This window comes from Meriones unguiculatus, chromosome 7 (genome assembly GCF_030254825.1).
Source record: "Meriones unguiculatus strain TT.TT164.6M chromosome 7, Bangor_MerUng_6.1, whole genome shotgun sequence".
Classification (NCBI taxonomy): Eukaryota; Metazoa; Chordata; class Mammalia; order Rodentia; family Muridae; genus Meriones; species Meriones unguiculatus.
In genome coordinates, this window is record NC_083355.1 from 52,564,275 (window position 1) to 52,708,453 (window position 144,179).

The 144,179-nt window shown below is 40.0% G+C and overlaps 1 protein-coding gene across 35 annotated transcripts; it reads left to right on the top strand.

Moving 5' to 3' along the window:
* The first annotated feature begins 29,069 nt into the window (after window positions 1–29,069).
* On the top strand, window positions 29,070–105,826 carry Crem (cAMP responsive element modulator). Of its 35 annotated transcripts, XM_060387418.1 has the most exons (11): window positions 44,306–44,452; window positions 45,822–45,920; window positions 48,562–48,679; window positions 68,749–68,895; window positions 73,253–73,347; window positions 73,487–73,629; window positions 82,544–82,732; window positions 93,103–93,138; window positions 97,807–97,963; window positions 104,063–104,250; window positions 104,458–104,679. In XM_060387418.1, exons 1-10 carry the CDS (start codon window positions 44,373–44,375, stop codon window positions 104,205–104,207), a joined length of 1,209 nt encoding a protein of 402 aa, XP_060243401.1. In that variant the 5' UTR covers window positions 44,306–44,372; the 3' UTR covers window positions 104,208–104,250; window positions 104,458–104,679. The 35 variants fall into 35 exon arrangements, with proteins under 35 accessions (XP_060243403.1, XP_060243416.1, XP_021508788.2 ...); XM_060387420.1 differs by lacking the exon at window positions 44,306–44,452 and adding an exon at window positions 29,070–29,264 and having other exon boundaries at window positions 104,063–105,826; XM_060387421.1 differs by lacking the exon at window positions 44,306–44,452 and adding an exon at window positions 29,279–29,997 and having other exon boundaries at window positions 104,063–105,826.
* The last annotated feature ends 38,353 nt before the right edge of the window (window positions 105,827–144,179 follow it).

Consider the following 144,179-nt stretch of genomic DNA (forward strand, 5'->3'; position numbering starts at 1 on the left):
GGTTTTGAGACTGGGTCTAGCTAGGCAACTCCTGAAGGCCTGGCTTTTACAGGCAAGGATAGCATTGAACTAGCAATCCTCCTGCCTCAGCATCTCCAGTGAGCCACCACGCCTTTCTCTTATATTTACTTTCAGACAAATTCAAAGACCTAAATATCTCTTTACAACAGTGATAGATAAACTCCCCCTTTCAAAGAGCAGTGTTGACAAAACCACCTATTCACATATCATCTCTTCATACACAGAGAAACACGAGGGGAACAACAACAAAACAAACACCTCTGTTATTGAATTGCCTTTCCTCTAGCGAAGATGTTAGTGGCTGGGGATCTGGAGGAATCCTCTGTTTCTACCTTTGAATAAGCTTTTAGAGCCAGGTGCGGTGGCACATGATGGTAATCCCTGCGCCAAGGGAGACAGAGGCAGGAGGATCTCTGTGAGCTTGAGGCCAGCCTGGTCTACAAATTAAGCCCAGGACAGCCAAGACTACACAGAGAAACCCTGTCTCAAAAAACCACACAGGCACACCAATCTATGTCAATCCTTTAAAGTCCACTCAAAACCCTATCTTGGACCCAGGTATGGTGCTCTATCTCGAGCCCAGTATTTATCAGGCTGACAGGACAGGAATTCCAGGCCCCCAGGCTATGGAATTGAGACCCTGTCTCAAATATTCCTAAAGACCTTTTCAGTCGTCTCTAGGTTAAGAATCATTTTCGTGTAGCAAGGTGTGATATTGCACCCATAAAATCCCAATATTTCAGAGGCTGAGACAAGTTTCAGGCAAGCCTGAGCTACACAGCCAGATTGTTTGAAAAACAAAATTAATGATACAAAATTTCTTTATCTTTTTACTGGTTTTCTATTTGAATTGATGGTACAGAGCAACAACTCTGTTGGCAACTTGGTAGAAATCACCACAGAAACAAACTCTCTTGCATTTTATTCACTTCCACACACTCAGTTTTTAGGAATAAAATTATATTGGCAAGTCTGATGACATATGCTTGTCTTAGGAAGCAGAGGCAGAAACATCAGCAGCCTGTCTACACAGTGGGTTCCAAGCCAGACAGAGCTATATATAATATGTCAAGTTGTTATTAAGAGCAGGGTGGTGCTGGCACGTGACTTTAATCCCAGCACTATGAAGGCAGTGGCAGGCAGATCTATGTCAAAAATGCAAAAGAAAAATCCATGACATCCAAAAACAAAAGTCCAAAAAGGGAAAGAAAGGAATGAGGAAAGAAAGCAACTAATGTAGCTATAATTTGGGAATTTACAAATATTTTCTCCAAAATAAATCACATAAACCCAACACCTAAAGCTTAGAATGTGCCAGGCTCTGGGTTTAATCCTCAGCACCGCAAATAAACAATATAATAGATCATTATTTAAAAATGATCAAGATCATAAACGATTCCAGTGGGGCCTATGAAGGGATTCAGTTGCTAAAGGCAACTGCTGCAAACCTCAAATTGTCCTGAATTTGATCCCTGGAATCCACATTGGAAAGAGTGGATTCCCAAAGCTGTTCTCTGACCCCCACACATGAGCTGTGGCATACAAATGTCATAGTAGTCACCCCACCCACAACCCAAGACTGGGTTTCTCCGTGTACGTAGTTTTGGCCTGTCCCGGAACTCACTCTACAGACCAGGCAGGCCTTGAACTCAGAGACCCACCTGCCTCTGCCTGCAGAGTGTTGTTCATTCTGCCATGCTACAAATACATCTTAAATTTAAAAGGAACTTAATTACCATACGAGTCATGCAGATCCAAAGTCAAGGGTGATCAGAGCAGGGGCAGCTGATGGTACAGGAACTAAAGTGTGTTGGGTCTACTTCCAAACCCTCTCCAGGGGAATGCATGCATGGGACCCTAGCAACTTTATCCAATCATCATCTCTCTAAAGGTCCCAACTAGAAATAAAATCCATAATCTGATTAAAATTTGCTGCTCTTGCACAGGAAGATGGTTGGTTCCCAGCACCCACATGGCATCTCTTAACTGTCAGTAACTCCAGTTCCTAGGATCTAGTGAACTCTTTGACATCCACAGGCACCCAGGCATGCATGTGGTCCATAGACATACAAGCAAGAAAAACAAGACAACATAAAATAAGTAAATCTAAAAAATCTTTCTACCTTTTAATTCATTAGTATGACTTCAATATTAAATTCCTTGAGCTGAGGATACAGGCCAAATCATTCAAATTAAAGGGTACGAGGACAAGAAAACTATTAGCTGAGCTAGGTGTGGTAGCATATGCTTTTAATTGGGAGGGAGAAGCAGGCAGATCTCTGAGTTCAAGGCCAGGCTGGTCTACAATATAACTTCCAGGACAGCCAAGGCTACACAGAAAAACCCTGTTTTGAGTTTAGCACTTGCAAAGCCCTGGGACTGAGCCAATTAATTAATTAATTAATTGGGTGTAACCCTTGCTGTTCTGAAACTCTGTTTAGGCTGGCCTTGAACTCAGAGATCTGCCAGCCTCTCCCAAATGCTGAGATTAAAGGTGTGTGCCACCAAGGCCAGATTATTTATTTGTTTGTTTTGTCTGTTTAGGAAGGAGGCATGTTGCAGTATATTTGATCTCATTGTTTACCCTGAGGTGGTGAACTATAAAACGTGTTTCTACTTGTGATACAGCTTTCTCTCCCTCTCTGAGCTTGAAGGCATTCACCCAAGCATCTGGATCCTGAGTCCTCATTGTTAAAAATGGAATAATTGGGATTTTCTTGTTTTATAACAACAGGAGCACTCTGTTTTATTCCCAGCACAACTGGGAGGCAGAAGCAAGGAAATCTCTGAGTTCAAGGACCTAATGAGTTCCAGGCCACTGAGGGCTCCAAGTGAGATACTATCTCAAACACACTCAAGCCCAAAACAAAACAAACAAAAACAAGCATGAAGGAATAGGCCTTTAATCCCAGGCCGAGGGAAAGTGAGGCAGGTAGGGACCTCTGTGAGTTCCAGAGCAGTCAAAGGTGCAAAATGAGACCCTCATGGCATGACAATCAGACATTCAAGGTCATCCTTAGTGACACAATCAGTTCTGTCTAAAGAGAAAGAGAAACACAGAGAGAGACTAACCCAGGAAGCAAAGGCAGACAGATCTTCATGAGTTCAAAGCCAGCCAGAGCTAAACAGTGATTTAAAAAAAAAAAACCCAGAGAGGGGGATACAAAGTGAATAAAGTGTAATTAATAATAAAAAATAAATAATTAATTAAAAAAGAATTACTGATACAAAAAAAAAAAAAAACAAAACCAAAAACCCTGAGAATTCACAGAATTCACAGGCATGATCCCCCAAACAAGCCAGTGGTTAGGGTTTATGACTGTTACCCCAGCATTTGTGGGATGCCTGTGCCTCACAAGTGCTAGGATTCAGTAAGTACACTACCATGTCTTTTTCAGTCTTTTAGAAGATTTATCTTTCTCTGTTTTTTATTCTTTAAAACTTTATTTTTGTTTTATGTATATGAATGTTTTGTCTGCATGTGTGTAAGTGCACTGCATGCATTCCAAGGCCAATAGCCATCTGTCCAGCCCTCTACTAAGTCTGCTGCCCTTCAATATTTCCTTTCTTCCACTAGCTCTGAGCTTTCCTGAGATTGAGCCAGTGTATGGCTAGTTATAAGACTAAGCTTTTAGCCCCACTCCACCTCCTTTTACAGAAGATGGAACCAAAAGCCTTTCTCATGTCAGATATTAAAAAAGAATATTCTTGGTCTGCCCTGCAGACTATCAAAGCAGACGCTGAGACTTATGGCCAACTGTAGGTAGTGTGCATGGAATCTTATGTAAGAAGTGGGAAATAGTAAGATCTGGAGAGGACAGGAACTCCACAAGGAGAGCAACTGAACCAGAAATTTGAACACAGGGGTCTTCTCAGAGACTCATACTCCAACCAAGTACCATTCATGGAGATAACCTAGAATCCTTGCACAGGCAGGATTAGTGTAGCCCATGGCAGTTTAGTGTCCAATTGGGTTACATAGTAATGGGAAGAGGGACTGCCTCTGACATAATCTGATTGGCCTGTTCTTTGATCACCTCCCCCTGAGAGGGGAGCAGCCTTACCAGGCCACAGAAAATGACAATGCAGCCACTCCTGATGTGATCTGATAGATTAAGATCAGAAGGAAGGAGAGGAGGACCACCCCTATCAGTGGACTTAGGGAGGGGCATGCATGAAGAAGGGGGTGGGAGGGTGGGATCGGGAGGGGAGGAGGAAGGGGCTTATGGGGGGAATACAAAGTGAATAAAGTGTAATTAACAAAAAAATAAAAATTAAAAAAATTTTTAAAAAAAGAATATTTTTGGTGTTGTACAAAGAAACACCCAAACAAAATTACAATAACCTGGAAAGGCTATTGCTCTTTGTGAAAGGGGCTTGATGCAAACACACCAAGGCAGGAATTCATTTAGTTGTTATTCTGACATAGGTGGCTATGTGCATCTTGAAATCTAATGTAATTGGCTAATTTATAATTGGAGAACAGGAAATGAAAAAAAGGGGTAAGAGGTCAACTGGTCAAGGTTGTCAGGTTCTGGGAATGTCGAAGGGCCTTCATGTAAACACAAGTTTTATCAAACTAGAGAAATTAAAGTTTACATAAAAGATTTTGGAAGGTTGGGAGATTATGGACTAAAAAAGGTAAGGGCTCTACCACTGAGATATAACCAAGATTTAATATTTTTCTTTATTTTATTTTGTTGCATTAAATAAAAACAAGAAATAAAATAAAAAAGCTGGGCATGGTGGTACACGCCTTTAATTCCAGCACTCAGGAGACAGAGGCAGGCAGATCTGAGTCTATAGAGTTCCAGGATAGCCAAGGCTAGAATAGAGAAACTCTGTCTCAATATATATATGTATTTATATATATGTGTGTATTTATATATTTTAATATAAAATTTATATTTAATATATTTTATTTAAATATTTTTATAAATATATATTTAATATAAAATTTAATATATTTAATAAAATATATACTATAACATTTATATTAAAATATATTTTAATAGTCCAGAAGGTGTATATATGAATCTGTGTTTGTAGAAACTCCTTTTGAGGGCAAAGGAGCTTTTTCTGTTATACCCCTGAAGAGTGGTCACCTTGCATGCACAAAGCCCCAAGCTCAGTCCCCACAAACCAGTACGATGGCACCAGTCTGTAATGATAGCAGCTGGAAAGGCTTGGCAGGAATATCAGCAGTTCAAGGTCATATGCAGCTACTTAGGGAGTTGGAGGCCAGCCTGGTCTACATGAGACCCTCTCTCTAAACAGATGGATAGAAACTTTTAAAATTCTAATGCAGTATGGAAAAGAGAGCACAAACATTCACTCCTAATCATACTATGATGTCACAACGAAGGATATGCACTGAAACATATTTGTTCTCTTAAAAAAAAAATTAAAATTAACAATAAAATCCACACACTTATACATGTACCTTTCAAGGAAATATACCTTCCAAAATCTGCCAAGTAGCTTTTGGTGTGTGAGTAAAATGTTCTATAGGGATGAAGGACCAACATCAACAGTTCAAAATCTCACTTCTCCAAGATGCCCACTTTCTAGAACATTCATGAACCGTGTTGTGTAACGAAACATTTCCAGACACAATACAAATGTCTACTAACTCCAGCTAAGGAGCCCACAACAGACCGAAGGCTCCCACCAAAGTCCAACTTGGTGAACCAGTGAGTTTTATTGGGGTTACATCTGTGTGAGGAGTTACTTACAGAAGCAGAAATGACTCAAAGACAGACACATCACCAAAGCCCACCCCAGCTGGATGACAGCTCACAAAGCTGAGAAACCTGATGTGGGGTTTCAGACCCTGGACAAGCAGCTGAGGTGCATATTTAACATATCAGAGTAGACCTGGCCTCCTGGTTCTCCCAGCATCCCTCAATCCCGACCTGTTACAGGGCATGGCTACCATACCCCACCCTCTACCCTGAACTTTCCAGCCCAGGGACTGGGCTTCCCTATATTATCCAGACAGTTTGGTTTTCTCCCTTTCTCTGCATTTTCTCTCTTCCTACATGTGGACTCTCTTTCTTGTCCTTCTCCTCTCTGTCCCCCTGTCCTCCTTCCCTGGGACTAGTGAACCTGCCCAAAAGCTGCACCCAATAAACCTATTTTTATGTTTTAACCTGACTTGAATTACCTTCTTTCTTTGGAGAAAGCCTACTACCTAGAGCACACTGCAGGCAGCTCAACAAGTTGGAGAGTGGCTTTCCAAGTGACTGGTATAAACCTCTTCCAACCACCTGAGCTGGGTTCTGCTTCCCCCAGGCAACTGATCTGCTCTCAGAGTCTTTGCAGCTTTTCTCCTCTGATAGTCTTCATTGTAGCTCAGCTTTCTTTCATCTGAGGGGACTTTCACAGTTGCCTGTATCTTCAACTCCAGGAGATCTAACACCTTCTTTGGCCTCTGAGGTGAGGGTTATACACACACACACACACACACAATGAGAAAGAGGTGAAGCAGGCCAGGCATGGTGGCACACAGCTTTAATCCCAGCACTTAGCACCCAAAAAGGGGTATATCTCCTTGAATTCCAGGCTAGCCTAATCGACATGATTTTCTGGCTTGACAGGGCAATGTATAAGATGCAGTCTCAAAAACAGAAAAAGTGTCATGATGATTCATTCCTATAATCCCAGTACTTAGAAGGCTGAGACAGAAGGATTGCATGGGTTGAATGGCCAACCTGGGCTACAGAGCAAGACCCTGTCTCAAAACAAAACAAACTAGAATGTAAAAGTAAATAATTATTTGCCTAATTGTTATCTTGGAGGCTTATTGCCTCCATCTGCTAACCTAGGCATAGTCCTGGAAGCTTCTAGCCTCTGTACAATCTTATCTAGGCCTAGAATATTTTCAGCCTCTGATACTTACTGCTGAATAAGCTCACCCTTTCTAGTTCTTTCTTAACTCTGCTGGCTGGCTGGCTGGTTCAACTCAGCCATTCTGGCTCCAACTCCTCTCCTAGTTGGCTGATTCAAACTGGCTTCTCTCTCACTCTCTGACTAGATTGCTTTGCTTGGCTTCATATTAATTTTAGCAATATGTTCTAATCCTCTGGCTCCTTCTCATTCTCTGGTTGGTTCTGTCTTTATCAGTGTCTAGCTTGTTCTCTCTCTCTCTCTCTCCCTCCCTCCAACCTATTTTTATGTAACTCTCCTGGAAAAAATGCCTCTGAACTGCCACAAACTCAACTCCACTGCACTGCCTCTCAACTCACTTTCTCAACCAAACATACTAGAGCTCAGAGATCTGCATGCCTCTGTCTCCTGGGTGTTGGGATTAAAGACATGTACCATCATACCTGGACCTAAGCTTTTCTTTACCTGAAACTTGATCTATACCAATCTGGCCTTGAACTCAAAGATCTGCTTGCCTCTGTCTCTCTGTCTCCTGGGTTAAAGGCATATCTGCGTTTCACCTGGATCACACAGAACTAGAAGGTCTTTGGATGTGATCTTTTGTCAGACCAGCCATGTTCTGAATTAAAATCCCTCTACTCTAGAAGGTCTTGCTTCTACTCTTATACTTTTATTATTACTAAAGTCATTGCTTTTTAATTTTTAAATGTATTTTTGTCTTGTTGTTGTTGTTGTATATACTAATAATAGTAGAGGGGACAATTTTGTAGAGTTGGTCCTCTTCCTTCACCTTGTGTAGACATTTCCTCCAGGACAAACCTTGGAGGCAAGCTGCCTAGCTGCAATACATTACTATAAAAATATCTCTGGAGAGATGGCTCAGAGGTTAAGAGCACTGACTGCTCTTCCAAAGGTCTTGAGTTCAATTCCCAGCAACCACATGGTGGCTCACAACCCTCTATAATGAGATCTGGTGCCCTCTTCTGCCCGGAAGATGTACATACAAGCAGAACATTATATACATAATAAAATGTTTTTTAAAAAAACATCTCTTACATTCTAAGAGGCTGAAACTCTTGCTGGACCCTACAGCCAAAGTTAATAATACATGATGAGGCCACCTAAGACTAAGACTGCTGCTATCCTACTGTGTATTCACTCTGTTTGTTTAACCTGCTTTTAAGAGAACAATGAAACAATCAACTTTACTTACTTTGGATGTACTCTTTCATGCCCCTGGACGCAGAGTAAAGTATGTGCATATGTATGTTATGCTAATAAATGCTATAAACAGCAAGTATAGGTTGAAAGCAACCTTATAAAATTAACATCTGCCATAAGTGTTGGAGATGGCATGCAAATACTGCTTCACAGTATTTGTCAGTATTTATCTGGGTCAGCTGGTGTCAATTGGAGCCTGTGACTTTTAGAAGTGATTCCTTCTAAAACTCTGTTAAAGGCATTTGTAAAATATCCCCCTTCCCCATTCCTTCCTGTGTGATGCTTTCTGTGCTGTTCAATAAATACAGGGCTTTGCTCCATATTTATAGAGACATACACATGTTGACACAGGGACAGATTCAGAAGACAGCATTTAGGCAGGCACAGATTCAGACTCATACATCAGACAGATAGGGGATAACAGGAAGACACAGGGAGAGAATTCAAAGTTGGGCTTGCTCTTGGGAAAGTGCTTTTTAAAAAAATTTTTTTTGAGGCAGAGTATCTCTGTATTGTTAGTATTTACGCAGTCTGCTTCTCAGTTCCCTAGTAACCTATGATGTCATCATGCGTCCCTGCCAGGTAGTCACTCCTGGAAGGCGTGGTTCAGTTGTTCCATAAAAGGACCAACCCGCCATTTTGTCTGCCTTCTTGCTCTTGCACTCTTCCTCTCTCCTGCTCTCTCCACTTTCTCTGGCAAGGAGCCTTCTCTCCTCACCCCATCATATCTCGCTCTCACCTTCTCTCTCTCTCCATCTAATAAACCTCTTTCATATAACATCTGTTGTGCTCATCATCATTTCATTGGTGCATTGGCCGTGAAGGGCTCTCCTGATAGCACCTGGTCTGGTCATGCTAGGAATCCTTACGCAGACCATGATGCCTGCAATAGAGTTTTCTTCTGTTCCACCTATCCCTAAGCACCACTCAATCACATATGCCTGAAAAACTACATTTCTCTCAACTTCCCTGCCCTGACCACATGCACCTGTCTTTCTGCTCATGGCAGTTCAGACTCAGCGACCTGCTATGTGCTCCAAGCACCAAGGACAAGGCAGATGCTGTGCTACTCCTGCTCCCTCCCCCACCACCAGAGGACGGGCTTGGTCTAGAACTGCTGGGTGCTGCACTGGAACCAGCTGAAAAGAAAATTGGGACACTTGAGCCAGACTTCACTTTTGGCTGCTGTAACTGCTGCTTCATTCACAGACACAGCCTGCTTCTAAACTATTGCCCACACACAGATGGCTTTAGATTGCACCACTGCCACAGGCCCCACGGGCAAGGTTTTAAATCTCCTGCTGAACACCTGCCAAGAGAGGCCACTTGCAGAAGAGGGTTTTCAGTTGCACAGACTTCCTGTCAGCTATGCCCAGAGAGTTTCGAACTGGACCAGTAGAGCCATCCCACCAGCAAGCATCTGGTCTCACTATACCACCCTGTTGCATACCGGGCATGACAGGCCAGACATGTTGGTTTTAGAATAGAGAAGCCTTGCCATGCACTTGCCCCTCCCCCACTCCTGCAAAACTCCCAGGCACACGATCTAAACACTAGCTCTCAAAATATTTCTGACCTCTAAGTCCCTACTTCTCAGCTTTTTTTAAAATTTTATTTTATTACAATTTATTCACTTTGTATCCAACTATACCACTTCCCTTGTCCCCTCCCAATCCTGCCCTTCCTCTCTCGTCTCCTCCCAAGCCCTTTCCCCAGTCTATTGATAGAGGAGGTCCTCCTCCCCTTCCATCTGACCCTGCCTGTCAGGTCTCATCAGGACTGGCTGCATTGTCTTCCTCTGTGGCCTGGTAAGGCTTCCTTCCCCCAACACACCCCAGAGGAAGGTGATCAAAGAGCCAGCCACTGAGTTCATGTCAGAGACAGCCCCTGATCCCCTTACTAGGGTACCCACTAGGATACTGAGCTGCCATGGGCTACATCTGTGCAGGGTTTCTAAGTTATCACCATTAACAGTCCTTGGTTGGAGTATCAGTCTCACAAAAGATCCCTGGGCACAGATTTTTTTTGGTTCTGTTGCTCTCCTTGTGAAGCTCCTGGCCACTCCAGGTCTTTATACCTCTCCCTACTTTCATATGATTCCCTGTACTCGGCCCAAAGTTTGGCTATGAGTCTCAGCATCTGCTTTAATACCCAGCAGGATATGTTTATATCCTGCTTGTATCCCTCTGTGGTAGGCTCCTGTCTCCTTGTTTTCATCCTCTTCCGATTTCTACCCCATTTGCCTTTCTAAATGAATGAGGGTTGAGCATCTTACATCCTCCTTCTTGCTTAGCTTCTTTAGGTGTACAGATTTTAGTATGATTATCCTATATTATATGTCTAATATCCATTTATAAGCAAGTACATACCATTTATGTGCTTCTGGGATACCTCACTCAGAATGATCTTTTCCAGTTCTCACCATTTGCTTGCAAATTTCATGATTTCCTTGTTTTTAATTGCTGAGTGTATTCCATTGTGTAAATGTACCACAATTTCTGTATCCATTCCTCCGTTGACATCTAGGTTGTTTCCAGATTCTCGCTATTACTAAAAAGAGCCGCTACAAACATGATTGAGCAAATGTCCTTGTTGTATACTTGAGTATATTTTGATATATGCCTAGAAGTGGTATAGCTGGATCTTGAGGTAGCACTATTCCTAATTGTCTGAGAAAGTGACATTGATTTCCAAAGTGGTTGTACAAATTTACATTCCTCTTTCACCATATCCTCTCCAGCATGTGTTGTCACTTGAGTTATTCATCTTAGCCATTCTGATGGGTGTAAGGTGAAATCTCAGGGTCATTTTGATTTGCATTTCCCTGATGACTAAGGACATTGAACATTTCTTTAAGTGTTTCTCTGCCATTCGATATTCCTCTATTGAGAATTCTCTGTTTAGCTTTGTACCCCTTTTTTTAATTGGATTGCTTGATTTGTTGCTGTTTAACTTCTTGAGTTCTTTATATATACTGGATATTAGCCCTCTGTCAGATATAGCATTGGTGAAGATCCTTTGCCAATCTGAAGGTTGTCTTTTTGTTCTGATGATAGTGTCTTTTGCTTGACAGAAGCTTTTCAGTTTCATGAGGTCCTATTTACTGATTGTTGCTCTTAGAGCCTGTGCTGTTGTCTCCTGTTGTTCAGGAAGTTGTCTCCTGGGCCAATGAGTTCAAGGCTCTTCCCCACCTTTTCTTCTAACAAGTTTAGTGTGTCTGGTTTTATGTTGAGGTCTTTGATCCAGTTGGATTTTACTTTTGTGCAGGGTGATAAGTATGGATCTATTTTCCTTTTCTACATGTTTATATCCAGTTAAACCAGCACCATTTGCTGAAGATGCTGTCTTTTTTCCATTTTATAATTTTGGCATCTTTGTCAAAAATCAGGTGTCCATAAGTGTATGTGTTTATTTCTGGGTCTTCTATTCAATTCCATTGAACTACCAGCCTTTTTCAATGCCACTACCATGCAGTTTTTATTACTGTTGCTCCATAGCACAGCTTGAGATCAGGGATGGAGATATCCCAGAAGATCTTTTATTGTAGAGGATTGTTTTAGCAATTCTGGGTTTTCTGTTATTCCATTAAGAAGTTGAGAATTTTTCTTTCAAGATCTGTAAAGAACTGTGTTGGTAATTTGATGGGAATTGCATTGAATCTGTAGATTGCTTTTGGTAAGATGGACATTTTTACTATGTTAATCCTGCCAAGCCATGAGCATGGGAGATCTTTCCATCTTCTGATACCTTCTTCTAATTCTTTCTTCAGAGACTTGAAGTTTTTTTCATACAGGCCTTTGACTTGGTTAGATTTACACCAAGGTACTTTATGTCCTTTGAGGCTATTGTGAAGGATGTTGTTTCCCTAATTTCTTTCTCAGCCCATTTGTCTTTTGTGTACAGGAGGGCTACTGATTTTTTTTAGTTAATTTTGTATCCAGCCACTTTGCTGAAGGTGTTTATCAGCTGTAGAAGTTCCCTGGTAGAATTTTGGGTGTCAGTCATAATATCATCTACAAATAGTGATACTTTCTTTGACTTCTTCCTTTCCAAATTGAATCCCTTTGATCTCCTTTAATTGTCTTATTGGTCTAGCAAGGATTTCAAGAACTATGTTGGAGCTTTTAAAAATCTTTTCTTCCTGATTTTTGTACACACTGCTGTTGAAAAAAAATTTTAATGCTGTAAATTGTTATCTAACAATTTATATCATTTGCTCATTGGCTTTACTTTTATAAGACTTCCTTAGTCATAACTACCTCTGTTTATCTCCCTTTAGACTAAAAAAAAAAAAAAAAACAACAAGTCTCATTTTAAATGGGTATGGATTTTTATATAAAAGTTATGTTTTTACAACATGCTTTATACATGATTCAATCCTGGTTCAAAATAATTTTTATATGATGCTAAAATTTCAAAGTTATAAAGGGCTATTCAAATTAAGCTAATTTAAAATTGTGTATCTAACTTCTTATATCTTTATCAATTTTTAAAGTAATGAATGAATGCTGTTTCTCCCACCACAAGCTGCCTGTGATCTGGATTCATCACTAGGCTTTCTGGATAATAGGTTTGGTATAATAAATTCTAATGTAATTTTAAAATTGCTCTATACTGTTTTAATATATTGTTGGCTTTAAAACTTATAACTTGGGGATTTCTAAATAAAAGTTTTTGCTAGATACCCTTAAACTATATGATATAATCCCACAGACACTGTAAATTAAGTCTATTAATTTTAGAGGCATTTATTTATTTATGCTAAAACTTGATCATTGTGCTGTATCTTCACTATCAAAAGGTTAAAATATGCTTGGTCTTGTTTCCTAAAAATGGTAATGCTATTAATATACAGTATAGCCTTAGACTTTTATGAGCTATGGACTTTTTACATACGAAATCATACGGGAAACTGTTATGCTCTCTCTTTAATTGACTATGCTTATGACTTTCAAGGCTCCAACTTAATAGGGATAAAACCTAAAGTCCTAATATTTACTGGTTAACAAATATAAGTTAATAGTCACCTTATACATGATCAGTCCTTTAACATATTCAAAAATATATTTATAGTCCTACAGATACAAACATGGTCCCACTGCTATCTTAATAAACAGCTGAGGATGCTCCTGAGTCACCATACAGGATTTGGTAAAAAATAAGAGATTAATCTCCCCAACAGGCTCATCTATAGTAAAAACTATGCTCCAGACCTTGGCTGCTACTCTGAGGCTGTCAGCATTCCTGTACAGAAAGCAGGAGGTGTGCAATGCCCCATTCCACTGGGGTATAGCCAAAAGTCAACCTCTGCCAGGTGACTGTTTCAAATGCAGCCAAAGGAGATGCTGGTCCGGCAGCTGCCTCAACAAGCCACATCCTGCCTACTGACAGCCTGGCCTCTAGAAGTCAAAATATTCTGATGCAGGCTTATCCTCTGTGCCCAGTCATGGGGGCTCAACCAGTACAAGAGCCACAGACACTTCCAGCCTTTGAGCTCCTTGGCCTGGCAGAGGACAAATGGCTCTTAGATTAAGCCATCTTCATCACCCTTGCCCAGCCCAGGGTAATGCTGAAGGTCTGTTTTAACCTCACACTCGGGTCCCACAGACATATTGCCAACTTCTGTATTGGGGGACTTCAGATACCTTCTCAGTCCTCTTCATATGCAGGAAACCAGGCCTTAAGCCTGAGTCTTAGAGTTGTTATTGTCAGGTCTAGACAGCCTAGTTTGCTACCAGACTCAAAAAACAGGCCTTTTACCATCCCTTTAGCTAAAGGACAATAAATGTTCATAGTAGTCTCACCTATGTCTAGTGGTAAATAACTAAATACAAAGGCCTAAGGAAATTGGTGTTTGAAGCTCTCAAAAAGTGTTTTAAGGTTGGTAAATGCAAGTTATAAAGGCTGCAAGAGCTAAGGTGATTTAAGGTATCCTAAATAGGTAAAAATGCTTAATATTTCCCCCTGTTGCTATGCTACTATTATATTGACTATCCAGAGCTTTGATCTTTATCAATAGAACTCTGATTTATTAATCTATCTATCTATCTATCTATCTATCTATCTATCTATCTATCTATCATGGTTCTATCTATCTATCTATCTATCTATCTATCTATCTATCTATCATGGTTCCAAGCTCAAGATTTAAAAAATCTCCTTTGGTTTGTCTTTTAAGTATAGACTTAAATTTTTTTTCTCATTGTGCTAGACTTATACACATCCCATCTTCTGAACAGAGAGGAGCCTCCCTTCCATAACATGCAATCACACTACAGGTTAAGATCAAGTGAGCGTTTGCCCCCTCTACTTCACGAAAGGCTTCTGTCTTTTCAGAGCTCATCTTAATGCTTATGCTGTAAACACAAATGTGTATATCTACTGCCTTTTTCTGTAATGTATATTTCACTGCAAATTACAATTGTGATAATAACATGTCTAAAGTTTTATCTGCTTTGTAGAACTTAAAAGGGATCTTGTAAGTTTCCGAAATCCACCTGAATCCACTTCTCAGGTCATTGGGCTCCAGAAAAGTACTGCACCTATTGCCTATCTCAGCGTGGGATTCCTCCCCTTTCCCTGGTACTAAAGGCAAGTATCTGGTTCCAGATTCCCTGTGAATACAATCCGTTTGATTCTCACTCTGTAGGACAGGATGGCCTAGATCTCACTGTGTGTTCAGGATAACCTCAAACTTGTGGAAATCACCCTGCCTCAGTCTCTTGAGTACTGGGATTACAGCTGTGAGGCATCATGCATGGCTCCATGGGAATTCTTATTCTCAGGGGCTTGCATATGGAATTTCCAGTTCCGGATTTAGCTTGGACTAACTATCGCTTTAGTTTCTCAACAACTGTATTGTCTGATTCCTGTGGACCATTGGCTGCCAAGAACACCATGACATCCTCTGAGATCCTTCTTTTTTTACTTTCAAGCCTAGAGGTTTGACTCAGCCTCCTGGGTTGTTTTGTGAAACTGACTCACTTGTACTTATGATCTGCTTCAGATCACATACATTCCATTCTGGTCTACTGTTCTGTGACATATATGACTCCTCATGCTGCCATGTCTTAGCTCCAGGTCTGAGAGGTAGCCCAGTGAAAACCTGTGCTCAGACTGCTCTATCAAGGTTAGCCTCAGCTAGCTGCCCCACTGCTCCCCTTGAGTTATTTCATTAAATGTGGTAATACATTTCACATTCAACATCCAGTTCACAAATGCAGTTTCTCTTTGAATGTTCCAACATTCTACTTTCTTTTTCTGAAGCTTTTTATTAAGTTTATTTTATACTCATACCAAGTCTAGTTTGATTTTCTTTGTTAAGAGTAGTTCCGTATCTTGTCTTATCATTTTCTAACTTCCAAACATTTCATAAACTTTCTCACATGCACATGCTTATTCCTTAGAACTATCCTCTTCCCTGGGCACAGTATCTATAGAAGGTGCTGGACTGTGCTTCCCAAGTGTAGTGAAAAGGTACATCTAATTTTAACTGCTTCTAGGATGGTGATCTGGCTCAAGTATGCCCCTTCTTTTCTCTTCAGTCATCGTTTGTCCTCTATGGTATCTCCAACACTATACTCCAGCCCCCCTGCTACTGATGGAAAGGAGAGAAGAGAGAAGGAAAGGAATCCCGAGCTGGCCAATCTATATTCAGTGTGGTCTGAATGTTTCCAAAAATCTTTGCTGCATTCATATTTACTGTCTAATGATCCAGAAGAGCCCAGATGTGGAACCAGCCCAGCTGCCTATTAGCAGCTGGGTGGATAAAAAATGTATTGAACATATACATTATGGTGTTATATTCAGCTATAAAGAAGAACAAAATGATGCCACTTAGAGTGTGCTGATAATTTTTTTTGTCAACTTGGTACAAGCTAAAGTCATCTGAGGGGAAACCTCAACTGAGAAAATGTTCCATAAGACTAAGCTGTAGGCTAGCCTGTGGGGCATTTTCTTTTCTTGCCTCTCCTCCTCTCCTCCCCCTCCCCCTCCCCCTCCCTCTCCTTTCCTTCTTTCCTTTCCTTTCCTTTCCTTTCCTTTCCTTTCCTTTCCTTTCCTTCTTTCCTTCCCTTCCCCTTTCCCTTCCATTCCCTTTTCTCTTCCTTTCCCCTTTCCCTTCCCCTTCCTTTTTCTTTTCCTTCCCTTTTTCTTTACTTTTCTTTCTTTTTTTCTTTCTTTCTTTTTTTTTTTCTGAGACAGGGTTTCTCTGTGTAGCCTTGGCTATCTTGGAACTCACTCTGTAGCCCAGGCCTGCCTCTGCCTCCCAAGTATTGGGATTAAAAGCATGTGCCACTGAGCAGCTGCATTTTCTTTCTTAGTGATTGATGTGGAAAGGCTTAGGCCATCTTGGGCAGTGCCATCCCAGGACAGCTGGGTGCTACAAAAGAGGAACTTGCCAGGTATGGAAGCACACACCTTTAATCCCAGCAACTGGGAGGCAGAGGCAGGCAGATCTCTGTGAGTTTGAGGCCAGCCTGAACAAAGCAAGTTCTAGTACAACCAGGGACATTATACAAAGAAATCCTGTATTGGGGGAGGGGGATGGAGCAGCCTGAGCAACCAATGTAAGACAAATAAACTCCTTCCTAAACTGCTTTTGGTCCTGGTGTTTCAACATAGCAACAGTGACCATAACTAAGACATGCAGGAAAACAAATGGAACTGGAAATTGTTAAATAAAACCAGCCAGACTCAAAATAACAAATGATTGTCTTTTCTCTGTTGTTTGACTTTTCCTGAACAAAAGTTTATTCACCTTAGACAGACCATGAACAATATAGCTGTGTTACTGAAAAGCCCGCAACAGTATGGATAATAATTCACTAAAATTTGAATTCCTAAGGTTTCTTGTACAATTTGCAGGCAGATTCCATGACAATTGTTTACTGCTTATATGACCTTGATAAAGGGTCCTGTGAGCCTTTCGAGTCACATAATTTTGTGAGCTTCCCAACTTATGAGCCTTTCTCCAGACTCTAGGAAGGACTGTTTCCACCAGGAAGACAGTTATACAATACTTCTGCAGGCCTTATTTTCTTTCCGACCCCTTTTCCATAGTGTTCCTGGGCCTTCGGGGGAGTAAATACGGATAGCCGATTCTCTTCCTCTGTGTGGCCTCCCTAGAGCCAGCTTGTGCTGCTTTGCTCCATTCAGGCTCTAAGGTGGAGCAAGGCCACACTCTAGCCTGTTGTTCCTTCTGATAGCTGTTCTAATGGGCTCTGGGCTTATGCATAGCCTTTGTCTTTCTAATGTTCTCACTTGGTGGCTTAAAATACTGTGGACAGGCTGAGCAATATCTAACCTCAGTATACAAACTTTATTTTAAATTTCATTTTAATTAATTTATTTCAGTATGTGTGAATACGCCATGCTGGGGTGCACATAAGGAATCAGAGGACAACTTGCAGACATTGATTCTGTCTTTCACCATGTGGATCAGGTCATCAGGTTTGTCAGCAAGAGTCTTTAGCTGCTGAGCCATCTTATGGAAATGTTCTGGATCCTCTGCCCCAACCCCCAAATGTTTTCTTGCAAGAGAGAACTACATGAGCATACCCTGGGGTGGGTGTGTTGGGGCTGGGGAAGACAACTGCCCACAAAAACAACAAGCTTAATCTTTTCATGTGAGCTGTTTTATTGTGTTCTTAGTGAACCATGCTCAGGGTTAAAAACAAAACAAAACTTTCAGAAGCACCTTTGGCTTTCTGTTTCTCTCTAGGAATTTTGCCTCAACACAAGTGTTGTCATATTTGCCTTCCAGTGGCCCAGACAAAATCCTGTGTCTGCTTTGTCCTGCTCTCACCCCTCTCTGATTGCTTAAGCATTTTATGAGCATAATTTACATGCTAGTAAAACCATTTATGTGTTTCCTGAAGACCCATGCCTTAACATGGAGCTTACCAAGCTACTCAAGTCCCATACAAGTTCTGTAGTCTCTGTTCAATCTATCTCTTTCCTTTCAAAATTAAATTTCTATTACTTTTTCATGTGTTGGCATGTGCATGTCATGGCATGTGTGGTAGTTTGGGTGAAAATGACTCCATAGACCGAATAGAAGACCCAGAAATAAACCCACACACCTATGAATACTCAATTTTTGACAAAGAAGTCAAAACCATTCAATGGAAAAAAGACAGCATTTCAACAAATGGTGCTGGTCCAACTGGATGTCTACATGCAGAAAAATAAAAATAGATCCATATTTATCACCCTGCACAAAACTGAAGTTCAAGTGGATCAAAGATCTCAACATAAAACCAAATACACTAAATCGGTTAGAATAAAAAGTGGGTAAGAGCCTCAAACTCATTGGCACAGGAGACAACTTCCTGAACAGAACACCAACAGCACAGGCTCTAAGAGCAACAATCAATAAATAGGACCTCATGAAACTGAAAAGCTTCTGTAAAGCAAAAGACACTGTCGTCAGAACAAAATGACAGCCTACTGACTGGGAAAAGATCTTCACCAACCCTGTATTTGACAGAGGGCTGATATCCAGCCTTTATAAAGAACTAAAGAAGTTAAAAAGCAATAAATCAAGCAATCCAATTAAAAAGTGGGGTTCGGAGCTAAACAGAGAATTCTCTGTAGAGGAATACAGAATGGCAGAGAAACAAAGAGATACTCAACATCCTTAACCATCAGAAAGATGCAAATCAAAACAACCCTGTGATTTTACCTCACACCCATCAGAATGGCCAAGATAAAAAACTCAAGTGACAACACATGCTGGAGAGCTTGTGGAGAAAGGGGAACCCCTCCTCCATTGCTGGTGGGAATGTAAACTTGTACAAAATCAATCTGGCGCCTTCTCAGACAACTAGGAATAATGCTACCTGAAGATCCAGCTATACCACTCTTAGGCATATATCCAAAAGATGCTCAAGTACACAACATTTGCTCAACTGTGTTTGTAGCAGCTTTATTTGTAATAGTGAGAATCTGGAAACAACCCAGATAGATGTCCATCAACAGAGGAATAGATACAGAAATTATGGTACTTTTACATAATGGAATACTACTCAGCAATTAAAAATAAGGAAATCATGAAATTTGCAGGCAAATCGTAGGATCTAGAAAAGATCATCGTGAGTGAGTTATCCCAGAGGCAGAAAGACACACATAGTATACTCACTTATAAGTGGGTACTTGATCTATAAGATAGGATAAACATACTAAAATCTGTACACCTAAAGAAGATAAACAAGAAAGAGGATCAGGGGTAAGATGATCAATCCTCACTTAGAAAGACAAAGGGGATAGACATTGGAAGTAGGAGAAAACAAGTAACAGGACAGGAGCCTATAACAAAGGGCCTCTGAAAGACTACCTCGCAGTGTATCAAAGCAGATGTTGAGACTCATAACCAAACTTTGGGCAGAGTGCAGGGAATCATATGAAAGAAGAAGGAGTTAGTATGACCTGGAGAGGACAGGAACTCCACAAGGACCTACTATATCTGGGCACACGGGTCTTTTATGAGACTGTATCTCCAACCAAGGACCGTGTATGGATATAACCTAGAACCCCTGCTCGGATGTAGCCCACGGCAGCCCAGTATCGAAGTGGGTACCCTAGTAAGGGGAACAGGGACTATTTCTGACATGAACTCAATGGTGGGCTCTTTGACCTTCCCCCTTCCCCCCAAGGGAAGAACAGCCTTGCTAGGCCACAGAGGTGGACATTGCAGCCTGTCCTGAAGAAACCTGATAAGCTAGGATTAGATGGAAGGGGAGGAGACCTCCCCTATTGGAAAGGGGCAAGGAGGAGATGAGGGAGAGAGGGTGGGATTAGGAGGGAATGAGGGAGTGGGCTACAGCTGGGAAACAAAATTGATAAACTGTAGCTAATATTTAAAAAATAAAAGAAAAAAGAAAGAGAAAGAAAGAAAGGAAGGAAGAAAGGAAGGAAGGAAGGAAGGAAGGAAGAAAGGAAGGAAGAAAGGAAGGAAGAAAGGAAGGAAGAAAGAAAAGAAAATGACTCCATAGGCCCATAAGCAGAGATACTATTAGGAGGTATGGCTTTATTGGAGTAGGTGTGGCTTTGTTGGCAGAAGTATATCAGTTCAAATTCTTGCTGCCTGACAATCCAGATCACTGAGACTAGAAGCCAGCCACAATTAAATGTGCTGTGGTCATAGTGTCACTTCACAGCAATAGAAGCTCTAACTAAGACAGCATGTATGTGGAAATCAGAGGACAACTTAGTGGAGTTGGTTCTCTCTTTCCACTATCTAAGTCCCAGAGATGGAGCTCGGGTCGTGAGGCTTGGCTGAAAGTGCTTTAAAAAACTGTGCCATCTTGCTGGCCCCAACTTCTTTCTTAAGTTGCCTGTGAACAGAGTCCACTGTGAACTGACTTCACACTGGTCTCCTGAGTGCCCACGTTTCTCAGTAATACTTGTTCTATTGTCCTCCAGTCCCCCATATTCATGGTACTTCAGCCTGCAATAACCAAGTGTGCCTAATGACTCATATAAGTGAATCCATTGGGGACAACTTCTCCCACATTGCCTTAAGGAAGGCTGAGTAGCTCAGGTTCCCCATCCATATCCACACAGAGGGTGTGGTACAGGGCAGGCTCTAAGAGATGCTTGTTTAAAAGCCTTACCCAAGTCATGCAGTTCTGCAGCAGAGGAGCCCTAATGATCAGTTTTCTAAACTGTATGTGGTGTTGAAGGTCTGACCCGAGGAATTCATTTTTACCTCACTTTGTTCTTCCTCACTATCCAACTTTCTCCAGATGGATCCAACTTTTTGGACCCCAGGAAGGGCTCACAGATCAAATTTATACTCTTTCTTGCAGCTTGCCAGCTATCAAAAACACCAAGGTCCATCTCCATCTCATTCTGTTTATTTTTTTTTCTTGCTAAATATGAGGTTAATGTACAGGACAGCATCTCTGTGTTGTTTTCTTCATTGTAATTTTTTTCTTTACATGGACAAGTTGCCTCTGGGAAGACAGTTGAATCTAACCTGCACGTGTCACCACTCACAGCAAAAGCTCCATGACTCATACCACAGACTCCTTATAGTCGTGTTCCATATGTACTATCAGTGGTTGCAGTATACTCTACTCTCTTAGATGACTTGGGGTCATACCTGTTCATTGAGGAGCCATGCCACTCCATACCATGTAGAGAAAGGCAGCTACATTGGGATTCTCCCAAAGGATGCTCTATACTCAGACAACTTGGCCCAAGGTACATGCTTTCTTACCCATCATGGGGAGCATACAACTGCCACTCACTAGAAGAAAGAGACAAACCCTTTCCTGTGACAAGGGGAGAGGTAGATGCTGTGATTGTTTCATGAATGCTCCACTCTCAAACATCAGAATTCATTGCATGTCTTATTTGGGGCCATCCAAATGCTTCTCTCCAGCTCATCTTTGCTTCTTGGTTTGGGTACCAATTATGTTGTATGACTTTTCCTGGGGGAGATGCGCAAACATCTCTTGACTACAAATAGGGCACAGATGATAGACCAAAGAAATCATTTCACCCAGTTCTTTATTAGTGAACCAATGAATTTATTGGGTTTATTTATAAGACTGCATGTGAGGAGTTACCTACAAGAACATGGGCAGCTCAAAGGCAGCTGCATCACTGAAAAGCCCACTTCACTGTCTGTGATAACTCATGAAAGCTGTATCCTTGGAGCTCCTGGCTCAACTTGCAGGTTGATCCACTGAACACTCTTCCTCCAGGCCCACCCTGAAATTGTTTACTGTTTATATAACCTTGAGGATAGGAGTCTCATGATTTGGAGAACTTCCTGATTTATGAGTGTCTCAATCTCATAAGCCTCCATCCTCCCTTAGGAAGAAATGCTTCAACCAGAAGATAGCCATACTTTCCTATCAAACAGTTTAAAAAATTTATAGAATAATGTATTAGTCAGAGTTCTATAGAGTAACATAACTCAGAAAATGAATCTCTCTATATAATATATAACAAATATATTACATGTTTATTACATTCACTATTATATATAATTATACATATTATATTTTATATATAAGGGATTTATTAAGATGGCTTATAACCTATGTAATCCAACAATAGCTACATATGAATGGAAGGTCCAAGAACCCAGTAGTTGCTCAGTCCAGGAGGGTGAATGTTTCAGTTGGTCTTCAGTATATGCTGGAATCTAGAAGAAGTAGGCTCTAATGCTAAAGAAGGAATGGACTTGCTAGCAAGGTGAGAGCAAGCAGGCAAAGAGAGAATGCTTTCTTTTTCTTTGTCCTTCATATAAACTGCCAAAAGAAGTTGTAGTCCAGATTAAAGGTGGATCTTCTCACCTCAAAAGATCTGAATTAAAGATTTATCTTCTCATATCAAAGATCCAGATTACAAGTTGGTCTTCCTACTTAAAATGATTTAATTAAGAAGAAATATCTCAGCTGGGCAATGCATGCCTTTAAAAGTATATATATATAGCTAATCCTGGTGGCTTACACCTGTAATCCCAGCACGGAGAGGCAGAGACAAGTAGATCTCTGTGAATTCAAGTCCAGCCTGGTCTACAAAGTGAGTTCAGGACAACCAAGACTACACAGAGAAACCTGATCTTGAAAAACCGAAATACAAAAACAAAAAACAAACAAAACTCTGCTATTAACATAGTTAAGCAGGTGTTCTTGCGGGAGGATGGAACATCCCTTGGGTATATGCCCAGGAGTGGTATAGATGGATCTTGAGATAAATCAACTACCATTTTCTGAGAAATGGCCATACTGGTTTCCAAAGTTTGAGTTTGCAATTCCCACCAACAATGGAGAAATGTTCTTTTGTTTCACACGAACTGTAACTTGTGTTTTTGATCTTGGACATTCTGACAAATGTAAGATGGAATCTCAAAGTTGTTTTGGTTTGCATTTCCCTGATGCCTAAGAATGCTGAACATTTCTTTGTTTCTCAATTTGAGATTCCTCTATTGATTCTTCTCTGTTTAGATCTAAACCCTATTTTGTGTTTGTTTTGTTTTTTGAGACAGGGTTTCTCCGTGGCTCTCCCAGAACTTAAGAGTTTGACCTGCCTCTGCCTCCTGAGTGCTGAGATTAAAGGCATGCATCACCACGCCTGGCTGTACACCATTTAAAAAGTTGGATTATTTGGTTTATGTCTAGTTTTCTTGAATTCTTTGTGTATTTTGTTATTAGCCCTCTGTCAGATGTGAAGTTGGCGAAAATATTTCCCCATTCTATAGGATGTTGTTTTGTCTTTTGCCTTACAGAAGTTTTTCAGTTTTATGAAGTACCATTTATTAATTGCCTGCACTATTGATGTTCAGGAAGTTGTCTCCTGTGCCAGCGTGTTCAGTGTTATTTGTCACTTTCTTTTCTATCAGGTTCAGGGTATCTGATTTTATGTTGAGGTCTTTGATCCACTTGGAATTGAGTTTTGTGCAAAGTCATAGATATGGATGTATTTGCATTCTTTTCCATGCCAACAAGGTACGTGTTGGAAACAATCTAGATGTCCCTCTACTGAAGAATGGATAAAGAAAATGTGGTACACTTACACAATGGAGTATTACTCAGCTGTTTAAAAAATGACATCATGAAATTTGCAGGCAAATGGATGGAACTAGAAAAATCATCCTGAATTAGACACACATGGGATGTACTCACTTGTAAGTGGACATTAGCTATAAAGTAAAGGACAATAATGCTAAAATCCACAGACTTAGAGAGGCTAAGTAACAAAGAGAACTCAAGCTTGGGATAGTTGGATCTACCTGGGAAGGGGAAATAGATTTTGAGAGTGGGAAAGAGTACTGGGAGAAACTGGAATTGGGGTCATTTCTGGGGTGATACAGAAATATAGTATAATGGAAACTCCCTGGAATCTATGAGGGTGACCCTAGTGAAGACTCCTAGTAATGAGGGATACAGAGCCTGAACAGGCCATCTTCTGAAACCAGGCATGGTTTCCAGTAGAGGGTCAGTGACAGCCACAGTTTGTCCTGCCTGAAAGATGTGCTAGCGTAAAGGTGGCATAGAACTTGTGGGAGTGGCCAACTAATTACTAGTCCAACTTGACACCCATTTCACATAAGGGAACACATGTCTGACATTGCTTGGAGGGCCAGAAAGAGAGGCTGGAGAGCCCAGACACCTAGGATACACCCAAACATGACTGGCAAAGAAAAAAAAAGGTCAGTGAAATGATTCCTGATGATATTCTGCTATATTAGAACCTAGCTAGCATAATCATCAGACAGGTTTCATCCAGCAGCTGAAAAGTGCAGATGCAGCCAAACATTAAGTGCAGCTCAGGGAATCACTTGGAAGAGGGGAAGGAAGGATTGTAGGAGCCAGAGTGATCAAGAACACCACAAGAGGGCTGGGGAGATGGCTCAGCAGTTAAGAGCACGGGCTGAACTCAGAGGTCCTGAGTTCAATTCCCAGCAACTGCATGATGGCTCACAGTCATCTATACCCTCTACTGCCCTCTTCTGACCTGCAGGTGCACATGCAGATAGAGCACTGATATGCATAAAATAAATATATAAAATCTAAAAAAGAACACCACATGAACACGGCCCACAGAATCAACTAGCCAGAGCTCATGTGGCCTACATTCATTGGAATGACAACCAGGGAGCCTTATAGGTCTGACCTAGGTCCTCCACGTACACATTATGGTTGTGTAGCTTGGAGAACAGTGGGAGTGTCTCTGACTCTTTTGCCTACTTTTGGGACCCTTTTTGCCTAGCTCAGCCTTGTTATGAGGGTATCTGTCTAGTTTTACTATAACTTGTTATATGCCATTCTGAAGGGAAACTGGAGCGCATCTGAGGGAGAAGGGAGGTTGAAAGGTGACACTTGGAGAGGAGTGATGGGAACCTGGGATTGGATGTACTATATCAGAGAAGAGTAAATAAATTTAAAAAGAAGAGAAAAATACCTCACAGGTGTGCTCAGTGATTTGGGTTTAGTTAGTTCTAGATGTGGTCAAGTTGAGAATCAAGAGTAGCCATCCCAGACAGGAAAGTTAAAGCTGGACTATGTGAGGGCAGTGGTTAGTTTAATGCAAAGAAGAGAGGTAACAAGAGAAAGTGGTGGAGGAAAAAGAAAGAGAATGAGCCTATGTGTTCTGTCATATGTCTCTCTCTGTGTACGTATGTGTATATACAGGTGTGTGCTCATAAACTGAAGTGCATATGTGGAGGTCAAGGGTAATATCTGGGAGGCAATTCTTTCCTTCTACTCCACCATATGGATCTTAGGGATTAAACTCAGGCTACCAGGTTTGGCAGCAAGTGCCTTTACCCACTGAGCCACCAGCCCTAAAAATTAGCTTAAAAAGATGCCTTTGCTGTCGTCCTCCCTCATGCCCCTTTCTTCTTCCCCCTCCTCCCCCTTATTGGCTTGTTTCCCAATGGTGCCCTCACATTACTTTTCAGGAGTTGGTTCTCTCCTTCTACCATGTGTATCTTAGGAATGGAATTTAGTTACCCAGGTGGCTGGTACCACTACCTGGTAAGCCATCTTGCTGGCCCCAATTTCTTTTCTTTAACAATGGTGGAGGTTCTCCGTCTTCCATCTTTACTGCCAACACACAGTGTTGGCACAATGCACCATTTAATGTCCATTACATGGTGTTCTTTGCTGTTGTTGAGACAGGGCCTCTCTATGTGGCCCTGGCTGTTCTGGAACTCACTATTTAGATCAGGCTGGCTTTGTACTCAGAGATTTGTCTGCCTCTGTCTCCAAAGTTCTGGAACTAAATGTGTGCCACTATACTCAGCTACATGCATGACCTTCTAATAGGGAAATATAAAGTATATTTTCACCTATGCCCTCCTTTTTGGAGGTCATAGGGCTCAGTTTTATCTTCATTGGGCCTCTTTTTATCAATCCAGTTATTTTATCTTAAAATAGGTTTAGTGGTGGTGGTACCTTTTTTTCATCCCAGCACTTGGGAGGCAGAGGCAGATGGATCTCTGGGTTTCAAGGCCATCCTGGTCTACAGAGCTAGTTTCAGGATAGCCAGGACTACACAGAGAAATCCTGTCTCAATAAAACCATCATCACCACCACCACCACCACCACCAACAACAACAACAACAAGTAGGTTTAAATTTGCTAGGAATAGTGATATATACACTTATAATCATAGCACTGAGAAGGCTGATACAGAAGGATAATGAGTTTGAGGCCACCTGGGCTACATAAGACCTTGGCACAAAAGTAAGCAAGCAAGTAACAACAAAGAATTCTTAAAATGTCGAACAAAGTTAAAAAAACAAAATTCCAAAGTTTCTTCTAATTATGTATTTGCACTGATCTGTTGCCTGAGCCAATAATTTATCATGCTTTTCAGTGCCCAGTAGTGTCAGATTAATGCTGAGTACATTTACCAGCTAGTTCTTAGCCTTCTGGGAACATCAGTTCTATATTTGTGCAGGTATGTTGGTGTTTTTGCATAGTTTGCTTAAGCTCTCAGGAAACATACTTGCTATGGTTGAGATGGTGCTACTATGTATACAAATATTAACTGCTTGCTCTGCAAGTTCCTTAGGAGCAAATCCTCAAGTATCCAAAATGACCTTGCCTTCCAAATTGTCCTTGCTTGACAAAGTGCATACACCTGAACTGGGCAGGGGACAGGTAGGCAGAGTCTAGGTGTGAGAGCTTTTTGGGGGTTGAAGACAGACTGGGACAGGGAAAGGGAGAAGAAAGGAAAAAGAAGGAGCATGTCACCATGAGTTAAAGAGAACCAGGAGCACTTGGCCAAAAGCAGTTTACTCTGCAGACTGGCCTGATGGAGCAGGAATACCCCAAGTGGAGCATGTGCAGGTATTTATGGAGCTTTGGATGGGAAATAGACAAGATAGCTTAGAGGGTTAATATCTGCCCAACCATAGGTGTATGAAGGTTTTTAAAAAATCTGACAGGTTTCTGTGTCCACTTATTTCTAAAATGGGGATAATTGACTCCTTAATAATCATATAAATCAATATTAAATATTAACAGCTATTTTCCACAACACTTACATTTTGAAGTATTTTGCTTAGATTATTTTATTCCCTGAGCTTCTTCAGTTCTTTCTACAAAAATCCATTTTGCACTTACTTTCTTTGAGCATAGCAAAAAAGACTGCACACATCCTCCTTTGGGTGCTTTCTAAACTTTACAAGGGAAAAAAAATCAACTAGTCAAAGAATGAACTTCAAAAATCTATGCTCTTCCACTTTCTGTGGGTTCTAGAATATCGTCTGCACACAGAGCTCACATCTCTGATGGTCTGACTCAATTCCAAGTTCAGGAAAGGTCCAAATAAAATCAGGTGGGTAGAGCATGCCTCAACACCTAGGAGAAGCAGAGGACAATAGCCTTGGAGGCAGGAACGTGTGGTGAGGACTAGACTGTGGTGGTGGTGGTGGTGGTCTTGGTTCTTCTCAGGCTGTAGACTGTGGCTTACAAGGCAGTGGCCTCTTTTCAACAAAGCTGAAGTGTGGCTTGGACCTGGTGAACTAGGCTTATCATCCCAACTACTCAGGAGGCTAAAGCAAAAGGATTTGAAAACGCAAGATCAGCCCAGGCTATGGTTATTTTTAAAACAGTGTGGACAATATTAGTGAGACCCTGTCTCACCATTAAAGTGAACTCATGGTGGTGCTGGGGACCCAACTTAGCACAGTGACTTTCCAAAGCATGTCAGAAGATACAGCCAGAGACTCAGTCCCCAGGAACCTTTCACTCCCAAAACAACAAAAGTAAAAAGAAGTGATGCTTAGCTGTCTTAATGGATAATAAAATTTTAAGGAGACAGAAGCAATTAGTGTAAAGATGGGGGATTAAAGGCTATAAAAGTTGGAAAATGTAAGGCATAAGACATTTCTGGGTCAACAAGTAAGGCTTAGGTACAGAGGAATTATCTTACAGCTTTTAAAACTGATTTGTAGATCTTAAAAGAAGTGTGAGATTGTGCTCCCCTATATCCCCAGTATTTAAGAGCTTGGAGCAGGATGATTAGGGTTCGAGGTCGGCCTTGATTAGAGTGTTGGGATTAAAGACATGAATCAGCACGCCCTCCAGTTGATCAGATTTTAGTCTGACTTTTCTGTATGATTTACAACTGGAGTAATTCAGGTTTGGTAAACTTGGTAAACAGCAAGATTTTGTGCAGCGCCTCCTCCCGCAGACTCGGAGGGATTCTTAAGCTTGCATCTTACAGACAAATGCTGTCTCTATCCCTGAGCCGAACCCCCTGCTCTACAAGTACTCTTCGTTACACACAAAACAACCCTTCTGCAATCTCACGGTTTTCACCTAAATGAAACCAAAACTCTACGTTATAACGGTCTCTAAAAAAAAAAAAAAAAAAAAAATCCAAAACGCCTTACTCTCCTCTGCCACACTTCTGCCAAGGGTCTGTAGCTATTTCTTTGCGACACTGAGGCAAACAAGGCCCGAGATAGCAGCAGGCTAGTGATAGGGACTGTGCCAAAGTACACTCCAGGCCTAGGATTTCCAGAACCATTGACAACCTCAGCGGGGTGGGGAAAGGGCACTCGGAAGGCCTCCGTGCCTTGCAAGCGCCTCCGGAAGGGACCAAACCCAAATAACACGGGGCCTGAGGTCAGGGACTGGAGTCACCCTAGAGGATATTTAGGGGCGAAAAGGAGAAAGCATTGCTTGCCATAGTCGTAGAGGATGCAGCTTCCGGTTTCCTGCCTCACCCCTTAAGCCTCCTCCTCAAGACTGGCTCCTTCAGCAGCCCCGCCCCCAGAGCTAGCCCCGCCCACCAAGGCCCCGCCCCGCCCCCCGTTCTATTTAATTGTTGGATTGTCAGCGCTGCAATCCCGCTGACGGCCAGCAGGGGGCGGAGTTCGAGCCTGCAACATTTTTTCGTCCTCCGCCAGCGTCCCTTCAGGAAGGCGGTCGGCGTGGGGGAGGGGAGGGCGGGGCTCGAGGCCGCAGTTCCGTCGGCTGCCTGCGCTGCTTTCTGTTCGCGGCGGCGGAGAGGCCGAGACGACCGCATCAGAGCTGACGTGGGCGCGACGTGGGGCCGCCGCCGCCGGGTTGCCTGGGCGGCGGCCGTCGGGCTCTGCGTCCCCACCTCCTCCCGTCCGTCAGCAGTGACGAGCCCGCTACGTAAACCCTCCGCAGCGGGTAAGTGGCGCGCCAGCCTCGCATCACAGCCCGCGGCGGGCGGCGACTGCGGGGTGCGGCCTCCGCTCCCCCGCCCGCCCGCCGCCGCCCGGCCCGCCGCCCGCTCGCGGCCGCCGAGCGCCCATGAAGCTCTGGAGCGCGCAGGCCCGGCCGCGCTCGCCCGCCCGCCTCCGTTTTCGCCTCGGCCGCGGCGCGAAGGCCGTCCCCTGACCGCCGGCGGCCGCTCGGGCTCCTCAGTCCGACCGGAACGGCCGTAAGGAGGGCGTCGGTCCTGCTCGCCGCAGCCCCGCGGCCGCCATAGCGCCCTCGCCCCGGCCTTGCGTCCGTGGGGTAGAAAATAACGTACCCCGTCTCTCCAAACACCGAGGCGCAGGGCGCCACGATCGAGCCGTTTGTCCCCGCACCCTGCCGAGCGCCAGCGAGTCTCGGTCGCGGGGGCCTCCGCTGACCGGAGCGTCGACCGCCGCCTGCCCAGGCCGCAGAGTGGGGGACGTGTCAGCCTGTTCCGGGCCTACCCAACCGCCAGCCGCTCGCTGCCCTAGCGCTCCGCCGAGGAGAGCTGCGGTCTGCTCGGCATCACCCCAAAGGCAGGCGAGCCCCGGCACGGGTGCGGCCTAGGCGGCGGCTCTCCTGCCCAGTGTGAAGCGGTGCGGACCGCCTGCCCCGGCCAGCGGAGTAATTTGTGGTCACCACATCAGTCTCCCAGTTTTGGATAACAAGCTTGTTTCCCTTTGTAAGATACCTGTTTAATTCTCTGAATCGCAAACGCCTCAAAGGAAGAGTGTATTTTGGCTAATAAATGTGATTACTTATCCGAAGCATTTTTTGACAGGTCTCATGTAGCCCTAGTTATATAATGGCTGGCTTTGAATTTATGATCCTCCTGCCGCCGTCACTTCTTAAGTGCTGGGATTTTGGCATGCACCATTGTGAGTCAGTTTAACCAAACAAAAATTTAAAAAGAGGTTTTAATCCTTCATGAGCGAACTGTAATTGCCATATTACATGCTGATAGCGGCACAGACTATTTTGGGGAAACTCATGTTTTCCCAAAAGTGGAGCGCTTCACGTGGAATCATGTTGGGAAGTGTGAAATTGTAGTTACAGTGATGTTTTTTCTGTAAAATGTGAATAAATTTTTAATGTGTAACAGAGGAACTTTAGTCTTTTTGTTTTTACATTATGCCCAAGGGTTAATGAAATTTGCCTCTACTGATTTAACACAGCACATTTTTAACACATAGCAAAAATTTAACACACTCAAACACTATAGCGGATAGATTGTATTCTGGTTTCCTACAGAGGTGAATGACTGCATTACTGACCAAATCTTCGCTAATGAGAATATTCTCATTTTCATCAAGTAAATAAATATTGGGCCATAAAATTAAGCCAGGTTACTGCTGAATGTACATAGTCTACTGGGTTGCTAAAAAATGTCCTGTCCCATTTACATAAACTTTAAATATTTAAAAAAAAATTAAAGTTGTGTATGGAGAGAGAGAGAGAATGAGAATGAATGCATATTTGGGTGCTCTCAGGCCAACAGTGTGTGTGAGATTCCTTGGAGTTACATTGATTGAGTGTGCTGCCTGGTGTGGGAGCTGGGAAACTGAACTCAGGTCGTCTGAAAGAGCAAGCAGTGATCTTTTAGCTGAGCCAGTTAGATCTCCGTTCCCAGGTAGGTAGACTTAAAAACATGAGACAGAAAAACGTGAACTCTTGCAATTGAGATGCTTTAACTTTTAGAGTAATGTTAAACCATTGGTTGATGGGGAAATAAACCTGAAATATCTGAAAATTTAAAGTTTATTTTTACTTAATTGAACTGTAACTTTTTTTACTTAAAGTTACATAAAAGCAATTTTGTTTTGAGACAAAGTATTATGATGTGTCCCAGTATGTCCTTGAACTGTGATCATCCTACAACCTCCCAAGTGCTGGGATTGTAGGTGTGTTGTACCACCGACTTGACCAAAATACAACTGTGAGAAGAGATACACATATTGAATTTGGGTTCAGTATTATCTGTGGGAACTTAAACAGAGATGTTAGGGGGAAAATGTGTCATTTATAACACAATGGGCATAAATGAACACTTTAATAATTACCTTTAGTCCTGTGGTGGAGCACTGCCTAGCATTGCAGAGTCCCCTGGTAGTTCAGTCACCTATACCATGCTCCCTCACCCACAAAAGGAAAAGAAATACATGAAGTTTTTAAAATGTGTTTTTCCATGATGACAGCTATATAGTAAAGAGTGCTATATTTACGACTATTTTTGTTTTTCTGATGCTGTAAGAGAAAAAAGAAGAAGGTTCCTGGTAATGTTAGTGAGGATTTGTCTTCATTTCCTTCAGACTGGGTCTCACAAGGCTGATCTTGTGTAGGTCTGAACAGAAAACTGTATTGATTTCTCAGATAGTGCAGTTTTATTTTGCTTGGAAATGTTGCCTTTTCTATTTCCATGACAAAGCACCTTGACCAAGGCAGTTTATAAAAGTATTTAATTGGGCTCATGGCTGTAGAGGTTTAGAGTCTGTGACCTGCTGGTGGGGAGCACAGCAGCAGGCAGGGGTGCTGATAACCTAGGTCTGATCCACAAGCATTAGGCGGGATGATATGAGCTTTTGAAACCTCAAAGACCATTGCCAGTGACACACCTGGCCAGCAAAGCCATACCTCCTGTGAATTGGTGACCCTTTGCTGGGTGTGTGTGTTATCAAACGACCCTTTCACAGGTTTGCATATCTGTTGTCCCGCATATCAGACATTTACATTATGATTTATAACAGTAGCAAAATTACAGTTAGGAAGTAACAAGGAAAATAATTTTATGGTTGGGGGTCACCACACATGAGGAACTACAGTATTAGAAGGTTCAGAACTGTTGTCCTAATCCTTCCCAAATAGTTTCACCAGTTATAGACCAAGCATTCAACTAGTAGAGCCTGTGGAGGCCATTTACATTCAAACCACCACAAATGTTTTTAGAGAATCCTTTTTCTTCAGTGATGAGTTACAATCAACCCTGGGTTGGGCTAACACTCTACCTCTAAGCTCAGCTTAGTTTGGTAAGATGAAAGCTCCCAGCTTTGGAATTAGGACAGCTTTGCCATATATTAGGATACATGCTACTGCTTATGGATGCTTTGTATACTTTTATTTATTTTTATTTGTGTCTGTGTTCTTCTTGTCTGTGTTTGTGCATGCAGAGGCCAAAGCAAGACAGAGTACTATCTCTTTGTTACTTTTGATGTATTGCCTTGAGACAGGGTCTTTCATTGAGCTGGAAGCTTGCCGTATGAACCAGAGTAGGTGGCCAGAGAGCTCTACCTGTCTCTACTCCCAAATCTTGGGGTTAATGGCATGAACAGTCATGTCTAACTCTTTAGGTGGGTGCTAGGAATTTGAACACAGCTCTTCATGTCTTCATTCCTTCAGAAGAATTCTTACCCACTGAGCTAACTCCCTAGTCTAGAATGCTTTTATTTTATTTTGAGGCAAATTCTCATGTTGCTCAGGCTAGATTCAGACTTCCTGTATAGTTTAAGGTAGTCTTGAACTATTAGTCCTCTTGCTTCTGTGTCTTGGGTGCTGGGTAGATACTGTATTCTTAAAATTGCCAAAGTGATTAAATTTGGATAGTTGTGTTTCTTCGCTTGGGTATTGTTTAAAAAATGTAGAAGCTTTTTTTAAATTTTATTTTATGTGTATGGGTGTTTTGCTTGCATGTATGTCTGTGTATCACATATATGCCTGTTACCTGTAGTGGCCAGAAGATGTTGTCCAATTCCCTGAAACTGGAGTTCTGATGGTTGTGAGCCACCATGTGGGTGCTATGAATGGAACCTAGGTCCTCTGCAAGAGCAACATGTACTCTTGGCCACTGAGCCAGCTCTCCAGCTGCCTAGGTATTTTGTTCAGATATACAAACTAGAACCAATCTAGGTAACTATAATGTTTAAATTCTCTCTGAATATTGGTTAATTGAATTATCTATTTTCCTATATTCATGCAATTTTATTTATTTATTTATTTATTTATTTATTTATTTATCTATCTGAAACAAGGTTTCTCTGTGTGGCTTTGGCTGCCCTGAAATTTGCTCTGTAGACTAGGTTGACCTTGAATTCAGAGATCACCACTGCTAGCTTTTATTTTTATAAATTTTATTTTATGTGTAGGATGTTTTACCTGCATGTACTTGTGCTCTGTGGGATGTGTGTGTGTGCAAGTAAATGTGGTCGGATGCTGGTGTTCTTACCACCCTGCACTGTCTCATATGCACAGTTTTTGGTTATGAATTGTAGTTTTGAATTCTTTTTTTCTTTTAGCACTTACATGCAAAGACTATCGCAGCAGTGAGTGCTTTAAGGATTCTATTTCTAAGCTGGGCGGTGGTGGCACATGCCTTTTTCCTAGCACTAAAGAGGCTGAGGCAAACAGATCTCTGAGTTTGAGGCCAGCGTGGTCTACAGAGTGAGTTCCAGGATAGCCAAGGCTACACACAGAAACCCTGTCTCAAAAAACCAAAACCAAAACAAAACTATTTTTCGTACGTAAAAGGGAATAAAAACCTAAAACTTTGACTGTTTTATAAGTGTTTTATTTAGTACTTTTTTTTTTTTTTGAGACAGGGTTTCTCTGTATAGTCTTGACTGTCCTGGACTTGCTTTGTAAACCAGGCTGACCTCGAACTTGCAGAGTTATGCCAGCCTCTGCTTCCCTGAGTGCTGGCATTACAGGCATGCACCATGGCGCCCCACACTATTTTATAATGCTCCTTCCAGTATTTTGTATGTATCTTTATAGTATACAATCCCAAAGTAGAATTGAAAAAATCATTATGTATGTGCATGTGTATACATCTTCATGTGGGTTTATGCCCGTGAGAACAGGTGCCAGAGGAAACCAGAGCCATCAGATCTGCTGTTTCTGGAGTTACAGATAGCTGTGAGCTACTGCTGGATTTTGAAGTCTGGTCCTGTGGAAGAACAGCAAGTGCTTTAACTGTTGAACTATCTCTTTAGTCCCCCAAAGTATAGTTTTTAAAGGGAAAAGTTATTTTATTTAGCTTAGTGTTTAGAGATAATAGCTCTCTTCTTTCATGATTTGATCATCTCAATGTTTAACACAGATCTAAACTGCAACAAATGAGTTGTGATGATAAGCACACTTCACCAGTTAAAGCAACACTGCTGCCAAGCCCTGGGCTGGCTAGAGAGCATCAGCTAATTGGCACTTTGGTGATTGAAACTGACTAGGTTGTTTTTATATATTTTTCTTTTTTTTGGAAGTGGAATTTTACTATGTAGCTCTAGGCTAGCCTTAAACTTTTTCTTCCTCAGCCTTCTGAGAGATGGGGTTATGTGCTTTTTGTAAAAAATAATGATTCATTTTTTTACGTGCATTGATATTTTGCCTGCATGTATGTATGTGTGAGGGTGCCAATCCCCAGGAACTGGAGTGACAGACAGTTGTGGGCTACCATGTGGGTGCTGGTCCTCTGAAAGAACAGTCAGTGCTCTTATTCACTGACTCCAAAACACTGTCTCCAGCCATAAACACACACACTTTTTTTTTTTTTTTTTTTTTTTTGAGACAGGGTTTCTCTGTGAAGCCTTGACTGTCCTGGATTTGCTTTGTAGACCAGATCTGCCTGCCTCTGCCTCCCAGAGTGCTGGGATTACAGGTTTGTGCCACTAGGCCGGCTCCAGTTATGTGCTTTGTTAAAAGTTTCTTTATATCTTATTTTTTCTAGAAGGTTACATTGTAATATTAATTCAGTTAACCAATGCATAGTACCATGTTCATAACATTCCAAATATAATTTTAACACAATATTTTCTGTGATCTGCATGGATGTTAATGGGTACTCATAGAGCATTGTAATTAATTGGAGCTTTTATGCCAGGGAGGCAAACAAAGTAACATATTGGTGATGGGTGAGGTAAATGGCAGATGCTATTTCTATAATCAAGCTTTATATGATACAAAGTTTTTATGGTTATGGTATACAATTTTCCAACCAAATGTGTACAGAAATCCATATCTAGGAAAAGGAATTTTTGAACTATTTTTTTTTGTATGTAATATAAACTTTTATTTGCCGGTTGTTCTCCTAATGCTTACAATTAGCATTTAGGAGACTCAAGCAGGAGCATTACTGCCAGCTTAAAGCCAGTCTGAGCTAAAGAGAGTCTGCTTGAAATAACAAAGCAAAACCAAAAACCCACACACCTACCCTCAGGGTGTAGTAAGTGGTAAGGTGCTTCTCTAACATGCATTAGGCCCTACATTTAATTACACACAATCACATAAAAACATTAAAAATTTCAAATTATGAATGTTCATACTGAAATAAAGTGGGAATTCTGGTTTAACAAACTCTCATGAAGTTTTTCCAAGCCTGGAAATGATGGATTCCTCATCTCAGTGCCCTGTAACAAGCTTTACAAATCCTACAATGCTTAGAACTTTAATCTTTAAGTTGAGGGAAACTATGGATGATTTCAGGTACAGAAATAGTATTTTAAAAAATGCTGTGACCAAGCAAAGCAGATTATAAGAAGTTTGAGAGGTTTGAGTGAGGTGAAGTAGCGGAAAGACTTGCTGGCTCATGCCAGAAAATGTTTAGGATGATAACCAAAAGCACTGAGAGGGTGAACAGGTTTGAAGGGATTGAAGACTAGGAGATGGAATTATTGGGACAAAATAGTTATTCTAATCCTACATTTGAAGAACAGCTGGACATTTCAGAGTCAATAATATGACTGGAGAGAATGGATATTAGATAAGCTGTTCAGATCACACAGCTCATAAGTGGTAGAACTCCAGTTCATACTCCATCAGCTGGGTAATGCACTTTACTCCACTCTATCACCATATTGAACTAGTCAGCCATATTTCCACCTCAGGAATTGGGACAAAGGTATTAGGTTTGAAGGGAGAGGACTTCTACAGTGGCTGAGTCAGAAGCTTTGTCAGTCGTTGAAATACTATAAGAGCACCACTGCTGGACCAGAAAGGGAGGTTTCGTGTAGCTTTGAGCAATGTGAGCCAATCTCTTTAGAAATGTCTGGTAGATTCTTGGGAGGCTGGTATTCAGAAGTATAGCTTGAAGTGAAAATTGAGAATAAGTAACTAAAGATGAAATGGCCTTGTGCCTTGAGGCCTGGGGAATGCTGGCTTTTTTTTTTTTTTTTTCTGAGACAGAATCACTGTATAGCCTAGCCTAGGGTTGGCTGGAACTTGCTACTTAGATCAGGCTAGCATCGAACTTACAGAGATCAGCCTGCCTTTGCCTTGCAGTGCTAGAATTAAAGGCATGCATCACCACAACCAGATGCAATTCCAAGAGTGGATCAGCCGAAGTGGTTTAAATAGGCTTATGCTTGTAATCCCAGCAGCAGTTGGAAGGCTGAGGCAGGAGAATCACCATGAGTTTGAAAGAGTAAGATCCTGTTTCAGGTGTTTATCTTATTTTGTGTATAGGTGTTTTGTTTGTGTGTATGTTTGCATATTATTGCATGCCTGGTACCTTCAGAGACTTCTGAGGGCATTGAATCCTTTGGGACTGGAGTTATGGATGGTTGTGAACCACCGTGTGGGGTCCTGGGAATAAAATTCTGACTCTCTTTTAAAGAGCAGCCAGTGCTCTTAGCCATCAAGCCATCTGTCCAGCCCCAAGATCTTGCTTCAAAAACGAAATCTCAGCATCCTGGAAGCAGGTGGATCTTTGTAGTGTTTCTGCATAGCAAACTCTAGGTCAGCAGGGTCTACACAGTGAGACTTGTTTCAACAACAAACAACAGCAACAGTATATTATTCAGGAAAGGCAAGATGATTTAATGGGTAAAAGTTATCTCTATGCTGGCCTGATTTGAGTTTAATTCCTAAATCTGACAGTGAAACAGAACTGATTCAACAAAGTTGTCTTCTGACATTTACTTGTTCACCTCCTAATACACACAAAATAATAAAAAATTAAATCTAAGAATGGTATTATTCACCTGGGGGCAGTGGTGCATACCTCTAATCCCAGCACTCTGGGAGGCAAAGGCAAGCAGATATCTGTGAGTTTGAGGCTAGTCTGTTCTACAAAGTGAATCCAGGACAGCCAATGCTATATTGAGAAACCCTGCTTTGAAAAACACAAACCAATATATATATTATTCAATGAATTAAAATATGTTATAGTGAAATAGAGAAATTATCAGTTATTTTCTCTTATTGTCCAGTGATCTTTATTGTTCAGATATTATCATTTTTTGTTTGTTTGTTTGTATATCGGTTTCCTCTTTAGACTGGAGTAGAGTGTCTATACTCCAGAGTGTCACCAGGACTTTGTATAAGAGCATGACATATGATGAATTCTGATCAGTATTTAAGAAACGGATGGTCCCTACCTTTTCTCTTGGTTATAGAACTTTTAAAGAGGATCAGATGTTTCCTTATGCAATGCTATATAACAGTAAGGGTTAATCTCAAGGGATGGCACCCTATTTTTTTAATTAAAATTATTATTATTGTTAGTGCATGTGTTGTGTGTGCGCGAGCTGTGAAGCTTATAAGCCATGACGTGTTTGTAGATTAGAGGACAACTCTGTAGAGTTGGTTCTCTCTCCTCCCTTACGTGGGTTCTGGGGGTTGTAATCAGACCATTGGGCTTTTATGTAGCTAATACCTTATCAGTTGAGCTATCTTATCAGTTCTTGACTTTTTTAAGATTAGTGTAGATGTTTTGCCTGCATGTATGTCTTTATACCATATGCATGCAGTGCTTGGGGGAGTCCAGAAGCGAATTGGCTCCTCTGTAACTGGAATTTCAGTTAGCCACTGTCTAGATGCTGGAAACCAAACCTGGGTCCTTTGGGAGAGCAAATTTTCTTTCTTTTTATCTTTCTTTCTTAACTTTTTCAAAACAGGGTTTCTCTGTGTAGCCTTGGCTGTCCTGGACTTGCTTTGTAGACCAGGCTGGCCTCAAACTCACAGTGATCCACCTGCCTCTGCCTCCCAGGGTACTGGTGCAGCCACCATGCTGGTTTGAACAAGTTTTCTTAACTGATGCTTTAAGCAGGATCTCTTGTAGCTCATGCTGGCATTACAGGTGTGTGCCAACGTGTGTTAAAGCTGCCTTTGTCTGCAGTTTTAAAGAGACCCAGTTAGAAGGGAGTTCTGGTAGCAGTGTGTCTGTGGCTAAGCCTCAAATTCCTAGCATTCTTTCCACCTCTGAGATGAAATCTACATTTCGGTCATTTTCTTCAGTTTTACCTCATTTTACAGTGTCAAATGTTTAGAAGTAAAAAATGGTTAAAAATAAGAAAAAAAGATCTGTCATGCTGAGTGTACACCTTTAATTTTAGTACTTGGGTGGCAGAGGCAGGCAGGTTTCTGTGAGTGCCAGGCCAGTTTGGTTAACACTGAGTTTCAGGCCAGCCACAGTTGTAGAGTGAAACTTTGTCTCAAAAAATATTAATTTTATTTATGTGTCTTTTTGTGAGTATAACATATGTGTGCAGCTGATGGTGGAGACTAGGGAGAGCATTAGATCTCTTGGAACTAGAGTAACAGGCACTTTTGAGCCACTCAAAAGTGAACCAGACTCTCGTCTTTGGTAGAGCACAAGAGCTCTTAAGCATTGTGCCATTTCTCCAGCCCCTAATTTTTATTTTTAACATTTATTGTCTGTGTCTGTCTGTGTGTGTGTGTGTGTGTGTGTGTGTGTGTGTGTACATGCATGTTTACATCTGTGGACAACTGAGACAGGGTATGTATAGAGGTCAGTGTGAGTCTGTTTTCTTCTATCATTACATGGGTTCCAGGGTTTGAACTTAAGCCATCAGGCTTGGTAGCAAGTAGTTTTTGTTAGTGTTTAGATAAAAATGCCGTGCACACAACCAATCTTAAATCCAGTGAAGTTTGTGGAAGGAGATGGGGGTGGAGAGACATGGTGGGGGTGCCCTGACAGAGAGAGGGGAGGCGAGAAAAAACAAGAAAAGGGAAGAGCAAGAGAGCGAGAGGAGAGCGGAGTGGCTGGCTGATAGGACACTATGTACCTGGCTCAGATATCATCATAGGATGCAGGTACTGACACAGGATGAGTTGAATTGCCTGTACAACATAACATTCCTCCCTTTTCGTTTAAATTAAAAAAAATGAGCTTGGGCTACTTCTCATGTAAGGCAAGTTAAAAATATATAAATGTAGGTTCATTGGAAGCAGCTTTTGGTCACCATGCAAGGGGATGAGAGAGAGAGAGAGAGGAGAGAGAGAGAGAGAGAGAGAGAGAGAGAGAGAGAGAGAGAGAGATGAAAAAAGTAAAATCTCCAAAATGTCCAGAATACACCTTGAGGAGGAGAGGAAGTCCCTGCCTTGAAAAGTTCAGGGTAGAGGCTGGAGTTGCCAGCCATGCCTAGCAGCAGATAGGGACTGAGGAATTCGGGGAGAACCTGGAGCCTGTGCCTGAAGCACACCATTTCAGCCTTTTGTGGAAAATAAGTGTGTCACTGGCGAAGAACTTAATCATCTTTAACTACTCCCTGCTGACACTGGGGCAGCGATGGGGAAGTCAAAAGGCTGAAATATTGGTCAAACCCAGGAAGAGTAGGCTGTTTAAGATACTGTCCAGGCGGGTCTGATGCTCTTTGGGTGGATGACACCTAAATGAACATCGGTACAAAGTCCCAATTTATTTCTAATATCAGAGATGAGACCTCTACTCTTGCCTGATGCATCTAGAACAAAAAGCTCTCTGCAGAGAGCTGCGTAATGCCGCGCCTTAAAGATGGAGCTGGTTTCCACCTTCCACCTTCCCGATGGTGAGTGCTCTGTCACGAACAACTCCACATTTGGCTAAGGCTGAGGATCTGGCTTGCTTCCATGTATGTGGACCTATCTGCATTGCCCACGTGGCACGCTGAGGTTGGCTACCCAGAGGCTATTTAAGCTGTGGGCTGGCTTTCCCCAGGGTCAGATGATTGTTCAAGGTTCCTGAATAAACTGCATTGAAAAAAAAAAAAAACCTGAAAGAAAAAAAAAAATAAGATGCTGTCCAGGGTCTGTGAGAACATCTATGTCTGGGAGTGAAAGTGCAAGTCCGGCCTAACACAGTCTGTGAGGTCAGACTGGAATACCTCTGAGCTGCTTTGGCCCTGCCATGGATATAGCAACACCTGGGTCTGGCAGCATACTGGAACATATGTATAGGCAGAAGATAAAGTTAAGTAGGCCACAGAGAAAATTTCTTTAGGTGTACATTTGAAACTTTGGGAGAGTGAATAGAGACAGAAGATGAGACTTGAACATGAGAACCTCCATTTAACCTACCGCTGACATTAATTAAAAAGATTTTGCTTTGGATCTGTCATCCAAGGAAATTGAAGCCAAGTTTGGTTGCAGAGGCGTGTAAGCCTAGAGGCCCTTAAAACAGGTGCTAGGTGTACGAATCTTAAATTTTTAGAAGGCATCTCAGAGGAGAGCCTGGGGTACAGTAGAATACATGATTTCTATAGGTGAAGAGAGAAAAGTCAGTTCTGCCAGTCTTTGGGGCATCTCCACAAAGGACAGGAGAACCAGAGGTATGCAGGCACAAGCTGGCAAAGTAGGTCATCATGAGCAGTGACGGGGGCCACAGGGAAGACTCCTGGGAGACATTACTCTCCTACTACTAGAATTTTCCGAGGGCACAGCCGACATTCGAGAGGAAAGGAAAAGCTGAGAGAATGTGTCAGTAAAAGGAACAAGATTATTCACTCAAGGGAAGGCATCTGTGTGAGAGTCAGCAAGAAGCGAGGGCACCTCCATTCCCCAATGAGACAGAGAGATATGGGCCAGTCCTTCAGACAAAAGGAAACTTTTACACTGAGCATGGAAGGGAACTCATCGATCTGCCAGCATTGGATGTATGAATGCAACGTTTGGGTAGCCAAGAAAGAGGAGTCCCCAAAACAGGGAAAGTGGGGGAGGAATCCCATCTTTTGAGATAGACAATATGTGCAGAATTTATCTGAAGCCCAGTTGACCTAAGAGGTAAATTTGGGTGGATTTTCTGCAGTTTACAAGAATCCCTTTTAAATTTTACAAAGGAGATAAAACTTTAGACAAGTTAACATCACCATTGTAATGTGCATTGAAATATACATTGTAGAAAAGGCAGTAGGTATAAACCTTTGTGCTAACAGCATAAACATTCTGAAGTGAGCTCTGGAAAGGCAGAAGCCTTTCATGAAGTAGAAGGGCCAAAAGCTCACTTGGCCTTAACTTTACCAACCTTAAAACACTCTCTTAGACCCTCAAACATTTATAACTTGCGTTGCCAACCTTAGGCCTTTGTATCTAGTTATTTACCTTGAGATATGTGAGACTGGAATGAACGTTTATTGTCCTTTAGCTAAAGGGATGGTAAAAGGTTATATCTGAGGCCTGTCTCTTGAGTCTGGCAACAAGGCATATTATGTCTAAACCTGAAAGTAGCAACTCTAGAACTGAGACTTAAGGCCTGGTCTCCTGCATATGAAGAGAACTAAGAAGGTTATCTGAAGTTTCCTGACCCAGAAGTTGGCAAAATGTCTGTGGAACTGGATGGAGTGTGAGGCCAAAACAGACCTGCAGCGTCATCTGGGCTTGGCAAGGCTGATGGGTCACTGAATCTAGGAGTCATTTGTCCTCTGCCAGCACAAGGAGCTCAGTGGCTGGAAGTGTCTGTGGCTCTTGTGCTGGTTGAGCCTCCATGGCTAGGCACAGAGGACAAGACTGCTTGGGAGCATTTTGACTTCTAGGGGCCAGTCTGCCAGCAGGTAGCCATGGCTTGTTGAGGCAGCTGTGGAACCAGAGTCTCCTTTGGCTGCATTTGAAACAGTCACCTAGCAGAGTTGACTTTTGGCTATACCCCGGTGGGATGGGGCACTGCAGACCTCTTGTTTTCTGTGCAGGAATGCCGACAGCCTCAAGAGTAGCAGCCAAGGTCTGGAGCATAGTTTTTGCTGTAGTTGAGTCTATGGGGAAGACTCCTTTGTTTTTTTACCAGTTCCTGTTTGGGGCCTCAGGGACCATTCTCAGCTGTTCAGTTAAGAAAGCAGTGAGATTATGTTTGCATTTGTAGGACTATAAATCTATTTTTGAACATGTTAGAGGACTTTATCATCCATGAGATGCCTATTAACTTGAATTCATTAACCATCAAATATTGGGACTTTAGGTCTTGTCGCTGTTAAGTTGGAGCCTTAAAAGTCATAAACATAGTCCATAGCTTATAAAAGTCTAAGGCTATACTATAGATTAATAATGCTATCATATTTAGAAAATAAGACTAAGCATATTTTAACCTTTTCATAGTGAAGATAGCATAATGACCAAGTTTTAACCTAAACAAATAAATGCTTCTAGTATTAATAGATCTTAATTTAGAGTGTCCTTAGAACTATATCATATAGTTTAAAGGTATTTAGGCAAAAACTTTTACTAACCCCCAAGTTATGAGATTTAGAATAAACAATATAGTAGAACAGTATAGAAGAATTCTAAAATTACATTTCAATTTATTATACTAAATCTATTGGCTAGAAAGCCTAGAGGTGAATCTGGATCACAGGCAGCTCATGGCAGGAGAAACAGCATATAGTTTAGGAATTGATAAAGACATAGGCAGTTAGACGTACATTTAAATTAGCTTAATTTGAATAGATCTTTATAGCTTTGAAATTTTAGCATCATATAAAATTATTTTGAAGCAGGGTTGAATCATATATATCGCATGTTGTAAAAAATAACTTTCAATTTATATAAAAATCCATACCCACTTAAAATGAGACTTGTTACTTTTAGTCTAAAAGGAGATAAAATAAAGTTATGACTAAGGAAGTCTTATAAATGTGAACCCAATGAGCAAATTATATAAATGTTAGAAAAGAATTTACAGCATATATATATATATATATATATATATATATAGCAGAGTGTATAGAGATCGGGAAGAAAAGATTCTTAAAAGCTGGAAAGCAGGGGCTTAGAGGTCAGAAATATTTTAAGAGCCAGTGTTTAGAACGTGTGGCATGGAGTTTTGCAGGAGTGGGGGAGGGGCGAACGCAAGGCAAGGCTTCTTAATTTTAAAATCAACATGGCGTCTTGCCATGTGTGATGCGTGCCCACCGCTGCATAGTGAGACTGAGGTAGCAGGACCAGGGAGCCTAGCTGATGGCCTGGCGGTCCCTGCCCCACAGTAGTTCTAAACTGTACATGGTGGTACCGCCAAGCAGAAGTTGGTGCGATTAAAAAACTCTGCTCCACATATAAGCAGGCAAGGGAGGCAGGGAATTAAAAACCCTAATTCCTGGGGTCTGAGGCAGCAGCAACATTTAAAGCCGTTTGAGGGCAGTTTTAAAACCCTCCGTGCTATGTGGGTGGGTCCGGAGGCCTGGCTTACCTAATAGAGAAGTCCAGCAGGAGAGGCCTGAAAAACTGGAGCAGATGAGGGGGTCTGCGAGAAAAAGTTCTGAGCCCCCAGAAGCAGGACAGATGAGTGGTGGAGGCAGTGGCAGGTTAAGCGATCAAGAAAAGAGGAGGAGATGAGGGTGCAAGAGAAAGATTTGTTGTGGACAGGCAGACATGTGAAAAGGAGTTTTAGCATGTCTGAATATTTCTAGAAGAGCCCCTCCCAGTTTTTGGCACCAAATGTTAGTATTTAGATAAAAATGCCATGCACACAACCAATCTTAAATCCAGTGAGGTTTATTGGATGGAGATGGTGAAGGAAGGAGAAAGGGAGGAAGGAGAGAGACAGGGGGCTTGCCCTGTTGGGAGCCATTGTTCTGGCATCTGCTTTGATATTTAAATCTCAGCGGAAAGACTGCTTTTACCTGGCCTTCACTGAAGTCAGGGAAGAATTTCCAAGTCCATCTCCTTTTGTTTGAGACAGCAGGTGGGATAGCTTGTCAAGATCACACCTCTTCTTTCACCTCCTTGTAAATTTAACCCATTGTTCTGAGCTGTTTTTACTCTGGCTTAAAAGCACTCTGCAATAAAGCCAGGCGGCTGGTCGAGTGTAGAGCCTCTCGGAAATTAGTTTATTTTAATCCTCACTTCCGACTCCAGAACCGTTGGACTCTGATGGCAGGCTCCGGCACTGCCCTGACAGAGAGAGGAGAGAGAAAGCAAGGGAAGGAAAGAGCAAGAAAGCAAGAGGAAGGGTGAGTGGCTGACAGGTCACTGCGTACCTGGCTGAGATGATGTAGGTATTGATATAGGACGTAGGTATTGATATAGGATGTTGTCAGGACCCTGAAGGTCCTTAAGGGAGGGTCGGTTGAATTGCCTGCACAACATAAAAGTTTTACCAGAGGAGCCTTCTCACATGCCTCTAAAAATATTTTAATTACTTAGTTACCAGCCTTTTAAAGGGTCTGAAAGAAAGATGAATTGGTAGTTTGGAGTTAAAGTCTTTGGCAAGCTGGGCCTACTGGTGCACACCTTTAGTCCCAGCACTCAGAGGCAGAAGAAGGCTCTCTCTAAAGGCCAGCCTGGGCTGCTCGTGAGACCCCCCCCCCCCTTTTCAAGAGTAAAAACAGAAAAGCCAAACACTACAAAACCAAACTTTGCATTTAATGTAAAGGGAAGTAGCTGAAAAGTTTGTTGCAATGGAGGGAAATTTTTAAAAAATGACAATTTAGTCTGGAAAGATGCTTCCAGCAGTTAAGAACACATACTACTCTTCCAGAGGACCCACACTTAAGTATCAGCACCACATCGAGGGAAGCTGGCACCACTGGCCTCTGCAGGCATCTGTACTCTCAAGTGTGTACACATACACACACACACTTACGTACAAATAATAACAATAAATCTCTAATAAACGAGAAAAGGACAAAATCATTAAGTTTACGAAGTGGTCCTTGTAAATAGTGATTGGCCGAGTGCTATACTGTGATAGATTAGCACTGCTCTTTCTCCAGTGGATCAAATCTGAGAAATAGCCACTGTAAGTCTTAGAAATCCTCCCTAGGAAGAGAAGAACACTGAATAATAAGTTGCTAAGTTTGTGTGTGTGTGTGTGTGTGTGTGTGTGTGTGTGTCTGTGTGTCTGTGTGTATGAGGGGGTGTTGTTTGTTTTTGTAGGTGGTTTCACTATGTAACCCTGAGTGGTCTGGAACTGTATAGACCAGAGTGGCGCGGAACTCAGTTCTGCCTACCTTTGCTTCTCAGGTGCTAGCATTAAAGATAGGTGTTACCATATCTGGCATAAATTGATAAGTTTGAAGAGTAATACAGAGTGCTTTAAGCCTTTAATCCATTTTTTATTTTTTTAGTTCTAAGAACCTAGACTATTTATCAGTGGGAGGGAGAGGCAGCTGGATCTTTGTGAGTTTGATATAAGCTAGCCAGGTCTACATAGCAAGTTCTGGGGCTATGTTATATAGTAAGACTCTGTCTCAAAAAAAAAAAAAAAGAAAAGAAAAGAAAAAGAATGATTTTTTTTTCCTTGCTTAGCTGTGAGAGATTTATTTTTTAAAAAATAAAATGTTATGACTTTTCTAATTCAACATTGTGATTTTACTGCAGGATAAATAAAAGAAAACAGGGAAGGAGCAAAGCATTGATTATACATGTAATAATAATGAGCAAATGTGGCAGGAAAAAGTATATGAGGACAAATGTAAGGTAGGTGGCTATGTTTTCCTGTTCTTTGGAAGGTCTTGCCTAGAGCCAAAAGTTCCAATTTGATTTTTTGGTTTTTCAAGACAGGGTTTCTCTGTGTAGCTCTGGCTATCCTGGACTTGCTTTGTAGACTAGGCTAGTCTTGAACTCACAGAGATCTGTCTGCATCTGCCTTCCTGAGTACTGGGATTAAAGGCATGCACACCACTGCCTGGTTTGAGACCTAATCTTAAAAGAAAAAACGCATTAATGAATTGTTATTTTTCTTCATTTGTATTATATTTTTTGAACAGATGAAAAATAGTTCAAGGGTAATTTAGTCATTTAGCAGTCTAACTTGTTTTTATAAACTAGAAAAACCCCAAACTACAAGTTTACTAGTTAACTGAGTACTTTTTAAAAAACATATATGAAAGATTTACTTATTTTATGTATACATCTGCCAGAAGAGGGAATCAGTTCACATTATAGATGGTTGTGAGCCACCATGTGATTGCTGGGAATTGAACTCATGACTTTTGAAAGAGCAGACAGTGCTCTTAATCCTGAGCCATCTCTCCAGCCCCTTAGCTGAGCACTTTAATTATAGCTATAAAGCTGTTTTATTTTTTTTTTTCAGGTAGGATTTTTGAACTGTGCTTTCTTTTCTCTTCTTTGATTCCCATTTTTTTTTTAAACAAATTTTAAAATTGTTTCCTGCATGCCCATTGGGGGGCAAGTGAACCTTGGCACCCAGGGAACAAACCTGGAGGAAGAGTGAGGTCAAGATGTGTTCAAATCCCGAAAATCTCATCTTAACCAGCAGGAATAAGGATTGTGCCCTCTCTGTTCTGGGCCTGCATTCCCCAGTGCACATAGTCTTGTGACCTGACTCCCCATTTCTACCACCCGTAAGATATCATGTAGATTGGTGGCCAAGTTCCAGGTTAAAATTTCCTGTTTCCTTATAAGGACATGTCCAGCTAGCTCTTGATATTCATCTCCATGCACATGAAGTACTTTAGCCCCAGCTAGTGAGGTACACTCACCCTGAAAGTCCCTTCCCACTTTCCCAAGGTTTATGTAGCCCTTACTCCCCCAATAAAGAGCTGTTTCACTAAAAACTGTCTCAGATAGGACCTCCCACCCTATTCAATACCGGACTGAGATCCTTCTAACCCAACTGCCTGGCTAAGCTTAATTCCTTCAAGTCTGGCATCTGTGTGCAATGGTGCCTGGATACCCTGAGTCCAGAGGCTGTCGCGAATCAGCAGCCTATTTAAAATGTTATTTAAAATGTTTTTTCTTTTCCTGTTCTTTTTCTTGCTTACATAAACTTCAATATGCTGAGTTGTGGCCCCATCCTCAGCAGACATCATAATTTCTTCCTGTGTTCCCAAAGCATTTCATATGTATCATACTTTACACAGTTTAAGAAGTTACTTGTCGGGGGTAGAGAGATGGTTCAGAGGTTAAGAGGTTGAGAGCACTGGCTATTCTTCCAAAGGTCCTGAGTTCAATTCCCAGCGCCCGTAGTAGCTCACACCCATCTATAATGAGGTCTGTTGCCTTCTTCTGGTGTGTAGGTGTATATACATAATAAACAAACAAACAAACAAATAAATAAATAAAGTTACTTGTCAGGCAGTTATGGTGGTGCACACCTTTAATCCCAGCACATGGGAGGCAGAGGCAGACAGATCTCTGTGAGTTTGAGGCTAGCCTGGTCGACAAAGCAAGTCCAGGACAACCAGGGCTTGACACACAGAGAAACCCTGTCTTGAAAAACCAAAAAGAAAAAAAAAGTTTCTAGTCCTTGGCTTTGTGGTAGAACTGTCATCCCATTAACATATAATGAGTTCAGAAGTAAACATCATAGCAAAAGTAAGTTATTTCTTGAAAAATGATTGTTTTCCTCTTTAATAATTGAGGGGCTGAGGATGTAGTGCAGTGATACAGCACTTCCTGTAATGCATACAAGCCTGGACTCCCCATCCTAGCACTGCAAATTGGATTAATTAATGAGAATAATTTGTAAGCTGGATGAAAGTGCTCATTTTTTTTTGATTTTTTCTGTTTTGGGAGATCTGTTTTCAGAAACTGCTAGTGCCAACAGATCTACGCACATGATTCTAACACAGTATACACAATGGGGAAAGAAATCTTCCCCCATTGTGTATTATGTCTTGAGGATTATAGTATACTTCACTTTTCATGTAATATTATTACTCATCCAGAGTAAACAAGACAATTATGTGATTGTTTTAAGTCTTAAAAAAATTATGTTTGTTTAGCATGACGTGTGTGTTTGTCTGTTTGTGTGTGTGTCTATGTGTCTGTGTCTGTATGGAGGTCAGAGGACTACTTGCTTCTGTTGGGTTTGTTCTTCTATACCCAGTGGTTGCAGGGATTGAACTCAGGTCATCAGACTTTAGCAGGCACTAAACTCTAATTCCCATAAAAAAACATTTAAGTACACCCTTAGCATCTTTTGTATTTTCTGAGCAGAAAATCAATGTTAGAGTATTAAAACTCTTTACTGAACCTTTTTTAGTAGTATAGACAGCTATCAGAAGTGAATATCAGAAAGCTAGGTAAAAGCAGTAGCTGGTGTTTCTACATCCTTCAGTTATCACCTTAATGTGTTTTTCTTTTTGTCTCTTAGGCAAATGACCATGGAGACAGTTGAATCACAGCAGGATCAAAGTGTAACACATTCTGTGGCAGAGCACAGCTCTGCTCATATGCAGACTGGCCAAATTTCTGTTCCTACTCTAGCACAGGTAGGTCGTAGGCAGGTACTGATGAAAGTTAAAATAGATCAAAGTGAGACCTGTATGAAAATTTTTTTCATTTATCTTAAATATAGCCTATATTTATTGATTTGATTTTGATGATAAAACATTTTTGCATTTTGCATTGTAGCATGTGTTTGTTGACCCTCACTTCCCCTAGCACTATGGGAAGGATAGACAAAAACTTCTTGTATGTAACTTCTTGCATGTAAATTCTAAGTTATTTCTTGACTGGTTTCCTAATTCCAAATATATACACTTCTAAAATTTCTGTTTGCCCATTATGTATTTAGCTTGATCTTTACTTTCCTATCACTGAGGTTTTGAAATTTTTTGTTGTTATTGTTTTTGTTTTTTGAGACAGGGTTTCTCTTGTGTAGTCCTGGCTGTCCTTGACTCACTTTGTAGAAGGCTGGCCTTGAACTCACAGAGATCCTCCTGCCTCTGCCTCCTAGAGTGCTGGGATTATAGGTGTGTGTCACTGTGCCCAGCAGAGGTATTGAAATTTTTATTAGTGTTTTTTGAGAATTTTGTACACCATATTTTGATCATATTTACTCCTCTTCCAACACCTTCAGTTCCAAGTTCTCTTTTCCCTATCTTCCCAACTTTGTGTGTTTTGTTTATAATAATTTTTTTTTTTTTTTTTTTAGACTGTAGCTCACTGTGTAGTTCTGGCTGGCCTAGAACCCTCAGAGATCCATTTACCTTTGCTTTTGAATGCAGAGATTGAAGTGAGCATCACCACACCGGGCTATTTGCCAGTCTCTTAGCTTCTGTAACTTGAACAGTTGTGAGTCTCTATTAAACAATTTCTTCCTTCGTTCATTCCTTCTTTCCTTTCTTCATTTTTTTTCTCTTTCTTTTTGGTTTTTCGAGAGACAGAGTTTCTTTGTGTGGCCTTGGCTGTGCTAGGCTCACTTTGCAGACTAGGCTGGTCTTGAACTGAGAGATCTACCTGCTTCTGCTGGGATTAAAGGCATGTGCTACCACACCCAGCTGTTAATTTTTATCTATTGCAAATAGAAGCTTCTCTGATCAGAGTTGAGAGCTGCATTAATCTATGGGAATAATGATAAGTCATTAGGAGGCAGTTTGATAGTATGTCCATTTAGCAGCAGAATGGTAGTAGGTTCTTCCCTAGGTACTTTGTATAGTCATAGGCTTTTGGCCTGACAAAGGTGCTAGATATGGTTTCATCTTATCCAGCAGGCTTTAAATTTAACCAGTATGTGATTGGTTGTTTACCTGGTGTTCATGTCACTACTGTAATAGTGAACATGTCTTGTCAGGCCAATCATTGTAACTTGCATGGTTCACAGATGGGTAAGATTGATCATTTTTCTCCTCTAGTAGCATGAATAGCACTTTGCAGCATCATGGAAGCTGGCCAGTAGGGATAAAGCTTTCAGGTCACTACTAGATTATTGTCTCCATGTTCTATGATTCTAGTATGTGGCATTTTTAGCAATAGAGTTTTTCTGTCAAGTTTTGGAGGGTAACCAACAACATTGGCAGCAGTAACCTATAATATGTAAGGGTCTATAGGATCATACTGGTCAACAACTCCAAAGAGTTAATCCATTCCTAGTCCTGGGATAGTATATATAGATACCTATATATATATATATGTATGTATCTCAATAATTCAGGTACACCTGAAGTGCTGTCAAATGCTGTGTATAATACAAAAAGTATAAGGCATAAAGCAGAGAGAGTAGCCAGCTGAATAGGCACTTTATATGTGATTTTTCATTTGAGGTAGGTTCAAGGGTTAAGAGTTTTTTAAGTGAGTGTGGGGAGGGAGGGAAGTGTATTCTCGCTAAAGGGAAGAATGTGTACAAAAGCACAAAGTCAGCATATGGAAGATTATAGGTAAACAAGATTTTGTGGGAGCCAACTATAGTCTGGGAAGTAAAAATGGTAAAAGTACATCATTATAGATGAGACTTTAAAGTATCTTCTACTCTAAATATGCTTGAAATATTATTCAGATGCGCATTGTACTTAGCATACCAGTGGCCCTGTGGAGATGGGGTTGGAAGCCAATAGGCAAGCCTTTACTGGAAATGTGGTGGAACTAGGTGATGTAGAATACAAGAACTACTACAATTTTTCAGACTTAAAAAAATTGTGTGTGTATGAATGAGTATGCACATGTGTTTGCAAGTACCTGTGGGGGCCAGAAGAAATTATTGGGTCCCCCGGATTGGAGTTACAGGCAGTTGTGAGCTGCCCAATATGGGTACTGGGAATCAAACTGGCAGCAAACACTTGAATTTTGGAGCACTGTCCAGCCTACATGATAGAAGGAAAAAAAAAAACAATTCCCCAAAGTTGTCCTCTAAGTCTTCCTCCACATATGTGCTGAGGCACTGGAGTACTCCCACAAATACATACAAATAAGTGATAAGTCCATAAGTATGCAGGAAATTAGGAAGTAAATGAGAAAAGATAAAATTGGCCATATCTTAAAAACCCAGATATATTACATTTTGAAATTTTTGTGCATAACCTTTATTTGTCTTTGAGAATAGAATGAAAGGCATATATTTTTTCACTTGGGGGTGTTTCTGTTTTGTTTTGTTTGTAAACTATAATTTCTGGCCTCAAATTCTGCCATCTCTTGCTGAAGTCACAGTTGAAAGCAAACCTTCCTTTTGCCTCTACTTTCTATTCTTTAGGTATTGACTCATTAACTTCTGCTCATGTCATTTCCCCAGAGATACTTGGCTCAGCACGGTCAGCATATTAGGTCACCCCCTCTTTTTCTTTTTCTTTTTTTTTTTTTTGTCCCTTTATTTTAAGTTGATAATGTGAAGTTTCTAAAGGACCTTCTAGCTGGTAAACTCCAGCTTTGTAAGCCTCAGTCACAAATTACTAAACAGGTTGTCACTAAGATGCTTTAAAAGTGATTTATTTATTAATTTTAAACAAGAATTTTTTTTTTTTTTACTATTTATAGTGTTCTTCCTACATGTATACATGCATGCCAGAAGAGGGCACCAGATCTCACTGTAGAAGGTTGTGAGCCACCATGTGGTTGCTGGGAATTGAACCCAGGACCTGTGGCCCCCTCCCTTGTCCCTTCCCAGTCCCACCCTCCCTCCCTCTTCTTCACCCATGCCTCCCCTCAGTCCACTGATAGGGGAGGTCCTTCTCCCCTTCCATCTGATCCTAGTCTGTCAGGTCTCATCAGGAGTGGATGCATTGTCTTCCTCTGTGACCTGGTGAGGCTGCTCCCCCTCAGGAAGAGGTGATCAAAGAGCCAGCCACTGAGTTCATGTCAAGAGACATTCCCTGTGCCCATTACTATGGAAGCCACTTGGCCACTAAGCTGCTATGGGCTACATCTGTGCAGGGGTTCTAGGTTATCTCCATGAATGGTCCTTGCTTGGAACATCAGTCTCAGAAAAGATCCCTGTGCCTAGTGTTTTGTTTTGTTTGTTTGTTTGTTTTTGTATTTTTTTTTTCTCCTCCTGTGGAGCTCCTGTCCCCTCCAGGTCTTTCTATCTCCCCTTTCTTTCACTCTGCCCAAAGGTTGTCTATGAGTCTTAGCCTCTGCTTTGATACTCTGCTCAGTAGAGTCTACAATGGGAAAAAGATAGATCTTTAACAAATGGTGCTGGTCTAACTGGATATTTACCTGTAAAAAAATGCAAATAGATACATACTTCTCACCCTGCACGATACTAAAGTCCAAGTGGATCAAAGACCTCAATATAAAACCAGACACACTAAACCTGTTAGAAGAAAAGTGGGGAAGAGCCTTGAACTCATTGGTATAGGAGACAACTTCGTGAACAGCCAGTGCTCTTAACCTCTGAGCCATTTCTCTAGCCCTCAAAAGTGATTTTATGCAGTTTGGGAATTTAATTCTGTGGGTAGAAACTACTATTTTATATTATCATCAATTTCATTACATATTTATTTATTTTGCGTGTGTGTGTGTGTGTGTGTGTGTGTCCATGTCCATGTTTTATCACTCATGTGGAGGTTAGAGAACAACTTGAAGGAGTCAGCTTTCTCTTTTTGGGAATCAAAGTTATCTTGATTGGCAGCAGGCACTTTTTTTCAGAGCCATAGCAGTGGGCCCCCAAAATGGATTTTAGTAGGTTTAGAGAATAGATAAGTAGAAAGGAGAGGAAAACTAAAAGTATAGATTCTTCAAGATGGATTCATGAACATAGAAAAAAAGGATAGAGACTTGGAAGATGGCTGGATCAAGGAACTGGAAAAAGTTATGGTTTATGATGGTTCTTTTAGAATAGTAAATATCAAATACTGGATATTTTAAAACTCCACATACGAAGCTTACGAATTTTGTTGTTTTCTTATATTCTGTATATGAAGTATTTGATCACAAATAGAACATTGAGCCCTTTCTATCATCTTTCTGTTCTGCCATTATGGTGCATGTAAATGTCCTAGCTGTTCTCAGGAGCATCCTTACTAGACTATGCCCTAAAATCATTGACTGCTTTATAAATGTGATGAGGAAGCGTGGCTACACTGGGAAGTTTGGAATCACCAGTGATGATAGAGCTGATCATTGTAGTTCTTCCAGGCAGGTTGAACAAGCATGGGATGATTAGCCCCAGATTTGATGTATCACACAAAAAGCTGGGAAAATGGCAGAACAAACCACTCTCATCAATTTAATACGGTTTGCCTTAGCTGGCATTATGGACCATGAAAAAGTAAGACAAAAATATCTGTGTGTGGGAACTCCTGGGATTTCTCTTTTTGGGGCTATAAAGCATACATTATATTAAATAAAGTATCACAATGGATTCTACAAAAAGAAAGTCATGGATCCTGGTGTAGGGGCATGCATCTGTAATTCCAGCCCCTGGCAGCACTTGGGAGACTGAGACAGAGGATCAGAACTTCTAGACCAGGGTAAACTATGTAGCAAGACCTTGTCTCAAAAGATAAAATAAACTGTAGTTTTTATCTTTCATATCCTAGTAATGTGAAGAAATGAAAATAGTAGTATGAGGTAATTCTTCAATTATTTTAGTTAACTAATGACTATCCTCTGCACTTTCCGTGGACGGTAACAATGTGAAGAATTACGCTATTCTTAGCTAAAATTTTATGAGCAGGATTAATTATTTAGGTTCTTGTAGTATTTAAAGCTGTTCACGTCTGAATATTAATCCACATTATATAGGTGGATTAAAAAGTCAAGCTGAAATGTATTTAAGTCCTGTGTTAATATGTTCAAAGTCCTGTGCTGTGTGTTCTCAGTGGTTCCTGATAGCACAATAAACTTACTGGTGACTCTCTTCATTCAAAAGTAAGAATGGTAAATTCTGTGGTAATTTAGATTTAAGTTCAGCTCTTTAAGAAGAGTATTTATTTTCTTGTATATTGTAATGACCAAATTATCATTAAATGGTGTGGGATTAAAAATTGTAACCAAAATACTCAGTGGGTTTAATCTTTTGTGTAAGATGTCACTTGTGTTAGTAGCTGTGGCACCCCTGGCCTTTCCAGAGCTTCTGCTAAAGATTCTGGAATTTCTAGGTACCCTGAAGATCATATTTTTAAGTATCTGAAAACTATTGACCTTGGTCTTTGCCTAAAGGCTTTTTGTACAGATGAATGGAGGGAAGGAACCCACAAGGCCAGAGCTTTGTTTCTCTGCTTTATAACTTTTCAATTACATGTGGCACCATTTTCATCTCTGCTCAAAGGTTAAAGTACAGGGTAGCTATGAGTAGTGCTGTATGCCTGTAATTTCTAGTACTTAGGAGTTGGAGATAGGAGGATTAGGACTCCCAAGACCAGGCTTTGTTACATATTGGCTTCAAAGTCAGCCTGGGACACATGAGTCTCTCCTCAGGAAACAAAAACTGGGCCAGCAAGATAGCTTAGTTGGTCATGATTTCCTTTAGGTTCATTCTTGTAGTTTGTGATAAAATTGTTTTTTTATTTTTTTTTAATTCTTTACTAATTATACTTTATTCACTTTGTATCCCCGCTGTGGTTCTCTCCCTCCTCCCATCCCAATCCTTTCCTCCCCCCCCCCACTTGCCCCTCCCCAAGTCCACTGATAAGGGAGGTATTCTTTTCCTTCCCTCTGATCCTAGTCAATTAGGTCTCATCAGGAGTGGCTGCATTGTCTTCTTCTGTGGCCTGGTAAGGCTGCTCCCCCCTCAGGAAGAGGTGATTAAAGAATAGGCCAATTAGTTCATGTCAGAGACAGTAAGTTAATTATTTTTGAGGCAGTATATAATCTGTGGTATATCTTTGTTGTATTTTGTTATTACTGTTTTTGCTTTGTTTATTTGTTTTGAGACAGAGTTTTTCTGTGTAGCCCTGACTATTCCAGAACTCACTCTGTATCCCAGGCTGGCCTTCAACTCAGAGATCTGCCTGCCTCTGCCTCCTGAGTGCTAAGATTAAAGGCTTGTGCCACCATGGCCAGCTCAGCACCACTTTTCAAGGTTTTACAAAGTTGCTATTTTTGACAGTAACCAGCAGGCACACAAGAGGGAAGGAAGGACACTTACCCTGTGAATGTGTATGCGTGTTTTGCCTGCTCGTATGTCTGTGCACTATATTTATGCAGTGCCTATGGATACCAAAAGAGGGTGTTGGATACAGTGGAACTGGAGTTAAAGATGGTTGTTAGCCACCATAGACATTCTGGGAAACAAACCTGGGTCTTCCGGAAGAAGAATACATGCTATTGATTGTTTGTTTGCTTGTTTTAGATTTATTTATTATGTATACATGTTCTGTCTGCAGGCCAGAATAAGGCACCAGATCTCATTATAAATGGTCATTAGCCACTGTGTGTTTGCTGGGAATTGAACTCAGGATCTCTGGAAGAACAGCCAGTACTCTTAATCTCTATCACTCCAGGCCCTGGAAGGCTCTGTTTTGAAGTTGTTTTTGTAGTACTTTAGAATAATGTCAAGTGATTGGTAGGATATAATGAATTCGAATATTTCAAATTGCAATTTGACTGTAAACAGTTGCTGTAAGTTGGGTGAAGTGATATGTGCCTGTAACCTACTTGGGGCACAGAGGTAGGAAGATTGCCATAGGATCAAAATCTATCTACATTTCTAGTTCTAATCCAGTCTTAGATAGAGTGATATCCCACTTCCTCCCTGCAAAGGAAAGGAAAACAACCTAGAACTAAACAACCACAAAACCCTACTAGTTGTGGTGATGCATGCTTTAATCCCAGATACCTTGTTTAAAATTACATTAAAATGGAGCTAGGGATACATAACTCACTGGTAGAGCATTTCTAGCAAATAGGCGACCTTGGGCTCCATCTCTAGCACCTGGGAGAGGGTTTGCCTAAAATGTTCAATCTCTAGTACCATCAAAAATTTAAAGAGAAACACCAATTGAGAAATAATTCTGTATTTTCATTTTGTTTTTACTTTCATTAGCATAATTAAATGAGTGCTTATTAAAAAAAAACATTGGAATGAGATATTTTGCATCTTTATTCAAGTGTTCAATTTATTTGTTTGTTTTTCAAGGCAGGATTTCTTTGCATAGCCTTGGCTGTCCTGGAACTGGAGGCTGGGCTGGGCTTGAAGTGGCAGAGATCCACCTACCTCTGCCTCTCAAGTGCTGGGATTAAAGGTGTATGCCACCACTGCCTGGCCTCAAGTGTTCAATTTATAATGCTCTGTTTTTGTGTTTTCAGCTTCTAAATATTTGAGATATTCTTTAAACACTTTTTCCCCCCACAAGATACATAGAAATGGAGGTAGTTTTGAACAACTTTGTTAGATCACTGAAAGGAATTTTCATTTTTGTCCTTGAGGTTAATCTAGGTGACACTGAGATTTGATCTCTTGGGTCGCAGAGTGGACAGAGACAGTGCTCTGCTATATTGTGAATTCACATCTCTTTAATCCTTTATTAGCTGTCCTGAATGTAGGCCCATGTCTGTGATGTTCTTAGCTGTATTGTGACATCATAAACCTCATCGTGAGGGAACCTAGCTACGGACTGGAGCTGGTCTACTAGGTGCTGATCGCGTGCTGTGCTACAACACTGTGAGGTTTCCCCAGTATAAGTGTCATTATTAGAACTTTTTTTTAAAGTTCCAAATCCAAGTGAGGCTATCAACCGCATCACCTTAGCCTGCTTCTTCAGATTAACTGCTGTCTGTGGTGGGTTCTCAGTGGATGTGGTGGCACCAGCATAACCTATGCTTCAGGCATCCTATAGAAGAAGATTATTCTTCAGGGGATCTGGATAAAAAGGTAAATTCCTATCTGCTGTGAGTTCATGCTATGTTTTTAAAGCCTCATAAAGAGGCTCAGCTATAAAGTAAAATATACACCACCTTTATGTTTTTAACTTGTTTTTGAGAAGGATGTCTATTTGATTCTTAGAATGCTCTCTCCATGACTTTTGTGTTCTTCTTATTTAGGCTTTCTGTGCTGATGTTCCCTCCCCTTTGACATTAGATCACCTCTTTTCATGCTTTTCTCCTGCATCACTTTCTAATTCCTTGCCTTGATTTTTCTTTGAGGAATTGAGCACTATCCAAAATATTTGTTTCACCAATCGTATTTTTTTTTCTCTCTTTCTAATTTGGGAAGGCAGGGACTTGCATGCTTTCTGCTTAATTCCCACTGGCTGAGCACTGCCCTATTATATATACCCTGAGCAAGTACCTGGAAGATACTGTTAGTTAACAGAAGAGTTAATTAATTAAAAATATGATGCATTATTGTGAATTTTTTGGTTATAAAAATTGTTTTAGGGACCTGGAGAGATGGGTCAAGGGTAAAGGCACTTGTCACCAAACCTGAAACCCTGATTTAGATTTTCAGATCAACATGGTAGAAGGAGAGAACCAACTCCTGCAAGTTGCCCTCTAATCTCCACGTGCGCTCACATAAATGTATATAATGTAATATTTAAAAACTGTTTAGGGCAGCCTGAGATGGTTAAAAGTATTTGTTATTTACTCCTATCTCCAAATATTTGTCTTTATTTTCTCTTTACTACTTTTTCCCTTTGCACTTTGGAAGATTTCTCTGGTCACAGCATACTTGCATATTTGTTACTTAGCCATTCTTACTTAGCCATTACAAAATTAAGTTATATCTTCATAGCACTTATTCTTACAGAGGTTGTTTCCAGTACCCACCTGATGGCAATAAAACACCTGTAACCCCAGTTTCTCTTTGACCTGTGGGTGACCAGCCCACATATGATGCATATACCTAGGTGCAGGCAAGACATTCATACATAAAATCATCTAGTCTAAAAATATACACAGTGGCACAGGTCTATTATCTCAGTACTCAGGAGGCTGAGATAGAAGAATTGCAAGTTTGAGTTCTCCTTCAACTACATAGTAAGGTGTCTTACGAACACAAAAGGAACAAATACAAGAAATAACAATAGTAAAGTGATGTGGTGGTGCACACTTGTAATTCCGGAACGGGGTGGAGGGCAAGGGACAGGTGTGATGCTGTGAGTGGGAGGCCAGCCTGGTCTACAAGCAAGTTCAGGAGAGCCAAGGCTGCACAGGGAAACCCCCTCAAAAAAACCAAACCCAAAACAACAACAACAAAACAATAGCCTTAGAAGAAATTTTGATGTTTTCTGTGTTTCTATCTGCATGTTTTAGTTCAAGTTCACTTTATTGTCTTCCTATAAGATTTACTTATTTTTGTTTTTTGATTTAAATGTTTTTAAATTTGGTTGATTTATTTTTGAGACATGGTCTCCTTACGCAGCCCAGGCTGCCTTTGAACCTGCAATATGCCTTTGAACCTTAATACTGTGATGATGAGGTATGCTGCCATATGTAGTTTACTAATTACCTGGTGTTTTCAAAGCTTCTTTGGAACCCTTTGCATGATGTAAGTAAAGAAAACATACAAATAAATAAATATATATAAATATATATAAGGATTCTCAGTATTATTCAAATATTTATCCAGTCATGATTCAGAGTGTGTTGTTTAGTCTCCACAGGCTTGTATACTTTCTATAGTTTCTCTTGCTGTTGATAACCATCTTTGTTCTGTTGTGGTCAGGTAGAATATAGGATGTTACACACTTTAACTATTACAAGTTTTAGCTTACAGCGCCCACATAGTGGCGTATAACCATATGTCATCTTCTGACCTCCGTGCATAGCAAGCACACACCTGCTGCATATGCATATATTGTAGACTTGTTTTGTGTCCTAATATGGGATCAGTTTTTACAAAGTTTCAAGGGCTTCTGAGAAGGATGTGTAGTCCTTAGAGTTTGAGTGGGATGTTCTGTAGATATCTATTGTGTCTGTTTGACTCATGATATTGTTTAACTCCAGTGTTTTTCTGCTTAGTTTTTGTCAGGATGACCTGTTCACTGGTGAGAGTGCGGTATTGAACTTGCCCACTGTGTCATATCATTGTGATGAAGTTAATATGTGGTTTTAGATCTAGCAATATTTTTTTATGAAATTGAGTGCATCTGTGTTTAGTATGCTTATGTTTAGAATTGGAGTATCCTCTTTGTGGATTTTTCTTTTATTGAACATGAAGTGACCGTCCTTATTTCTTTTGGTTAGTTTTAGTTTGAAGTTTCTTTAGTTAGATATTAAAATTGCTATGCCTATTTATTAGTTATATTTTCTTGGAATATAAGTTTCTATTTTATTGTAAGCTGGTGTCTATCATTGAAGATGAGGTTTATTTCTTGGAAGCACCAAAAAGAAAGGTCCTGTTTTCTAATCTAGTCTGATAATCTTTGTCTATTTATTGGGGTTAAGACCATTAATATTAAATTACCATTGAGAGATGTGTATTAACTACTTTCATATTGTTATTTTTGTGTTTTTTCTTAGACTTCTCTTGAGTAACTATTTTGGAGTTCTTTATTACCTGTGACCTCCTGGTGTGTTTATCTTTTTCTTTAAACTGGAATATTCTAATAATCTCTGTAGAGCTGCCTTAGTGGTCATAAATTCATTCAACCTAGTTTTATCATGGAAAGATTTATTTCTCCTTATATTATAGTAGATAGTTTGGTTGGGTATAATGTCTGGAGTGACAATTTTGCTCTTTCAGAACCTGAAGTACATTGCAAAACCAGAAGTTTCTGTTGAATAATAAGATTCTATTAATGGGCCTTCCTTTATAAGTGTATTACAGCTTTTGATCCCTTTATTTGTGTTTTTAATGTCTTAGCTATAATATGTTTTGGGGAGTTTCTTTTCTGGCCCTGTCCATTTGGAGTTCTGTACGCCTCTTGTACTTGAATGGGTATTTCTTTTTTTAGGTTTGGGAAACTTTCTTCTATGACTTGTTTTGTTTTTTTGAGGCCAGGTCTCATGATGTAGCACTAACTGGCCTGAAATTCAGAGTGTAGATCAGGCTGGCTTTGTGCTCATAAACATCCATCTGCCTCTGCCTCCTGAATGCTGGTATTAAAAGTTGTGTGCTGTGATGCCTTAGTAACCCTATGATTTTATTGAAAATATAGTCTATGCCGTAAGTGTGATAGTGTCCTTTTATTCCCATAATCCACAGCTTAGATCCTTTTTTGGTGTCCTACATTCTCTTCATATTTATTTCAAAATTTCTCAGTTGACCTTCCAGTTCTTCTGCCGTGTCTTCCAAGCCCAGAGTCTCTGTTTTCTCATGGTCCATTCCATTGGTAAGTCTTTCCACTGAGATTTATATTTGTCTTATTGAGTTTTGCATTGCCAGCATTATTTCATTTTGCCTTTCCAAAATGAATTCAGCAATTCTGTCTCTGTTAAATTCTGTTTTCACATCTTGGATTTTTGCTCTCAGAGTATACTCATGTCTTGTATGAGTTATTGGAACATTATTATAATAATTGTTCTGAATTCTTTAGAAGGTCTTCTTCTTTCATTAGGTTCCATTATTAGTTTGTTTAGTTGTGGGGGATCCATGTCATCTTGGTTTTGGTTTTTGTTAGTTTGTTGTCCCCGCCCCCTTCAGTGGAGGTATTTACACTGGTTAGGAAAGAACTTAGGGCTGAGAGGCCTGCTTTCTTTTCTAGGGCTGGTACAGGAAGAATCTGAGTGGCATAGGTGGGCCCAAGCAGGGGAGGGAGCTGGGTTCCCTACCTGCTGCAGGAGGCCGTACAGGCAAAGTTGGTGGGCACTGTAGGTAGGCTTGTTGCAGGAGACAATTGCCAGCACCTGGAGTGTGGTTTCAGAGTGGTGTAGATGGGCATAAGCATGGGAAGTGGAATGCAGGAGGTTGTGGGGGCCAGGCTCATGGTGCAAGAGGTTCCTGGGCAGTTTTGCCATGTGAGCATTTTGGTTTGTTTGGTTTGTTTTTTGTTTTTGTTGTTGTTGTTTTCTGAGACAGGTTTTCCCTATGTAGCCTTGGATGTCCTGGACTCACCTTGTAGACCACGCTGGCCTTGAACTGTCTGCCCTTGCCTCCTTGAGTGCTGGGATTACAGGCATGAGTCACCATGCCCGGCTCACCAGGATTATTGATTACATGTTTTTCCATTAAAATTCGTACCTAAACATTCCTTATCTATATCTTCATTCCACAAGTTCATTGTAAATTCAAAGCAATAATTTTTCATGTCATAGGCTAACAAAGTTTAAGGTTAGCAGGTTTTTTGTTTTGTTTTAATTTTTTTTTAACCAAGAAACAGGTCCTCTATCTTTTTTTTTTTTTTAAGATTTATTTATTATGTATACAGTGTTGTCTCCATGTACACCTGAACACCAGAAAAGGACATCAGATCTTACTATAGATGGTTCTAAACCACCATGTGGTTGCTGGGAATTGAACTCAGGACCTCTGGATAAGCAGCCAGTGCTCTTAACCTCTGAGCCATCTCTCCAGCTCCCCTCTATCTTATCTTAATTTTGAAATTTTGTATAGCTAATTTAGCTAATTATCTATTCTTTCTTTTTATACCCATAATAGAATCATCCATACCTTAGGGTTCATGACTTTCCTTATCATGGTGCATACCAAGGACCAGGATCTCATCTTTGGACCTAACTTATAGTGAATGCTTCCCTTGTTCGTAAATTTGTCCCAAGCGTGTTTTTCCTAGTGTAGTTTCTGTGCTCTGACACATGAAGACTTACAGAAATCCTTTTTGGAGCCTTTGCTATTCTGCAAGGGGGCTTAGAATTACTTGAATCAAATCACAAATTTTATAAAATCATCAGGAATTATAAAATCATCAATTCATCTAAACAGCATTATTTCATGAAAGTATATCTTCGTATCAATCTGTAGGAAATTTTGCCCCAACAGAGTAGGCTAATACCTAGGAAGCAATCACACCAGAGCACAGGCAGTGAGGGATTTCCTCTCTTCCAGCCACATCATGCTAGGTATATGAGGAATACAGCAATGACAAGCATGGGAAGGAATATCAGCAGCAAGAAGCAATCTGGAGACAAAATCCCTAGGGTCTACGTCTCTCCAGGGATACCCCTTTCAGCCATGCAAAATGATCACCTCCAGGAGGCTCAGTTGCGTGCTGAAGCTTTTCCTGCATGTCCTCTGCCAATAGCTAAAGCAACTGAAAGCATGATTTACAATTATATGTATGTATGTGTATATGAATATGAATTATGTGAATATATACACACATCCATATAATTGTAAATCATGTGCAATATATGTGTATATATTCATATAATTCATATACGCATATATACATATCGTATCTATCTATTATATCTGTCTATATCTTTATGTTTACTTGACACAAGCTGAAGTCATCTGAGTAGAGGGAACCTCAATTAAGAAAATGCCTCCATAAGATCATCCTGTAGGCAAGCCTGTGGAGCATTTTCTTAATTAATGATTTATGAGTGAGGTCCTGGCCCATTTGGGGTAGTCATGCCAGTGCTGGTGGTCCTAGGTTCTATAAGAAAGCAGGCTGAACAAGCCAGGAGCAAACCAGTAAGCAGCAACTCTCTGTGGCCTCTGTATCAGCACTTGCCTTAAGGTTTCTGCCCTGCTTGAGTTCCTGCCCTCACTTCCCTCAGTGGTGAAGTCTAACCTAGAATTGTAAGCTGAAATACACTCTTTCCTCTGCAAGTTGCTTTGGTCATGGTTGTTTTATCACAGCAATAGTAACCCTAACTAGGACAGAATATATGCAGGACAACATATGTGTGTGTGTTTGTGTAGTATAATATATATATATGACAATATATGTAGAAATATATATGTTTAAAAGCTTACAATTTATTTTTGCTTTAGTTCAAGTGATCTCATCCTTTGAAGGTGAAGTGTTTGTCCACAGGAATTTAATACAAAGATTACTGGTCCTCCATATACACACAACTTTTGAGACTACTTCTAGTACTCTTGAGCTTCTCTGCTGTAGTCTCAAGTGTTTTATCTTTAAATGTTTTAAAGAAACATTTAAAGAAAGCAAACAAAAAAACAGCAAGCTGGGCATTGGTGGCATATGCCTTTAATCCCAGTACTTGGGAGGAAGAGGCAAGCAGATCTATGTGGTCTAGTCTACAGAGTGAGTTCCAAGACAGCCAAGGCTATACAGAGAAACCAAGTCTCAAAAAACCAAAACCAAACCAAAACAGAAAAATCAAATCATTCACTGGGCTCTGGCAGGGCTTCTCAGAAGAACTCTAATTTTGTGGAGTAAAGTCCTTCCATATGTACAACTGTCATAGTCCTTAAAATTTTCCCATCACCAGCTTGGGGCAATGTTGTACCTGTAGTCTCAGAGGAGGCCAGTTGGTAAAGCCCAGAGTTTGAGAAAAGATTCCAAAAAATCTGGGCACAGGGATCTTTTCTGAGACTGATCTCCAACCAAGGACCGTGCATGGAGATAACCTTGAACCCCTAGAACTCCTGCACAGATGTAGCCTATGGCAGCTCAGTCTCCAAGTGAGTTTCCAAGTAATGGGAACAGGGACTGACTCTGACATGAACTCAGTGGCTGACTCTTTGATCACCTCCCCCTAATGGGGAGGCCACAGAGGAAGACAATGCAGCCAGTCCTGATGAGAAGTGATAGGCTAGGGTCAGAGGGAAGGGAGGAGGAGAACCTCCCCTTTCAGTGGACTTGGGGAGGGGCAAGGGAGGAGATAAGGGAGGGAGAGTGGGATTGGGAGGGGATGAGAGAGGGAGCTACAGTGGGATACAAAGTGAATAAACTGTAATTTATAAAAATAAATAAACAAACCCCAGAAAAGCAAGTGTGGGGTACAGACACCCACAGAGGCAGAAGCAATTATCTTATGGGAGTGTGCTACCTAAGTCTTCTCTTCGAGTTAAAGAGGGTTTGTTTGTTTTGTCTTTATGTCTGACCTACAAACTCCCAGGGTTACTGGGTATGAGTCCTAGCTGTAAAGCTTTACTGGAGCTGAAATCTCAGCCTCTCTCAGCCCTCTCTTCTTTGAGCTGAATAGCTGACTGTGAGACAAGGTTAGTGTAGAACAGCCGTCACAAAGTTTTCTATAAACTGCGAACCTGAGCAAAAGATTTGTTAAGATAAATTCTTATATATAATAAGATGTTGTCTCTTATTTGTAATACTAATATTTTTACCTTTTATTTTAGTAACATTTGCACTAGTGTGACAAAAACAATGGGTGGAGGATAAACTCTTGGCCTTGACTCGAGCCATATTAGTGGCATCAGGGGCATGATTAGCCATTATATTCCTCATTGCCATTTTTTTGATGTTAAACACAGCAGCCAGTTTCGTGGGAGAATATTCTGGGTGAATCAGTTAAAGCTACATAACAGCATGAACTTTGAGTACATATTATCTTAATACTCTTTGTCATGAAGTGGGATGTGTTTTGAGGAAAGGCTGTCCACATTAGCTTCACCCACTGAGTCAATGCTTTTCTAGAACTATTTCATGATGTTGCATAATCTTGAGTGGGTTAAAGATCCATCCAAAGACTTACATACAGATTAAGGGATTTCAGTGTCATTGGTATAGATTTGGAAACAACCACTTGTGAGTTTCAGAGTTGTGTCAAAGAATAATATACTTGCTTGTCTGTAAAAGCTGTAGTGATCCTCTTGCACTTTGAAATTTGCTGTCTGTGAGTTCCAGATTTTCTTTACATATCATGTAATGCAACACACCAGATTCATTGTAGAAGTATATATTAGAGTCTGGCTATGTTTAATTGAAACAAGTCATTAAAGCCAGGTGTTGTAGAACAGGCTTATAATCTCAGCACTTGGGAGGCTGAAACAGGGCCATCATGAATTTGAGACCACCTTGGGATATGTAGTGAGTTCCAAGCTAGCCTGTGCTACTTAGTGAGAACCTGTTTCAAAGAAACAAAAACCAAAGGCCAATCAGGTAAAAGTACTTGTTGCTATATGGCAACCGACAGCTTGGTTCAATTCCTAGAATCTACATGGTACAAGGAGAGAACTGACTTCCTCAAGATGTTTTTTTCTCTCTTTTTGTGTCTCTGTCTCTCTTGGTCTCTGTCTCTGTTTCTCTCTCTCTCTCTCTCTCTCTCATACACACACACACACACTATAATAATAAGAAAACCAAAACCCCACCAGGCAGTAGTGGCACATGTGTTGGTATGATGTTTTTATTTTAATGTATACACCTTAACCTTGTTTATTCAAATGTTGATTTCTCCCTCTCCCACCCCCCAACTCTCTGGTTTCAATCCGGATATTGCATTGTGATACTCATTCTAAGCATCCTGTCTCAACTCTTGTGTAAACAGGACAAAATAAAGCAACTAGACACAATGTTGAGCAGGGAGGAGTCAGAGGACAGGAAAGAGGGGAGGGGGTCAGAAGGCAGGAAATGAGTGGGAGGAGAAGGGGCTAGAGGAGAGCAAGGAGAGAGAGCTGGAGGAGAGATCTTGGAGGAGGTGGAGCATGAACCAGACCTAAGATTTCACAAAAAGCAAGTATATAATGTGGGAAATCTAAATGTTAGAAAACTGAGGGCTTGGAGGTTTAGGAGGGAGTAAATATTGCCCAGCATTGTGTTGTAGGTTAACTAAAAGCCCAGACTCTGTGTGGTGATTTGGTTATACAGCTGTTTAAGATTAGCAGCAAGCTTTACTAGGAGATAAACCAATAGTAAATATTAATAACCACGTATAACACACATGCCTTTTACATCAGCACTCAGGAGAAAGAGGCAGGCAGATCTCTGTGAGTTCAAGGCCAGGCTGGGCTATGTAGTGAGTTCCAGGCCAACCAAGGGTTACACAGAGAAACCCTGACTCAAAGAGAAGAGAAAAGAAAGAACACCAAAAGCAAACAACAAAAACCGTAGTCATTAAAAAAAAGTTGTTAGTCTGTGATGGTGGTAGTGGTGCATGCCTTTAATCTCACAGAAGCACGTGCGTTTCTGGTAGTTTGAGGCCAGCCTGGTCTGTGTAGTAAGTTTCAGGTCAGCCAAGGGTACGTAATGAAGAGACCTTATTTCAAAAAGAACAACAAAACCCCCGACCAACTGAAAACACAAAATACACACAAATACCCCAAAGTAAAAGCACTGTCATGGTTTTCAATAAAAATGATATCATTGCTGTAGATTTACTATTGCTGAGCTATTAGGTGATAATTTTTCCATTCTAATTTCTAGTGTGGTAGTAATCCATAGATTAAAAACCTTTGGAGACGTTTTATATGGGCTTATAAGAATCAGATACGTTTATCTTCCCCAATTTTGTGTCTACCATCTCCATTTGAAGTCTGAAAAATGTCATGATGCATAATGTATAGATTTTTTAAATTTTATTATTTATTATTTATACAGTATTCTGCCTGGATGTGTACTTTAGAACCAGAAGAGGGCACCAGATCTCACTGTAGATAGTTATAAGCTGCCATGTGGTTGCTGGGAGTTGAACTCAGGACCTTTGGAAGAACAGCCAGTGTACTTAACCTCTGAGCCATCTCTCCAGCCCCTGCACAATGCATAGTTTATATCACAGAAATAAGCAAAAACTTTTAAGTCAGGATTCTACTTCCTAGGCTCTGATTATTAAATATTTATCAGCACTCTACTAAGAAGAAAGGCAGTGAATTTAGATAATGAAAACGCTTTAGGGCTGGTGAGATGGCTCAGACCTTTAAAGTACTTATACTTAATGTCAGACTTGATGACCTGAGTTTGATGCTGGGGAACTACATGGTAGAAGGAGAGACCAACCCCTACAAGTTGTTCTTTCACCTTCACATCCACAGTCACACGCACCCACAAAGTGGCATGCACACAGTATGTATACACACAGTGGCATACACACACACATACACAAACTCTCAGTATAAGAATTTTTTTTAAGCCAAAACCTCTGAGGTAGTTAGCAAGTTTAAGTATAAAGGTGTCCTGAGAGAAGAGTTTGAACTTACTTGAGAGGAAGACGAAACCTGGCAGTTTAACACAGAGCTAGATGCCCTTCCGTCATTTGTACAGTGTTCGCTTCTGTGTTGAGATTTGTAGAACAAATCCTTTTTCTTTTTCTTTTTACCTTTAGCTGTTCAAGGTATGGTTTCATATAAGATATACTTTGCTCTTGTAATCCAAAGTAGATGATACTTGGATAGGCAGACTGAAATTGCCTGGCAGGTTGTCTGTTTCAGTTACCTCTGTCCTCATTTGTCACTTTCTAATCTAGGTTTAGATCAAGGTCTGGCTTTCTGCTCTGGCTCCCACAGAAAGCCTTCACTTTTTGTTCAGGGCCACACTGATCTTTCTTCTGTACTCCTGCGACATTCATAGCGAATAAAGTGGAGCAGTTAGCTCTTGTTCGATGTGTTGGTTTTTTAGGCATCAGTTTTACCAATTGTTTTATACCTTAGTCCATGAAGTACAGTGTTCAGTATAGGTTTCTTTTTTATGTGTTGAATTGTAACCTTTGGATTACTAGAGAAGCTATTTGCTTTCTTAGAAAATGACAGTGTAAGTAAATCTTAATTATTTGTTGTAAATTAAATTTTTCCCCCTCCCAGACAATGGTCTTGCTGTGTTCCTTATCCTGACCACAAGCTCATGGTCTTCTTGCTTCAGCTGCGTGAGTGCTGAGATTTCAAACTTGCTACCATGTTCACCTTGCAAAACCAGTTTAAAATCGTTTTTAAAGTAGTAAACACTGGAAAAGTAGCTTGGGACTCATTGGTGTTTCTTAAAAGTGAGGTGAGGTCACACATAGAGGCTTCCATGAAAATTAACACCTTGAGGTTCTCTTATTACTCAAGATAGAAACCCCCAGTGTATTTAAGTTTCTAGGTTTTTGGGTTGTTTAAATAAATCAAAATGCATAGTAAACTGAATAAAATTAAGAAAAGTTTCTAAAATTATAGTAGATTGAAGGGCAGACTGATTAGAGACCTTAGTAGGCTTTGAGTCCAGTCCAGGGTGTTTGCTGAAGCACTTAGTAGTTGGAAGATGCTTATATTATTTTTTTCAGTTCAAGTGATATGGCTCTGTACTTCTCAACTGATACCCATGTTGGGAAGAGGTTTTTCTAGAACTGATGCCAAAAGCTTGAAAGGTCCTGCAATTCCTTTGCTCAATGGTAGTGTGCGTATGTGTGTATGTGTGTGTGGGGGGAGCAGAGGACAGAAACAGATATGCACACATGGTTATAGACTATAAAAATTACTTTACTACAAACTAACATTGAGACAGGATATCAGCTTGCATCTAAAATAGGGAAAGAATTATCATATTAAAAATTTCATTTATCAAATTTCATTTATCGGTTTCTCTTAAGTAGTTAAAAGCGGAGGAGGAGTTTGTATTTTGGCCTGAAAGGGTGTCCCTGTTAGTAGTCATGAGGTTGTATTGAGGTAGTTTAACTGCTTTAGAACTTTGTGCTTGGAACATTCTTAGCTGCCAAAGCATGGGCAGCAAAAGTGAGGCACATGGGTTCTTTAGTATCTGTCACATCAGAGAATGACAGTTCCAGGACAGTGACTACCTCCTAATGGTAAGTATCCCACTTGTTTGTTATTTCTTAGATTCAGAAAAAAGAAAAGAGAAGTAGGCTGGTTGTGATAGCAGTGGTACTCTTAAAATAAAAGCAATACAAGTCCAGCTTTAATCCTCAATGATGGTCATTTTTTCAGGTTTCTGTAGCTGGATCAGGCACTGGAAGAGGCTCCCCAGCTGTGACTCTAGTACAGTTACCTTCAGGCCAAACTGTACAGGTCCAGGGAGTAATTCAGACACCACATCCATCGGTTATTCAGTCACCACAAATACAAACTGTTCAGGTTAGCTTCCTTCCTTGATGATTTGTCTGTGACTTTCTTGAGCTTTATTTTTTTTTCTTTTGTTTGATTCATTTATCATCATTTTCTTTATTTTATTTTACTCTTTTGGAGATAAGGTGTCACTGTGTATCCAAGGCTGGCTTTGAACTCCTCCTCCTCAGCCTCTCAAATCATGGGACTACAGGCCTGTGCCATCAAAGTTGGTGGTTTTGTATTTTGTTTTGCCTTTATATTCAAGGCATCTTCTTGGATACTTGGATGAATTTATGTATGTATGGTACATTGTGTACTGCTGTGTACAAATTGACTTCTGGGTTGGAGTTTTGTCTTCTTTTAATTTATATGATGAGTAATTGTTAAATAAGCAGTGCTATCTTTTAGCTCCTTGTTTTCAGACTGAACATTTATTTAGCAAAGCTCTCTAGTGGTATCTTAAGGGTTCTTGGAAGACATTGTAATAAACATAGTACTATGAAGAGTATTGTCCTGGCTGGCTTTGAACTCACTATGTAATTCAAGTTTGCCTGAAACTTACAGCAGACCTCCTGTCTCAGCCTCCTGAGTGCATCATGGCACTTGGTCAGAACTTTGTTTTAGATTAGTGAATGCAATCTTTTGAAACTCAGGATATTGCTATTTATTCATTTTGGTGCTGGGAGTTCAACTGCAGATCTTTGTGCATGATAAGTACATGCTCTAGCACCTCTGGACTCCAGCCCAAAGGTAGGGATTCTTGTCATTTGGACACTTTATTGCCAGGTCACATACCTTCTCAGGTTGAACTTGGGCTTTTGTAGGTGTTGCTGTGATACAGATATGTATTTTTCTACTTTTTATTATCAGAATGGTCACAGATCCTACATTCTTGAAGATAGTTTTTTTTTATTAATAGAGATAAATTATTACGTGTACATGTTAAAGCATGCTTTCCACATCTACTGAACTGATTTCTGTTTCTTTTTTAGGCCAATTTGTTATTATCCTTTAAGTGTAGATTTATTTGAACCTACCTGGTGACAAGCAAGCTGCAAATCTGTGAGGAGAACAGATGTGCATATACTTAATCTTAACTTGTCTTTGCATACATTCTTAAGACTAGCTTATCAGGGAAAGCCGTGAGGGCTGCAGCACAACACTGACAGTAAATTCACATGCTTTCCGAGCTTGCCTCTCCTTTCCACATAGGTATCTTCTTTGTTCTCAGGGTGTAAAATAATTCCTTCCTCTCCTCTCCTCTCCTCTCCTCCCCTCCCCTCCCCTCCCCTCCCCTCCCCTCCTCCCCTCTTCTTTTCCTTTCCTTTCCCTTTCCCTTTCCTTTCCATCCCTTTCCCTTTCCCTTTCCCTTTCCCTTTCCCTTTCCCTTTCCCTTTCCCTTTCCCTTTCCCTTTTCCTTTTCCTTTTCCTTCTTTCCTTTCTTTTTGTGAGATAAGACTTCTCTGTGTAGTCCTGGACTCAATTTGTAGACCAGGATGGACTCACACTTGCAGAGATCCACTTCCCTCTACCTTCCTAAGTGTTGGGATTAAAGGTCTGCATCATCACACCTGGCTAAAATAATTCCTATCATTATCTTTAGTTTTCTGTGATGACCTTTGATTCCAAGAATTTGTAATTTCTGATTCTAATTATAAAGTGAGAAAGTTTTCCCTTGCTCTTCCTTGTATTGTGGGTTTTATTGGGAGTGGTGTTGGAAGGTGACATTGTCTTATATTCAGAATACTTTGTTATGGCTGTTATTTTGTTAAATGAATGATTTGATTGTCTTTGTAGAGTTGAATGCATTTAGATCATACCTTAGAGTTCTCGTGTGTTAAGTAACATCACTCTGAATAAACTTTAATTTTTAAGTGTTTTTATTAGCATATATTAATTATGCAACAGTGGTTTCATTATGACTTTCATAATATATTGTGTTCATACCTCAACTTTTCTCTTCTTTTTTTGTTTTTTTGAGACAGAGTTTCTCTGTGTAGCTCTTGCAGCACTAGAACTCAGTCTGTAGACCAATCTGGCCTCATACTCACACACAGCCACCTGCATGTGCCTCTGCCTTCCCAGTGCTGGAATTAAATACTTGCACCACCACTGCTTGTCTCATCTCAACTTTTATAAACAGGATAAAAATAATGGGCTCTACTGCATATGCGGGAATTGCTGAGGTTTAGAACAGATGTGTGAAATATATTGCTAGTGTGAGAAGCATGATGCATGACCATGTAAGGCAACAGCATTTTTTTCCTAGTAGGTTCTGTTCAGTTTGTGTGTGTTTGTATAGAGTATCTATGATCAGAGTGTCATCTTTGTAGATGAATATATGTATATATGTGTGAATGTCTTCTATGCACACACACACACACACATTTATACTCACACACACCTGTCTATATTCATTGAAGACTATATATTCCTTCTATTAAAATAAAAAATGGGTTTTTTGTACATTTTAATTGGCAAACAAAATATTTTTATTTTTATTATTTACAATTTATTCACTTTGTATCACCCCTGTAGCTTCCTTCCTCCTCCCCCCCAAATCCATCCTCCCTCCCCCTTCTTTACCCATGCCCCTCCCACAGTCCACTGATAGGGGAGGTCTTCCTCTCCTTTCTTCTGATCCTAGTCTATCAGGTCTCATCAGGAGTGCCTGCATTGTCTTCCTCTGTGTCCTGGTAAGGCTGCTGCCCCCATCAGGGGGAGGTGATCAAAGAGCAGGCCAATCAGTTCATGTCAGAGACAGTCCCTCTTCCCATTACTATGGAACCCACTGAGACACTGATATGCCATGGGCTACATCTGTGCAGGGGTGGCAAACAAAATTTTTATCAGTTTTTCCTGAACAGCATTTTTGTTTTAAAGTATGTATACTTTATGGCATGAGTAAATTGGCTAATTAAAATATGTGCTGCTTTATATCATTTTTATTCTGGAAGTACTTTAAATCTGCTATTTCTGTGCAAACTTTTACAGTTTCCAGGAGGAAGATATACTGTTATTCCTTTGTTCTTCTCCTCCTTATTCTTGGCATTTTTCTGGACAAGAGTTTTGAAGCTCAAGCTGGCTTCAGACTGAGAATGTATTTAAGGATGACCTTGAATTTCATATGCTCCTGATTCTACATTCAAATGCTGGGATTATGGGCATTAACCACCAGGTTTCATGTGAGGCTGGGGCTCAAACACATGGCTTTGTGCTTGATGGAAGCACTTTACTGACTGAGTCACATTCACAGCCCCACACCGTTCTTAACATACTGTGTTGTACAGCAGGAACAACATGCTCTTGTTTGCATCTTGATATTTTTATTTCCCCCCCACATCAAATTCTCATGTCATAAGAAGTTTTGTAAACTTGCCTCCCCTAAATCTTAGAGTTAAATAACTAAATATGTTGAAAGAAGACATGTTTAGAGATTTGTTATTTTAATTTTCTCATTTTCTTTAATTGTCATGGCACTGTATTGTTGCTTGGCTTGAAAAATGAAATCATGCTGAAAACTCTGATGGTTTTATTTTTACAACTATTGTCTATCTGTCTGTCTATCTATTTATTTACCTACCTACCTATCAACCAATCATCTATTCACCAATCCATCCACCCATCCATCAACCCACCAATCTGTCTTTTATGTGGGTGTATTTTTGGGTGCATTCTATAATGTCTCCTTGGAGGTCAGAGGACCAGTGGGAATTTGTTCTTTCTGTCCGCTATATGCGTCTTGGGCTGAACTCAGGTTGTCAGGCTTAATGGCAAGTGCTTTTATTCACTGAGCCATTTTACTGCCCCTTTAAATAGAAATTTATTTTGACTTCAGAATCTTTAAACTCTAACATACTATACTATACTATACTATACTATACTATACTATACTAATATAGTATTGTATGCTATCACAGTATAGTATGATACAATACAATAGAATATATCATAGGGATATAAATCCTTCCCTTAACAAGCCTGGTTTACTCACTTGTTTACGTAAGTATTCATTCTTCTTTGAGCCTACCTAATGCCTAACTTTTATACCAGCTTAAGCCAGTGATAATGTGAAGAGAGCACAAAACTGGGTAGTTTTTCTGCCTCTGTTATGGTCTTATTGATATCTGTACTTACAGGGACACATTCTGGTTTGGGGTTTTGGGTCTTAAGTGTTTTATGTTTTCCCTTTCCTGTGACACTTTACTTGGTCTTCGAAGTACTCTTTCCATTGGACTTATGTAGTATTTATTATCTGTACCATTCCTTGCTTCCCACACAAGCACTAAGCTGAGTTCTACCTAACAGACTCTTAATCATCATTTTTTGAATGAAGATGAAGGCATATATTTTATGATGCATTTCAGAAAATCTTGTATTATAGGTAGCAACAATTGCAGAGACAGATGATTCTGCAGAATCAGAAGTAATCGATTCTCATAAACGTAGAGAAATTCTTTCACGAAGACCCTCATATAGGTGAGTTAACTAACTTTTCTCCTGGAATATTTCTACTCAAAAAGGCACAATAATTATAGAGCAGAGGAATTATTCTTTATAGCTTTCCTGCTGTCTCTTTCAATGTCCTAATTGCTTGTATTGTTAAATTATATTTTAGAAAAATACTGAATGAACTTTCCTCTGATGTGCCTGGTATTCCCAAGATTGAAGAAGAAAAATCAGAGGAAGAAGGAACACCACCTAACATTGCTACCATGGCAGTACCAACTAGCATATATCAGACTAGCACGGGGCAATACAGTATGTATGCTATGATTCCATAGACACAGTGCTAGCTTTAAGTCTTTCCTAGTTACAGTGAAGCAGCGTGAGCTTGGGCATCTGACTCCTTCATTACCAACTGTGCCATAGAATAAAGAGTACACGTTAAAGCAGTAAGGTATTTGTATTGACAGCTGAAAAGTAAGAGTCTTTATTGCTGAATATGAAAGATAAGTGGTTAAAAATTAAAGGGACGTTTTCCTGTTTACATGTTTATATTCATCTTAAGTAAAGGTTTTTAAAAGTTTCTGTTTTGTTGTCTTTATGATATAAATGTCTGTATTTCATTGTTTCTGGCTTTTGCCAACAACTTATTACACGTCATCATATAAAAAAGGTAAATGTTTTCTAAGTTGTATTTTAAATGTAATTTTGTTTTCATTGCTGTTAATTTGTGCTGCAGTTTTTCTAAAACATCCAAAAATGATTTATCTTTCAGACTGTAGCATTTGGAGAGTTCATTTTATTTGAACTTTATACACTGGAACCTCTAATAAACAGAAACATTGGCATTTAGTCTTGTGCATTTTAATGGATTGTTACTTCTGTGCTTTTTGTTCTAACTAAAGCACTAATGATTTTCCCAAGTCAAGGACATTTGATAAACAAGAATAATGAACCATGAGAAAGCAAAGAAAAAGGGAAGAAAGGAAGACAAGGGAAAATAACTGCTTGGGTACTCAGGGATGTGTATAATGTTACATACTGTCTCCAAAAGAAGTGGGAAGACTTTGTTTTCATTTTTCCTTTTGTAAAGTAGCAATACCCACAAAGCGTGAACACTTGGCTATTAAAGCACGTTATCTCCTTTTATGTATAAGAAAATCCTATGTAGTTATTAGGGTTTGTTGTTGTTGGTTGTTTCTTAGAATTTCTCCTGTGGTAGGTATTTGTAATAGTAATTTTGGGTCATGATACCTGTCAGAGGTGGGTGGAATTTGTCAACACACTTTGCAGATTGTTGAGTGCACATGTTCTAATTGAGTATTAAGAAAATTCCCATCACCTTTTGTTTTTGTCTTTCTTTGGCCCATTGGGACTGTGTGGTAAATGTTTTAGGACTACACCAGAACTTGCCAGCTGTGTGCCTGTTTAGTACAGTTCTAGGTTCTAAGAGGGCAGAGCTCCTCAGCCCTCCATCCCTAGACAGGCTGAGCAGGTCTGAGAGGCTAGAGCCTCCAGACTGAGCCCCAGCGTTGAGCAACTTTGATCATTTACCCAGTGAGCTGTTCATGCTATTGTTTTTTGTTTGTGCTATGACAGAGAAAAGGTTGGAAATAACTGCTGAAAGAGTGTCAACACTTCTTAAAGTTTTGAGGATGAGCTAAGAGGCTATATCTTTGTATTTCTCTGGCATATCCTGGTACTACATAGGACTTCTCATGGCAGCAGTAATCTATTTACAGGGAATAGGAAAATTGATACTGTGGGTTAATTTGCCTAGATTATTACTATAAAATGTGACGTAGTGAAATGACTGCTAAGAGAGTGTCGAAGCTGGAAAGGATATGGTGTCTGCTGTCTGCATTTGTTCATTCAACCATCACGGCAAGAGGCATCTCAGGTTTTAGTCTTTGGAGTAGGAACAATTTCAGTGGCCAAACTGTGGGGTTTGTGTGAAGACAAAAAGCAAAGCACGTAACACAGTGAGGAGAAAGAGACATACAGACATTGGGAAGAGACAAAGGAATGTAGATTAGCTGAGACTATCTTCTTCATGCTCATTGCACCTCTCCTTTCAGTGAGCTTCTGTGCCATGGCTTCTGTGCGCCCAGCACCAGCTTCTGCACTTGGCATACAAGCACTGTACATAAGATGCAGGGTTGGGGTATGAGTGAGGAGTTCCAGGGGTAAATGAGACAACTGTATGTTTAGAAGTTTAATATTTATTTGTTTGCCCACAAGAATAATTTTTATACTTCAATTAGAGAAATTTATATTACATACAAAGTCCTAAGTTTTAGGAAAAACTTAGCAGGTTTTGATGCTTTTATGTTATATATAAGTATTTAAGAATAGAAAAAGCTGCTAACATTTAGAACAGTTTTTAGAATAGCTTTTAGAATAGTTTGACTGAGACTTCTGTGTATTTTTCTGTACGTTGTTTTAGGTAACCTCATAATCTTAATTGTGATAGGAATATCAAAGTTGATGAAATAAAATTTCTCCCATATATAAAGTTACATTAAAATTTCTCTGTGCACACGCACGTGTGTGTGTGTGTGTGTGTGTGTGTGTGTGTGTGTGTGCGTGCATGCACGCTTAAGTGTATGCAGGTACACTTTCTTACAGATGCATGTAAGAAAGGCTAGAGGCCGACATGGATGTCTTCTCTGGCTTCTGCACCTTATATTTTGAGACAAGGACTCACTAGAGCTCAGCATTTTGGCAAGACTTCCTGACCAGTGAGCTCCACTAACTGATGAGGTTACAGGTGCATAGCAGCATGCCCAGCTTTTACATGGTAGTGGAGTGTGCACTCAGGTTCTCATATTTGCACAGAAGCTTTTCCACTGAGCCATCTTCCTAGCCTATCTGGACATTGTATATGTTAGACAAGTGCTCTACTACGTCTGTAGCTTCTGATTACTGTTTATCACAAAATTTAAATAGTTTCACTGGGAGCAAGAAAAATAGGCAGATTTAAAAATAGGAACTTTAAACTTAAAAATTTTTACTTTAAACAGGCAAGGATTTATTGTTACAGCACTAAATAACAGCTACACCTGCAGAGACTCTGCTGGGAGTACAGAACCTTGCAGTAGTTTTTTTTTTTTTTTTTTTTTTTTTTTTTTGTCTAACAGATGGAGCCAGGGGTGTGGCTCACTGGGAACACATCTGCTTGGTATGTGGTACCTTGCCTTCAATCTCGAGTAACACAGTCAATTGTTTTGGTCAAAGAAATCTGAGCTACTATATACGATGGCATTTGAGATGGTGGTAGCAAAGAATGTTACTTGCTGCATAAAACATTTAAAATATATAGTGAATTCATAAAATAAAAAGTAAAAAGAAAATTAAATGTCTTAAATTTAAATGAAGTTTCAAAAATATTTTTTATATATATGGGTAATATTTGAGTGAATCTATGTCTGTTCATCATGTGTGCCTCTGGTGCCTGAGGAGGATAGAGGAGAACATCAGATCCCTTGGGATAGAGATACAGACAGTGGTGTGCTGTCTTGTGGGTGGTTTTAAGGATCAAGCTCCAGGCCTTGTAAAGAGCAGCCATGTGCTCTTAACCACTGAGCCAACTCTCCATCCCCAAATGATTGAAAATTTTAATTCAGTAAACTTTCTTCTCTGAGGAAAGGTGTTTTAATCCAACACTCTGCTATATCCAACCTGTTCTTTTACCAGTGAAAGGCTGTCTCACCAAAACTTGACATTATTTTTCTAGATGTCCCATGAGTTTTTCCTCTCTCCTACTATATTTCACCTTATTGGAATGAGTCTCAATAACTCATCTTTTCATTCTTGTATATCACAGGTAAGTGGGTCAAACAAAAATCCACCTTAATGAAAAGACAAGTATAGACATGTGTACTGCTTAAAGAATTAAAATATGTAACTATTTTATATTATTAACATATAATGTGTTTTATGGCATATTCATACATGTACATATGTATCATTAGAATTCAAAATACTTAGGATATTTATATGAATATATCACATGCTAAAGAAACTGAATTTGTATATTCTTAGCAGTGACATTTCCCCCAAGTAACATTTAAAATTGTTTATGTAGTTTGTGTCATCTAAATATGGCTCATTGACCTTTGTGTAGCTGTTCTCATGTTTACTGTGATCTAATCTTTTCTGTACCTCTGGTTTTTAAGACACAGAAATTAATCTTTTTTTCTTTTCATTTCATCTCCTTCTACCCTCCAACGACAGCTCCGGTGCTGGGCAACAATCCATGCGCTGTACTCTGCCACTGGCCCACTCTTGCGTTCTTGTTAAGTGTTAATGTAATAGCTGGTCATGGCGGCACATGCCTTTTATCCCAGCACTCGGGAGGCAGAGGCAGATGTATCTCTGTGAGTTCCAGGCCATTGTTGTGTACATAGTGAGTTCTAGGGTAGCCAGGGCTCCACTGTAGTGAAACCCAGTCTCAAAAGACAATGATGATGATGATGATGATGATGATGATGATGATGATGATGATGATGTCGTCGTAGTGGAGCTAGGCATGGTAGCACACAGCAAACCTTGAATCCCAGCCCTCAGGGGACGGAGATGCAGGTGGTCTCTGAGTTTGAGGACAGTCTGGCTGGCCTACGTAGTTCAGGACAGCCAGAACTGCATCGGGAAACCCTATTAAACAAACAAACAATAACAACAACAAAAGCAAAATGAAACACACAATGTGATATTTCAGTTTTGAATCTTCCATTTACAGTTTGGAATTATCTATTTGCTTAAATATTTACATGCTTATGCATTTGAATTACTTCTATGCAAAAGTTTAGGACTGAAAATACACATGTATCAAGTGACGAGAGTTCTTTTGCTCAGGAACTTTTCCAATTTTCCAGTTTTTGTTTTTGTTTTTTGAGACAGCATCTCATTATATAGCTCTGGTTGGAATTTAATACATACACTAGCCTTGAATTCATAGACTTGTGCTTAACTCTGTCTCTGCTTCCCCAGTGCTGGTAATAAAGAGGTGTACCGCCAACCCTAGCTAGGTTTCCACCTTATTTATTTATTTGTTTGTTTGGTTGGTTTTTTGAGACAGGGTTTTGTAGCCATGTCTGTCTTGGACTCACTTTGTAGACCAGGCTGGCCTCAAACTCACAGAGACCCACCTGTTTCTGCCTTCTGAGTGCTGGGATTATGGGCGTGTGCCACCGCATCCAGGTTAGGTTTCCACTTCTTAAATTCATCTTTCCTCTCTCAATTATATAGGTTTTCAAATTTACGTTTGGGCCTGGGGATGCCTGCTTATTATGCATGAAGCCTCAGGCTATATCTCCAGTGATACCTGAAACTGAAAGACGCTGTATAGATGACACATTTGGGAGGTGGAGGCAGGAGGACCAGAAATTCAAGGTCATCATCAGCTACATATTAAGTTCAAAGTCAATTTCAGATGTGAGACCGTGTCTCAAAAACAACAAAAGTATCTTTTCATTTTACTAAAAAAATTTTAATGTTCATCCCATAAATAATATTCTTGCTCTTTTAGTAATATTAAAGATTTTCATAAAAAGTCATGTCATGTCAGGGAGTAATGAAAGTAACAGATTTCTCACATACTTTTGTGTCCCAGAAATATTTGGGATTTATTGCCTTGGACAAGCAGATAGTTTTTGTCATCCTATCTGATACTGTCCATGGTGTATGGTGTATTGTGGGCTGGGAAAACAAGATGGGGCTAATATTTACTTAAAACTAAATCTCTGATTACATAACAATGTGTATTAAAGATATTTATATAATCATCCAGAATTAACTTTGTAGATAAGTACTGAGTAAATAAATAAATTGTATTTCGTCTGGACAAACATGTTTTGTTTTGGTGATAAAATCTGTAGCAAAAGCTGGCCACAAACTCAGGATTCTTCTGCCTCATCCTCTGGAGTGCCGAGATCATGGGCAGGAACCACCATGCCAGGGGAATCCAAGTTTTTTAAAATTAAGCTCATTTTGTTCAGTAGATGTTAGATGGCCTTCTAATTAAGAGTTATAAAAAGTTTAGGAAAAGAGCCCATGTTTAGTTAACAATTAAAACAATAGAAGCCTAACTTACTTCTCTACTACTGTGAACTGAGAGTATATTATCTGGCTTGAACCAGCTAAAAATGAAAATTTATAGTTTAGGTGAATATACTATAACTTCAATTTTAATTACATTTAATGAAAGTTAAAATTTTATTTCATGGGGCTAGATAACCACTTAACCACTGGAGATGGCTCAGAGGTTAAGAGCAATGGCTGCTCTTCCAGAGGCCCTGACTTCAATTCTCAGAACCCACATGGCGGCTCACAACCGTCTACAATGAAGTCTGGTGCCCTCTTCTGACATGCAGGTGTACATGCAGACAGAACATTGCATACATAACAAATAAAGAAATCTTTAAAAATTTATTTTCTGTAATTCTATTAAGGAAATAAGTAAATAAGTATGGTCTAAATTTAAAAGACACTTTTCCATTTGCTTGAGTCCTATTCAGTTATTCATGAAGCAGTGTGGACTCTGCTAACAAAAGCGTGTCTGTCAGAGATAGAAGCCTATCTGTGTTTGTTGCAGGAGTCATTTTCAAGATGCCTCTGGAAGTACACACACACACACTAAAATCAAAACAAAAACAAAAAACAATAACAACAATACTAGGTCCCTGGAGTAAAATGACTGGGAGATATGAAGATATTTTATTTTCATGATTACTAGTGGCCATTCAATTGTGAATACTCCAGAACACTCCTCCGTAGAAGATAGTGGCTCAAAAGATTAATAGGCAAAGGAAATGAATGACAAAGATATTTCTTCCCAGCTAAAGATGGTAGGGTTTGCCTGTAATCCCAGCATGTAGGAGGTAGTGGCAATAGGATCAAGAGTACAAGATCATCTTGTATGAAACCCTCCTTAAAAATCTTGAAACCGCAAATAAATTTCTTTTCACTACTGTATTTGTTGGAAACTTTCTGAAATAGCTTTGCTATTACACTGTAGGCTAAACTAGCCTGGACCTTAGGGCAGTCCTGCCATGCCTTCAGAGTTCTAGGAACAGGTACACACCACCATGCCTGCTGATAAGTTTTGTTTCTTGTTTGTTTTTGAAAGCTAAAAGAAAATACATATTTAAATTTATCCAGACGTCTTATTTTCCTACCTTTTATCTTGATTGATGTTTATTAAAAGCAAATTTTTCTGTCTTTGGCTATTTTGGCGTCTCAGACATTTCCTGCTTAAATCTATTACTACAGATAGCCCATTTCCAGAATCTCTGAAACATTAACTTTTATTCTCCAACAATTTGAATGGGAAGGGCCTCTGTCATTTCATAATGCTAAAATCAAGCCCTATCATGATAAAATTTAAAAGGCTGATGCAAGAGATTCATCAGTAGAGTAAACCATGTTTCACCATGCCTGCCTGGCATGATAGCATGTCCTAGAGCCAATTGTGCTATGGATGTGTGTGTGGGGTGTGTATTTTAAATTTTAATTGTGTTTTAAAAAGTAAAATTTTTTAAAAATGTTTTTTGGTTTTTCAAGACAGGGTTTCTCTGTGTGGCCTTGACTTTCCTGGACTTGCTTTGTAGACCAAGCTGGTCTTGAACTCACAGAGATCTGCCTGCCTCTGCCTCACCTGGTGCTGGGATTACAGGCATGCACCATTGTGCCTGGCTTATAATTATATTAAATATAAACACACACGTGAAATATTAAATATTTTATATCAACATCAATATATTAATTCATAGTAATATTTAATATTTCATATTAATATGAAGTATTAAATACATATATGAAATAAATTACAGAAAATAAAATGACAGACTCTTAATATTGTAGTATGGTTTATATTATGAAAACAAGGTTTTAGTCGGAAATGTGGGAGAAAAATTACTTTAAAAATACTAAAAAGGAAAAAAATACAAAAAACAAAAAACCAAAGTAATTTGGAACGTATCTCAGTATTCCAGTAACTGCTCCAAAAGCCTGATGTCATATCGTTGTTGAAAAATTAGGTTCTGAGGGGCTAGAACTTGAATATGAGGGCTCTTTCTTGAATATGTGCCCCCCCCCCAAAGCATAAAGCCCTGGGTGCAGTCCCTTTCACTTCATGAGACTGGGTATAATGGTGCAGGCCTATAGTCCCAGTACCAAGTGGGCAAAAGTAGCTTATCCTTAGCTAGCAAATGAGTTCACTATAAAGATTTGGAATCCATGAGACCTTGTCTCCAAAAAAGAGAAAAGGAAAAAGAAAATTCAATTTTTGTAATTGGAGTTTGAAGCCTTCATTTAATTCAAGATTTGCAACCTCCTTTCTGCTTCCTTCATTTTTCCTTCCTCTTTCTATCTTTCTTCTTTCTTTCCTTCCTTTTTTCCTCCCTTTCTTCCTGACTTCTTTCTTTTTTTTTTTCACCTTTTTTTCCTTTCCTTCCTTCCTTTTCCTCCTTCCCTCATTTCTGTGAATGCTTGGGGTTGAACCCTATGCACTGTACACCCTCAACTCTTAAATCTGCCTTTCATTGGACAATACATTAGAAATGTGGGTAGGTTACTTTAAATACAAGCCTGTGATTGCAGTGCCCAGTGGAAATTTTACTGACCATTTTCTAATTCTCAGAAAAAAGTTGTTTATAACCAAAAATATTCGAAAGACTAGGTAATATTTCGAAGCTTGCCTCTTCACTTTTCCTCTTAAACAATTTAGTGGGGGTGGGGGTGGGCTTGGAGAGATGGCTTAGCAGTTAACAGCATGGGCTGCTCTTCCAAAGGCCCCAGCACCTGCATGGTGTCTCACAGCTGTGTAACTCCAGTTCCAGGGGATCCAGTGTCCACTTTTGGCCTTCACAGACACCAAGGATGCATGTGGTGACAGACATACATGTAGGCAAAACATCTGTACACATAAAAATAATAAAATAATGATAGAGTGGAATGAATGACTAGAAAGAAAGCTTTGTGGACTCTAGGAATAAAAAAAAAAAATAATGAATGCAAAATACACTTAACAGCAAAACCAAAATAAAGTACATTTGTGTTGATAATCTTTTACAAAGGTCATCCCACCATGAAGAAGCTTATGTTTCTTATTAGTCCCACTTAGAAAAGTAACAGTGGAAGTAATGTAGTATATAGACTATATTATATTCTCCCAATATGGTTAACATAATTCAGAATTATCTAATATTTCTTCTCTCTTTCTATTAAGTTGCTATAGCCCAAGGTGGAACAATCCAGATTTCTAACCCAGGATCTGATGGTGTTCAGGGACTCCAGGCATTAACAATGACAAATTCAGGAGCTCCTCCGCCAGGTGCTACAATTGTACAGTACGCAGCACAATCAGCCGATGGCACACAACAGTTCTTTGTCCCAGGCAGCCAGGTTGTTGTTCAAGGTATATTTTATTAATCTAATACATTTAGAATACCTGTGGGTTGCTGTGTTACACCTTTTAGTGTCTGTAGTGTTGTGAAAGATAAAGGGGTAGATTTTTTAGGAGGGATAAGAGACACTTAAAATTCAGAGATATTTATCTTTCAGAGGGTAATTTTAGAGCAGCATGATAAAACAAGGGGAGATGGAAACATGCATGCATTTTTAAATTAAGTATCTTTCATTTACTGTCACATGCTCTACCCAGTATATTACAGTGTATTTTTATTTTTAAAAATTTTGTTTATATTGTGGTGTGTGTGTGTGTGTGTGTGTGTGAGTGTGAGTGTGCACGTGTTCATATGTGCAGTGTTCATGCCATGGCATGTGTGTGGTGGTCAAAGGACAACTTTGTGGAGTCAGTTATTTCAGTTCACATTTTGTGTGGGTTTTGGAGTTGAAAATCAGCTTGTCAGGCTTGTAAGGAAAATCTTGTACTGACTGAGCCATCTCACTGGCCTCCGGTATATTTCTATTAATTTTTATGTGGATATTCAAGTATATAATCAGTGGTATCTTGAATTTGTTCTGCTTTCCTAGCTTATTTTTCCAAGTCTGATTTTCACACAATTCATCTAAGAATAAATGCTGATTTTTCTCTTTTAGAATCAAGATCACCATTCTTTCTGAAATAAAACAGGATGTAGCTATTAAGTTTTTAGTTCATTTCAAACTAGGTTATACATTATTCTGATTTCATGCAGCTGTGCTTACGATAACTAAAAAAATACATATTAAATATAACTAAATATCATGTTTATATTCTAATCTTTTGGGTTTATTTGTCTAGAATGCATCACACTCACTTTTTAAGTAAAGTAATACCTGTTCTTTTATTCTGAGTGTCTTGGAAGTATGGTCCAGTTGACGTAGAACTTGAAGAAATTCCCCTGCCTCAGCTTCCTGAGTGCTGAGATTACAGGCCTGTACCACTACGCCTGGTTGATGAATCTCTTTACTCTTATGTACTTGGAGAATGAATGTGGAGTATAATAAAAAGTATGTGGAGTCTGAAAAGGTCGGGGGAGATAGTTCAGTGTTTAAGAGTGTTTGCTGCACAATTGTGAGGACTGGAATTTAGATCCCAGCATTCATAAAACAAGTCAGGTGTAAAGCATATTCCTGTAACCACAGCTCCAAAGAGGATGGACACAGGAGGGTTTCTGGCGTTTTCTGACTTTCATCTTAGCTGAGAAAACTGGAACCCCAGGTTCAGAATGAGATCCTAACTCAAAGAAATCAGCAGAGTCAGAAGAGGACAACTGGCCATACACATACATATGCACATCTACTCAACACAGACACATGAAAACAACAAAACCCAAGCAAATAAATCTTTTCTTAAAATAAGAAAGAATGAGGCCAGGTATGACAGTGAATGGCAGTACTTGGGAGGCTAGGGCAAGAGGATTACTCTTAAAACAGCTTGGGCTAAAGAGTTCCCAGCCAGCCAGGGTTCTATTGTGATACCCAGCCCCCCCCAAAACAAAACAAAACAAAACAATAAAACAAAGACAAAAAGAATAGGACAAAAGTGGTGGTATTTTGTGGGATGAAAATAGTGTGTGCACACTAATGCTTTTCTTATATCAAAGTGAAACGATTTGTGAAACTTTTCTGATGCTCCTGAACCTTGTTAGTCTAAATGAATAAAGAGTAGCCTGGTGCAGTGGTGCACACCTGTAATCCCAGCACTCGGAGGCAGAGGCAGGCGGATCCCTGTGTCTTCAAAGCCAGCTTGTTCTATAAAGTAAGTCCAAGACAGCCAAGGATACTCAGAGATACCCTGTCTTGAAAAGAAAAACCAATCTCCCCACCCCCGCCACAAGATAGTCCTTTCTTCTCATGTCACCTGTTTTACATGGATTAAATCTGTAAAATTGATACTTATTTTTTTCATGTTTTATATAATATATACCTAAGCTTTATTCTTTTGGGATCAAAAATAATTTTCTTTTACAAGTTTCAAACCTATTTTATTTCACTCTGTGTGTGTGTTATTTGTGTATACATGCCTGGATCTGGGTGCTTCCAGCTGCTAGGATCACAGGTATGTTCCATGCCTGGCTTTTTACTTTCATGCTTGGGACCAAACTCAGATCCTCAAGCTTGTATGGCAGGTACTTTATGGACTGAGCAATTTTTCTGCTTCTCCTTTTGCTTTTTCTGTTTCTCTTCTTTTAAGCTGAAAACCCAGGAGTTCCCCTTCACTCTTCCTATCCATCTCTATCCAAAGCCCCTTTATAGACTCTTCCCATAGTTAAGTTAAAAGGTTTTCGTTTCTCCCTCTCTCCTCATTATCCTATCCAGACAGCTGTCCCTGTGGTCTGAATGACCACAACAGACCATCTTCTTGATGCTGATATGCTGGGGCAGAGGCTCTGTTATTGGTTCAGTTTGGGGAGGAACACTACCTCAGAGTTGATTCAAACCATTCACCTCCTAATGATGCAGGCAGCCACGAATACTTTCATAAGTGAGATGTTATCGCCAGCATCTCTACTTCTGTAGTATATCCTATTTCTGCAGGCTAAACCTTGATCTATTGAAATTGAGCTATAATACTGTAGACTGTAATGCTTTCACAGTTCACATCTATATTTCTATGGTTCTGGAGACTGGGAAGTCCAAGAATCGTGTCCACGGAGTGCCCACCGAGTCACACATAGCCATCATCTCTGTTTCCTTACATGGTGGAAAAGACCAGGGGGCTCTCTAGGGCCTCGGTAAGGACACTGAACCCATTTCTGAAAGCTTGTTATATAACTTTGCCTGGAGACATGAAGAAATGTCTGTTCACCCAAGTTGGGGCAGCAATGATGACAATGGAACAATTCTACCCCAGTCTGACATGGTGAATCAGTGAGTCAGTTGGTTGCTTACAGGAGTAAAAGTGAAAGGTTACTTTTAAGAGCATGGGGATTCAAATGCTGCATCACAGAAAAGGTCACCCCACCAGTATAGGTGATGGCCTACTGCTCTCTGCCTGTCCTGCCTGTCCTGCCAGCAGCTCTTGGGTGGAGAGACCCCTTTGCTCAGCAGCCTTTACCATGGGGAGGGGCTCATAAATCTTACACTTCTGGAGCATCTGGGAGACTTTTGCTTGTGAATCTTAGGGGACTCACCTTCCTGCTAGGGAAAGGGAAGGGATGTTTTAACTAGAAAAAAATCATTAAACAGAAGAGCTTTACTCTCAAAACCTAATTTCTCCCAATACTGTAGCACTGGGGTTAGGATTTGCAGGTAGGAATGAGGGGTTGCACACACAATTGCTCTATAGCATGGTGCCAGAATACACTCAGAATGTCGATGAGTGTTTGTTATGTGTTAGGTGAAGTTAGACATTTATTATGTAGCCTATCTCTTCCTCTTATGCAGGCCTTGCTCCTTCATAGGCCTTTCCCATTTGTTATTTTCACATGTAATCTTATTTTTTTCATTTCTTCTGACAGGCCGTTTTTTCTCTCCACAGCCTTCATAATTACTCCTTTTCCTGACAGTCACCCTTTCCTCAGCTTCTGTACATTATTCAGGTTTCATCTTAGATAACACCTCCTCCAGGAAGAATGCCCTGATCTTCCAAATGTGGCCTAAGCAACCCCATAGTTCCCACTGCATGTTTTTAGGTAATAGGTCATATGTACTGTCACTCTGTGTCCTGCCTCAGTGATAAGTTACATTTGCATTATAGCCTTTAGTATCTAGCAAGAGCTCTGTCATGTGATAAATGTAAACATTTTCGAAACATGCCTATAATCCCAGCACTTGGAATTATCAATTTGAAGGCTACAGAGGGAGGCCCTGGTTGAAGAGGAGGAAGAAGAAGAAGAGGAGGAGGAGGAGAAAAGAAAAAAAAAAAAAAGCCTTTATCCCTGGAAATGCTGTTGTACGGTCAGATCAACAGTTTAGTGTAGAGCTGTAGTAAAGTTTTCCTAATAGCAATAATCACTTTAGAAAACCTGTCCTGAGTTAGTTCTCTTCTCCCACCAGGAAGGTCCTGGTGATCAAACTCAGGTTGTTTGCCTTGGTAGCACCTGCCTTTACCCTTGAGCCATCTCATGGGCTTTTCTTCACCCATTTATTAATTGACTAGTTTATTGACTAATTTATTTATTGACTAATATTTATTGACTGTCAATGTACAATTGATATAAAAATAATATGGATTCTGAAATTTGAAATCAGAATTATTAATATCATTTTGAACCTCAGAGCCTTAGGTGTCCCTGGATGGGCAAGAGCCCCTGGTGGAGACTTGTGGAGACTGATGTTTTGTACCTCTATATCTGTGCCCTGTGGTCACTTCAGCCATGCCTAACATAAAGTCTTTGCCTTTACCGCAGAATGCGTAATTTAGCAAAGTAAAAATACAGCATTTAAAAGAAATTATTGCATCAGATGTGGTGGCAAACCTTTAATCCCAGCACACAGCAGCAGAGGCAGGTGGATCTCTTGAGTTTCAGGCCAGCCAGGGATACATAATGAGACCCTGTCTCAAAGAAAAGAAATTATTGACCACTATGTCATATAAATACATCATTAATACAAAGTCAGGTTGAGTTTTAACCATACAAGCAAATGGATTTTTACAACCCACTGGGGAGAGGAGGAGAAGGTCTCCTGAAACAATGTGTCAGGTTTTGTTTTGTTTTCAGTAAAGGTGAAAAAGTATTCCAGGTTGTGGGGCCTGGTATGCCTTAGAACATATGCCAACTTTGTGTCTGACTGTGGTATTGTTAAATTTTCAATAATTATCCAGCTTTTCATGCACTGAAGTCTCATCAAATGATTCAAATAAAAGTTAACATTAGAATACGAATAGTAATTTTAGTTATGAAATTTAAAGATCACTAAACTTCAAGTTATTCCATTTAATCACAAATTCGTATTTATTTGGATGAAAAAGATGAAATGCCGGCAGGTTCATGCTGAGCTGGCAGCTGCAGAGGACCCCGGCAGGTGCTGCTCTGGCATAGTGAGTTTCTAGACTCAGCACTTGCTCACTGCGGATGAAATGAACAAGTTCCAAGTCACTCTAGGAGCAGCTGGATTGTATGGCGTGATAGCAAATGGCTTAGCAAATAAACAAAACTGAGTGGAGGTAGCTGGATATTTCTAACTTGGTAAGTTTAGAAGTGTCTATGAAATGCATTTTTTTTTCTGTATTGCCTGTCGGGATTTTTTTGGTCAGTCTCTGAAATGTGAGTCTCCAAATGCTTCCTTCTTTGAGTTCTGAGAAACAGATGAGGCTAATTCCTCTTGAGTCACCACAGCTCCATGAGCTACAACCCTGGGACTTTTCATTTTTATTTTTTTGCCAGAGCCCATCTAAAAAGATTTTTATATCAAAAGAGGGAAACAAGAACATTCGGATGGTTTATTACAGGAAGAGTTTTTACAGGGCCTTGGTTTCAGAGAGCTGCTATGTGACAAAGCAAATTGATGGCAGTGATAGGCTGGTGATGTCATTGTGATGTCAGTACTCCTACTTATCTTACACATGCTTGCTAGTTTGGAACACTTTATTTTGGACTGTGGTACAGCCAGCAAGACCACTCTGTATGCAAAAGCCCAACATGGCTGTGACTGGAGATGAAACTGGTAAGACCTTAAAGAGGGGTTTACATGAACTCTGCAGTGTTTATTTTTTGTTTGTTCTGTTTTGTTTTGTTATAGCCTTTAGGAGTATTTAGGAATTTGAGTGTTTTGGGAAGCGTGATTTCCTAGTTTTTTAGACGTAAGTTTCTTTTCGTACACGCCTGCACATTCAGCCTGCTTTGTTAAGCCAATGGGTACGATTGTTCTTTATAGCGCGATTGATTGTATCTTTGCTCGGGGCTTTACTGCTCTGTTGACTAACGGAGTGATCTGCGTGCGTCCCTCTCGCCCTGCTTTTCTCTTCTCCTCCTCCACTGTGTCTTACCCTAACCGTACTCCCTCACTAAAATAAGCTATTGTTTTAAATGCAACCTGTTGCAGATTCAAACTAGCTACCAGTTAAAATATCTGAAATCCATGTTGTAAAACAGATGAGCTACTAGGTGCTGGTTAGCGCCAGGGGACAGGAGAAAACAGGGTACTAAGAATGAGTGTTTTTTAGCTTGCTAGTGCTTTCCTCTTGCCTTTTTTTTTTTTTTTTTTTTGAAAAAAGGTCCTCTCTTCAGCTAATTGCGTTCAAAGGGCTGACGTCATTACATTTCCTGGAATCGTGTTTCAGCGGGGAAGTGGAAAAGTTAAACTCCAAGTGAGCTGCACATTGACGTCAGCTCCGAGTCATGTTGTGATTTAGTCAGTTCCTTTCTGCTTTGTCAAGTTCAGCGGACAGATTGCAAGTTTGTTAACTAGTTCACCACCGCCACAGGCGGGAAGGTCCTCTGACGGAATAGCATTTCTTCTCGTAAGTCTGACTTTAGCATTTCCATTGTGGTAAGTATCTGCTTGAAGACAGGGATACATTAGGACAGCTGTAATGCTTGTACGAGCACAGCTCGGGCTGTCTGGGAAGCATAGCGGTAAAGTGCTTCCTGAGAGGCTTTCCCTGCACCTGCCTAGTGACAAGTGTGCTATATTTAGGCCAAGCTTTTGGCGCTTGCTAGATCTATAGGAACTTGGGATTCAGAGTGCCCTCTGGTGCCTTGTTGGGGATATGCTTGACTTTCATTGTTTGCTTAACCTTTTCTATTTAAGCTTTGTAATAAGTTCACTGCGTTTTGTTTTTCTTAGTTATATAGATAATTGATTTTGAAATACTGAGTTACAAGTGACCTCTGTGTGGTTGCAACATTGTTTATTCAGTTGGATTTGTTTGTAACCTACTTTTGAATTTGCAGTTGAATTGAGAATGAAGAGGATTACATGGCTTTCCCACAGTTTAGCTCTTTAGAGTCAGTGGGTCCCAGCCCTCATCCTGGATTGAAAGACTGGTCTTGAACAAGAACAACTTGCATTGCTTTGTTTCTAAGATGGATTTTAGGAGCGGTTGTTTTGTCCTTTGATATTTTTTGTGAAGTCTATAGGTGTGTGTACTGCAGATGCAGTAGCTGTGGAGCAAGCCTGAAAAAAATCAGATACTGCAGTGTGAGCCAAAATCAAAGACTGTGTGTGTGTGTGTGTGTGTGTGTGTGTGTGCGCATTTATCTTAGAGAAATGTTTGGTTCATTTCTTTTAATTAAACTTTAAATTTCTATTCATCACTTGACTTTCAGAGCGGGAGAGACTATGGGGATGCATTAAAATAGAGTAAATATCTAGTATAGTTAAAGGTGAATAATTATGCTATGCATTTATATTAAAATTTTAGCCATTGTTTGTGAATTAAATATTCATATACACTTATGTGGTTAGAATAAAATATCATCTTTGAATCACTTTCTTCTTATAGTTCGTTTTACGAGCACTAAACTACAGTTTCAAATTTAAAACTTTGAAAAATACTAAAACTTATAAATGTTGAACAATATAGAACATTTTTCACAAGACATGACAATAGTTTGGAAATAGTTATTTTATGAATCTGTCACAACTCACAGTAATTGACATTTGAAAAAGTGTTATATTGAAAACAATGTGTGAAATTTATGTCTTTTTTATTAATGAGCAAAACCAGAGCCTAATTTAAGAACATTTTCAGCAGAGAGGCTCTTAGCAGCAGACCTTTGGATTCTTGGCTCTGGCCTAGTCTGGATTGTCAAACTGAGGAAATTGATCTAGATCAGGGACTTAGAAAATTTTGACCATTAAAAAAAAAAAAAGGAAGAAAGGAAAGAAAGAAAAAGAAAAAAGGAGAAAACTTTGACCTTGAACAGCATTTTATATCATGACACAATGGTATGTATGTCTCACTTTAAATTTATATAAAGCAAGTTTCAAACAGAAAAGTAGCACAAAGTCACAATTTTTTCTTTTTTTTTCTTTAAATGATAGTTTCACCTATAAAATTGATTTTATGGCCCATGATCAACAGTGTATGCCTGAGATCCAAAATCAGGCTTCTTATGTTAATAATTGGCCCTGAAAAGATCTTTACAGCATCTCTAGTAGGATCATGGATCAAATAAAAGAATGATATTGTTGATTCTGTTTGGTGTAATGTAAATTTGTATTTTTTAAATTTATAATTGATTATGTTAGGAGCCAAATTTCCTGTCTTAGACTCTGGATTGTAATAACTTATATTCAAAAGAGGTTTTAGAATTGCTAAAACAATTTTTTCAACTATTGAGATTTAGGAAATAGTATCAGTATTTAAATGCAGGAGAACAGAGATACATACTACTTCTGTAATTTCTATTAGGAAAATTTGGCACAAAGGGATGGGTTTGATTAAGGTTTAATTTTTCAAGTTGGTATTAAAGCAAATTATGCTTGTATTGGAAATAGAAGAATAACCTGCATAGAGTTCAGTAACGCCTCAAAGCTCCTAGGACAGCTATTATGCTGTCTCCACTTGGCAAATACATTTTAATGCAATGTTTGGGACAGTTATTTTGCTTTTTTTCTTATTTCCTGTCTGAACATATTGCCTAATAATATAACTATGTCAACACTTTTGGACTTAAATATATATTACAAGTAAGCATAAATACAAGTTAAAGAAAAAGCTAGCAAAGTACTCAGATTGTAAAGGAGACACAGGAAGAAGGAAATAAGGTTAAAGACTAGAGATCCCCATGGAGGAAGCCATATGAAACACTGGAAAGGGAGAGGCACTTTACATTCATGTTCTCTGGTTTCACAGGGCACATACTATTTGCATGGACAGTGATATGGCTGAATGTAGATGAAAGTAGGAAGGGGCTCTTCTGAGTTACAAAGCTAGGGCATCAGTGAAGAAGCTTGGGTCTTCAGAATCCTCTGGTTCTGCTCATACAGTACTATGCTGCTCTCAAATTCACCTGACACTGATAAATGATAATGGAGCATAGATCATAACAGTATGCAAGACACAGCTTTTAAATTGCATAAAATAAAGTTAGCACCATTTCAAGTTTTAATAAAGCAGTAGAGCAGTTTTCTTTCTGTAGAACCTTAAATTTTAGTATTCATAATTTACTTTTTCATAGATTTTCTGACTTTTAAGACTTTCATTGAATAAACAACCTAAGAAGCCCCTTTATGTATAACTTGGGTTGAATATGGTAATTATTTTACATTGTATATAAACACATTAAAGTATCATTTGTATATCTTGAATATATATATTTAAATTGTTAACTATACCTCAATAAATAAATAAAAAGCTGAAAATATTTAAAATTTTTATTTATTATTAGTTTGTATGTGTGCAGGTATGTGTGTGTGACGTGCAACTCATGCCATGGCATGCATGTGGATGTCAGAGGAGGAGTTGGTTCTTGTCTTATATCAGGGGATCAAACTCAGGTTGTCAGGTTTGCATGACAAGTACTTTTATACCCTGAGTTGGCCTTAAACTGAAAACATTTAATGACTTAATACTGTATAGTCTGTATATTATAGGATTTTAAACACAGTTGAAAAATCTCACTGTTTGCTTAGTCACTCTTACGTAGGATTTTGTTTTCCCAGAGAAAAAGGAACAGTGGGAAGGAAAATTTTCTGACAAATGGGACACAGGGCATGGAGAGGTCACATGTGGGAATTAGGAACATTGATGTGCTGTTTAAGAGGAAGAAAATTGGGAGAGGGGTAAGGAAGACACCACTAGCTCTTTGGAGCTTTGGAAAAGTCATTCTCCAGTTGCAAGTGTGACTACTGAGTTACCCATACTGTTTACTGGGGTGTTTTTAGATCAGTGAAATGACGTAAAGGTAGGGACTTCTCTAGGTATGGTGGCTTATGTCTAAGACCACAGTACTATAGAGGCTGAAGCAGAAATATGAGTTCAAGGCCCTCTCCCAAACACCAAAGCAAACTGACAAGGCCCATTGTATTCAGTCAATATGCACCTTGATAGAAAAATAATTAAATAAAATGATGATCCTTTGGGGGTGTTGACAAATATTTTTTTCTTGGGAAGCTATCAGAATAGGTATTTGGGGGTATTTGTTACTTTTTTGTTTCTGTGTCTGACTTGTTTTCCCTAAGCACTAGGAGTCAAACACTTTGATTCATCAAACTTCTTAGGAGGGGAACTTCTAATGGGAAATATTATTGGTGGTGTTATAAACCTTTTAGCAACATAGAGTATAAGTATAATTTGGAACACTGTCTTTCAGACATAAAGGGAGGGACTTGGAAAGGAACTAATGAGTTAAGTGTCTGCTGTTTGCCAGACACTGTGCTAGACACTTTAACATACATTACAGGGTTTCTTGTGAGTATGAAATGAGATAATGTATCCGCATTTTACAGATGAGGAGACTGACCTTGCCCCAAGTCACATGACTGGTAAGTGGCAGAGGTGGACTAAAACCCAGATCCCAAATCCAATGCCTTTTCCGCTGTACCGTGTTAGAGCTTGACAAGAGAGGTATGAAGTTCATGATCAGAATTGACAGCTCCAGGAATTGTTTTTCATGCAAGTAGCTAGATGGATAGAAACACATTATCAGAAAGAAACCCTGCCTCTAAGCTGCCATGTTAGTTATATCTAAAGTGTATTGAGGAAGAACAGTGTCTTTTGTCAAGAAATGCCAGACTGAATGAGCATGGGGCATCTCATGGGACTTTATATAGCTTTGTGTTAAAGAAGCAGCTACAATAATATGTCCACACATGACTGCTTACTAAATACTCCGGATGACAGCATGCCTGTGCAATACCCTAAGTTTAAACTTGACTCGGTAGTGAATATATCAGTCCTATGTATAAAGCATCCTTTATATATAGTTCTGGGCTAGATTCCAGAGCATAAAGTGAAAAGATACTGTTCTTGACTTGACTGGATGTTCTTGTTTGCCTGAGAATAAATTTGGGGTAAACTGTTATGGCACAAATATATTTTTCTTATTATTTATCTTCAGTCGTGATTTTTAAGCCCCTACACATGGATCCTCAAAAGATAAAAATGAAATTCCAAAGTCATATGTGGTGGCACCTGCTTGTAACCCCCAGTACTTAGGAGGCTGAGGCAAGAAAACTGAAAACTTAATTCCAATCCTCTGTTATATGGCAAGATCTTATCTAAAAAAGCCTTAGCAAAATATTGGGCTTTACAAATAGTACATAATTAAAATTATGTCATCAGAGAATTTGGAATGGTTCTTTGTAATTACCACTGAATTTACCATGTTAGAGACTGACACTAACAGACATATTCTCATAGCTTGTTTCAAAGAAATCTCATTTAGATTCCCTCAAAAGATTTCTTTTCCCATCAATTTAGTGTACTTCACTAAGAGTACATTTGCATGCATAGAATTTATCCATTTACCGTTAGAAGTGTTTCATAGAGTATTTGGGTTGTGGTAGAAACTTAACTCCTAAGTTACAGTTGTTCCTACTTCTTGCTTGAACTACTGAGTTGTAAACCTGGACTTGTGTTAATGTAAATAGAATGAATACACATCTGAGGCACAATAAAGCCATACTTCTGTTCTATCTCAGAGCTAATATATCTGATCCCCTGCAGAGGCAAAGCAACTAAGCTGTCCAGCAGGTTTGGAGAGTGACCAATTTGGGATTGTCCTTGTCCTTCATGGTCTGGTTCTCCAAGGGTGTCTGTGGCTTCTGCAGACAAACAAAAGGATTTTTGTTGTTGTAGTTGTTTTGTTTTTTAAATGCTGTTTCTGGCATCCATTGCATCTTTGATGTGCCTCCACCCGACTTCCCTTAAATGAAAAGAATGACCTTAAACTAGATTTTTCACATTCTGTTCTCACTCATAAAAAATAGCAAACACATTCAACACTGGAGTGTACAGTGACACTATTGCTTCTTCCCTTTTCTGCCTTTCTCAGCCTCTTAGAAAAGAAGTGTCTATATTTAGGGTTATGGCAGCCACAGAATTCTCCTCACACTCTGCATATTTCTAGTAATGTTTATACTTGTTTGTGAGCAGTTTCAAAGAAGGATGGAAGCAGGTGTGCATTGAAGCTACCAGCAAGACGAGCAAAGGGGCCTGAAAACTTCACCTTTGTCACTGATTATTGTGTTGCCTTTAGAAAGCCTGGGCAGCCTCCAGCTGGGGCATTGTTTCAGCATTTATTGACCTATAACCTCCTTTCCTGGATGTGGGTAAAGAAAAGTGGGAGGGCTGTGGCCCTGGTTCTAGCTCTTATCTCCTCTCATAACATGACCAACAAAATAAGAAGATTCTACCATGCTAATTTATACATTGTTTTCTTCTTAAATATTTAAAATTTTTACATCTGATGAGCTTGCCTGGGTACAGTCTTTGCAAATGTCTTGAAAATAAATTTAGGACTTTCCTCAAGAAGCTAATTTAAGGACGTTACTGTTTTTAGTTCTCTTTTTTCCTGTTATCATTAACTGACTCTGCACTCAGTTAGATGTCTTTCCTTCCCTTAACATTTTCTTGTTTTTGTAATTGACAGGCTTTGAATATCTTTTTCATGTGTAGGCACAGCAAAGTCCCAGTTGAAAAATCCAGAGGATAGCATGTTCTACTTCAAAGTATTTGTGATAACACACTGGAAGCTGCCTCCTATTGTCTTGCTAGAGCCAGTTGTTAACTTTTAGGACCTTTATGAAAGCTGGCTGTGAAAATAGCTATTATTAATAATTATCCACTAAAAGCAGCAATCGTCCTCAAATACTCAGCATTTCTAATAATCTTAAGGTCATTTCTATTTTGTGAGCATGTCTCTTCCTAGCTTGACAATGAATGAGGTCAGTTTGGTGTCTTTGAATTTGCCACAGTGAGACTTTTTTGCTGTGGACCTCATCAGACTCTGCAGAGCAGGACTCCCCACTCCTGTACCCAAGGAGTTCAGGAGTGCTTGTACCCATATAGTTACCACCATACCACTGAAACAAGTTAAATGAACTATAATTGAAAAACTTATTTGCTTTAGCCTGTGATAAAAAAGGTCTAAAATGTGCTAACACATTTTCTAAAAAGTTGAGAACAGTATATACCATGTGTGTCTTTCTGCTTCTGGGTTACCTCACTCAAGATGATCTTTTCTAGTTCCCACTATTTGCCTGCAAATTTCCTGATTTCCTTGTTTTTAATAGCTGAGTATTCTATTCTGTAAATGCACCACAATTTATGTATCCATTCCTCCCTTGAGGGGCATCTGAGTTGTTTCCAGGTTCTCGCTATTACAAATAAAGCTGCTATGAACATGGTTGAGCTATGGTTGTTGTATACTTGAGCATATTTTGGATATATGCTTAGGAGTGGTATAGCTGGATCTTGATTCCCAATTTTCTGAGAGAGTGCCAGATTGATTTCCAAAACTGTTGTACAAGTTTACATTCCCACCGGCAATGGAGGAGGGTTCCCCTTTCTCCACAACCTCTCCAGCATGTCTTATTACTTGAGTTTTTGATCTTAGCCATTCTGATGGGTATAAGGTAAAATCTCAGGGTTGTTTTGATTTGCATTTCCCTGACGACTAAGGACATTGAACATTTCTTTAAGTGTTTCTCTGCCATTCGATATTCCTCTATTGAGAATTCTGTTTAGCTCTATACCACATTTTTTAATTGGATTACTTGGTTTGTTGGTGTTTAAGTTCTTAAATTCTTTATATATTCTGGATATCAGCCATCTGTCAGATATAGGGTTGGTGAAGATCCTTTCCCAATCTGTAGGCTGTCATTTGGTTCTGATGATGGTGTCCTTTGCTTTACAGAAGCTTTTTCAGTTTCATGAGGTCCCATTTATAAATTGCTGATCTTAGAGCCTGTGCTGTTGGTGTTCTGTTCAGGAAGTTGTCTCCTGTGCCAATGAATTCAAGGCTCTTCCCCACTTTTTCTTCTAACCGATTTAATGTATCTGGTTTTATGTTGAGGTCTTCGATCCACTTAGACTTGAGTTTTGTACAGGGTGATAAATATGGATCTATTTGCATTTTTCTACATGTAGACATCCAGGTAGATGAGCACCATTTTTTGAATATGCTATCTTTTTTCCATTGTATTGTTTTGGCTTTTTTGGTATATACTCACTCATAAGTGGATATTAGCCATATAATATAGGATAAACATACTAAAATCTATACTCCTAAAGAAGCTAAACAACAAGGAAGACCCTAGGGAAGATGCTCAATCCTCATTCAGAAGGACAAATGCGGTAGACATTGGAAGCAGGAGAAGACAGGGAACAGGACAGGAGCCTACCACAGACGGCCTCTCAAAGTCTCTACTGATCGAGGTATCAAAGCAGAGGCTGAGACTCATAGCCAAACTCTGGGCAGAGTGCAGGGAGTCTTATGAAAGAAGGGGGAGATAGAAAGACCTGGAAGGGCCAGGAGCCCTAAAAGGTGACCAACTGAGCCAAAAAACCTGAGCCCTAGGGTCCCTGCAGAGACTGATACCCTAATAAGGACAATGTATGGAGAGAACATAAAACCCCTGCTCAGATGTAGCCAATATATTCAGTATCCAAGTGGGATACTGAAGGGAGTTGGGGCTTTCTCTGGCATGAACTCAGTGACAGGCTCTCTGATCACCTCCCCCTGGGGGTGGGGGTGCAGCTTGCCAGGCCACAGAAGAAGACAGTGCAACCAGTCCTAATAAGACCTTATATGCTAGGGTCAAATAGGAGGGGAGGAGGACCTCCCCTATCAGTGGACCAGGGGGAGGGGCATAGGAGGAGAAGAGGGAGGAAGGGTGGGATTGGGAGGAGATGAGGGAGGGGTTCACAGCCAGGATACAAATTTAATAAATTGGAATAAATAATAATAATAAATAAAAATTTAAAAATTAAGAAAAAGTTGAGAACTGGCTAGAGTATTTGTAGTATTCTAATTTGCTAAATAAAATTATAAATATTTAAGACCCCTATAATACTAAGAACGATCCTTTTTACCTCTATAAAACAATCTCTACTGACAGGTACAAAGTATACCATTTCTAGGTTAATTTATACAAAATATTAGCTAGTGAATTGGTGATATGAGCTTGTAATACATTGTTTCATTGCAGCTGCCACAGGTGACATGCCAACTTACCAGATCCGGGCTCCTACTACTGCTTTGCCACAAGGTGTGGTGATGGCTGCCTCACCAGGAAGTCTGCACAGTCCCCAGCAACTAGCAGAAGAAGCAACTCGCAAGAGGGAGCTGAGGCTGATGAAAAACAGGTAAAGGGCTAGCTAACCTAGAGCATTTGCTAGCTAAGAAGCATTTGCTGCTGTGGGGCTCTTAATGTGCTTTTGTTAAGCTCTCTTTCAGGTTAAGTGTTCTGTGGCTTCTTGTGTGTGCTTACGCTCTGCCCACGATGATAATTTGTCTTCTGTAAATTATGTGTGTGTTTGTGTGTGTGTGTGTGTGTGTGTGTGAGAGAGAGAGAGAGAGAGAGAGAGAGACAGAAAGAGAGAGAGAGACACACACATTATGGTCATTTATGTTTCATAAGCAGGGGATACATTCTTTCATATTGTGAGGGATATTAAAAGGTATGTTATTTCTTAAAACAATATTACTAGATTCTTAATTAAAAGTAAAGCGTGCTTTTATATATTTTGTGACATAGTATTCTGGCAAGTAAATTTTTTACTTTTTTCCCGTTAGATTGATATTGTAGAGAGAACCTAGGACTTAGGGCATACTAGCAAACATTGAGATACATCTCTGACCCTGAATTTTTTAGCTTCTTTATTAGCAAAATAAATTTAAGCATTAAAGCATTTTTTTGTGTTTTATTATTTTAGCTATTTTGTATTGTTTTTTACTCCATTATGATGAAGTATATGTTGTTTTGACAAATTCTAGTCAAATATAAATAAAAAATCATTCATGCCCCTACCATATAGATAATGGCAAAGGTTATAGTGGGTGTGCTTTGCAGTCTTTTCTCTTCACCAATTCTCTCACTTATTATTGCTCTATAGCTCTGTGTCATTGTTTAGACATCAGCACATCATATTAAAAAGAAATGATAATATTTTATTTATATGACTCACATATTAATTTTTTAAGTTATGATGGAGAATGGTACAACTTAGTTTCATCTTCAAAATGAATAGAGTTGTGTAAGTGTTTCCCAGTATATTTTGTCACCTGTTTCTCAGTGTTAAATTACATCTTTACTGCAGGAAAATAAAGAGCATTAGGTGGGGTCAGCTGCTTGTCTGGAGCAAAAGCAGACTGTGGTCTTTGACACAGTCTTATTAGATGTTTCCAACCTAGTTAATCTACAAACTGTGGCTGATAAATCCCTGAAACTCATCACTTTCCTGGAAACTGTGTCTGTACTTAGGAGGTTGTGTTCATTGCATTAGTGTTTCTTTAAATGACAGTTTGGGAGTTAGAGAGATCAATCAGCAGTTAAGAGCATCTAGTGTTCTTGCAGAGGACCTGAGTTCTGAGTTCTGATCTCAGCAACCATATCAGGTAACTCCAGCCCCGCTTCTAGCCTCCAAATCACCCATACAGGCATTCTCTCTCTCTCTCTCTCTCTCTCTCTCTCTCTCTCTCTCTCTCTCTCTCTCTGTCTCCTCTCTCTCTGTCTCTCTCTGTCTCTCTCTCTGTCTCTCTCTCTCTCTCTCTCTCTCTCTCTCTCTCTCTCTCACACACACACACACACACACACACATATGCTTAAAAAATAAAAATAAGGATTGAGGATATGGCTTAAAAGTTAAGAGCACTTGATGTTCTTGCAGAAGACCTGGGTTTGGTTCTCAGCTCCTAAATGGTGGTTCATAACTGCCTATAACTCCATTTCTTGGGCAACTGGTACCCTCTTCTGGCCTCCATGGGCACCAGGCATATACCTGGTGCATATACATAAATTCTGGCAAAACACCTATACAAATAAAAATGGAGCCATCCCAGCATTTGGGAGGCAGAGAGGCAGGTGGATATTTGTGAGTTTTGAGGCCAGTGTGGTCGACATATATAGTTCTAGGCTAACCAGGGTAACAAAAAGAAACAACTACAACAAAAACATTTGTAAAAAGTAAAAATGTATCTTAAAAAAAAAGATTCAATTCGATATAATGTTTAACTCCTTAAGCTGGCTACATTTACCAAACTTATTGTTTGCCTAGATCATTAGATGGTGTGTACAAATACATTGGAAGTAGGATTTTAAAACATTTGTTAGTGGTTTTTCAGCTTAGAAATCAAAAGGAGTGGCTGGAGAAGTGGCTCAGAGGTCAAGAGCACTTGCTGCTCTTCCAAAAAAACCAAGTTTAATTTCCGGCATATATTATCAAACTGCTTAAAACTGCTTGTAACATTAGTTCCAGGGCATCTGGCATCCTATACTGGCCTCTACAGGTACCTACACTATTGTGGTACACACTCAACGTGCACACACACACAGCACTCTTTTTAAAAACTCTGTTAATTTGGGTGTTTAGGCCTCAACCTCCCTTACAATTCTCAACCCTTCCATGGAAGAGAGAAGGTTAGTGGGGAGAGAGGGCCCAGATCTCTTTCCTTCTCCCAGCTGTTTAGGGTCAAGGAGTTTTTTTAGGCCTGTATACCAGTTTCTATGAAGCGCAGATGCAGATGCAGTCTCCTCCATGTTGCTGCACCCCAGAGTGTTTCTCTCCATCTCTTTGCTCCAAACCACCATACCACAGCTATTCCCTCTGTCTGCCTGCTCCAAACTGCCACAGCACATCTCTGGTCTCTGGTCTCCAAACTGCTACATGCCACAGGCCAACACCGAACGCCACACTTTCTCTTTCTCAGCTCTCATATTCATATGCTCAGAGTCATATTCATATGCTCAGAGTCAGAGCATATTCATATGCTCTCATATTCATATTCATATGCTAGACCACGCCCCTCTCCATGCCACACATGGAAGGCCATTACCAGCAGGCAAAAGCTACACTCTGCAAAAGACAATTAATAGACATGAATAAACTAGCCCAACTAAAATCTCGCACTTGGGATTAAAACAAAAACATATTTTCATAACATAACTTATTTTACAAAGAAACCCAAACCTCCATTGCACACACATATGCACACACACAGCACACATGCACACATCCGCACACACACATATACATGCTCATAAGATTGTTGTGTTATGGCTGCTTTGTTATTTATTAAGCCAAGTGATGGCACACACCCTGTTTTAAAATATGTAATTAATAATTATTAGCATATATTTGGGCAAAAGGTAATCAAGGGAAAAACAGGCTTAACTATATAGTCAGGTTTTTTTATCTTTATGGCAGATACAGAGATAGATAGAGCCAGAACAAAGGTTCATGCTGTCTCCATGGGCCTCCATGTCTCCTCCTTGCTGCTGCATCTTCAGTATGTACAGTTCCTCGTCGTGACCACAGGATGGCTACTGCTGCTCCAGGGGGTGTCAGACAGGAAGAGGAGAAGATGGCTGTGGCCAAAGAGTGCAGCTGGTTCAGTCTGTTTCTTAAGAAGATTTTTTTTTTCTAAAAAATGTTTTTGGCAGTTTTACATATATTTCATTGGCTAGAAATAGGTCCCTGCTGTAAGGGATTCTGAGGAACATTATTTAGCTTGCCAGTGTCAGCGTCAGAGCTACACAGGAGAAAAGCAGCAGCAGATGGCTCTTGGGTGACTCAGCGTTGTTTAGCAAGTTTCTAAGCACTTGGTACTCTAGTTGCCTTAAATCTCCCACAGCTCTTCTGAGAACAGAGTGGTTGGAAATGGTTAACTGGCAAGATGGCCAAGATGATAGAATCAGAGGAGACAGAAGTAGGTCTTGCTGTTTAGCCATTTTCTCTTTCAGAGCCTTCCTCTGTCCTTGCACCAAAGTCACCTTTAAAGGACCTACTGTAAAAGCTGCAGTCTGGACTTCACAGACAGGAGACAGGCATTACAGTTAGCACCAGCAAACTCAGATGTGAGCTGACATTGGTAACAGATATTTAATAATATCCCTACCATACTGGCCAACAGTAGTTTTGATTCCTTTGTAGCCCACACCATTTCCTGTTTAGTTTGACTTCGACTTTGAGACTGTGTAGTCTAGGCTCGCCTCAAACGTGTGCCCCTCCTGCCTTCCTTTACCTCCTGAGTGCTGGTGGTACAGGAGTGCAACATACCTGGCTCTTCATTCTCTTCCTGTTGTGTAGTTTTTTCTCCAAGCTGAGGATGGATTTGGTCAGATATAATTCTGCAAACTGAGCTAACTATTAATAAAAGAAACAGGTTTTTTCCACAGCTGAGAATACTTAGGAATGTGCCAACTACTTGTGTGATCACCAAAGCTTTGCGCTCTGAACATTTTCCTCTAGTCACATCTCACACAGTGTAAGATGAAGAGTGTAAATATTTACACTCTTGTAAAGCAAGAGTTGAAAACTGACTACCTCACAACACTGCCACCCCTGTGTATTTAGACTTCCACCTAATGTTTGTAAGAAAACTATCTTCCTTCTAGATTTACAATTTAACATTTAATGATGAAAACACAGAGTTTTATAAATAAATTTGAATTTCTTGGTGGAAGAGAATCAAGTTACATTCCCCAACTGGCAGATATGTGTGTTTGGACATGCTGTCACTTTTCCCTGTTCACCATTTGGATTACTGGAACCACTGCTCTGCCAAGCTCCATTTGCTGATACATGTTTGAGGTTTTCATTATGCAGTTGTCCAGTACTTGGTGAGTTCACAGGGTGAGTACACCACTCTTGGTTAGAAAATAGAGCTTGTTCATTTCCTGCAGTTCTTTAGGATTTCAACGTGCCTTTTCTGCTGCCTTCCTTTGCGTAAAGGAAATAGGGATCCATTCCATGAGAGTCAATTATTTTAAAAATACAAGAGTTGGCCCAGTCTGTCTCATGTGTCACAGTTGGGGGATAGCATTGCTGACTGGCATTCCAAAGGCTGGTATTTAGACATGCAACATTCATTACCCTTGTGAATTCAGTTGAGCTATAGTGACTTGACAGTTTCTGAGAACTGAGCACTCCTAAATAAAGCTTTATCAGAGGGCCTCTCCTGTAGAGTTATGTAAAGTAGCTTCCATCCTGCCCCACTCGGAAAACAATGAGAGAGAGAAAATAGAGTATTTGTTATTCTTTCCTGGGCTCTTGCATGGTGGTGGCTAATGCATCTTTGTAGTTTCAGTTATTTGGTTACTTGTCAGTCTGTCTTTTCTCTTGGGTTGCATAAAGCACTATAAAATGTGTTTAATGTGCACTAATGCATGTGGGTAGAGGACAACATAGTAGTTCTGTGCAGTTGGCCAATTGCTTCCATTTTTAGACATGTGTGTGTTTATATCCCAGACTAGCCTTGTGCTTCTAAAGTAGCTGCAGCTGTGGCTGCCCCTGACCTGCTATTTTTATTTTTTACGTGTATGGGTGTTGGCCTGTATACTGTCTGTATACTGTGCACCACTTGTGCCTGGTTGCTGTGAGAACCAGACCAGGCTTTCCGAAGCCCTGGAACTGCAGTTAGAGATAGTTGCGAGCCATCATATGGGTGCTTGGGAGTGAATCTTCCAGGTCCTCTGGAAAAGCACCAATGTTCTGAACCACTGGTCTCTCTAGCCCCTGGATTTGTGCTTCTGATTCTTCGGGGTCCACCTCCCAAGTGCTAGGTATACAGACATATATCACCATGCCAGCTTCCTTTTCCATAATTGTAATTGTCGTATTCTAATACTTGTGGGTTTAAATTGTCTGCATTGTTAAGTTTTGTGTCACGTTACTCCATTCTTTAACTTTCACAAGCAGTGTCCATTGACTCTGGTTCATAAATATGTATGTGTTTTATTTGTTATTATAATTTATCATGTGTTTTCTTTCAGAAAACCGTTTCTCGCAATTGTGATTGATTTGTTCTGTTGAGATTTAGTCTCAGAGTTCAATATTGTTTAATATTGGCTTTTGATATTTTATTTTCATCAAGTGAAATTTCTCATTGTGATGAGCATGTCTTTTTTTTTGACAACCAGAAGTTAACTGAGAGGATTGAAAGGCTCTGTGAATGTCTCAGTAGGGATTCTGCTGGGCATGTATTCCTCTTGTTATTGTTTATTGAGCACAGAGGGTCATTCTTATATTGGCACCGATGCCCCATGAGTAAAGCTGCCAGTGCTCTTCAGTGATCTGTCATTCTACACAAGGCATGTGCTTTGTTCAGTTTGTTGTGTGGCTTTGTATAACTTCTCTCAGATTAGTCAGCTCTTGACTGGGGTGAAGGGGGCAGATGTTCATGGAGCCACTCTGGATTGTGCGTGGAGGTTGTTCCTGTAGTCATTTGCCTTGTGTTGGTTCCAGGGAAGCTGCCCGGGAGTGTCGCAGGAAGAAGAAAGAATATGTCAAATGTCTTGAAAATCGTGTGGCTGTGCTTGAAAATCAAAACAAGACCCTCATTGAGGAACTCAAGGCCCTCAAAGATCTTTATTGCCATAAAGCAGAGTAACTGTGTTTGACTTGGACCTTGTTTGCTGTGAACTCTAACCGAGGCAGGTGATGCTGCACCATCCTGTAACGGCCCTGTGAACTTGTAGACGGTCACTTAACCCTTGCTTAAGAGTTCAGTCTGGCTTAGGGTGTGAATTGGGAGTACTGTTCCACAGGCTGCAACGCAGCTTCCTCCTTACCAAGTTTGCTCTGTTGTTATTAGCATGCAACATAGGTTTTGTTTGCCCTTCTGCTTCTACTTTTTCCAGGGAAGCTGCTAAAGAATGTCGACGTCGAAAGAAAGAATATGTGAAGTGTCTGGAGAGTCGAGTTGCAGTGCTGGAAGTTCAGAACAAGAAGCTCATAGAGGAACTTGAGACCTTGAAAGACATTTGCTCTCCTAAAACAGATTAGTAGAAATATTTAACTATGAACTGATTACAGCATGTACAGTTGCTTTTGAATGCAATACAATATATAGCCGGCAAGAATTATGGCTTTTTTCCTTTGTATCATTCATCTGACTTTCTAATATCTAACATTCCTAAAATGCTTCATTGTATTTAATTAGCTCTTACCTCTAAGGTCAATTTTTTTTTATAAGAAGAGACAAACTGTAAAAAATGTATGTAACAAATTCTTAAAATGAAATATTTATAAGACTTGTTCCAGTGCGACATATTTGCAGTTCCCAGTCTCTCTGTCATAAAGAGTGTCCTATGCAATAAAAATTTTGCAGGTTTTAAGAATCATTTTAGGAAAGGATGATCAAAGGCAGTGCATCCAGCAGTACAATAAATTCAAACCACAGAAATACCTCAGGAAAGAAGGAAAGGAAGTGTATCTTGATGAAATGGCTATGCAAGAAGAATAGCCTAGACATGAATTTGTGCATTTATAGATTTTTATAATCGTCACTTTGTAAAGAAAATATTGTATTGCTGTCCTTGAATGCCATAGTTGAAGACAGTTTTCAATAGAACCATGTTGGTTGCTCTTTGTAGTATTTGGTGTTTATTTAAATATCTAAACATTTACTACTTTCTACTGTGCATGTAATACAAGTAATCCTGCAGAAGTTTATGTTGCTTTGCTGTTATATAATGAAAGAGACAACACATTTTTACTGTCTGGAATGAGCTCCACGAGTATGAGCTTATTGCTACCCTGGGTCACAAGCCTTGCAAATACTGGGCCATTTCATTAGAAGGACAACTGCAGGGCTCTAGGGACAGAGTTCAGGGCAACGCACTATGTTCAGTCAACAGTGCTGTAACAAAAGTGTGTAACGGTGTTTTAAAGGGGTGGGGAGCAGAGATCAAAGGTCAGCTTTTGTGCTGTATGAGGCTTCCCCTAGGTAGTCTACAGAGTTCTGCTGATGGCCCTCCATTGTGAATCTCTGCTAGCAACCACAAGAATGTTAACCTTTAAAAAAACAACCCAGGATTTAATTTTTAATTTCACAACTTGGATCAATTTTTTGTTTTGAATGCAGCTATGTGCATTTATTACGTGGGTCCAGGCTGTCCTTAAACTCAATCCTCTTTCCTCAGCCTTCTGAGTGCTTGGATTATAGACATGGGCCAGAGTGTCCAGTTTGATTAAGTATTCTTTTATAAAAGGTTTATTTCTTTTTAATTGTGTGTGTGTGTCTATGTGTATGTGAATGCAGATTTCCAAGGGGGCCAGAAACAGCTGGTCCCCTGAAGCTAGAGTTATGGATAGTTGTGTGCCTCTTGATATGGGTTCTGGACACTGAACTCAAGTCCTCTGCAAGAGTAGTCATGTGAGCCATCTCTCCAGTCATATCCTGAAGAAAATTCAGATGAAATTCATTACAATTGAGACAGCAGTATTCCTAGTAGTGTCTACAGTTTGTCTTTTCATAATAAAAAGACTCAAGGTATAAGCCCGAAGCCCTAACGCTATGATGATGTGTCATCTCTCATTCACTAGCAATTACTGACTGTGGACTCTGGGCTAGAGCCTCTGTATTGTCTGTGGCTGATGTCTGATTTGTTAAGAATCTGCCCCACCTTCCTCAGTGGACCCAGTAATGAGTATATGGAAGTATAAAAATATAAAAAAATATATAAATATATAAAAAAGTATAAAAATAGGTGTTGGCCTAGTACCCAGTTACTGTTTCTGTCATGTCTTTGCCTTGTCTGTAATTTTCAAAATGTAGGTGTCCTAGTTTTGTTTCTGTTGCCAGGATAAACTATCCTGACAAAAACAACTTAGGGGAGAAACGGCGTATTTTAGTTCGCAATTCCAAGTTGTGTAATTTATCAGCGCTGGGCAGTCGAGGCCACGGGGATTTGAAGTAAGTAGTCACATCTACAAACAGGACCAGGGAGAGAGAACGAATGCTTATTCAGCTCCTTTCACCTATTTTTTTAAAAACAGGTTTGTTTATTTTTAGGATTTATTTATTTTTTATTTATACAGCATTTTGCCTGCATGTGTTCCTGCACAACAGAAGAGGGCATCAGATTTCACTATAGATGGTTATGAACCACCATGTGGTTGCTGGGAACTGAACTCAGGACCTTTGGAAAAACCAAAGGTTAAGAGCCAATGCTCTTAACCCCTGAGCACTCTCTCCAGCCCAAATTTTCCCTATTATATAATCCATTTATATAATCCCTATTTATATAAACCAAGCAGTTGGTGCTACCCATGGTGGATCTAGTAACAGAACCAAGGTAGCCTCCCATAGACATGCCCACAGGCCAACTTCATCGGGACAGTGTTTCACTGTGACTCTCTCCACGGTGATTTAGATTGTGTCAGTTTGACAGTTAAAACCAGCCAGCACAGAGAGATGTAACTAGAGAGGTGGCTCAGCAGTTAAGAGTACTTGATGCTCTTGCAGAGGACCAGTGCTTGGTTCCCGGCACCTATATGATACTTGAAACTGTTTACAGCTCCAGGGTATCTGATGCTGTCTTTGGACCCTCATAGAAACCTGTCATGCAGGTGGTTCACATACTTACATGCAGACAAAACACTCATTCACATAAAATAAAAATAAATATATAAAAAAAATCCTAACCATCATAGTAGTAAGTACCGATTATTTTAAATTACCTTCCCTGTAGTGTCTCAGCTCTGAGTTTATCTCCATTTCTGCCATTTCTTCTATAGTCAGTTGAAAAGACAATACACAAAGGAAATGGGAAAGGAAAACCCCAGGCCTCAGGTGCCATAAAAGTGTATCACACTTCCTCAGCCAGGGACTGTAATGCAGTTGAGTGCTCAGAGTAGTAAACATGGAAAGAAAGTTGTAGAAATTGGTAGATAAAATGTGGAAGTGTGAGACAGCCAGAGCTGTCTTTAGAGTTAGAGAAGCAGGCTGGCATTCAACAGGAGGCTTCATGGTGGAACTTGATTTTGACCTTGGAGTGCTGGGAGGAGGGACTCCAGATGAGTGCAGAACCTACATTTCACCTCAGGTTTCAGGATTCAGAGAGCTAAAGTTAGCACTCCTACAAGACCTGATTTCATTTATAAAATAGGGAGATGTTTGTGCACGAATGCATGTTTGTAATCTATAAAATGTCATGTTATTTCAGAGGCTAGGGACTGTTCACTCACTCAAGGCCTGTAGCCTAAATAGTAAGGATACATTCTTACCTTGCAAAAAAGTCCACATACAGGAGAGCCTGTGAATTGCTTAAATGAGTCACTTAGCAGTGAAATTTTGGATAGAGACTCACTCATCCAGCCTGCTCCCCACCCCTGTCCGCTGCACTGGCTGGTTTCTTCTAGGTATCAGGACTAGAGCAGGTAGGCACTCCCAGCAGCACATTTTTGTCTTTCTTCGTTTTGGTTTGTTTGAGACAAGATTTTGTCTAGAAGAGTACTAAATAGGCAACTAGTAATGACTTGTATGGATTCATAAAATTAAAGACAGTGTGAGAAAGGGTTGGGATTTAGACTGAACTCTTAGAGATGCACAGGAACTCATATTCTTTCTCATATAATTTATTTCCTAAACTAAGCCTTTGCTACCAATATGGAACCATCAGACATTGCCTATTGTCTCTCAGTAAACAGAGTGAGCAGTAATCTGGAAGCTTTCCATGAACATTGTATATCCTGTGTTTACATCAGTGTCATGTAGAATCCTGAGCTGTCCCTGTATCCCTGTATCTGTGCTTTTTTTTTTTTTTTTTTTTTTTAATCTTAAAGGTTTTAGAATCTAGGTTGTGGGTTGTACAAATTACTCATTCGAGATCATGAGATTATACCATCTGACTGTGTAATTTAGTTGGGAACTTCATGATGTTAAGTCTCATGAAAAGAAATGAATTTATGCTAGTATTTATACACATGTGAATACTGTGCTTGTCCTCAGTTGAGAACACCAGTATCATACTTGACGTAGATGGCTGCTGTTTTATTGCCTGATGCCTTCTTTATCAGCCACATGTCTGTTTCCTTCATATACTCTTTGTTATGTTCAGTGTGCAATGTCTTCTATGTGCCTGAAAGACTCTTAAAACCATCACATTTTTTTTCTTGCATATCCTCAAACCAAATAGTTTTGACATGTGAGGCAAGCATAGGTGGCACTAGTTGGCTATTGGTGATATATCAGATTTCATTCTACTTTATTGTAGTAGCTCCTGGTTTCTAGAAACTCAAATGAAATGTGTTAAAAAAAATTTTTTTTGAGATCATTCATGTCTTAGTTTTGTTTCCATTGCTGTGACAGAATATACTGACAGAAAGCAACAGAAAGTAGAAAGGGTTTATTTTATCTAAGTGTCCATCATAGCAGGGAAGTTAAGGCAGCTGACACTTGAAATGGCCAGATGAGACCTATAGTCAAGAGCAGAGAGAAAGAATTCCTGCTTCCTGCTGCTCAGATCACTTTAGACTCAGACAGTCCAGGGCTCCAAACCAAAGCATAGTGAGGCCACATTCAGGCTGGGTCTTCCATATTAAAGCAATCAAGATAGCTCCCCTCAGACATGTCCACTGTATAGTGTGATCTAGACAGTCTCTTATTGAGACTGTCTTTCCAAGTGATTCTACATTGGGCCAAATTGACATTAAGTAATGGTCACAACTTGACCATTTGTGAACTTTACATGCAAACATGCTACTTTTAGCCAATTTTCTACCCAAAGTCTCACGTTTACCTTGTAAAATATAGGCCAACTTGAAAAGTCACCAAAGTCTTTGAAAGTTCAAACTATCTTAACTGAGAACTCTTCTAAAACGAAAAACAGGTTATTTGTTTTCTACATGTAATAGACAGAGAAAACATCCTTATTCCAAGCAGAAGGAATAATAGACTATAGAAAATGAAAAGTCATACCACAACCGCCAAAAACCCAGCAGGAAGAACGCCACGGCTTGCAGATGCATACCTAGCACGTGGTGCACACAATGCAGTCTTCTGGATTCCCAAGGGCTTTGGCAGCTCCACTCATCCGGCTCTGCCGCTTGCGCCACACATAACTTCTCTTGAAGCATCTGTATCTCTTCTTGGCGAACATCCTACAGTCTTGTCATCTTTAATATTCCAGTATCTCCACTGTAACTGAGGCTTCGCTGGCACATCTTCATGCCATCGCCTCTCAGGGCCTTTCCGTAGTGACTCTTCCCCCAGCTACTTCCCAGGAAACCCTCAATCTCACATTTTTCATACCTTCAAAAGCAGTACCTCAGGGATGACACACAGCATTACCAACTTCTGTTGCCACCTCGGGACGTAGCTGAACCCCCTTTGATCGTAACTGCTTCAGTCTGTGTGCTGTGAGGAAAGTACATTATTAGTGCAGTTAACAAGGATTCTCTACAGTTGTGGTGATCTATCCGTCCACTACAGCGGCTCTGCAACACCAGCCTGAATTCTGTACCACCCAAATTATCCCTTGCCAAAAGCTAGTCCATTATCTTTAAATTCAGCTTCACTAGGTTTTCAGAACACAACCAGATTTTTGTCTAAAATAGCAAGGAATGGTTCCAGTTCCTTGTTCTCCTTGGAAACTACATGAACCAGGCCTCTTCTGCCTGCATTTCTCTCAGCATCACTGTCTTCCAAGTTCCTGTGAGACTAGCCCATGAATCTCTTCTTCCAGCACTTAATGGCTTTTCTAGTCCAACACACCAAATGCTTCCTCCACCTGTCTCTGACAGTTCCAGAGCTTAAAAGCCATATGGTCAAGTTTGCTGCAGTAGCAATTCCACATTCTTGCTCTTGGTTTCTGTCCCAGTTTCATTTCTGCTGTGATAAAATAACCTGACAAAAACTCGGGAGTTTGTTTTAGCTCACAGTTCCAAGCTACAGCTCATCATAGCAGAGAAGACAAGGTGGCAGGAACTCCAGTCAAGAGCAGAAAGAATTAAGCTCATGTGTATCTCATGCCAAGTTTTTTTTTTTTTTTTTTTTTTTTTTTACTCTGATACAGGGAACAAACTACGGGACCATGCAGCCCACTTGAGGCTGGGTCTTTCTCCATCAGTTAAGGTAGTCAAGACCATCCCCTAGAGATATGTCTACAGGCCATCTGAACCTAACTAATCTCTCAGTGGTACTCTCCTCCCAGGTGATTTTAATTAATTAATTACAGTTAATTAATCACAATTTATTCACTTTTTATCCCTGCTGTAGCGCCCTCCCTTATCTTCTCCTAGTTGCACCCTCCCTCCCTTTTCCTCCCTATGCCCCTCCCCTAGTCCAATGATAGGGGAGGCCCTCTTCCCCTTCCATCTCACCCTAGCCTATAAGGTCTTATCAGGGCTAGCTGCATCATTTTCTGGCTTGGCAAGGCTGCACACCCCAGAGGGAGGTGAACAAAGAGCCAGCCCACTGAGTCCATGTCAGAGACAGCACCTGATCCCTTTACTAGGGAACCCACTTGGAGACTGAGCAGTCTATGGGCTTTCTCTGAACAGGGCATCTAGGTCCTCTCTATGCAAGGTATTTGGATCAGTGTCTGCAAGCCCCCCTGGGCCCAGGTTTTACGGTTCTGTAGGTCTCCTTGTGGAGTTCCTGTCCTTTCCAGGTCTTTCTACCTTCCTCTTCTTCCATAATATTTCCTGCACTCTGCCCAAAGTTTGGCTATGAGTCTCAGTATCTTCTTCAATACCCTGGTGGGTAGAGTCTTTCAGAGGATGTGGAAGGTTCCTGTCCTGTTCCTTGTCTTTTCCTACTTCTGATGTCTGTCCTGTTTGCCCTTCTGAGTGAGGTTTCAGGCTCTTCCCTAGGGTACTTCTTGTTTAGCTTCTTTAAGACTAGAGTTTAGTATGTTCCTATATTATATGGCTAATATCCACTTCTAAGTGAGTATATACCATATGTATATTTCTGCTTCAGGGTTACCTCATTCAGGATGCTTTTTTCTACTTCCACCTATTTGCCTGCAAATTTCATGGTTTCTTTGTTTTTAATTGCTGAGTAATACTCCATTGTGTAAATGTACCACAATTTCTGCATCCATTCCTCGGTTGAGGTACATTAGGTTGTTTTCAGATTCTGGCTATTACAAATAAAGCTGCTATGAACATAGTTGAGCAAATGTCCTTATTGAATGGTGGGGCATCTTTTGGGCATATGCCTAGGAGTGCTGTGGCTGGATCTTGAGATAACACTATTCCTAATTTTCTGAGAAATGCCAGATTGATTTCCAAAGTGGGTTGTACAAGGTTACATTCCCACCAGCAATTGAGGAGGGTTCCCCTTTCTCTACAATGTCAAGAAAATTGTCTATTTCATTTACATTTTTAAATTTTATTGCATATAGGCTTTTGAAGTAGGACTTAATGATTCTTTGGATTTCCTCTGTCTATTTTTATGTCCCTCTTTTTATTTCTGATTTTGTTGATTTGGACAGTGTCCCTCTCCCTTTTAGTTAGTTTGGCTAAGGGTTTGTCTGTCTTGTTGATTTTCTCAAAGAACCAGCTCTTGGTTTCATTGATTCTTTGAATTGTTCTCTTTGTTTCTGATTTATTGATTTCAGCCCTGAGTTTGATTATTTCCAATCATCTACTCCTCTTGGGTGTGTCTGTGTCTTTTTTCCTAGTGTTTTCAGGTGTGCCATTAAGTTGTTTTATGAGATGTCTTGAATTTCTTTATGAAGGCACTTAGTGCTATGAACTTCCCGCTTAGCACTGCTTTCATTAAGTCGTACCTTCATTTTCATTGAATTTTAGGAAGTATTTAATTTATTTCCTCCCTGACCCAGTTGTCATTGAGCAGAGAGTTGTTCAGTTTCCATGTGTGTGTAGGCTTTTTGTTATTTCTGTTATTGTTGAGGTCTAGTTTTAGACGATGGTGGTCTAATATGATACAAGGGATTATTTCAATCTTTTTGTATCTGTTGAAGCTTGCTTTGTGCCCAATTATATGGTCAGTTTTAGAGAAGGTCCCATGAGGTGCTGAGAAGAAGGTATACTCTTTTGTGTTTGGGTGAAAGGTCCTGTGGACATCTATTAAGTCCATTTGATTTAGTACCTCTGTGTCATTATTTCTTTGTTTAGTTTCTGTCTCAATGATCTGTCTCTTGGTGAGAGTGGGGTGATGTCCACCTGGTTGATTTTTCCTTTGATGAGAATGAAGCATCTCTCTCCATCTATTAAATATTAGGATAGCTACTCCAGCTTGCTTCTTGGGTCCATTTGCTTGGAAAGCCTTTTTCCAGCCCTTTACTCTGAGGTAGTATCTATCTCTGTTGCAGAGGTGTGTTCCTTGAATGCAACAGAATGTTGGCTCCTGTTTCTGCAACCAGTCTGGTAGTCCATGTCTTTCTATTGGAGAGTTGAGACCATTGATATTAATAGATATTATTGACCAATGATTGTTAGTTCCTTTTATAGTGGAGTTGGTGGTGATTATGTTTATGTGCTTATTTTCTTTTGGTTTTTTGATGTGATGGTATCTTTACCCTGCATTTTCTTGGGTGTAGTTGATCTTGTTGGATTGAAGTTTTCCTTCTAGTATCTTCTGTTGGCCTCTAGATCAAATTGATAATTAAAACTAACACAGAATTCTTAAGGACACAGACGAGATTATGAATGGTGTGTGTGTGTGTGTGTGTGTTTGTGTTATACATGGGATATATTTTGGTTATATTTACACCTTCCCCTAATTCTTTTTAGATCCACTTCCCACCTTTTTACCCATCCAACTTTGTGTCCTTAAAAAAATCTATAAATTACAGTTTGTGTACCATATGCTTTTTTAAAAAAAAGAATTTTGAAGGTGGGTGATGGTGGTGCACACCTTTAATCTTAGCACTTTGGAGGCAGAGGCAGGTGGATCTCTTGAGTTCAAACCAATCTGATCTACAGAGTGAGATCCAGGACTGCATATAGAAACTGTCTCAAAAACAAAGAAGCAAGCAAGCAAACAAGCAAGAAATTTTAACCTTTATTTTTATTTTATGTATGTGGGTGTTTTGCCTGCACATGAGTATGTATGTTTGTGTCCCACACATGTGCATGCAGTGACTTTGGAGGACAGAAGAGGGCATTGGGTTCTTTAGAACTGGAGTTGTAGATAATTGCAAGCTGCCATGTGGGTGTTAGGAATCTAACCCAGGTCCTCTGAAAGATCAGCCAGTGCTCTTAACCCTGAGCAATATCTCCAGCTTGCTCAGACACTCTTTAGTGTGTGACCTCTCATTGGAGCATGGTTTACCTACTAGGTACCATATCATTAAAGAAAACTTACTCTCGATATCCCGGCAGCTACTTATTATCCATAGCTAGGGATGAGACTCTGTGTTCACCTCCCCTCTCCATTTTGGGAATTTTGCCTGGGTTGAAATTGTACAGGATATGTTTAAATAGTTACAACCACTATGAGTTCATATGTGCAGCTTGCCTTCTGTGTCTAGAAAACGTGTCTTTATAAATTATCTGTCACCACCTCTAGCTTTTAAAATCTTTCCATGCCCTCTTCCCCTGAGCCTTGGGAGAAAAGGATGTGATATATATGGTGTGTGTGTGTGTGTGTGTGTGTGTGTGTGTGTGTGTGTCCTATTAAGGGCTGAGAATTCCGAAGTGTGTCATTCTCTGCATCTTGACCAATTGTCTCTATGTTAATCTCCATCTACTATAAAAAGATGCTTATCTGATGAGGATTGAGAGATGCACTAATTTATGGGTGTAATGATAAGCTGCTAGAATTTTGTTTACTACTATGGGCTTTCTTGGTCCAGGCTCCTGGCCATAGTAACAGTCCCAGGTGTAGGTTTTGTTTTGGGAAGCAGGCCTTAAATCTAGCCATAAAATGGTCAGTTACTCCATGACATTCCTGTGACTCTTACACCGGTGGGCATGTTTTCACCAAACAATAAACAAAAAGTCCACTGCCATGAATGGCTGCTTCTTTTGGAGTTGTTGGCCAGTGAGGTCTCATAAATCCCTAAACATTAGTAGTTATTGCCAATTCTCTTGGTTACCCTCCAGAACATGACCCCTTTTCTGCAGACTCCATACACTTTTAGTCATGCAACATGGAGAAATCAAGTTGTTACTGACCCAGAAGCTTCATTCCTACTGGGTAGCTTTTGTAGTTCTGGAAGGTGCTGTCAGTGTTTCCAGAAGAAAGAATAAGCCCCAGTCTCACTGAGCCATAAGTCTTGTGAGCCACAGGATATCCTAATTTTTATTTTTACCCTTTGTGACTTTTTCTACGTAAACTATTTTCTCATGCATGCACTCCATGTGTTTGAGACAGGGTCTTTTCTGTTAGCCTCTGTCTGGCCTGGTACTTGCTGGCTAGCTCAAATTGGCCTCAAACTCATATGTTTCTTCTACTTCAGCTTCCTGAGTGCTGGAATTATAAGCACATGTCTCTACACCTAGCTTATTCTAGGTGCTTAAATATTTTTAATACAAAGATTGTGTGTGTGTATCAGAATCCCACACATGCTAACCAGGCATTCAACTACTGCAATATGTTCTCTGCCCCACAAACCAGTTTCAGTACAATACTACTGTATGCCAGCTTAATTATGACATTTAAGAGTCTTCAAGGTCTTAATTTTTTCACATACATAATTCTGTCAGTGACAGAAAATGATGAATGAAGGAGTAAAGAAACTGTGCTTTGTTATACTTGTTTATGCTTGCTCGAATAAAATGAGCTCATATTATTTCTAAGCTCATATAATTTTTAAGAGGATGAAGAGAAAAAAAAATTCAGAACTTTTTTTTCTTAAAGACTGTTTTGGATCAGTGAGGTAGCTCTGCAAGTTAAAGGCCTGGCCTTCAAGCCTGATGGCCCAAGTTTGGCCCCTGGAACACATGTGCTAGGAGTGACCTCTAGTTATTCTCTGACTTCCATGCACACACTGCAGCAATCATGCTCACACATATACTCACCAGACAAAAACACAGTTTTTAAAAATTAGAGGCTGAGAGCTCAGTGGTGGAGTATTTCCTAGCTGTGTCCAAAGCCCTGGATTCAGTTTCTTCTTCTGTACTAGCCTCCTGAGGGTTGATATAAGATTGGTTGTTTCTTTGCTCATTTCCTGAACTTTTGTGATGCTGGGGAATTGAATAAATGCAGTGTGCATGCTAGGATATTTAGTGCATTCCTGAACTACATCTCACCCCAAGGAATGGAATTTTAAATTCCCACTTTTTGAGGCACAATACTGATACATTCTGAGAGGCCAAGAACTGAAGTAAGGAGGCTTCTAATAAAAATGTTATAGAATGACACGAATGTGTCCCCTGTGATTACTCTATTATGCATCCCATATAGCCAGATTTTTAGTTCAGGAGGTGTGGATATTTGTAGCTCATTCTATGCTCTTTGTGAGTCATACTAATGAACTATGTGATCTGGGGTTGGTCTTTCCCCAGCTTTATGCTAAGTCATAGATGCTATGAACCTGTGTGGCACTAATTGAGCCTTTAAGGCTAGGGTCAAGGCTACTGCTTGTTACCTGCTTGATACCTGTTGTATCTGTCACTGCTAACATTCCTTATTTTCACTGAAACATTATTCTACAAAACTCCAAAAAGGTTATAGATGGTGCTATGGTGCAGGCTGATATGGTAAAGGGCTGTCTTCCTTGTGCCCTGGTTTAGCTTGCTGTTGCTGTCTTGCCTTAACTTTGAGGTTTTTGTGCAAGGCTGCTGCTAGTGTTTCTGGAGTAGGAGAGGCTGCTGACATTGAGTGGCAGTGTCCAGCCTAGAGGGTGTCCATGAATATAACCTATAAAGGCTGTGAGCGTAGTTAGGAGTGTCAGCGCTGTGGCAGGCAGGGGCATGAAAGGACCACAGAGCCTCTGCCACTCTGAGAAAGTGCTATATGACTCAGTAGGCCATAGTTAGGAGGAAAGTGACAACAGTTTTCTGACTAAAGTTGGATTCCTGAAGATTCTGTAGGTGTGACAGTACCTTCACACACATGCACGCTGGGACCATACACTCTCTCTCTGTCTGTCTGTCTGTCTGTCTGTCTGTCTGTCTCTCTCTCACACACACACACACATGCACACACACAGAGAGAGGGAGGGAAGGAGGAAGGGATGGAAGGAGGAAGGGGAGAGAGAGGAAAGGGAGGAGAGAGAGAGAGAGGAAGAAGAGGATGAGGACAAGGAGGAGGATGAGATGAGGAGGACATGGAGGAGGATGAAGTGGAAGAGGAGAGGAGAAGCAAGGCGCCTGCCCACATCCTGTACATAAACTCCTCAGTGTCATGTCCATCCCTGAAAATTACAGTGCCAATCGTGATACACAGCATAAAAGGAGGTTGTCTATCAAGAGATGCTGCTGGCTCTGAGTGTGACAAGGGCACCTGAATGATACAGGTAAGTGAGAGAGTGAGGCTGGTTTGGATGGAGGAGGTAGACTAAGGCTAGCCTCAAAAGATCCTTGAAATTGAGTGGGAGTTCTAATGCTCTTGTCAGGGTCCACCCTATCTGTTCCAACCAACCAGGAAGAGAGGTCCACACAGAGGGAACTGTGTATGGAGTTCAGCCACCTCTGTCCCTCCTTATTCTCCACTGTTGTCCACATCACATGGAATTCATGGGTCTAGCCCCTCTGTGTTACTTTGTTCTTAAATGATTGGTTGGGATAGCACTCTCAAGAAATAAAATTTTCAGTACCAGAAAACAAGCAATGAGCAGTACTTCTTTTTCATTACAGATTCTCCAAAGTCATGCTGTGGTCCTATGAGTACAGAAGGGTCAAAGCAGTTTCCTCTAGCTTAGGGAGATATTCTCACAGTAATGACTGAGTCTAGAGAAAATAGCATGAGGGAAGGAATACTGGACAAGATTCAAAAAGGAAATCCTATAGTTATAAGTTTTCTTGTAAGGACGCACAGGTGCACAATAACTTGGAAGTGGAATGAGATATTGGATGTAATGCCATATAAGTTGTTTCCAAGCCATATATTTTTAGCAAACAATATCTTTAAGGCCAGCACTTTTTTTTAGCAAAGCTAGAGATGTTGCTTTTTTTATAGTTAATTTTTTTGATTGCTTTAGGTGACTAAAACATACTGGAAAACTAGATATAAATGTCAAAGTGTTTGAGTGGCTGTCACTCATAACCAGGGGAGGCTCTTCAGCCCTTTAAACATTTTGATGCATGTAGCTTGTGCATGTTTTTGTAGGCATGCATATCATTGGCACATGGGATGTCACAGGACAACTTGTGAGTATGGGGATGAATTTCAGGGTGTCAGGCATGGCTTTGCACCAGATATTAAATGCCGCACTGGCAGAGTTCTGGCTCTTTAGTTTTTATGTGTTATCAGAAGCTGGTATGGGGTGATGATTCTGATGAAGTCATACTATCACTAGAATTTAGTGATGATGATACTTAAAAATATCATTCACTGTGAGAATGCAGTGGTACATTTTGACAGTTAAACTATTCTATTGCCTAGAATATGCTGAATTATAACAAGTCAAGAAAAATATACTATCAGATGAAAGCACTGGTGGCCATTGATGATTCAGTAAGTGACAGTAATGACTATTATATAACATGCCTTTGAACATCTTAAATGTGGTGAGTTTTGAGATGTATGACACATTAACAGGAAAAGATTAGCAGTTCAAAGGCTTAGACTATTTGATGGTAATATTAATTTGCTATAAATAACACTCAAAGGGTCTTTCTGCCTTAGCTCCTTCACCTCCAGCAGCTGGGACATTGGCATAGCCACTGTGTCTGGTTATCTTTTTTCACCGATACATCTTGTATGCAGATGACTACAGAAACCAAACCACCAAATCCTTGGCTGCAGATGATGTAATAATAGGAAGAGAAATGCTCAACATCCTTAGTCATCAGGGAAATGCAAATCAAAATGACCCTGAGATTTTACCTTACACCCATCAGAATGGCCAAGATCAAAAACTCAAGTGACAACACATGCTGGAGAGGATGTGGAGAAAGAGGAACTCTCCTACATTGCTAGTGGGAATGTAAACTTGTACAACCACTTTGAAAATCAATGTGGCACTTTTTCAGAAAATTAGGAATAGTGCTACCTCAAGATCCAGCTATACCACTCCTAGGCATATATCCAAAATATGCTCAAGTATACAACAAGGACATAGCCAGAATCTGAAAACAACCCAGATGTCCCTCAGTGGAGGAATGGATGCAGAAATTGTGGCATATTTACACAATGGAATACTACACAATGGAAAACAAGGAAATCATGAAATTTGTAGGCAAATGGTGGGAACTAGAAAAGATCATCCAGAGTGAGGTATCCCAGAAGCAGAAAGACACACATGGTATATACTCACTTATAAGTGGATGTTAGAAATATAATATAGGATAAACATGCTAAAATCTGTATACCTAAGTACCAGAGATCACTGGCAGAATAGAACAGTTCTTGAGTGCAGAGTGAGGACTGAAATAAAAAAACAAAAAACAAAAAACCCACAACAGACTACACATGAGAGCTGTTCACAAGGGCTGCCAGTATAAACTGCTACACCTGTTTTATTCCACAGTCCGTTTTTATAGTCAGAGCAAAGCACCTCAATACAATGAAGGGGGTTCATAGAGAAGTCAAACTTGTTTCCCTCAACCACCTGTCCATGTGATACTCATACAAAGAAAAGGAAGTGAACTTCCTATCCCTGTCTCCAAGTGAAGGCCAGGGTGAAAACATGTGTTTTGCTGAGAGCTCAATAACAAAGCAGCCTGATAAACAATCAGCTCTCCACACCTAAAGAAGCTAAGCAAACAGGAGGACCCTGGGTAAGATGATCAGTCTTCATTCAGAAAGACAAACAGGATGGACATCAGAAGAGAGTGAAAACAGGGAATAAGGCCACTGAAAGACTACCCTGTAGGCTATTAAACCAGATGCTGAGACTCACAGCCAAACTTTGGGCAGAGCAGGGAATCTTATGAAAGAAGGGGGAGATAGAAAGATCTGGAGGGAACAGGAGCTCCACAAGGAGAGAGAGAGAAAAAAAAATCTGGGCCCAGGGATCTTTTCTGAGACTGATACTCTAACCAAGGACCATGCATGGAGATAACCTAGAACCCCTGCAGATGTAGCCCATGGCAGTTCAGTATCCAAGTGGGATCCCTAGCAATGGGAACAGGGACTGTCTCTGACATGAACTCAGTGGCTGGCTCTTTGATCACCTCCCTCTGTTGGGGAAGCAGCCTTACCAGGCCACAGAGGAAGGCAATGAAGACAGTCCCGATGAGACCTGATAAGTTAGGGTCAGATGGAAGGGGAGGAGAACCTTCCCTATCAGTGGACTGGGGGAGGGGCATAGGAGCAGAAGAGGGAGGAAGGGTGGAATTGGGAGGGGACAAGGGAGGGGGCTATAGCTGGGATACAAAGTGAATAAATAATAATAAAAAATTAATTAAAAGAATAGGAAGAGCAACAAAGGACTGTTTTACTGAAGACTTGTGGCCAGGGCCACAGGCCCTGGGGTGTACTTATTAACTTCCTCTGCCACTCTTGCCTGGACATCTAACCCATCTGAATGTTGGTTCCTCTACTTTGACCTTGGCATTTTCTGATACTGTAAAGAAAATAGACTGTTAAAGTTCAAAGAAGAGTTTCTGTAACTAACAACACAGGCCGTTTTTCTACACTATCTGTGTTTGTTCCAGACTCTTAGGAAGCAGGTCATTAATCTAAGAATAACCTTCAAAATTCTTCAGAAGATTGTCTTCATCAACATTAGCCATTGTCATTTTCTCATCTGAGGATTGTTTTTAAACTTCAGCAGAATTCAGAGAAAAAGGACGTTTGGCTGCAATGGCTTTGTAGACAAGGGCGGAGTCACTACTTGGACTTGGGCTGAGGTTTGGAAACATAAAGATTTTCCTTGGGCAGATACTGTTTCACTCAAAGTTACTCATAAATAGATTCAAACTATGGCTGGCAAATTTTCCCACCTGCTTTCAACTTGAGCAGGTCTGAGCTTGAGTGAAATTATCCTGGCTAGAAAATTATTATTCAAATTATCCTGGCTCACATAGTTTCCATGGATACAACCTGGCTTATTATTTTAAATGTTCTCAGAAGAGCTAAAATAATGAGGCAAGGGACCAACTTCACATGATATTTCCATGTTCCCTAGTTGCTTGAAAACTTTTACTGGGGCGGCAAGTTGGTCCAGTGGGTAAAGGTGCTTGCTGCCAGGCATGGCAACCTTGGGACTAACATAGTGGAAGGAGAGAACTGGCTCCAGGGAGTTGTATGAGGACTTCTACATGTACTTGTGTACATGCATATGCCCTTACCTTCAAATCAACAACTGTTAAAAAATGATTTTATCGATTCTTGTTTTCCTAGCAGAAAGGAAAGGCAATCGAATTTTTTAGTTGTGCTTTTAAAATGTACATTAATTTTACATGTATTTGTGTATGTATACATATATGTTTGTATGCATGTGGATGCATGTGGATGCATATGTTCCATCCACATATATGGACATCAAAGAACAACTTGCCAGAGTTGATTTTCTCCTTTCACTATATGGGACTCAGGGATTAGAACTCAGGTTGTCAGGATCGGCACCAGAAACCTGTATGCACTGAATCATCTTGCCAGCACCAAAATATGCATTTGAAAATATCTTGATAAAGGTTGAGAGAAAATAAACAATATAAAGTTCATATTTCTTAGCTTTAAAGTATGTCATACAAACCAAAACATTAAAGGGGATGGTGAAATGGCCCAGTGGTCAAGAACACTTTCTGCTCTTCCGGAGGGCCAAGTTCAGTTCCCAACACCCACATCTGGAGGCTCATAAAAGTTATAACAGAGCTCAAGGTGATCCAGTCACCTCTCCTGCTCTCTTCACATACCTACACACATGTCACACCCTTACTAACTCACATATAAAAGCTAGGAATGGTAATGCATGCCTTTTAATTTTTACACTCAGGACGCAGAGACAAATAGATTTTTGTGAGTTTGAGGCCTGGTCTAAATAGCATGTACATAGTAATTTCCAGGCCAGCCTGGTCTAGATAGTGAGTCCCATCTATATAGTGAGACACTGATTTTGAGACACTCCTCTCAAAATCGTTAAGTATGGGTATTAATGTTACTAGAGTGATGGAAATGTTCAAAATTTGGATTTTGGTAATTGAACAACTCAGTAAATTTGCCGAACCTCAAATGGGTCAGTATGTTAGTGAATTGGTAAATGTTTTGCTTTTTAACATAATTTTAAATATACATATCAAATGAATTATAATGTTTATATATGTCAAAAAAGGTAAAAAAAAAGGTTAAAAAAGACAGCCCCAGATAGTTTCTCCATCTATCTGTTGACATTAGACATTAATTGTGGCTACCATTAAAAAAATATTTTTATTTTATGTGCTCTGCTGTTTTTGCTGCATGTAAATAATGTGTGACTGTATCAGATATCCTGGAACTGGAGCTACAGACAGTTGTGATTTGCCATGTGGGTGCTAGGAGTTGAACCAGGTCCTCTGGAAGAGCAGCCAGTGTTCTGAACCAGTGAGCCATCTCCCCAGCCCCTGTAGCTGCCTTTTTATTCTGAGTCCCAAGTGCTTGGACCCATTAAGCACCAGAACTTGATGTGAGGGATAAAGAATAAGAAACTTTCAGATATTTGTATAATTAAATCTATAGTGACTGGCCTATCAAGTCATTTTATTTGTTTTCTATAATTTAAAAGTCTCACACTACAAGAAGTCTCAACAAGGAAAGTAAAAATTTATTTTTACCAAAATTATTATAATTGAGCCATGTACATTCGTGCGTTTTAGAGATATCCACACCTCTATCTTCCAAGTACTGAGACTAAAGGCATGCACCACCATGCCTGCATTTATTTAAATTATTATTCACCTATCTAATCCAAGAAACGCATGAATTATTTATGTCTAGCACTAGCAGTCCAAAATAAATTTCAAACTGGCCCAGTGAGGCAGTTGTCAGGACAGACTCTGTCATGGATGAGCTTTGAGTTTCAGCTGATGAAAGCATCAGTACACTTTAGCTGCACCTTTAGCAGGTTCTTGTATGAGCTACGCGAAGGGGCTGTGTTGGCTGATGAGATGTTCCGCTGGAAGGAGAGAATCATCTCTAAGTTGTGCTCTCATCACCACTGTACACTGTGGTACCTGTGCACTCTGCACCCACAGAGACAGGCACATACACACACACTCATAAACACATACAGACACACACAAACACGTGCACACAGACAGACAAATACAAACACACACAGACATACATACAGATACACAAACACAGGCACACACAAACACATACAAGTATAGATACACACACATACAAATATACACATACACACAAGCACACACAGACACATAGACATACATACACTAAAACTAAATAAAAGTAAAAATGTATGCATGTAACAGTATTCTCTGTGGACACTGCATTCCCAGTTTCTGCCATGTGTACCATAGATTTTCCTCTATCTGGAAATCTCTCTAGGTGTCTAGGATGGTGTAGAAAAATAAAGGATGGCTTCCAGATTACCAACCTAACCCTTGTGGGCAGTTCCTAATGTGCCTGAGAATGCCTAGAGATAACATCAAATGCAGTGTATATTTTTTTAATCTTTGTGTTAATACTTTTCATCATTTCCTGACCTGGTAAGAAACAAGGAGGGAAGTGTGTGTTTTAGCTCACAGTTTAAGAAGGGCACAAGGCCCGTAAGAGCTGGGAAGGCATAGGAGCAAGAAGCAGAAAAAGACGAAGCAGAGCTAGTCTGCTAATCCTCAAGGCCTATCCCAGGGACCCACTTCGTTTATTGGCACTCTGTCCATTAAAGGTTCCATCCCCTTCTATAACAATGCCAACAAAGGAGGGCCAAGTCTTCAAGCACAGGAGCCTCTTGGGCAACCCCCATTTCATACACAATATACAACAGGCTGATTTCCAAAGTGCTGGGAAATTGGCCTAATTTGTAATCCTATGCTTGGGGTCTAAATTTGAAGTGTCACCCTGTACATAGTCTTTAGAGACTTGTAAAATGATGTGGGCTTCAGGTCTCCAAGAGGATACACATGGCTAAATAATACTTAGCACAGCCAAGGTATTAAACAGTGTCATGGAATTGAAAGTATATAAGAACTTTTTGTACTGGGAGGGATTGCTTCTCCAGATGGGTTTGCAGAAAAATAAAAATTGTGGACTAGCACAAAAGTGTGTTACATGCACCTGTATCCCTGACCTCTCCAAGACTTTTAACATGAAGGGCTGCTGGACTTTGTCAAAAGCTTTTCAGCATCTAGTGAGATGAAACTGATTTTAAGCACAAGTTGGGGATCACTGGAAGGGAAGCTGGTGTGATGGGCTCTGTGATTGTCTGAGCATTGTGTCTACAATGATTCCTGCCTCTGTGCCCAGAAGCTAACAAAGCCAGCAATCTCCCTATCTGGGGATATAGAATTGAGTTTGGTTATGCCAATGCAGACAGAATCCACAGCACATCGTACTTGAGAGGAGAGAGCTATGTGGAGGCTGGGGCCTGCAGAGGCTCCTCTCAGCTCTCTTTCCTGAGCCCGGGGAGAGGGTGGGTGTCAGGGAACTTATGGAATGAACAGGAGCAATGTCACTCAGATCATTCAGGGTCAGGAAGAATGCAAAATCTGACGCCAAGCTGGAGAGTCCATGGGATCCACAGGTAGCCAGCAGAGTATTGGCAAGGCCTTGGCTGGAAGCAGGTCTTCCTGCAGTGAGGAGACCACAGGCACCTTGCTCTGTGAAAGGCCCTGAGTCACCGGACCCCATTAAGAGCTGGATTCCTGATCCACAGAAATGGGCTTACAGATACCTTTTGACACCACTAATCTGGAACTAACTTGGTATCCAGCACTATATAAAACTCACACATCCATCTGATGGACCAAATTTACCAGTTTACACAAACATCCCTTTGGTGAAGGAGGTTAGGCATAGCTGAAGTGCCACAGTATATGGTACTGTAAGAGGATGGGGAATCACTGTACAGAACACACCTATATATTAGTTGTGAAAAATTTACCCAGAATTACCATACAACAGGAAGAATACCCAGGCCTGATGACTATGAGACACTGTCTTCATCATTCCCAAGTCCTGTCTGTGTTTTCTACAATCCTGCAGGTCTAACAGGTATGGTCTAGGAGTGCTAATTGCAGCTTTGTGTCAGGAAGTGAAGTCACCTTGATGACAACACAAATGGGCATAGTAACTTGGATGAAGTACTTCTGTCACTTAGGAAGCAAACCTTTGGTAGCTAAGGAGGTGGGTGTGCTAAGCCTGGCCTGAGGGACATAGCATATGCACTAAATAAGGGGTTAAGAATTCAGAACATGTGGTGTAGGAGGGGGAAAGGGAGACATTGCAGTTCCCAGACCAGCTGCTGTGAGAGGCAGTGGCTTGTCTCCTGAACCTTCTTCTAAACTGCCCCAGGGAGAGGCTACCCATACCCCAGAGGAGCTACTGGGGCCTCTGAATACAATAGCTGAAAGAGTATGCTTTCTGTGAGAGCATGTAGCAGCCACTCATATGCCCTCAGCTGGAGAATCACATTCAAATCTTCAGAGTTCACAGATGCTATTTGTTCAGAGCCTCTTGGCATTTCCTGAGAACTAGGAGCTACCTCAAATAAAATCTGAGCTGTAAAATCTATTTATGAAAATTAATTGTAGAAGAATAACACTATGCTTATTCTGATATTTAGACAAGTGTTACTAAATTTCAAGGTAGGGATGTAGGTCTGATGGTGTATGCCTTTAATGCTAGTGTTCTGGATAAGGAGGTAGGATCAGTGAACTCGGAGATTGTCAACTGTAAAAACCTGTTTCTAGTTATGAAGTGGTTCATCCTCAGAACACACCTTTAATTCAAGAACTTTCTATTTACTTGTAAACATGTACTTGTGGATTGGCTCAGACCTAGCACACACCTTTAATCTAAAATCTTTCTCTAAATAGGATTATATAAAGTTAACCCTACATCAAGAGTCTAAGCAAGTAAACACCTGACAGGTATTAAACAGAAAGCAGGGGCTTTGAGTTGAAGGGTATTAAAAAAAAAAAAAAGTGTTTTTTTGTTTGTTTGGTTTGGTTTGGTTTGATTTTTTTTTTTTTTTTTTTTTTTTTTTTGCTTTTACCTTCTGAGATCTGAGTCGAGTAGAAAGGGCTTTTTTCTTCTGGGACATGAGCTGAATAGCAAGGTCAGCTGGTTGCTTTCTCTGCCTCTCTGAGCTAGCAAGTTTTCACTTCAGTACCTAGCATCTATGTCTTTGGTAAAATCAAGCATTTGGGATTTTCTTTCTATATAACAGAACACAGGTTAAGAGCTGTCTGGATTACATAGGAAGTTCTTGATTCAAAACAAGCAAACAAAAACAAGTCCCCCCCCCAACCAACCAACCAAAACCCAAAACAAACTGCTATCACCACCACCATCGCCAGAAACCTCAAGGCATAGAAAAAAGATACAGAGAATAAAAGAAGCTTTTCTGATTTTATGAGATTAATATATCATTTATATTAATATTGGTGTAGTCCAATATGATAAATATATATGAAAGTCTATTTGAATCTAGCACATTATAGATATTACCAGGTAGTGTTTATCATAGACACATACATTCACAGATAAAATGAACCCTTAAAAAGAGAACATACATACACAGAAACTTAGGTAGCATGTGTAATTGTATACACACAGAGGTCAGAGGACATTTTTGTGCCTGTCTTGGTGGCACTGGAGAGAGAGAGGCAGAAAGAACTCTATACATTCAAGGCACTCCTGCTTTACTTAATGAGTTCCAAGCCAACTAGGACTACATAGTGAGAACATGGAGAGAGGGGCACGGCCTGTCTTTCTGGAATAAGTTCTTTGCTTCACCTTTATGAGGAATCTGGAGGTCAGACTGAGGTCACCAGACTTCTGTCATAAAAGCCTTTACCCACTGAACCATCTTGCTGGCCCCAAGCTTAAACTTTTTTCAATTCTTTATTAATTACACTTTATTTACTTTGTATCCTCCCTGTGGTTCCCTCCTTCCTCCCATCCCAATCCCTTCCTCCCTCCAACCCTCTGCACGAATGCCCCTCTCCAAGTCCACTGATAGGGGAGGTCTTCTTTTCCTTCCTTCTGATCCTAGTCAATTAGGTCTCCTCAGGAGTGGCGGCAGTGTCTTCTGTGGCCTGGTAATGCTGCTTCCCCCTCAGGGGGAGGTAATTAAAGAGCAGGCCAATCAGTTCATGTCAGAGATAACCTAAGACCCCTGCACAGATGTAGCCCATGGCAGTTCAGTATCCAAGTGGGTTCCATTGTAATAGGAACAGGGACTGACTGTGACATAATTTTTTTTTAAAAGTTTAATACCACTTAGTGTTGTAGGATAATGAAGAATGAGGACTTTCCCAAGCAGTCCAGCTGACCTTGAAGTGGGAAGCTCCTGACTCAGCCTCCATAGCTTTAAGATTAAACATCAGCATGCTCATACAGGCAGGAATTGATAATATCACCTCATAGAGCAATTTATTTGTATCTATTGGTGTTCAAGTGGTAGATACATTATCATCCATCAATTTATGTGCTGAGAAACACATCCAAGAGAAATTCTTATAAGTGTGTCTAAGCAGGTAAGTACGAGGATGCCATGCTCCATGTCCTGCTGGAAATGCTCAGCTAGAATGTGTATAAAGTCAAAGTGTTACTTTAACAAAATCATTCTTTAACCAGGTGGCCTACTGAGGGTTCTCTCCTCACTCAAATACACTTTTTACAGTCATATAAAAAGGAAGCATGAGCCTACTGTAATGGCACATTAAGAACACTATGTTTAGATTTACATCTCTGCTCATTCCCTACAAAGTGGTATATGAAAAAAATTTTAAATACAGAATGCTTGTGAGTGGATTCCAATCCAGATAAAAGCATATGAAAGGAAATTGGAGAAATTTACCTTGTACTTTTTGGAGATGCCTGTAGGATGGTCTTGTTAGGGCCACATATTGGATGTCTAAATGTACACCAATGGGAAAGAGGAAAGTCCATGCTGCATAAGTATGGTCAGGTGCACAACCTTAGCTACTGAGGCTAAAACTCCAAGGAAGCTATGTTTAGCCATCTCTATAGACACCTGTCATCAAGCCAGGCTAGAGAACTGTGGCTAGAGAGAAATGCTCTACCTCTGAGATGAGCCTCTGTGTAGGCCTCACTGTGCCATGTGGCAATGGGTACTTATGCTGCCATTGTGATCCCCTTTGTGGAGATTCCCATGGTACTTAGCACCTTACCTGCTTCCTTTTAGCTCCTTCTTAGAAAGATAAGAGGCCATGACAGCATGGTAATACTTCAAAGAAGTTTTGAATTTACCATTTGTCTGGGATGCTATAAATTTTTGTTACAGCTGAGGAAATCATCTATATTTGTTGTAGTCCAAGAATTGCTGTACAAACCAGTCATATCAGTCAGGTATGGATGACATATTGAACACAGCACCCCAAGACTGATCATGGTCAGGGACACAGTGGACTAGGGAGCCAAAATGTGACACCAAGTCATTCTCAGAGTGAGTTTTTAAAGGATGAACCACAATCAAGTAGGAAGATTCAATTCTATTACAGGCACATTGTGCCTGGGTAGCTAGGCAAAGCATTTCAGCTGACCTTTAAGCTGATTGGCTGGGATGAGAACTTGGACACTTTCCAGTTCCCTCTTTAGGGAGCTTTGGGGACTTTCCAGTTCCCTACCATTCCCTTATTATTATTATCCCTACCATCATCTTGTTATTATTCTATTCTAAGCAGCAAGCATTGAATTGAAAGAGCAAGTATTGAATTGAAGAAGCAAGTGTTGAATTGAAGCAGCAAGTATTGAATTGTGCATAAGGGAATACAAAATGGCCTGGATATGTCTCAATGTTGGTAGGTATCAACATTTTTTTATTAAAAAAACCTATCACTTGAAATGAAAATTAAATTATTACATTAATTGGTATATTATTAAAATTATTATGTTGATAGTACATACTAGAAAATTCTCCAGAAATTCCAAGATATAAATTTCTCCACTTTCTTTTCCTATAAATATATAAAAGGCTTTCAGAACATCAGATAGACTAGACAGAAATAAAATTTCTTCCTCCACATAGTGGTCAAAACACTAAATCTACAGAACAAAGAAAAAATATTCAAAGTGACAAGGGAAAAAGGCCAAGTAACATATAAAGGTAGACCTATAAGAATCACACCTGACTCCTTAACGGAGACTATGAAAGCCAGAAGGGCCTAGGCAGATGTCATGCAGACAATAAAAGCCACAGATGCCAACGCAGACTACGATACCCAGCAAAATTTTCAGTCACCACCAATGAAGAAAAAAAGATATTTCATGACAAATCCAAATTTAAACACTATATATACACTAACCCAGCCCTATAAGGAAACTCTAACCCAATGAGGTCCACTACTCCCAAGAATACAGGATATAGATAACTTCACTACAGCAAACCCAAAAGAAAATAAGCACAACAACACACAATTACCACCAACACCATAATAAAAGGAACTAACACTCATTGGTTACTAATATCTATCAACGTCAGTGAACTCAATTCTCCTTTAAAAAGACATAGGCTTACAGAATTGTTGTGGAAACAGGATGAAACATTCTGCTACATACAAGAAACACACCTGAGCAACTTTACCTCAGAGTAAAGGACTAGAAAAAGTTTTTCAAGCAAATGGAACCAAAGAAACAAGCTGGAGTAGCCTTCCTAATATCTAATAAAATAGACTTTCAACCAAAATTAATCAAAAGAGATAAGGATGGACACTTCATTCTCATCAAAGGAAAAATCCACCAAGAGAACATCACAATTCTGAACATCAATGCCCCAAATATAAGGGTACCTGCATTCACAAATATTATTAAAGCTTAAATCACACATAGATAACACATTAATAGTGGGAGACTTCAGATCCCACTTTCACTGATGGACAAATCATCAAGACAGAAACCAAGTAGAGAAATAATGAAGCTAACAGAGGTCATGAGTCTAATGGACCTGATAGATGTCAACAGAACTTTTCGCCCAAACACATAAGAATATATTTTCTTCTCAGCACCAGATGGAACGTTTTCCAAAATCTACCATACAGTTGATCACAAAGCAAACCTCAACTGATGCATGAAAACTAAGTTAACCCATTGTTCTTTATCAGATCAGCATGGATGAAAGCTATGCCCAACAATAACAGAAGCAACAAAAGGCCTACACACTCATGGAAATTAAATCACTTTCTGCCCGGTGATCACTGGGTGGGGGAAGAAATAGAGAAAAAAAAATTAAAGACCTCCCAGAATTCAGTGAAAATGAGGGTACAACTTACTTAAACTTATGGGACACCAGGAAACAGTGCAAAGAGGAAAGTTCATAACACTAAGTGTCTTCATAAAGAAATTGGAGAGATCCCAAACTAGCAACTTAATAGATCACCTGAAAGCTTTAGAAAAAAAGAGGCAAACACACCAAAGAGGAGTTGAGGGCAGGAAATAATCGAACTCAGAGCTGAAATCAATAAATTGGAAACAAAGAGAGCAATACAAAGAATCAATGAAACCAAGAACTGAGAAAATAAACAAGATAGACAAACCCTTAGCCAAACTAAAAGGGAAGAGACAGTACCCAAATTAAAAAAATCAGAAATGAAAAGGAGAACATAACAACATACCCTCAGGAAATCCGAAGAATCATTAGGTCTTTCTTCAGACACTTGTAGTCCACAAAATTGGAAAATATAAAGGAAACGGACAATTTTCTTGATATATTTCACTTACTAACATTAAATGAAGAACAGACAAATAGTTTAAACAGCTCTATAACCCCTAAGGAAATGGAAACAGTCATCAAAAGTCTCCCAACTTAAAAAAAAAAAAGTACTTTTAGCATGGAATTCTACCAGACTTTCAAAGAAGAGCTAACAACAATACTCCTCAAACTATTTCACAAAATAGAAACAGAACATTACCAAACTCATTCTATAAAAGCCACAGTCAACTTGATACTTAAACCACACAAGGACTAAATAAAGAAAGAAAATTTCAGGCAAATCTTCCTTATGAACTTTAATGCAAAAATATTTAATAAGATATTTGCAAACCAAATTAAAAATACATCAAACACGTCATCCACCGTGATCAAGTAGTATTTCTCCAAGTATGCAGGGATGTTTAACACATGAAAATCTATCAATGTAATCCACCATATAAACAAACTGAAAGAAAAAAAAATCACATCATCTCATTTGATGCAGAAAAAACCAAAAGTCTTGGAGAGATCAGAGACACAAGGCCCATACATAAACTTAATAAAGGCTATAATACAACAAGCCTGTAGTCAACAACAAACTAAATGTAGAGAAACTCAAAGCAATCCAACTAAAATCAGGGAGAAGATAAGGTTGTCCACTCTTTCCATATATCTTCAATATGGTACTAGAAGTTCCACCTATAATAAGACAACTAAAGAAGACAAAAGGGATACAAATCTGAAAGGAAGATGTTAGTGTCGCTATTCACAAGTGATATGATAGTATACATAAGCAACCCAAAAATTCTACTAGAGAACTCGTGCAACTGATAGACTCCTTCAGCAAAGTGGCTCTATACAAGATAAATTAAAAAACATCAGTAGCCCTTGCTTGAGCCTGTCAGCAGGGTTGAGCAGTTCTTGAGTTGTGAGTGAGGATTAAAAGAAAAATTAATAAACCAACACACTACACATGGAATCTTTCCGATAGTGCTTTCAGTAGAGCCTAGTTGCTGATTTATTCCAATAATTCCTTTTCCAAGTCAGAGCAAAAGCACCTCAGTACAAGGAATGAATTCACAGAGAATTCAGGCTTCTTTACCTTTACCTGTCTGTGTGATCCTCACACAAACAAAAGGTGTGAAGACAAGACATCCCATCTGCTGTCTCAAACAGAGGTAGACTTGGCAGCTTATCATTGATTCCAGGTAAAGGCCAGGGTGAAAACATGTCTTTCTGCTGAAATCTAAATAATAAAGCACCCTGGCAAACCAGTGGCTCCCCACAAAGCCTTCATGTATACAAGTGAAAATGGGCTGAGAAAGAAATTGGGAAACCATACCCTTAACAAAAGCCAGAAATAATATAAAGCATCTAGAGGTAAGTCTAACCAAGCAAATGAAAGACCTGTATAAGAACTTCAAGTCTCTGAAGAAAGAAATTGAAGAAGATACCAGAAGATGGAAAGATCTCCCATGCTCATGGATTGGTAGGATAAACATAGTAAAATTGGGTGTCTTACTAAAGGCAATCTACAGATTCAATGCAATCTACATCAAACCACTAACACAATTTTTTACAGAACTTGAAAGAACAATTCTAAACTTCCTATGGAAAAACAAAAAGCCCAGAATAGCTAAAACAAGCCTATACAAAAATGGAACTTCTGGAGGTATCTTCATACCTGACTTCAAGCTACACTACAGAGGAATAATAATAAAAACTGCATGGTACTGGCATAGAAACAGACTGGTTGATCAATGAAATAAAATTGAATACCCAGAAATAAACCCACACACTTGATTTTTGACAAAGGAGCCAAAATCATTCAATGGAAAAAAAGACAGCATCTTCAATTAATGCTACTGGTCTAACTTAATGTCTATGTGTAGAAAAATGAAAATAGATGCATATTTATCACCCTGCACAAAACTCAAGTCCAAGTGGATAAAAGATATCAACATAAAATGGGTACACTAAATCTGATAGAGGAGAAAGTGGGTAGGAGCCTTGAACTCATTGGCACAGGAGACAACTTCCCGAACAGAACACCAACAGCTCACACTCTAAAATCTACAATTTACAAATGGGACCTCTTGAAAATAAAAAGCTTCTGGAAAGCCAATGATACTGTCAATAGAAGGAAATGGCAGTCTACAGACTAAGAAAAGATCTTTGCCAATCCAACATCCAACAAAGGGCTAATATTAAGAATATATAAAGAATTCAAAAAATTAAACATCAACAAAACAAATAATCCAATTAAAGTTGGGACACAGAACTAAAAGAAAAATTCTCAACAAAGGAATCTATCCTTATTCATCAGGAAAATGCAAATCAAAACAAATCTGAGATTTTGTCTTACATCTGTCAGATAGCTAAGATAAAAAAGTCAAGGGACAACACATGCTGGAAGAAAAGATGTGGAGAAAGGGGAACCCTCCTCCATTACTGGTAGAAATGTAACCTTGTACAACCACTTTGGAAATCAATATGGCGCTTTCTCAGAAAACTGGGAGTAGCCCTACCTCAAGACTCAGGTACACCACTCCTCGGCATACACCAGAAAGATGATCCACCATACAATAAAGACACTTGCTTCAACCATGTTCATTGTAGCTTTATTAGTAATAGCCAGGAACTGAAGACAACCTAGATGTCCCTCAACCAAAGACTGGATAAAGAAACTATGGTACATTTTCACCATGGAATACTATCCAGCCATTAAAAACAAGGAAATCATGAAATTTGAAATGGGTGGAACTAGAAAAGATCATCCTGAGTGAGGTAACCCAGAAGCAGAAAGATACACATGGTATATACTCACAAGTGGATACTAGCCATATAATATAGAATGTACATACTAAAATCTAGACCTAAAGAAGCTGATCAACAAGGAGGACCCTAGGGAGGTTGCTAAATTCTCATTCAGAAGGGCTGTTTTGTATTTTTAAAAGGGGAGAACAAGGACCATGCATGGAAATAACCTAGAACCCCTACACAGATTTAGCCCATGGCAGCTCAGTCTCTATGTGGGTTCCCTTGTAAGGGGAACAGGGGCTGCCTCTGACATGAACTCAGTGGCTGGCTCTTTGATTACCTCTTTGATTACCTGGCAAAACTGCATCACCATGGGAAAATGATCAAAGAGCAGGCAACTGAGTTCATGACAGAGGCAGCCCCTGCTCCCCTTACTCAGAAATCCACATGGTGACTGAGCTACATTCAGCCACATCTGAGCAGAGTGTCTAGATCCTCTCCATGCATGGTCCTTGGTTAGTGTATCAGTCTCTGCAGGACCACCTGGGCTCAGGTTTTTTAGCTTTGTTTGTTTGTCTTCTTGTGGGGCTCCTGTCCCCTCCATGTCCTCCTATCTCCCACTTCTATAAGACTCCCTGTGCTCTGCCTTAAGTTTGGCTGTGAGTCTCAGCATCTGCTTCTATCCCCTGTTGGGTGGAGCCTTTCAGAGGACTCTCTATAGTAGGCTCCCATCCTGTTTCCTCTCTTCCACCGCTTCTGGTGGCTATCCTGTTTGCCATTCTGAATGAGATTTAAGCATCCTCCCTAGGGTCTTCCTTACTGTTTAGCTTCTTTAGGTCTGTAGATTTTAGTATGTTTATCCTATATTATAGGGCTAATATTTGCTTATAAGTGAGTATATACAATGTGTGTCTTTCTCTTTCTGGGTTATCTTCATTCAGGATGATCTCTTCTAGTTGGGAGGGCAGCCTGACCAGGCCACAGAGGAAGACAATGCAGCCAGTCCTGATGAGACCTGATAGTCTCGGGTCAGATGGAAGGGGAGGAGGACCTCCCTTATCAGTGGACTTGGGTAGGGTATGGGAGGAGAGGAAGGAGAGAAGGTGGAACTGGGAGGGAATGAGGAAGGAGGCTACAGCTGGGATACAAAGTGAATAAATTGTAATAAATAAATAAATTAATTAATAAAAAATTTTTAAAAAGGGAAGGTTTAACTGAATCCTTCTAATATTTGAAAACTGACCACTAGAGGGAGCCAGACTGTGATTATAGAAACTGAAACGACTGTGTCCTTAGCCCGGCATGCAAACTGTAATGAAAATTAAAAACCATTTCCCCCTCAAATATGGAGCTTTTGTTTCCTTAAAAATACATAATAAACATATTCAGTGTCTGAAAATGTGACAAATATCCTTTCAATGAAAGAATTTCCTATGCTGAAACTTTCCCATTTGCCTCAGGAAATACCAGAATAATGAACTTGAAGACTGATTACATAGCGCTCTAAACTTAAAATTGTAAACAAGAATGGGAACTGAACAGCGACTTAGTGAATCAGTGAGGAAGCCATTTGGGGGTTCTCCAATTGAGTCTCATTGACTTATCAGGTCCCGACAAGCACACCAGCCCTCTACCCACGAGCCATCCACCTCACAGATAGATCTTTCTACAAAGGGATAATCATGACCTCCTGGGTTGCCTGTTCTTAGTCATGGGAGTCCCTCAGTTTTGGCTTACTCTAAATTTCTGTTTTGTTTTAAAATTTTTCAAAAATTCATTGTCTGTGTCTCTGTCATCCTTTATCGGTTTTGGAGACAAGTCTTGTTTTGAGATAGGCCCTGTCTGGCCTGGAACTCCTTTTGCAGATAAGGCTGCTCTTAAAGATTGATGTGATCCTCATGCCTCTGCCACATAAGTATCGGTGTTATAGATGTGTGCCACCATACTTGGCATAATTATTTTAAAACTCTGTTATTAAAGTAAGATGTGGTGACACATTACCTGTAAGAAAGAACTTGGGAGGTGAAGGTGGGAGGATGAAGAGTTCAAGGTTATCCTCAGTTCCATAGGGGTTTGAGGCAGCAGTGTCAATAACAAAATGGTCATGGTCCTGATAAAAAAATATAACTTGGATCCATCTTGAAAGTACAGGAAAAGTATTTGGAGTATAGAAGTTCCTTTTTCTTTGAAAGCTGGTAGTGCAGAATCTGAGATTCTAAATATTAGCAGAAGGAATATTAGCAGAAGCAGACTACAAAAAATGGAAAATGTGCTCTTTGTCTTCCTGTAATAATAATAATAATAATAATAATAATAATAATAATAATGCCCCTGCATAGGTAAATGCATGCTCACAGTAGGAAGAGAGGAGGGAGCATAGAGGTCTGAGGAGAACAACACATATGCAGTTTAATCTCCCTGTTCATTAAAATTCAGCATCACAGTGCACAAACTATCAAGTTTGGCCTGAATGTGATATCTTGCAGTCATCACTGAGACCTGGACAAACAAAACCTTGCTAATCTCTTAGTAATACTGATTTTCGAGACAGAGTTTTGTTAGTGAGCCTGGGCTGGTCTTGAATTTGCTCTCCTACCTAAGCCAAGGACTACAGGGCTGGAGCAGGGCGTGAGCCCTGTGCTGGAGGAGTCTGCTTCTCTCCTCAAGGATGGAGAGATTATTATAACGAGTGTGCCTGCTGTGTCAATTCAAGTCTTCTTGTGTCTGGGGGCGTGAGACATGTGTGGGCATTTCTGACACATGCTAACGGGGTGGGAATGTGGCGTAAGAGGAAGAGAGAAGTTTATGGATGACATACCATTCTTAAGGCAAGTGATATCATTGCCAAGCAGACATTCCCTTTTGCTCAGTGCAATCCCATAGGATCGATCTCCATTCAGTCGTTTATTGGAGGTAATAGGCTCTCTGAGTACTTAAATGAGTTTGTCAAAATTGGGGTTTATGTCCACAGAGGTTTTGCTCCTTTAATGTTAATTTTCTTTAAAGGTAGAGGCTATACTAATGTGAGTTTGCAGTACTTAATTTGAAGTGAAGAGAGTCATCTGTATACTCTGAGATTATTGATAATAAAAAAGACTACATCTACCAGTTCAGATGACAATTTGTGAGATTTAAGTGGGGATTTGAATATAGTCCTGGAAAATTCCAGCTCCGATGTGGTGGGAGTTGCTCCAAGCAGAGAAAAAAAATCTGGCTATGGGAATATATATATATAATTTATACATATTTATTTCTATATAAATATATCATTTATAAATAAATAATTATAAATAAATGCTATATTTATATATAAATAAATATTATTAATTTATATATAAATAATATTTTATTTTTTACAATTTATTCATTATTTATCCTGTTTGAAGCCCCCCTCAACTCCTCCCAGTCCCGCCCTCCTCCTTCTTCCTCCCTATCCCCTTCCCCTAGTCCACTGAAAGAGGGAGTTCTCCTCCTCTGCCATCTGACCCTAGCTTATCAAGTCTCACCAGGACTGCCTGTGGCCTGGCAAAACTGCATCACCATGGGAAAATGATCAAAGAGCAGGCAACTGAGTTCATGACAGAGGCAGCTCCTGCTCCCCTTACTCAGGAATCCACATGGTGACTGAGCTACATTCAGCCACATCTGAGCAGAGGGTCTAGGTCCTCTCCATGCATGGTCCTTGGTTAGTGTATCAGTCTCTGCAGGACCATCTGGGCTCAGGGTTTTTAGCTTTGTTTGTTTGTCTTCTTGTGGGGCTCCTGTCCCCTCCATGTCCTCCTATCTCCCACTTCTATAAGACTCCCTGTGCTCTGCCTTAAGTTTGGCTGTGAGTCTCAGTATCTGCTTCTATCCCCTGTTGGGTGGAGCCTTTCAGAGGACTCTCTATAGTAGGCTCCCATCCTGTTTCCTCTCTTCCACCGCTTCTGGTGGCTATCCTGTTTGCCATTCTGAATGAGATTTAAGCATCCTCCCTAGGGTCTTCCTTACTGTTTAGCTTCTTTAGGTCTGTAGATTTTAGTATGTTTATCCTATATTATAGGGCTAATATTTGCTTATAAGTGAGTATATACAATGTGTGTCTTTCTCTTTCTGGGTTATCTTCATTCAGGACGATCTCTTCTAGTTCCATCCATTTGCCTGCAAATTTCATGATTTCCTTGTGTTTAATAGCCGAGTAATATTCCATTGTGTGAATGCACCACAATTTCTGTATCCATTCCTCTGTTGAGGGACATGTAAGTTGTTTCCAGATTGTGGCTATTACAAATAAAGCTGCTGTGAACATAGTTGAGCAAATGTCCTTATTTAATGGTGGGGCATCTTTTGGGTATATGCACAGGAGTGGTATAGCTGGATCTTGAGGTAGCACTATTTTTTCACCTTTTTATTATTATCGTTTATTACAATTTATTTAATTTGTATCCTGGCTGTGGCCCCTTTCTTCTTCTCCTCCCAATCCCATCCCCCCTTCTCCCCCTATGCCCCTCTCCTAGTCCACTGATAGGGGAGGTCTTCCTCTCCTTCTATTTGACCCTAGCCTATCAGGTCTTATCAGGACTGGCGTCATCGTCTTCCTCTGTGTCCTGGCAAGGCTGCACCTCCCCTCTCCCCAGGGATCAGAGAGCCATCCATTGAGTTCATGCCAGAGAACATTCCTGCTCCCCTTAATAGGGACCCCACTTGGAGACTGAGTCTATAAGCTACATCTGAGCCCGGGTTTTAGGTCTTCTCTATGCTTTGTCCTTGGTTGGGGTATCATTCTTTTCAGGGAACCCAGGACTCAGTATTTATGGCTCTGTTGGAGTCCTTTTGGAGCTCCTCTCAGCCTCTGCTTCAATACCTCTATCAGTAGAGTCTTTCAGAGGCCATCTGTGGTAGGCTCCTGTCCTGTTCCCTGTTTTCTCCCTCTTCTGATGTCTATCGCATTTGTCCTTCTGAATGAGGATTGAGCATTTTCCCTAGGATCTTCCTTGTTGTTATGCTTCTTTAGAAGTATAGATTTTAGTATGTTTATCCTATATTATGAGGCTAATATCCTCTTATGAGTGACTATATACCATGTGTGTCTTTCTGCTTCTGGGTTACCTCACTTGAGATGATCTTTTCTAGTTCCCACCATTTGCCTTCAAATTTCATGATTTCCTTGTTTTTCATTGCTGAGTAGAATTCCATTGCATAAATGTACCACAATTTCTGTATCCACTCCTCCGTTGAGGGGCATGTAGGTTGTTTCCTGCTTCTGGCTACTACGAATAAAGCTGCTATGAACATGGTTGAGCAAATGTCCTTGTTGTATAGTTGAGCATAGTTTGGATATATTCCTAGGAGTGGTATAGCTAGCTCTTGAGGTAGCGCTATTCCTTATTGTCTGAGAAAGCGCCAGATTGATTTCCAAAGTGGTTCCACAAGTTTACATTCCCACCAGCAATAGAGAACAGTTCCCCATTCTCCACATCCTCTCCAGCATGTGTTGTCACTTGAGTTTTTGATCTTAGCCATTCTGATGGGTGTAAGATGGAATCTGAGATTTGTTTTGATTGGCATTTCCCTGATGACTAAGGATGTAGAGCATTTCTGTGTTTCTCTTCCATTCGATACTCCATTTTTGAGAATTCTCTGTTTAGCTGTATACCCCATTTTTTAATTGGATTATTTGGTTTGTTGGTGTCTAATTTCTTGAGTTCTTTATATATTCTGGATATTAGCCCTCTGTCAGATATAGGGTTGGTGTAGATCTTTTCCCATTCTGGTAGACTGTCGTTTTGTTCTGTTGACAGTGTACTTTGCATTACAGAAGGTTTTCAGTTTCGTGAGGTCCCATTTATTGATTGTTGATCTTAGAGCTTGAGCTGTTGGTGTTCTGTTCAGGAAGTTGTCTCCTGTGCCAATGAGTTTGAGGTTCTTTCCCAGTTTTTCTTCCAACAGATTTAGTGTATATAGTTTTATGTTGAAGTCTTTGTTCCACTTGGACTTTAATTTTGTGCAGGGTAATAAATATGTGCCCATTTGGATTTTTCTACATGTATACATCCAGGTAGACCAGCACCATTAGACAGACATATATATGAAACAGGAACTATTTAGGACTTGCTTGCCCTGTCTTGGCAGAGTTTGGCAGTTGACTTGTCTTGCATTTAAGCTTGCCCATTTTTGGCAGAATTCTGTCTGTCGTGAAAGGAGGGCATTTTCTTTTTGCTTGGTTGACTTGTTTGCCACATTTGAAGTCATCTCCATGTGGAGGTTTTTCGATGCTCATTTTCTTCTTTGAGGTAGGCAGAATGCTGCCAACAGATGACCTGTCTCATTGTCAAAGAATCCTTAAAATAATAAAGACATTTTAAAATGCCATATTGTGTAGGTCTCTGAAGTTTTTGAAGTCTTACCTATCTTTATCTTTACCTATCGACCTGTCTACAAAATCATATCTATCTGTTAAACCTAGGATGTATACTCCTGTGATAAATTAAATTAGTGTCTGACATCACTATGAGTTGATTAACTAACAATTAAATAGTACCTAATACCCTAAACAGTTTGTAATAGCAGTTTAAAAGTATTGGAAGTAACCTTGAATTTGTATCAATATACTAAAATCTACCAATGTATAAAAAATGGACTTATTTTTGCCTCAATATACAAAATCCTATTCCAGAGTTAAAAATGACCTTATTTGAGAATAATAAATAAAACTTTAAACTGAGTAGATTCAATAATCTACCTTTTGCCTTATTATTCCTATAAGATATCACTATTCACTTCTTTCTTTTTAATCCCTTTTCTCGTTAGCTAAGAAAGAGAAAAGAAAAAGAGAGAAATCCGTGAGTCTAACCTTGTTTTCTCTCTGAATAAGACCATTAACAATCTATAACCATCTCCCAATGACGATAAACATTCATAGCCATAGACAACAACCAAAAACTTACCCAACCCCCTTTAAGGAAAATTGGACAATGTTCTCATGAATTTCTTCTAGCTGTCACTTTGAACATGCAGAAATTCTGATAGAGGGCTCAAAGGAAATTGGGAAAAATGGTTAATTAAGCAAGCATTAACATTTGTGGTCCAGTCATTGAATGTTGAGAAATTTCAGGCTTACTAGAAGTCTTTTTGGAACAGTCTAAATTGCTGGACCAACTGAGATTAGTAGCTTTCTTCAAAGCTTTCTTGGGAGGAAGTCTTGATGAGAAACAGCAATTGAAGCAGCTGAGGCAGGAACAAGCAGAATGCTGGAACATGTAAGATGCTGGAACAGATGTGTCAATGCCTTAGCATGTTGGAAGGAGGATTTCTGTCAGGTTTGATCCAGTGTCTCTTGTGTCCAGTTTTTTTGTTCTGCAAACATATAACTTCTCCCAAGCATTACACAGTTCTAAAATTATAAATGTATAAGATGTGCAGGATGAAACTAAATTGTAAACCAGTATTATCTATGCCAATTAAAAGAATGTCATAATAAATTTTGAGGATATGATAGCCAAGGATTTATTGGCCATGCATTGTTGAAGTTCTGGCTGTAAATATATTTTATGTCTTAGTCAGTTTCAGAGTTATTCCATGTAAAGGGATCAGCAACATGAGTTACCATTATTATTGAATATATAATCATTATCATGTTGAAATCAAAACAAGGTTGTATAGGTCAAAATATCTTTTTTTGGGCTTTTGGGCACCTATTGTATTAGGCCAAGCTGTTACCTATCTCCTGAGAGAAGCCTCTCATTTGAGAGACAAGCTGGTTGCCTTGAGCAATAAAAAAGGTATGTTTTAAGTAAACTTTATATAAATTCCTTTTTAATTTAGAGTTTAAATATACCCTAGGCATCTTGTATCTGTTTAGAGGTTATGCCTAGGTTTTTATATATGTTGGAGCTATTTTTGTCTTATCCCCTTTTAAAATATAGAATGGATGGTTATGCCCTTATAGCCAAACTTTATATAAAATCCTTTTTACTTTTAGCATTTAAGCATACCCTAGGCGTCTTATACATGGGTTTTCATATTTGTTTTGGCTACCTTTGGCTTGCCCCCTTTTTGACATGGAATAGACAGTTCTGCCTTTTAAACATAAGAATTATAATTTTTGAGTTTTCCGGACTTAACTGGGGTGGCAGGTACTTTGCCACTTGTAAGCCTCCTGTGTCTTTTTTGCATCAGACATGATGAACATTTGTCCCCCGTGAAAATGTCTCACATTAGAAAGGATAAGCCAGCTTCTAGAGCAGTGTGACACCTTAATTTAGTCAGCATTTAAAAGTTTTTTTTTTTGATATGGGAGGCATGCAGTTTGCATGTTTGTCTCCCAGCCTAAAATTGAGTCCTTACATTGACCAATGGAACATATTTCTTAAGCCCAAATGCCCTTTTGTACCAATTCTGTGGAAGTACCAGTTTTTGGCTGGCCTTTTTAGAGCAGTGTGACATCATCTCTCTTTATATAAACCTAAAATTGATGTGAATCCAACCTTTAGATCAGTAAGGACATAACATCTATTATTAAGAAAAAATAATTTACATGGTAACCTTAAGGAAAATTTTGTCATTTTGAATCTTAGATTATCTCTGCAAGTGGCTAAACAGCAGTAGTCTCCATCCTGGCTTTTATTATGTAAATTAGGCTGATCTGAAACTCATTGAGTTGCCGGTTAATTTTTACTTCGTGTTGGGATTAAAGGTATGTGCCTTCACCAACTTGTTTAAATTTTTTTTCTCAAATCAGTATCATTGCAATTCAAAGCCTTTAAATGAAAATCAAGCAAAGAGACAAGAAAATTTTAAGTTTTGGGTCAGTTGTGCCAATTTAGGTTGTAAAAAACAAAGCCCAGTTGGTTATATTTTGGAATTTAGTTGTTACAGTGAATTGGTGGATCCTTACCAGAAGAGCTGACAAGTATCTTGCAGCCAGAGAGCTTTGAATTTTAGCCATTATTAATCTGATTTTTATTAGGAAAAGTGAGTGCCCTTTCTATTGTCTGTAACTTAGTATCCCATTCCTTGGCTTTCCCTCCATTTTCTCCTTGACCTTTCTTGGAGAAGGCATGGAGAAGAACCAACACCATTAAACATACTGCAACCACATCCATGACTATGACAACCAAAATGAAACCAAAAGGGATTAAAACACCCTCTGCCATGCATTTTTTATTTTAGATGCAATTTTAGGCCAAGCTCTGTCTAGAGGTCTGTCTGCTGCCAGTTCCTTTCCTTCCAGCCATGGCTGCTGAGCTGAGCCAACTGCAATATCAGGAAGCCATGCTCGTGTGTGTACTCCTCCTCTTGTTAGACTGTTAGCAGCACCAGTTTTGTTAAGTCTCAGGTTTGCCCACAGGAGGCTGTCTTTTGTTCCTGGGCCTGTTTAAGAGTCTCTCTTAAAGAGACAGTAATTGACCTGGGAGTTTTTAGGTTTTTAAGTTTGGGTTGTATCACTGGGGTGATAAAGTGTGATTTAAAGAATGTGGCTATATCAGGGAAATGCAAATCAAAATGACCCTGAGATTTCACCTTACACCCATCAGAATGGCCAAGATCAAAAATTCAAGTGACAACACATGCTGGCGAGATAGTGGCGAATTGGGAACCCTCCTCCACTGTTGTTGGGAATGTAAACTTGTACAACCACCTTGGAAATCAATCTGGTGATTTCTCAGACAACTAGGAATAGCGCTTCCTCAAGATCCAGTTATACCACTCCTAGGCATATATCCAAAAGAGGCTCAAGTACACAACAAGGACATTTGCTCAACCATGTTTGTAGCAGCTTTATTTGTAATAGCCAGAAGCTGGAAACAACCCAGATGCCCCTCAACTGAAGAATGGATGCAGAAATTGTGGTACATCTAAACAATGGAATATTACTCAGCAATGAAAAATAAGGAAATCATGAAATTTGCAGGTAAATGGTGGGATCTGGAAAGGATCATCCTGAGTGAGCTGTCCCAGAAGCAGAAAGACACACATGGTATATACTCACTCATATAGACATATAATATAGGATAAACCCACTAAAATCTGTACACCTAAAGAAACTAATCTAGAGGGAGGACTCTGGCTAAAATGCTCAATCCCCATCCCGAAAGGCAAAGAGGATGGACAGAAGAAGAAGAAGAAGAAGAAGAAGAAGAAGAAGAAGAAGAAGAAGAGAAGAAGAAGAAGAAGAAGAAGAAGAAGAAGAAGAAGAAGAAGAAGAAGAAGAAGAAGAAGAAGAAGAAGAAAACAGGAAACAAGTTAGGAGCCTCCCACAGAGGGCCTCTGAAAGGCTCTGCCCTGCAGACTATTAAAACAGATTTTGAGACTTATGGTCAAACTTTGGGCAGAATGCAGGGAATCTTACAAAAGAACTTGGAAATAGTAAGATCTGGAGAGGACAGGAACCCCACAAGGAGAGCAACAGAACCAAAAAATTTGAGCACAGGGGTCTTTCCTGAGACTCATACTCCAACCAAGTACCATTCATGGAGACAACCAAGAACCCCTGCACAGATGTAGCCCATGGCAGTTCAGTGTCCAAGTGGGTTCCATAGTAATGGGAACAGGGACTGTCTCTGACATGAACTCAGTGGCTGGCTCTTTGCTCACCTCCCCCTGATGGGGGAGCAGCCATACCAGGCCACAGAGGAAGACAATGCAGACACTCCTGATGAGATCTAACAGACTAGGATCAGAAGGAAGAAAAAGAAACCCTCCCCTACCAGTGAACTTGGGGAAGGGCATTCATGGAGAAAGGGGAAGAAGGGAGGGATTGGGAGGGGAGGAAGGAGGGAACTAGAGGGGGGGATACAAAGTAAATAAAGTGTAATTAAAAATAAAATAAAATTAAAATTAAAAAAGAGTGTGGCTATTTAGATTAGTTGGGCACCTTGATTGTTGCAGGCTACTAATATTTAATATTGATTTATCTTTTAGTTAACCAATGGTTGTTCCTAAACCAGCTGTATACCCAAATCACCACACAGAGATTAAGATTTATTTAATTAACCTAG

Coding starts and splice junctions, on each gene's coding strand:
- Crem (XM_060387416.1), top strand. CDS start 44,373: ATGGCAGGCTCCGGCACTGCCCTGACAGAGAGAGGAGAGAGAAAGCAA. Junction 82,733..93,102: donor CAGCCAGGTTGTTGTTCAAG/GTATATTTTATT, acceptor CGCATTTTACAG/ATGAGGAGACTGACCTTGCC. Junction 93,139..97,806: donor TGCCCCAAGTCACATGACTG/GTAAGTGGCAGA, acceptor GTTTCATTGCAG/CTGCCACAGGTGACATGCCA.